The following is a 144,179-nucleotide window of genomic DNA, read 5'->3' as shown; positions in this document are numbered from 1 at the left end:
ACAAGAGCACTATAACGTCATGTTCTCAAACCTCACACTGGTGGTATTTGGGATTCTTCAGGCTTGCTTATTTTTTATTTTTAAACTTGCTCTTGCTATTTAGCGCTTGCCTTGATAAATGTGTGAATAGTATTGAGGTCAAGGGAACTTTTGTTATGCGATTATTTGTTCACACTCTTCAGTCTCTCAGTAGTGCTCTTCAGTGCATCAGAGCATTTCAAAGACTTCCTAATTAAGTGATACTGTGAACAACTCCAGTAGGCCAGGTGTTGTCAGTTTTGTTGCCTCCCCCTAGGAAGGGCCAGTCTTACTTAAGACCTCTTTAGCTTGGGTTTACTTGTCACCAGGATTGTCCAACGATTATAATATTTAATCTCGATTAATCGCATGAATATCATAGTTAAAGGTGCACTATGTAACTTTTTAGGTGAAAAACAAAACTTGATATTTGTGCTTTTTTGACCTTTTAGTCACTCAGTGGCTATATAGGTGCAGCTTGGCACCTTTGCTTTCCCTCACAGTGGCCTCTATGATGCTCCAGAATCAATTGTTTTTGAGTTCCTGGCAAGTTTCTGGTACGAACCCCTAAAACGATTGATTCTGGAGCATCATAAAGTCCACTGTGAGGGAAAAGAATGGTACCAAGCTGCACCCATAATGCCACTGGGTCAGTAAAAGGTCAAATATGCACAAATACTTTTTTCACTTGAAAAAGTTGCATAGTGCACCTTTAACTTTCGAATAATCGCAAATTAATCACACTTTTTTATCTATTCGAAATGTCCCTTGAATTATAATATTAATGCTCTAATACTCCAATCAGGTTCGTCATATATTTAGCACAAACTTGGGGTGCGGGTAGGTCGGGTCAGAAAGCACACTTTTTTTTATTTTTTTCCATACGTATTTGTCGTACAACATGTTGTTCATTCTTATCCATAAATGCCTCTCAAAGTAGGCGATGTTTTGTTGAATGTCCAGTTTTATAGGGTAAATGGTATCTCACAGGCACATGTGATGAAAATAATGCAGTAGCAAGAAGAAACACAAAGCTAACATAATGAGGCAACAGCTTCGTTCATACTTTAACCTGGGGAGAGCAGCGTCAGGTAAAGGCTGCTCCACTTTAGTTCCAAACTTTGTTTTGTTTGACAAAAAGAGTAGTCCATGACATGGTCAAAATGAAGCCTTGGGGAAGTGTCTCCCTCTCCTCCCGATAAGTCCATAAGCGATTTCTAAGCTGTCATCAGTAGTGCAGAAGGAAGACAAACCAATGTGCAATTTCTCCTGTAAACTCGCAGTCACGTGACACGCTCCCACAGCAGCAAATAAATACTCAAAATATTTGGCAGTTAAATAGCATGTATTTAAAGGTAGTTGTTTTGTCGAAGAATTTAATGAATGATTAGTTTAAAGGACAACCGCACCTGGCTCACTTATTCCTCCCTTGGTTCCAGTATGAGAAAGTTTTCACAAGCCCTAGCAGCTGGGGGTACAGGATACTTTGGCCACTGCACAGAATGGAGATAGTCATCTTTCCACATGATACTACCACTGCTTTGATACCGGAGCCCCAGCTTACCCATAATCACCATTTGTGTGGATTTACACTTTAGCCCTGGGTTGTGTCTGCCAGGCTCCCCTCTGTTCGTCTCGATGGGAAATGGCCACTGGCGCAGAGAGGGGGCTGCGTGTGATTTTTTTTTTCTTTATGAGTGTAGTTGGGAGTTTGATCAAAGGCGCACTCACTCGACTCTGTCCGAGTTCCCCCCAAAGGCTTTTCATCACATCACAAGGACGAGCAGGAGCCTTGAAACTGATGAGAACCAATGCCCCACTTAATAGTGCAGTCAGGCAAAGACAACACTCAATGTGTCGAGGTAAATTAACTTTCAAATCTAACCAAAGTTTGCAGCGTTGTAAGTGTGAGTCAAGTTTGCAGACCATCTGTCCCTCACTTTTTCCAGTAAGTTTTTGAACATTTGTAATGCTCCACTCAATCACTTGGAAGACTTATACAACTTATATAACTTTAGAACTGATCTCACACGCAAATAACAGAGTTTAACCTGCCTGTTGATACGACAGAAGATGGTGCTGTTTCTCAGTCTTCCGTGTGATTTTTATTAGTTCTTTTTTCATGCCTTTGTACTTCAAGTCGTCATGTTCCATATGGATCAAAGAGTTTCACTGATTGGTTAATATGTCCGTCAAACATTCCCATCAGAACTCACGGAGATGACGCCCAGACGACAGGAAAATGTGTGCAGTTTGGCTGTCCAGGTTTGTCTCTTCCCACTCACTAATCTCTAGTGATGGACGAGGCTTTCCTGGTAAAAAAAAAGAAGAAAAAAAGTCTCGAAAGGTTTGAAGTCTCAGAGCTGTTTCATTCTCTTTCAACACTGACATCTTGTGGACAAACTTTATTATTGCGACTTCTCATAAAGGTGCAAGATAAGTTTCAAACATACGTCTTATGCAAATGTTTGAACGATCAAATCAATCATAGGCCGATAAATAAGAATCATTTTCTTTGTAACGTGGGTCTGTGCTTCACGGAGCTCCACTGGGCGGGGCCGAGTCAGCTGCTCCGAGGCAGGACATCAATGTGCAACCTTTTTTTTTTCATTCAGTCACAGCTATTTTAGCCACTTGCGGCGCTCCTTATGTCTGGTCAGCCATCCACTTTGTAAAGAATGGGACAAGCGTTTATTCTGATTGGCCCACAGCCTGGCTAAAACAACTTGCACCACATGAACGCAGTTTAAATGGGAAATGGGAGAAAGGCAGCACATTTATTCATCACTAAGGAGTTACATGTGGACCAGAAAACCTCCGTGGTTTAGCGCCTCGCCGCTCAGGCAGCACAGGCAAACGCTCAGAGCCGATGACACAACTCGCAGAATGAATCACTTTTCGAGACAATTGACACTTAAGTCACGTGACCAGCTGTTACCGAAGCAGACTCTGACGCAGTGCTTTGAGGCAATCTGCTTCAGGAAGAGCGATACAACCTCCGGAGCACCGGGTTTTTTGCTCATCACCACAAATTTCACTTCTTTGAAATAGACACCCAACATTAGCATTTCTTTATGGACTGATGGACTATTATCAGGTCAGGTGGACTCGGAGCTTACATGCAGTGCAGGCATATTTGATACTAAAAGCTATTTTCGAGTGTGAACAAAAGTGTCTCTGGAGATCATGATTATTGAGTAGCTCCACACTATTTTCCGTGACATATACTGTAACCTCAATTGATTAAGCTAAAGGATTAACCTATTGAACATGTATTACTTGTAGATGAGCAATCGACCATTAAAGGAATAGGCCACCGTTTTTAAATACTGAGATATGTTCTTACCTTAGCTTAGACGAGTTGATGTGCCGCTGTCTGGTCTTTACGCGTGTGCTCAGTCATGTAAACAGAGCACAGACAGCGTTAGCATGTAGCCTCTCCTCTTCTCATCAACGGATCCAAACGGTGAAGGTGAAGTTAGAAGCAACCAAGCTCTTCCGAGTTTTCCTTATTTAAATACGGTTACGTGTGCCTGTACACAATCCAAGTCTAGTCACACAAAATTAAACATGTACATTTTTTAAGCGGATAAACTGTATTGCAAGGTGTAGTAACATTACTACGCCTTGCAATATAGTTCCCCTTCTTACACGGAAAGACCAGAAAGCTACGCATCAACTTGTCTAAGCTAAGGTATAAGAACATATCTCAGTATTTAAAAACGGTGGCCTATTCCTTTAAACTTTAACAAAACATTTGATTTTGAACCTGGTTTGCATGAATTTGAAAGTAGACAAAGTTTTTGGGGATTTTATCATACACCCACTTTAACCACAAATGTTATTACTATATTTGTTGGGCAGTCGACACATGTGCTTATAGTGAAGTTTCTGATGAATGTATCCTGATCTTGATGAATTTTGTTCTGTAATAAAATCAAGAGACTTGATAATGACATTGTCTTAGCAGTTCACACGTTACAATAGAGCCAGTATCAGGCTGTTTTCCACTAGTCTACCTCTTCCATATACGGATCAGCTGACATTAATAAGGATCAAGTGCAGTGTTTGACCTTTTCAGCCTTTTTTTCTCCTTCCCGGTCTTGGCCATTCTCCTCACTCCGGCTTTCATTTGAAAAACATGACATTTGAAATACTTTTGCCTTCAGTGCAGTAACCCCAGTTTTTATGAGCCTTTATACCTTGGCACTCTCTAAAGATCATTTGTCAATCAGATTTTGTCACAAATGACTTTGCCTTGACATTTTTCCGAGCAAGTGATTTAAAATCTTGAAACATTTTTTTTGACTCTGAGCTAAATGACTAAAGTTGCTGTGGTTCCATTAGCCTGACTAAAACAAGATTTGAAAGTGTAAGAGTAGCTGATGTTGTTGCATGTAGCTTGTTTTTGTCAGAGTAGCCAAAATATACAGCTCGGTGAAAAAGTATTTGCCCCCTTCCAGATTTGTTACATTTGTTTATATTTACCACACTGAAATGTTTCCGATCATCAAACTGATTTTTATATCAAACATTCCCGGTGAACACAAAATGTAGTTTCAAAATGATTATCACATTTATTAAGGGAAAGAAAAAGTAAATGCCCCCTCTGTGATTAGCTGGGAATAACCAGACTTTTTCGAGTTCAGTTTCATTGGCCACTCCCAATACTGATGACCACCAAGATGGATGAAGCAAGGAAATATCACTGTTACACCTCTCAGACAACTAAAGTAGGCTACAAAATCTCATGAGAAAACCTATAATGCCAAATGATGATGGCAAGAGGGCTGCAACGGCTCATCCAGAGGACACCAAAGAACCGAGAAGGATGTCTGAAGATCTGCAGCTTCACTGAGCTCAGTCAAAGTGTTCATGACTCAACTATGAGATAAACGCGGAACTAAAATGACATCCATGGAGAGTTCCAGGGTGAAAACTACCGCTGAGTCCCAAGACCTTCAGAGAAATGATCTGTGGACTCTATGTGTATTCATAGTTTTTATCATTTGTTTGTGTTGTGAAGCACTTTGGGCAGCCGTGGTTGTTGTAAATGTGCTATAGAAATAAACTTGACCTTGACCTTGACCTTGTGGACTGACGACATGGATGTTGAACTTTTTGTCATCTCTGAAACTTGTTACATCTGTCATAAAAACGACACCCACCCATCCGTCCATCCATTATCTTCCGCTTTATCCGGGGCCGGGTCGCGAAGGCAGCAGTCTCAGCAGAGATGCCCAGACTTCCCAATCCATGCACACCTCCTCCAGCTGTTCTGGGGGGACCCCGAGGCGACACCAGGCCAGCTCGGAGACATAGTCCCACCAGCGTGCCCTGGGCCTTCCAAGAGGCCTTGTCCCAATAGGACATGCCCGGAACACCTCCCACGGGACGCGACCAGGAGGCCACCGAAACAGATGCCCTAGCCACCTCAGCTGGCTTCTTTCGACGTGAAGGAGCAGCGACTCTACTCCGAGCTCCTCCCGGGTAACTGAGCTCCTCACCCGATCCCGGGTCCTTGCCTCAAGATCAAGTATCTCGTGGTCTTAAAAACAACACAGAATTTGTTAAAAAGAACGCCATGCCAAAAGTCAAACATGGAGGTGTCAGGGCGACGGTCTGGGGCTGCTTTGCTGCTTCAGGACCTGGACAACCTGCTGTCATTGATGGAATAATGAACTCTACAGTCAACCAGGAGCTCCTGGAGGAGAGCATCCGACCATCAGTTCAAGCCCTTAAGCTCAAGCGCTCTTAGGTCACGCAGCAGGACAAGGATCCCAATGTACGAACAAATCCACTTGTGAATGGCTAAAAATGAACAAATTAAAATTTTGGAGTGGCTAGGTCACAGTCTAGACTTAAATCCAGTTGAGATGCTGTGATGTGACCTCAAAAGAGCGGTTCATGCACAAAAAACATCCAATATGGCGGAGTTAAACTAATTCTGTAAAGAACAGTGGGCTAAAATCCCTCCACAGCGCTGTGACAAACTCATCACCAGTTATCGCAAACACTTGACTTCAGTTATTGCTGCAAAGGGCGGCACAACCAGTCAGGGGGTGTTAGCTTTTTCACACAGAGCCAGAGAGGTTTGGATTTTTCTTTCCTTTAATAAACGTGATAATCATTTGCAAACTGTATTTTGTATTCATTGGGAATGTCCTTGTGTGATATCAAAATTGATGATCAGAGACATGTAAGTGCGGTAAATATAAATGTAAGAAATCAGGAAGGAGCAAATACTTTTTCCCGGCACTGCACACAGACAATTGGACTTGGAAGCATTTTCAATATTGCTTTACTCCCAACAGCCTTACACCCTCAGCCGGCCTATTTTAATCAAAAAATTACACTGAATGTGAAAGGTATTTTCGAGACCCGAGCATTACTGTGTATATGTAATACTTTGATAAATCCAAAGCTGACGTGCCCAAAAGTAGTTTTAAATGGACACAGGTGATCCATGTGCTCGCCATAATTGACAGGAAACCAACTTTTATCACTGATGAAAACTTAGTCGTCTTCAAACTGTGGGCCCTGCTGCGTTTTGCCGTTTGGCTGCAGGGCACACATCACAGGTTAAAAATCCAATAAAACCCACTGGCAACTTCACCTCTCCACTCGGCTGTCAAGAGATGATTTTCTTATTCGCTGCTTTCTTCACGCTTTTCTAAATGGCTGTCAGAAGGTAAAATATATAAATGTATTTTGAAGAAGTGCTGGGAGATTGCAGGGCAAAGTTTATACTGGACAATCTTCCCTTTTGTTCTTTTCTGAATCAAATTATGAAGTGTTTAATGAAGAAAATACTATTAAGTTATAAATCTGTATGCTGAAGAATTTTAGAACATTTCAAGACACTTCGGCTCAAATATTGGCTGCCATAGTAACAGAAGAAAGTTGTGTCTTCAAAAGGTTTATTTTTTATTCCTGCCATAACGTTTTAGGATTGTGAGTGTGGAAGAGAAGTGTTACTGATCCGGCATCAACAGATTGCGTGCGTTCTTGTGAAATGCAACCTTCTAATCAGCCAAAAGTTTAAAGAGGGGGATCATGTAAAATTGGCATTTTAGAGCTTTTAACTCTAGAATCCCTGCAGTTTTAAACATCTGATAACACAGAAATGTTACTTTTACTCCAGATTTTCTTTAGTAATGCTTAATGATCTTTTTTTTTCATACACAATGGACATTCCTCTGGAGAAATGGTGAGATATATTATTCTAATTAGGTGGAAAGCAGTTTTTGGTCTTTTATCTGTTATTTCAGCAGGAGATTCAGATAAAGTTGTGCTTTTTGCTGTCTATGCACACAAACGAAGCATAACTTTATACTATTGGCAGCCTCAGCCACATAAAAACTCAGAGTCATAGGTCTTTGTCATCGGAGTCCATGTATTAGACCTGACCTTTGTCCCAGAGACGCTGCAGTGCAGAAAGAAAAAAGGCAGCAGCTCTGTTAAGATTTATTGGTTGGATTTTCTGTGTTTTATTGCTTTTGAATAAAACCATGATGTCACTGTCTTAAATTCTCTGGTGCATATAACACTGCAGACCGTTTGATGAACTCAAATTCAAATTTCACAAAATTATCACAACATGTTCTTTATTCTTTTGGGGAAAAGAGGCAATTTTGTATATTATTCTGGATTATAATAATTATCATAATTTATGTCGCCACTGAATCGCAAAACAGACTTATACGCTCAAACAGGTGCTCAGTAATCACAGTACTCCGGTACCTTTTCCCCCAGGTACTTTTCAACTTTTAGTATTACTTTTTCCCCAAGAAAAGTGTATTGCAAATTTTAGTGTATTTTTCCCCTTCTGAACCAGAAGGGGTTTCGAGGTTGACAAGCTCCATCCATTTTGAAACAGCAAACAGGATTAGCCCAGTATTCAAAATTTGAGATGTGTTGCCACCATCAGTTTGATAAGGCAAGCTTTGACAACATGGACAATGCTGGAAGGCAAATGTATTCCCTTGATGCTGGTGGTGATTGTGAAAATGGAATGAAGATCTGAGGAGGCTGACAGTTTAACTGCTGTGGTTGTGGATCAGGTAATGGGGACTTTCTGTTTACAGCTCTGATAACGTAGGTCAGATCTACGTGTCACTGACGGCAGGTGAACATGGGCCTGTAGATACACTCTGTCACTGCATCCAACAGATCAGTTTGTGGATGCAAAACTACTTTCTCCAACTAAACTGAGATGAAATGAGATGTTGTTTTTGGCCCACAGATACAAAGACAAAGAGTTATCAGTCACCTTGAGTCTCTGTCTCTCAAACCAAAAAAATCAGGTTAGAAATCTAGGAGTAATCATGGACTCAGACCTGAACTTAAATAGTCACATCAAAGCAATAACATCAGCAGCTTTTTACCATCTGAAAAAACATTGCTAAAATCAGAGAAATAGTGTCAAAACCAGATTTAGAGAGAGTCATCCATGCATTTGTCTCCAGCAGGTTGGACTGCTGTAGCCAGGCTGCTCACTGGCCTCTCTAAAGCTGTCAGAGCTGCAGTACATCCAGAACGCTGCTGCTCGAGTCCTGACAAGAACCAGGAAATACGACCATATTAGTCCAGTGCTCCGGTCTCTGCACTGACTTCCTGTCACTCAGAGAATAGAATTTAAAACAGCTCTGCTTATTGTTGTGTCCCCAGGCCTCCAGGCTCCCTCCTTTTTGGTATGTTTGTTTGTGTGGCCTAAACCTGTATTATTCCCACCATGTAAACTTGCTGCTGTGGTCCGCTGCGGACACCCGGGGAGAACTCGTAAAAAACACCTAAAAGAAGTCCTCCTTGGCTCATTCAGGGCTGCTGGTCTTTGTGGCCAGTATGCCGTGTGTTCTGTGTCTCTTCGTTAACTTTTGTGTTCAGAGACACTAGTTTTCGTTCATTTGTGTCTCTCGTGTGTGTCTTTTCATGGTTTAACGCCGAAGTACATCTCTGACATGCTACAGCCGTATGAACCATCTCATTCCCTGAGAACTTCAGGGAGGGGTCTCCTGGTGGTTCCCAGAGTCAATAATGAACACGGTGAGGCTGTGTTTCAGTTTCATTCAGCACAAATCTGGAACAGTCTTCACGAGGATGTGAGACAGGCCTCAAATCCAGGCAGAAAACAGTTCTTTTTACCCGTGCACATGACCACTGAAAGTACTTTATCTGCACTCTTGCCTTTTACTGTAATTGATGAATTTTTATGTTGATGTTTTATCGATTTTGTCTGCTTTCTTGTAAGCTGTCTTTATGTAACTGAAGCACTTGGAATTGCCTTTTATATGAATTGTGCTCTACAAATAAACTTGCCTTGCCAAGGTGAGAGATCATTACAATTTCTGAATGGTTTAAGAGGCATGACTGTACTAACTACGTATCTAATCAGATAATCTGCACTATATTAAGGCAGTATTGTCCCTTGCAAATAGCCAAATTGCCAAAATTGGCCATTTAGACCTCCACAAATTTGTGCAGAAATGCATGCGATTAGCCATTCTTCAAAACATGTTTCATAAATTGTTTGCATAAATTGAAAGCCAACACAAAAACACTTTGTCTATCCCTTTTGGTACAGCAAATATAGCAATAAATAGCGCATGTTGCATTGCTTTGGGAAATCGCTTTGTTTTCCCATTAAGACAAGGTGTCCTCACAGTCCTTGGTGTCCCCAAAATAGAATCGCAACATTTAAAAAATCAATCACCAGCGTTCACCTCAGAAGCTCATTTCGCTTTGTCCTTTTGTAATTTGTTGCAACTTGCTCTCTATACAATCACCAACAGGAACAATTTTGCCCAGACTTCCTAATTATGTGTCAACAATGGAAGAATAATTTGGCTGAAAGCGAAGAATGCCGGAAACCTTTAGTCTGAAAGGACACTGACAACGCTATTCAGTCAGAGTTCTGTCTTCCCCTTTTTTGTGCCTTATAAATAAAGTGCTGTTTGGAGTGTGGGCTGTTACAATCATAAAAAAAATAATATCAGTTATATGAATATGCTCTCGACATTTTTGCCGTCCTAAAAACTGACATTTAAATCATGCAGCTAAAGGGCCGATGTTTCTTTTTGCGTGTAAATAATGGGTCAAATGCAAAAGGACAAGATTCCAATCAAAGATCAAGATTATAATTATTACTAACATGTCTCTATGATAAACCACACAAATACAAGGCGCGAAGCTAACGGTTGTCAAAAATATGGATTCAAATGCATCGTCTGAGGAAGGTCACAGACTGCTCATTTTGAAAGCCATATATTAATACCAAGTGTTGCTCTCTGGGGGAATAAAGTGCACCCTTTGGCCTATGAAGTTGCAGAGTGTTCCACTGTGACAAAAGACCATTAGAGGAAAGTTACATTTGACCACCAGGCACTACATGTCCATGTGAAGTGTCCATGTGGAAAGATAGCAGACCTCGATGCAAGTATTGTCCGATGAGGGGTACAGGGACTGGGTGTACGCCTCCGTTCAGCACCGCCTTACAATAAAGTGTATCGCCATCTTACAGCCGGACAATACCAATGATGACAGCGAGGTCTTCACTGAGGCATTTTTTGGCCTGGGCTTTGTTTTTACAACTAACGGCACAGTTTGAAAAGAGGACGCAAGTTGGCAAATTGTTGGGACTTGAACCCAAGACAGTTCCTGATAGAACCAGTCAAACCAGTCTTGTCGTAGTCTACGTGATGACAATTAACGGTGCCACAGTGGAGAGGTGTGAGCAAGTTTCTGGTTGTGCACATCACAGAGAAGCTCTCCTAGACCAGGCACACTATACATCACTAGTCAAGAAAAGTAATCAGCGTCTCTACTTTCTCCGCAAGTTGAGAAGAGCCAGAGTCCCAGCCTCCGTTTTGTGGAACTTCTACAGAGGGACTATAGAGAGCATCCTGACCAGCTCCATCACAGTGTGGCACGGCACCAGCACTGCCTCCTGCCGAAGGAGCCTCCAGCGCATGGTGAGAGCAGCGGAGAAGATCTGCTCCCCTCCATTAAGAACATGTACTCCGCCCGTCTCACCCACCAAGCCTTCAGAATCACCAGAGACCCTACGCACCCATCAAGGCAATGTCCTCATAGTCTCGCCAACCAGACTCCGCTTCTTTACAGAAGAGGGTCTGGCAACACTCCATTGCACGCTTTCAAAGGAAGTGACGCAGCGATATGGAGCCTACCGACCAATCAGAGCAGCTCCCTGAACGGGCGTCATGTTGTTTCGCCTTTGTTTTGTAGTTTTTCAACACAAGCAACCACTTCACGTAATGCTCCGGTATGGTTGTATTCTTAAGTTTTTCTGACATAAACGACAGAAGTCATTTACTGAACTCCGTGTGGCAGGAGCGCCATTGTTCATGTCCGAATGACTACAACTTTCTTGTCACTGTTTCTGTCATCACATCCGCTATGTTTTCATTGGCTGCTATGCGCTTCGGTTGTCCCACCCATTAGTCCCGCCTCAAGCAGTAGCTTTTCTACGACAGGGTCGCCAGACTAGTCTCCTGTTTATTAATTAATAAACATCGGAGACTAGTCTGGATGCCAGGCTAATGTCCTCAGGGAGGACACTGCGGAATCCACGGGCCAAGTCCAGTTGACTGAAGAACAGTTTCATACACCAGACTGTCAGGAAACTGAACTCCCTCCCTTCCCTGTGCTTCCACCCCTTACTCCCCACCCCCTGCTGCACAACAAGGACGAGAGAATGAACTATTTCGATTTCATTGTGAAATGAATCAACAAATAAAAGTGGTGAGCGGATTTCCTGGACAACAGAGAGGCTGTTCTTGTACCGTTAAATCTCTACACGGTCTTGCAAATTGTGGAGGCAACAAAACCATTCGTCTCCGATATTGGTGTTTTGTTGGCAATTGTTTCCAACTCGAATTTTAAAAGAGGCGGCGTCGCAATCTGTTGTCAATATTAGCTCATAAATATAGAGCTTTCGGATGCCACGTCAAGTGCAGCCATCATTTTGTCAGCGCCGGAGCTGTTATTGCGGAAAGTTATTGAGTTGAACAATAGCCCATTACGCCGGCAATCTGATCAATCCATCACAAGGGCTGAAATGTTTCTGTGACTTGCATTCGGGTTCAATACGAAAAGGAAGCAGCAGAAATGGGGAAATGTGACTCTGCGTGTTGGTACAAGTTGCTTTAGATTAGACCAGTGGTTCTCAAACGTTTCAAGGCAAGTACCTACCAAAGCAAAAACAACCAGGTCTATGGACAAACGTAGCTCTAAATGAGGAACCGCAGAAGAACCTTCGCACCACCCGACCGAAGTACAGAACACAGAAGCGTACACTCTTTTAGATTCTGAAAACGCAGAGACACTGTTGAGTTAAAACTTCAGCACCAATCTTGTAAACTTGTGGACTTAAATGGCTTTTATGCAAATCGTGTTTAACAAGATGCAGATTTCCAAAATGAGTGTGAACTTCTAACCTGACCTTTGCTTCGAGGTTGAAACGACAGCTTGTGCCGGCAGGGCGCCCGTCATCTGTGAAATCACCATCTGCAGGTGTCGGTACCAGACGCACCTCAATCATCGCACTTCATCGCTATTCTACCCATCATCTCTATAACTGAACAAAAACTGTAACTACAAACTTTAAGACCAATTAGGTGACATTTCCCTTACAACCTTTACATACACGATTCTGTTATGAAAGAGTGTGCAGTTGTTTAGTAGGTGTTACAGGTTGAAGGAACTGTGTTTGACAAAACTACATTATATTTTAGGTCCTGTTGCAATTATGGGTTGACCAGCGCATATGGGCGACAGCGGTGAAGGCGGTAGAGCGGGTCATCTCACGATCGGAGGTATCAGGTGCACACTGCTTCACTCACTTTGGTGCCATGCCATTAGTCCGACGTCTCCTAAGTCCGAAAATGTGCCATAGAGCAGAGGTGCCATTAGTCCGAAATCTCTCTAACGCAGTTGTGTTGTAGATTAGAGAGCCATATACAACCACTGGCCCTAACTATACGGACTATACAGAGTTTAAAAATGTTAAAATTATGTATTTTCCTCCCCTTACATGTTCAAGCAATGTCCTAGTGTGTAGAATGAGCCCTGACCTATTTACTCCTAACTGCCTCTAAAAGCCTGCACTGTCACTCTAAAAGATGTCGGGTCCAAAGTGTCGTCATGCACGAGCTTAATATAGAAGATGCAGTTACATGTAAGACCTGAGGTGGCAGTAGTGAGTATGAAATGACCTGCACTCATGACTTGCATTGAGCCCTTTTAAGGTCAGTGGACTCTTGCCTGAACCTAATTTTATTTTATCAATCCCTACTCAATGGGACATTTACGAACAAATGGGTCGACCGCACCTTTGCCTACAGTGTCTGCGTACACTGGTGTATGAATGAGAGTGTGAATCGGTGAGTGGTTTCTTGATGTCAATCATTTAAAGTTTATTTATGTTGCACTTTGATGTAAAGCGTATAAATTGAGACCATTTATCAGGGCAACTGCTGTCTTGTCTGTGATGGTTTGTTCAGGGAAATGTGAACTAATGATGAACTTGATATTTATCCAAACTAAAACAAAAAACAAGAAAAAGAGAAACAAATGAGTTTGTATTTAAAGGGGCTAGATACAAGTTTCGTCATTGTATGCTCACCACTGCCACCTCAGGTCTTATGCGTAACTGCAGCTTCTATATTAAGCTCGTGCATGACGGCACTTCGGACCCGAATTAACACCTTTTTGAGTGACAGTGTAGGATTTTAGAGGCAGTTGTGGTGAACAGGTCTAAGCTCATTCTACACATTAGGACATGGCTGGAACATGTAGGGGGATGAAAATACATAATTTTAACATTTTTAAACTCTGTATAGTCCCTTTAAAGAATGTGACCTTTGGTGAATAAGTGTCAACAGCTACGCTTAAAAAAAGAAAGTGTTTTCACACATTATTATGAATTATGTTGGAGATAATGTAGTATATAGGATCTTTCAGAATTATTGATTTATTTCCCTATAATAAAATAAAACACAATGCAATTTTTCATTAGCGCCGCTGCTTCCTTACATGACATGGAGTCGGCTCAGTGTGCTTGGGCATCTTGCATAACTTCCTGAACCACATCCTTGGAAAGAGATTGTTTGCTGTACTGTTCCAAAAAACTTGAATAGCCCATTTTGTTATTGTTGCGTGTTATTATACTTTATTAATCCCCTTAGGGAAATTTGTTCTCTGCATTTGACCCATCCGCAAAGCAGCTGGGGCGACCTGAAGCATAGGCCGGTGCTGCAGATGTGGAACCAGGCTAATGGCCAGAAACACCTGGCTGGAGGATTAACCTATTGTACATGTTTTTAGTGGTAGGGGAGCACCTGGAGGAAACGTACGCAGACGCAGGGAGAACATGTAGACTCCACACCGAAAGGCCCCGTCCTGGTGGGGCCCTTCTAGCTGTGCCACCGTGCTGCCCTGAGCACCTTAGCTGTAATACAACTTTTTTAAACTCAACTTTCATTGCCATGATCAGAAAGTTTAGTTCTGAACAATCTGGAGGTGTAGGGTAAACATTTACACCCTTCCTAAAAACTGTCCCCTTGGAGAGTGCTTGGAAAAAAAAAAACACTTCGAGTGCCACCTGCTCAAGTGCAGCTGCTCTGTGGCCAACAAAAGCTCCACTAATTGGAAAGTGTGTCGCTCCTGGTGAAGGGGGGAAAAAAGCCACTCGATAAAGAGTGAAACAATAGTCGCTACCTCGGTATAGCATTGAGAAGATAGATGAAGAAATGGATGAAGAAAGATGGCGTGACCTTAAGTGCGGCGAAACCAAATCACGATGTGGTGCTGTGCCGGGGTTGGCGCGCTGACGGATATGGCACTGGGGTAATCACTTGTGGCTGTTTATCTGGGGAAGGCCACCGCAGACACATTCACTGTATTGATGGTTGGGCCTCAGATGCCTATAATCTTCCTCTATGACAAGCCTTTGGCAGGTGAGCGTAAATCATTCGCTAAACCCCGCTCGCTTTGATTTCACATGAATAAGTTAACCAAGAGTTGTGTCGAAGCGGGATTGGAACTTTTCGGTTCTCACGTAGCCATTGCAGCTGGATAATTTGCCAAGCAACAACAGCCAAAGCACTGAAAATAAAGCCAAACATGCTTAAATAAACAAGCTAATTAAATAGACTGCAAATATCAAGTGTTGTTCTGATGAATATTGATACCCGCCTGCCTGCGATGGCTCTGAGACTTCAAACCCCACGATGGGATCCACTGTCATATAAGGCTATAGAGTTTAATAGAGCCACAATTACCATATGAATAATACTATTCAATATTACATATAGTCCCATAGAATTATGTGATATCATTTGAAACGCCAACATATTTTTGTGAGCAGTGTGTGGGATTTCCAAAAGTTTTCTGTCAACTGTTTGTGGTTTGAAATCATGATCCCGATGACTGTTTTGCTACTGTGAAGTAACAAGCCAAAGAAAAAACTTAAAACATCCTTTTCGTAGTCCCTGTGGGGGTAATACAAGTATTTATGGGATGATTGGAGGGTCTTTCATCTCCCCCTGGTGTCTCTGGACAGAAAACCATGTTCGCAACTTGACTGCCACCGGTCCGGAGAAAGCAATACACACTAATGGAATCACGAAGAAGAAGCTAGTATGCTAACGGGCAAAGCTAACTGTGGGCTAACGTCACTTTAAACAATATTTACAGCCAAGTTTGAGTGAAAAAAATATTTCCATTGTATAATTGGATGCACAGTAACCCTCTCCCCCTTCGCCTTTCCTGTCAGCATAGTATTTACTTTTCAAGACAATTAATAAGTAAAAAAATCGTAACTTGCTACTACACCTGCAGTTGCACTTATGGCCTCTAGGGGGAAGAGTTACTTAGTACTGCTTTAAGACTTTGACTTTATTGATCTCACAGTGGATAAATTCATTTAGGACTGTTTCTTCACTGGTGGGTCAGATACTGTATTTTTTCACTTTTATGATTTGATGATATGATGTCTTTCAAAGGATAACACAATGACTCTGAAACGCAAGGCTTAAGGCTGATCAGGGGTTTTCCTGGAGCTCCTGCTTCAGTTGGAATGACTTTAAACAGTTTCAGCAAACAGCCTGGTTAGCTACTTCATGGCACCAAGATGAACACACTTTGAACGAAGAACCGCTCAGAAACAATCCTTCACTCCTTTTATCCTTTGCTTTAAAAAATCTGGAAGAAATTGTTGTGTTTTTGCCCCTGATGCAGTTGCTGTAACCCCCCGGAAGTACTGATCGCAGCGCTTCAGCAGTAGAAGTGAGGGAAGAAGACTAGGTAAAGTGACACACTACTCCAGGGTTTTTTCAAGTGAGCGTCGTTATAATATAGTTTACAGCATCCATTTTCAGGGGGTTGCGTGCCTTTGACAAATTGTTAAAGAGGGGGTATTCTGCTTTTTTCAATCACATAGCACCAGTCTATATCACACTACAATGATGAGCAAACCTTCTGTTGGTCTGTAAATGCAGTATATTAAAATAACTGCCTTGTATAAAATTGCTCTCTCAAAATGGCTTTAGGGAATGTCTTGAAATAGGCCTCTGTCTCTTTAAGAACCTCTGACCCTTTCGGACACGCCCCCTCCACATACTGTCTGTGGCATCAGTGGGGAGGGGGCTCTACTGAGGAGCAGTGGTTGGTTACTCGGCTGGTGACGAAAGCTCGGAGGCGTCTCCAGGAGGTGGGGGCGTTCCTAGGAGGACTCAGGCAAACCTATCCCTAAAATGGCCGCCATCAGAGTTTTTACAGATTACTCAAAAATACGTGAATGTGCCGAGGCAACACTTCAGGCATGTTTTTAATGAGGGAATGACATATATGAATAACATGATGTAAAGCTTGAAAAAGTCAATTTTGCATAATACCCCCCTTTAAGTCTTTTGATGCTTGAATCAACATCACTCTGGTAGGACCTACTGCATTTGAGGACATAATGCAAAAGCTTTAAAGTACAAAATATTTGTAAAGTTCAACTTAATGTTTTTTACTTCATCTCAAAGAGGCGATATTTGGGCGATGAATGAAGTGGAATACATTAACGCCAATTCTGACAATATTTGAAGTAAGAATACAATTATTTGAGTTTGATGGGACAAGTGCATAGTGCAAAAGGATAAAACCTTTCTTTACAGCCAAGTGTTTCCTCTCATTTCCAAAACATTTATCTCAGTGATTTCACTTCCCTTGTCCCCTCCATGTCTCCATCCATCTTCTTGCCATGAATTTCATTTCACCCCTCATGCAACCCCCCCCCCCCCCCCCCCCCCCCCCTCCCCTTGTCCCCCAAATCGCCCGTCTCATTCATATCAAAGGTTGTACCGAACAATCCCGCTTATGCATTAGAAAAGAGACCTTCAAGTCTGTACGCCACTCGCCAATTCACAGTCGGGACGGAGCTAAAGGGGCCGACAGAGGCGTAAGGCTGCGGCTGACAAGTTAAATAGCCACTTGGGATGTCCTGAAGTGCCCCCCCCCCCCCCCCCCAGAGAAGAGAGGGGCATCCCAAAAGAGCAGGCTTAATGGAGGAGCTATTATCCAGAAACCTTCGACCTCCGATCATAATGAGGTCTTCTGGCGGCACGGCCTGACTGTAATAAGGTAAGTATGCAAACTAGGGACCAGGAAAATTGCTAGTTTCTTATAGCATTTCCGACCCCCTTGTTCAACAAGCACAGTTCAAAAACAGCACCTGCTATGACTGCTTTCTTGCTTGTATTCTATAGTTTTAGCAGTTCATAAGCCTCTCACAATGCGCCTTGAAAGATGGTCACCTTTCAAACACAAGTCTTTCATCTTTATTGCCCAGGAATTATTATAAAATATAGAACTGAAATACTCACTGAATACTCACGGTACTGAAATAATATGTGTTTTAAACAGTTCAAAATTTCATAAGGTCCTCATTTTGTTTAGGAACAGAATCATGTTAGCATTTAGCCTCTCCCAGCATATTCCTAACAGCATCTTTGGTCTTTTTGCGTGACTGAGCACACGCACAAAGACCAGACGGGTACGCATCAACTCGTCTAAGCTCTGGTAAGAACATATCTCAGTATGGAATAACGGTGGCCTGTCACTTTAAGGGGAGACACAGCAGACACACGTTTTCATATTTTATTTTGGTACGCTTTCATCAACAAAATCTGGTTAATCTACAACAGTGGTGTCAACTGGTGTGGCGTCGGGATCCACAATCGCCCTGGGGTGACAAGCCGCGGCCCAAACACGACTTAAAAATAAAAGTAATTTAACATATATATTTTTCCCTCAAATATTATTGTTGGAAAGGAAAAGGCTCGCGACCCACTGAACATGGTTCCGTCACCACAGAGAACCACTGATCTACAACATACTGGACGGTATGTTATGAATTCACAGAATCAACTTTCCTCTATAGATTTATATGGGAACTTATCAATTAGAACCTGCCCCCATTCATAACTATGATTTTGTTGGGAATTATTCCACACGAAAAGCCTTAGCTAGTTCAAAATAAAACGAAAAAAATAAAAGATACAAAGCTTATGTCAGCAAAAGTTTCAAATTGCTATCTCTATTTCCCCCTTTCGGCAGCTTAAAAAAAAAGTCTGAAAACATTGGTGTTCCCAAAGGAGCGGTTGTGCTTGTTTGTTTGTGAAGAGTTGAATGTAATGCAGTGCGGGTGCAGGCAGCGCTAGTCCCTCCGATGTGACTGATAGTTCCAGATGGTCGGGGTCTGGTCCGGGCACTGAACCATGGGATGGCTTTTGGCGTTTCCTGTGCACTCTCAACTCTCTCACAGAAACATAATAGATGGTTTTTGGGGCAGAATGGAAACGGGACTGATGCAAGAAGACGCCCGAGGTCATCCAAAAAATGGTTCGCGTAATACAGTATTTCCAGTTGGTTTGCGAACACGAGCTGGCTTTATAGAAGAAGAAAAAAAATGACCTCGTATGAACTGCACATGACTTTTACAAGCATATTTCTAAGTGCTTTAAACATTTCTAGATTAGATAAAGCAGGGGCTCACAAGGTTGCGGTGGTCTAGAGCTGAGCAGATTGCACATGCACTCTCGATCCAGCCTTTAGCCAATTAGTGTCACTCCATTGGAACCTGCCTCCTCCGTTGAAGTCCATTTAGCTGACAGGTCACATGATCACAGAGACCAAAATGGCTCCCACCCACTGCCCAGCTGACTGCCTTCTTCTACCCGCTCCACCCCGCAACGGCGGAACATTTTAAACCGCCTATTACGTGGATAAAGTGACGGCTTAACCATGCAACTGATGAAATCTGCCACAGAACACAGAAATTGTTATTGCAAATGAAAACTGGTCCAGGATTCAGAACATGTTGGAGTAACATGTTTTTTTTTTATATAGTAAATTAACTTTGACACAAAGATACACCAGAGGAGAACCTTTGAGATATGGAAAGATTCATCATTAAACTATAGAGGTCATTTAAAGATCAGGTGACTTTCTTTTTTGTCGGAGCAGTCCAAGTCTGCATCATAAAACATCAGCTACAGGTAATTGTATTCCTTTTTTAGAAGAAGATGAAGCAAGCAGAGCAACAGAACCAGAAGTTGTGAAGGTCGAATGTTACCCATAATGCAACGCAAAACTCAGTTGCTCCCCCGCCTATCAGATGAAATTTTGGGAGAGCAGAACGCCCAAATTGTAATGTTGATTTATCCACTACTTCAAGGCACACTGTGTAACATGCATTTGCTCTGCCTGATCCTGTCAGATCTCGGAAGCTAAGCAGTCAAGGGCCTGGTTGGTATTTGGATAGGAGACCGTTTGAGAACGCCAGGAAGCCTGGGTGAATGAGGGAGTGAGTGAGTGATTGGTTGGTGGTGGTCGCAGGGACCAATGGCACAGATTGACAGCCTTGCTTTGGTATTATTATTAAAAGTATTATTATAAGTATTAGTCTTATTAGTCGTATTATTTTTGGACTATACTGTCAGAAAAAAAAAAACACAGTAAATGCTATTTTTGATCATCAAAGAATGGATTTGTATGAGGACATAACATAAATCTCATATTTGGCAGGAGACGTCCCCGCTCCCTGTAAAGTTAAAGTCAGGTCTTAGGAAAGGTGAACCGCTCACAGCAAACACATGTTTCCAATCTGTAATAAAATGTATACTTTTATTTTATTTTTTATTCTTTATTTTAATTTCTATTTATGTTTTTGAGCTGATTATCCAATCAGAAAGGAGAAAGAGTCTGTATTCTGTCCAAGCAGCAGTTAAACATCCCTCTGTATATGTTTGGAGTTACTTGGTTAGTCTGGTTTTATTTAACAGATTTATTATGGGGGCGAGACAGAAGTGGACTGGGGCACATATGCAAAAGGAGCAGCCCCGTGAAGAAGCTCTAATTTGACAGCTGTTGGCAAATTGTTTTCTTTTTCTTTTTAAGCTCTGCTCACTATTTTCCCATGAAGCAATCTCAAGGCTTTGCAAGAATACAGTCAAAGCCCCAAGCACACATCAGCAAAGTGGACACAATGTAGCATTAGCTCCACTGGACAAAGTACAGAGATGATCTAAAACCTAAGTTACTTTATTTCATGACAATCCATCTTTATTCCGTTCTACCGCTGTCTGTTTTATGTTACGCACATTTGTAAGTAAGTCTTAACAACTCTGTCTACAACATTTGGACAAGCTCACTGTCATCTGAAACCAGGAGGGGATAATTACAAAACGCTGTGACCCACATACTTAGAAAGAGTTTTTATTCATCACATGCAGGGACAGTATTTTCTTTGCAACTCTCAGGACGCATCTGTTATCATAATGCTCCATCATTAAGTGTTATTACTGGACACTTTTAGCCCGGGCGGATCATCGAGTGAAATCATATCCTCCATAGAGTGGAAAAGCTCTCATAAAGCCGTATTCCCAACGAAGCCGCACAAGGAAATGTCTGACACCATTCTTGGACAAGGCCATTGGAATATTTGGTTGCTGTCGTTCGCATGAGTATTCCAAGAGGGACCATTGTGGGGCTGTGGTGAGTGTTCGGTGACGGATTCCATAGTGATCGCTTGTTTAGAATCACAATCGAAGTAAACAACGCATCCAAAGAGAACAAGAAGCTTGCACAACAGTCATGGGAGTATTGGGGGAAAGATGACTTGACGGCCGGCTGGATCAGTGACAACGCAAGCAAGCGCTTTTCTTCTGACACACTTTCCGTGCTCTGTGTTCCATTAAGCAGTTCGATTTGAAAATAAGATTTGGGCTTCAACCTGCCAGAGGGCTAAACTTTTGGAAATTTGGAGAAATTTGAGGGAAAATATCTGCCAACAGCGAAGGAACTGTGGGCTCAGTTTGACCGAGAGCCTACGCAAACATATTGCAAGTGTAGTTTGGCAGAGCATTTTCTCGGGGGGTTGTCCTTCATGATGCCTCGCTCAAAAAGTATTTTCTACACAATCGATAAACAACAGTTAATAAAAATTGAAAGTTAGATCGACTAAAAGAAAACAAAAAACAATCCAGCCCAAGAGAGGCCCTTTGATGTTCTGTCCGATTGACCAATATCAGCGGCATGTACTGAGCCTGCACATCACAGGGTTTTTCGTTTGATCGAGACTTTGTTGAACAGCCTTAGGGTTATGAATTGTGAGCTTAGTTGTGTTTCACTCACACAGATCTTACATAGTTTTAGAAAGGTCTCAAGTCAATACACTTTGAGATTTGGATAACTCAAAACCTAACCCGAAGATGGCAGGTAACAGGTAACTCTACCACTTTCTTGACTTCTGTGAGCTGTCGTTGTCCTCATGCTATGTAACCGGGCATTATACAGGGCAGGAGCATTTTACTCTGTACCAATTAGTATTAGCTGTTGACACAACGCCACTGGATGAATCCAGAAAACCTTTAAAGGAATAGGCCACCATTTTTACATACTGAGATATGTTCTTACCTAACCTTAGACGAGTTAATGTATCCCCATCTGGTCTTTGTCCGTGCGCTCTGTCACGCAAACGGAGCACATACGCAGCCTCTCCCACATGTCATATGGCTCTAAAAAAAACTCACGATAGAAGCTACCAAGCTCTTCCACGTGTTCCCTATTTAAATAAAGTGAAGTGTTTTCATGCAAAGTATATTTACACAGAAATGTAGCATGTCGATTTCATAAGCAGATAAAAAGGGGTACTATATTGTGAGGCGTAATGATACGAGGAGCACAACGTCCGCGCAGTAACTCCTAAAGGTTATTGACGGAAGTGAGCGGGGGGAAGTCTTTAGGAGTTAGTAGTAGTTAGTAGTTTTGCTTTTGAGATGCTAACGCCGAATTTAAAAGGTTAGCTCTGTTGAACGCAAATGGGTGATTAAAGACCGTTTCTATTTGGCGTCATCGAAATCCCCACCTTCCAACATAAAAACCGCATAAACACAAACCAACTGGGGACAATGACATTGCATCTCAAGGAAAACGAGCAACCCAGTCCACATGAACGCAGCAACAGTATCAGTCTAAAATGGCTTTGAGAGCTGCTTGCAGTGGTTCAGTGAGTCTTACATGAGCAGATGCTGTGTCCTTTTCGATAACACCATATAACACCTTCCACAAGAACAGGCATGTTGTTTTGAGTTGCTGGTTGCCAGTCTCCTGATGAGAACAGTTCACGAAAAGCCCAGTCGAGCCTTGTTTGATGACACTGCGCAGCCAAGTAAAAGGCACACCAATCTTGCAGGGTGAGGACAGCAGTATAGGCAGTTGTGAAGGGTTACTGACTATACGCCCATTCACTGAACTCTCCACATTCCCATTGGTTCAAAGAGACACCTACGTTGGCCTATAATATATGCACACCCACAGCAGACAGCGCGCACGCAGCAGACAAAGACAGATGACGAGTCTAGGGTGTCCCCCCCCCCCGCGCACACAGCCCGCTCCACCCCCTGCCGTGGCACCCTATACCTCCACGGTCAAAGCGACCCACTCATCCGGCTAACAAGGCAGACCTGGCTTTCATCTGGGACTGAAGGGGGAGCGGTGGACGTGGCTCGTGTGGGTGGAGGGGCTAAAGGTTCAGGCTAGTTTGACATAGCCGCATCCACTAACTGTCATGAAATATGTATAGACGCCATGCCTTAGACGGGCCATAATTGATCTGAGGACACCATTAGCCCGACACCTGTGAACCCCCCGCGTACGAGGGAGAGAAAAAGTCCCAAACCCCTGAAGCTAACAAGAGGGTTAGAGAGCGGGAGGAGGGAGATAAATGAAGCGGACACGCCCAGCAGCTCAGTCACCGCAACAGCAATCATTTTCTGTCAGCGTTAGCAAGCAGACATTAGCATATTTTGAGACCAGGCAACTGTGCTGTACGCGATATGGAAAGCGCTTGCAGAGGAGTGAGTTCCAAAATATTACCTGACACTGCCACAAAGGCTCTGCCAAACAGGGCGTCGAACAAAATTCGTTCATAGTCATCACAAACCATTAAATCATTACTGTTTATGGGTATCAGATGTTAAGAGGCCACACTGCGTAACAATCTAGGTTATATGGCCTTGTTTCCATTCAAGCAAAAACTTGACTCGCTCACCTGCGCTGTCTTGTCAGTGTTAAACCAGTCTCACAAAGCAGCTCCAGGGTTTTTATTTATCACCTTTCATCATCGGCACCATCATCCAAATCGTGAAATGACATTTGAAACTCAAACGCGTTGCGACTCGTGTAAATTTCGCGACCCGAAAATGACGCATATCCGGAAATACAGGCGTCCCAAAACAGAATCAGCTTGCTGCCTGACATTTCCCCAATTTTGATCACATTGAAAATGACATTTGCAGCGCAAGACGGAGAAAGCTGCTTATGCATATCCATGTGCAGTTGATGAACCCCAATGTGCCACTTTATGATTGCCGCATCTTATTTGCGCAGGTGTCTGTAATGTTGAATTTGTATAACAGCTTTTTCCCTATCACACAGTATTATCTCTGCCACTTTTATTGGAGTTAGTATATTCACAACACTGCCCTATAAAACCCTTTGGTAGTTTGTGGTTTTCTGTCTTCTCTATCTCCCGTCGGCAGATGGCAAACAACTTTCAGGTTAAATCTTTCTACTTTTAAAAATACCTCAAGAAACACAAGTAGGGTGCTGTGGGTTCCTATGTCCTTCAGATGGCTCAACCACTCACTTATGAACTATGCAAAACCTATATGTGGGCCGTGTGGCTGTTATTATTCAGCGCAGCGCTTCTCCTCTCAGCCCCTCGCCTCTTCACTTAGCTCTGTGACCAGTCAATCGCCATCCTCCGTCTTAAGTACACTATTTGCCCATTGCTGCATAGAGTGAGAAACTATATGGGCTGTCTTATTGTGACATGATACTATACGTACAAGGGAAATAGACATGGATGTAATTAAAGTCCACTGATGTTAAAGCGTCTTGCACTCCAACCCACTCTCATCTTAAATGTAGAGTCACGAATAAAATTTCAACAAAGGTCCGAATTGAAAAGACAAATTGTCAAGCAAAGTTCCGGTTACGGTGATTTGAAAATAAAGCAGCTAATTAAATCCTGTTATTACTGTTTTTGCTCTAAAAATGAATGTTGGCTCCTAAATAGCAGTATGCATATAGCTTTAATTTTTATTTTAAACAATGTTCAACACACTGAGCCCTGCTTAATCGTGGCTTAGTCCAGGTTTAGTCCTGGTTCAGTCCTTGTTTAGTCCTGGTTTAGACCTACTCGCTGCCGATCGGAAAGCTATTTGTGCATTTAATTAGGGTGTCCTCTGTTTTTTTTTTTTTTTTTGAGACCCGTATTTCAGTCATTTCTCAGCCGTTTCTAAAAATATAAAAAGTGTCACGGAGTGCAGAGGTAGGACTTTTTCTTTCTGTTCATTTTGGGTTGTAGTTTACCGCTCTGCTGCAGTCAGAGGGGGTGGGAGAGGGAGGGGGAGAGAGAGCACATGCAGCCGCTCTTCTGAAGGCATTCACAATCGGGTCCAAAGTTCAGATTTAGCTTCGGGTCCGGACGAGTTGGGTCCGGATCTGGACCGAGGGCCGCCGTTTAGTGACCTCTGCACTAGCGCCGCTAAAATGCCTTTTCTTTTGCTAACCTACTACAAAAAAAAAGCTTTGTCTGTGTTAGCTGCTCATCAGAAGCATGTTTGGTATCGCTGGCATGTTTATATTTGAGTTTAGTTGCTCTTGTGACGTCGCAACACGCTCCATAATCTGAAATCTCTCTGCAGTTTAACTTTTTGAAGTTATCATAACATTTTTACTTCATATTCAAGACACTTAAGCCACATTTCCTTCTTAGAGTGCCCTGTAATTCCCCGACAAAATCCTAATCTACTTTAGTAATTGACTTTTTTCTTGCCTCCCTGTAGCGTTGAAATGACTCTGTACCCAATTACTAAATCTCCTCAAACCTCATGCGGAGCTCGGAACGTAATCCTATACATGACTTTGTGGAACCGGAATAAACCCTACCTATTCCTACATGCGGCTTGTCCCTCTTTGACAGCTCACGTCGCATTGCTGCAAGTAATTACATTGAAGAGGGTACATTTTGTTCCCACTGGGGGTGATACGTAGGTGTGAGGGTGGGAAATGTCCCAACTCAGGGGTTCCCAAAGTTTTCATGCCGCGACCCTCAAAACGTACTTACTGAATTACTAAACCAACAACTTGGGATCCCCATCTGTAAAATGTAATTATCATTTAAAATTTAAATGATGGTTTAATAGTGTTAGTTTGGAGATCGTATTTTGTTCTGTGGCTTATTTCTACTAAAATATATTTTCAATCAAAAATTCATCAAATTCATGTCAGAAATGTAGAATATATCTCCAGAAATCAACAACACTCTGGATAACTAGGAAATGAGGCCCTATGTCAAAAATCCTGAAATATCCCTTTAAGACTGCCCTCTCAGCTTTTTGTTATTAGCGGGATTAATAACCCATGTTAAGAAAAAAAAAAAAAAAATCAAGCTAGCTATTTTTAGTTGACAGTATGCTAACCAACTGATGGTGCCGTGACCAACGCAGAATTATGAAGCACACACTTCAGCGCTGAACTGCAAGTCCAGTGACGGTTCATGAACTTTAGACATGCAGAAGAAGACACTCCTGGTTTCTACTTATCACGCAACAATATCCAGAATATACAATTCAGAGCACTTCAGCTGCATGAATGAATCAGAATACTTTTCCAGGTATGTTTTAGACGAGTGAACAATGTTGCATCATGGTTTAAAAGCTCAAAAGCAACAGACAAGTCTATTCAAGTCTAATGTGTTGTGAAATATAACAAACTTACTGTATATTGCACACTATTGCGTCCCTGTCGACATATTGCTTGTCCTTCCAATGCATTGTGTCTTTTCCCTATTACCTCACAATAGCCATTACCTTTTGTGTCATCGTTTTGTGCCGTGTCTCGCGCCCAGTGGGGGTTGGCAGCTGTGCCGAATGTGCTCCACGTTTGGCCGACCGCTGAGAGGATATTGATTGACTTGGAAATTATAAAAGCCCCGGGAGTCCACAAGAGGCTGTTGCTGCGCTGCAGAACTCAATTTGAAGCCGACGGTTAATTATTAATAAGCCTTTTTTAATACGACTCATAACAAATGTCACCGAACACACTTATTAAAAATTGGTACGGGGGAAGAAAGCAGCTGCTACACCGGGCGTTTTGTTTCTCACTGAGAGGCATTGGATTAGGTTTATGCAATCCACTGGGACATAATAAAGTAAGGGGCGAAAACAACTTTGTACAAACAAAAGAGTGCTTCTGGTTTGGAGGTAGATATTGCACAAATTACTTTTAGATTGCAATTCTTCCAGGAGATATTAAAACCAATGCAAAGTGTGCACAGACGATATGGTTCAGATGACTGTAAGGAGATAATTTGATACAATGGTAATTTGTTTCCTTGATATGGAAGGGAATTTATTTGAATAGAGCTTTCCATATAGACAGTTCAGGGTGTTTTGGTGAGTGGTTTGGCTGGATGACTGAAAGCTTACACAAGCATTTCACAAAGACATTTTTTGGGGGGCGCCAAAGGCTGCATCAGACGGGGCGTCACAGCAAACTATCGGAGTTGGAAGGCAAACTCACAGCGTTAAGGCCAGGTCAGTGCCCAGCATAATGTACAGCAGGTCTAACCCTTAAGCTATCTGCGCATTTAGCAGTTTAAAAACTTTCACCGCCTGCTTCTACCCTTCCCACTCAATCGGCTGTGGATTAAAATGCATTCAAGCCCGGATGCTTGAATACAAATGGTGACCCTTGAAAGTCTGAATGTCTGGGATTTGGTTGTGGGCCTAATGAAAGGTTAGCAGGGTCTCGGAACGCAATGTGCCGCTGGATAAGAGGCACAGATGGATTTTTTTCTGTACATATTCCAAAAAAAAAAGAAAAAATAAGTGCTGCAAACTCCCATGCTGTAGACAGACCTTTTCAACAAACCACAAAAACCTCTTATTGTATCACAAGTATCACACATTCCCTTTCCTTTTTAATGAAAACAAATTACTATAAGTAATTAAATGATAAGTAATAAAGTGAATCAACCAATTAAAAAAAATGTTCTATCCAAATTCACTCGTTTGAAGTTGAACACAAACGAGGTGGATAGAGCAAACAGCGCGTGAGTTGGTTCATACCGTACTGCTTTCTTTCTGAAAACACTCTTCAGCTTTATGTTGCTGTCCATTAGGAGACTGCGGTGGGATTTGCCGACCCACGACTCATTATGCGGATTTTCCGTGTTTCATTGGTCATTTGTTTTGTTTTTTGTCCACGCCAACTGACCAGTAAACGGCTACAGGAGCGCCGATGCACAACAAAAGCTAACCGGGGACGTGAGTGGGTGGTCTGAAAGCCTGCTGTTGTAGCCCTTACCTTGTTGAAGTGATTCATTAGCGTTAGCTTAGTCACTGTTTTGAGCGGGGGTTAGGTGCAACAAGGGACAACAGTAAGCATCATGCAAAAATAGAAATTGTGGTATGCTGGTGCAGCAGTTAGTGCTCCTGCCTCACAGCAAGCAGGTCTCTGGTTCAATGCACGGGTTGGATGAGGCCGTTCTGTGTGGAGTGTGCATCTCTGTGTCTGCAGGTGATTGTGCACAAGAAATAAACTAAGCAGATTGCCCTGTAGAAGTAAAAAAAAAAAAAAAAAAACAGCCACTAGAAGCTAGCAGTTAGAAAAAAACTAGCAGTTAGCATAAAACTAGCACTTAGCATAAAACTAGCACTTAGCATTAAGCTAGCTGTTAGCCTGAAGCTGAGATAAACATTATGGTTAGTGTTCGCCGTCACATACTTATTTCTGAGCTCTCCATACTTCTGTGTCTTTTTTAGTGAAAAATATATTATTTATAATTAAGAATTAAGCATTTTGTTCAAGTAGTTTTGGACTCAGGGGAGAACATTACACTTAAACATGACCATGTATAGGCGATTCCAGAGATGTTAATGTACACCTTAGGGAGAATAGCACACATCTCCAATCTGTGAAAAGATGCTCTGAACTCATTCAATCACCTCTATTGTGAGCAGCCTTTGGTAGTGACTTCTAATTTGCCTTGAAAACGTGATGCTTTTAAGGCTACTCTGCCAACCATTGTTTACATCTGTGATAGTGGATAAAAATAGGTACAGTTATTTTAGCGGGCCCTGTAATTAGACCGTCATTCTTTGGATGTTCTGCACACATGTTTACAACACTGTGTCTGGATGCTTGGAGCACACCGCACTACTCCTCTGCATCAAAAATACATAAACACAATGAATATTTTATGCCTAAAGTAACCTCAGCAAGATTTATATCTGTATTTTTGTACTTGCACTACAGTATATTCCTCAAAACTCAAATGGATTCAAATATCGTTTTAAAGTGAGCTCACTGCAAAAGGGAGATTCAAACAGAAATGTGGCATGGAGACTAAAAGCAAAATGACAGAAAAGAGTGTTTTTTGAGTCAACCACTGCTGCACCAAGCAATTTTATGCCATTACTGTCTTCAGAAATCTGCCTCCCGCCTCTCTAATCTCTGTAAATGCAATCAGTGTTGATCAAAACGACAACTGTTGCCATCTTATTTTTCCCCTGATATGACCCAGATGGGCCTATATTGTGCCTTACTGTTTTCGGCATGGAGATTACAGCTAAAATGTTCTCTTTCACTAAAAACATACCTGGAGTGGCGTTTTATTTCATTTGCATTTGGCTAATCCAGCACATTCAGTTCATCTTCCTCTTCTGCACCTTCATTAGACTAGATGATCTACACCACAACTTGGCCATGTCTGGTTTTAGCGTGTTCCAAATAGTTCCTGCGCTTCAGCTAGAGATTAGCCTCTTCTGCTTGCATATTTTATCATGATTGTCTAGACACATATTATTCTCACATATTATTCTTCTATTTATACTACGGCTAAGGTGTCCAAAGAAGATTCTAGCTTTTATTGGCCTACGTTTCCTACACTTTGCACCTGGCATCTTAGGCCTTGGCTTGACCATTCTTGAGGTCAGAGGAGAGCAAGCTAGGACCCACGGACCACATTCAGCCAATTTAGCATTTAAATCCAGTCTGCAAGCATTTTAACCAGTTCTGATGAAGCCCACTGCTAAACCAACACTATTCATACTGATACCAGCAAAGGTAATATATAACGTTGCTATTTTGTTGGTTTGTAGTTTCAAACCATCTTCAATATATAACAGTAGCTGACTAATGTTTCCATTGCATCAATACTGTATGTAGCATGCCGCTTGATGCGAATGAAAGGGATGTACACATAATGCTAGTCCAAGAACTTTGACCTATAGTCTTTCAACGCACAGGTGTTGAGTGCCAGTTGCGTCCATTTCATGTAGTAATTGCTTGCCTTTTTCCCATTGTAATACAAGCTTCTCATCACATCTATGACATTATATGTTTAGCAGGCCTCCCATTTCGAGACATTATTCTAGAACAGGGTTAATGGATCTATTGGTGAGCCCACTTGGCAACCACCACTCATCAGAACATCCTCAAGCGCATGTGGGTGTTGTTAACAGGTTGGAGATGAATAGGAGGTTGGACGCTCTATGGGATTTCATTTATATGTTAATCTACATGCGGACCTTGGATGTGGATTTGAGCGATTCGAGCGTAGGCAAAACACGCATCCGGACATATTGTGACGCCAACGGAAAGCCCATGTATCCTCATAGGCAAGGCAATCCATCATTTGCAAGGTTTGGGTTTGCACTCTATAACCTTCCCCATTTTGTTTAGAAGATTATACCTGTAAAAAAAAAAAATCTGTTGAACAAAACGCAGCTGCAAGGCCAGTCTTAACACGTGTCATAAATTCAAAAGACAAAGTGAGAACCCACTTCGATGTGATGGACTATACTTTCGTTTCATTCAGTTGCACGCAAACTAGAAATGGCAAATGCGCGAAGAGAGGGACAAACAAGTGATTCTTCACCGTGTGGAAATGTAAACACAAGCGCATTGCCATTGAAGGGTGACATGATGGATGGGGCCATTGTCCAGGAGAAGAGGAAAGCAGACTCGGAATTAGGCTGTTTCCAGAGGGGAAAACAGAGTGGGATTTTAAAAGTTGTCAAGTGAAATAAGAAGCATTTTTATTGGACTTTTTATGGGGGAATGTGTAAAAGATATTGAATGCGGTTGTCCTGCCAATCCACTTGTCCAACAAATGGCAGTAAAACGTGAAAGTGCATGTATAAATCAAAGGTCTCCAGCCTTTATATTACAAACAGATAGCTTTGAACATAAAGACGGAAAATGTTTGCAGTTTGCAGTTGTGTTCACAAACCAATTATTCGGTGCGCTGATAGAAATTGTATCTATACATTTCACTTCATGCATGTGAGTTTTTTCGCTAAAATATTCAAGATTGGAAATTTAGAAAAACTTGGGGGAGCTACAAATCGGAGACCACTGCACTCTCTGTTGATGAGTTTGAAGTTGTTCCCTTGGTCGCCTTTTGTCAAAACATTTTTTAGAGCTAAACAGTGTAATGGGTTTTGATGGATCTTTGTTTTTGTTGGCAGATTAGAACAGTTTTTGTGGTCAATGAGATCCATCCTCTTCTGTATGTCCTCAGATGGTCAGCTCTGTTGATGCGAGCCATTCCAGGGTGTTTGTCAAGGTCCATGAGATATTGGGTGCCATTTGGTGGCCAGTGTTTATGTGGTCCACGGTTTGTGATGGATCCCCATATTCAGATGAGAGTCATCCAAAACTTTTTATTTATTATCATTAGTAAATCACAATCTTTCCAGGAAACAAATGACTGAAGTCAACAATGCAACTGCAATGAAAGGCCTCACACATCAGCTCCTGGAACCATAAACCCTTAAAGCGTGTTATTGAAACTCCTTGAAACCTGCAGGTAAAACAGCTCAGTCAAATCATCACTCTTCCTGACCTCTCCTTAACCCTTTACTCTTGCTTTATAATAGAGAAACAAAGGGCTAGAATTGGAGATCTTCGAGATCCAAGTTCTTTTGTTGCACGTCAACTTGCTTTGAAGCTGCATACAGTCAACACTACAGTTGCCCCAACAAGGTCTGTCAAATCGTTGAAAGCACACAGAGAGAGAGAGAGTGCTTGAAAAGGCTTAATATCATTATCATTAAGGCTTGTTATGATTTTGGACCATTTGAGAGTCTGTGGCATAAACATAGGAAACTCAAGCTGAAGTTATATATTGTTTTGTCCAATTGTGATGCACTAGAAAACACACAAACATAGTAATTACTTTTTTTCCCCATTGATAGGACACTGTCTAACAAACAGCACACATTTCCCCCAAACGCTATTTTCTAATAGCAAAAGCACACTTTATGGCAGGGGCAGGCATGTTTTCCATAGCGCAGGCTGATTTTCTTTCTAAGTCACACAACCCAAACTCAGTCATTTTGTACAAACTTTGTCTGACAATATTTTCTAAAGAAGTGGTTCTGGGAGTTATTGAGTTTAATAAAAGGGTTGTATTTCTCAAAATGATATGACGGGTCAGAGGGTGTTACATGCTGGTGGGCTGAATCTGGCGTTGCCTACCCCTGTTAAAAATGTGAACTTTGTCATCAAAACCGAACAGATTTGTGTCTTTAAAACATTCTCACCCGGCCAACCTTCCCTCATACGTACGTACTCACCCACACCCAAAGTAACACTTATTCAATCACTGCGTTTTTACATAAAACCACAGTTGCAAATAGAAATATTTTTCCATCAAGTTTCTGACAAAGAGATAATGAAGTGTTGGAAACTGTGTGAATCCATGAATTGTGTTTGAGGTTTTGTCAAGAGTCATGTTTTTTTGAGACATGGGTTCAATCTGTGGGAGGCTTGGTTTTGTCAATGGCCTTTGGTGCTGTCAGCGGTCGTTTGTGTTTGTTTTTTGTTTTTTTTCCAATTAAGCAAAACTGCAAAAAGTGGCTGAAAAGTGTGTAACATTGTATGAACCATCAGAGACGATTCTCTATCTAGGTCAGTGGGCGTTATTAAAATTCCACTTTGCCATTGCAAGGGTCGAAGCGAAATTGGATACATGCTGAATATACGGATTTTAAATTAATCCTAAATCTAACCTGATCGGGAAAGCGCTACTAAGCTGTTCTCAATAGATCCATCTGGCCTGTGCGTAGCCCAGTGACCTGGTCATTCATGTACGGTTTCCCCTGGCTGACTGCCTTAGCTTCTAATGAGGTCAAACTCCTGCTCCACTGCCCCACTCTGAAATAGGTGGAGACACAAAAGCGAACGCACAAAATGCTAGCAGGGGATTAGGCTAGTGCGTGTAGGGCTTTTCTGTCAATGCTATAGTGTAGGAATGGGGTGAGCGCTAATGAGGCAGAAGGGCAAGGGGAGTCCCCGCAGTTGTAAAAGTCATGCGCTGGTTGTGCTGAATAGAGGTCAGACACATGGGTCTGTGTCGCGGTGAATAGGGCACTAACCAGTCATTTGAATCCTGCTAGCAGAATGAAAGGTGGACGTCTTAGTCAGCAAATGTTTAAATCCAACACGGCTGCATTGAGGAGCGTGGAGTTGAGTCGTGCTCTGCCTGCTATTACCCACCTGGAGGAAACAAAAAATGTAAACAGTCAAGTTCTCAACGTTCCGGCCACAAATACAATATCACATTACAAAAGTGCATGATAGAAGCAGCTATGGCGAGTGTCTAGAACTTAGAGAGTTAATAATGCAATGCAAACTTTGTGCACGGTATAAGAAATCTGCAAATGATACGTCCTTTTAGAGCAAAGGAAGTAGTGTTTTTCCAATGATGTTTTACTCACACCATGTAGCCAGGAGCAGTGTCAACCTAACCTCAAGATGCTCTCTTATTTACCACAGATGGCGTTCTCAAATGTAAACAGCCCTTTAGCGATTATAGTCAAACGTTAGCAGTTTTGCAGTTGATCATCTCACCCCGGTTCCAGATGACATAACAACCAAAGTGATACATCCACACACAATATTATGGTCTAAGCGATGAGAGATGAGGGATTACTACAGTAAAGTTATGATCCCACTTTGCTACTTGAAAATGATTGATCAGGAGATAAAAAAAAAGAAAAGAAAACAAGCCATCCTTCACTTTGTCCATTGTTTGTATCTATGATTCCTTATTTAGTCAGCAAGTTTTTTATGTTCATGTCTAGCCTCAACCTTGTACTTGTTTTGCTTATCGCCAGGGGTGAATCTAGAGGGGTGGCATGGGATGGCAGCTGCCACCCGTAGTAAAGGTCTTGGCACCCCATTGATCTCAGCCAGGTTTTGTCCTTGTCTGGAACTGTTTAAATTCTAGTGTAGTCGTCAACCTGACATTTTATAAATGTATTGTTTCAAGGACTAGTTGCAATCCAGATCTTCAAAACAAAACCTGATTAATTTAATAGGTTTTTGGTTTGTATAACCAATGTGATGTCTCATATATGCTCTAGACGCTACTTGGATGCTTACAGAGGCTCATCAGGCTCTCAGCTAGGACAAAGATTTATAACACCTTTAGAGCTAAATAAGGAGCCAAGTACCAACTCCTGTGGCTCCCAAGATGATTTTTTTTTTAGTAAGAAACCCCCTTCTTGAATTATGGACAATGCTACTATTTTAACAGAAAGTTTTGCGATCAAGTAAAACTTGTGTACCCCCGCTATAAACATTCGACATTGTAAAATGTGTTGCCACCCCAGAATTGATCCCTGACCCTGCTTGCCACCCCGTGATTTTTTTTCTAGATCCGCCCCTGCCCATTTTGTACACAAGGCAACTCAATGCGCCTAACAAAAGAAGTTATGCAAAATTGCAACCAGGTTTAGTTAACGCAAAGCACATAATAAAAAAGATGGGAAAATACACAGTACACCAGGTGGTGGAATGTTTTCTTGGGGACAGAAAGGACGACTGGCCATTGACCAGGGGGTGGGGCTGAGGAAACATGTTGAGGCAGACGCAGAACGACGCGGGCGTGGTTAGGGAGGGAGTGTGTGTGGTTGTTTATCTTTGAAAGTCAGTGTTATGCTAAATATGAGCCAAGGAGCTCAGTCCTTATCAGGTTTAGCTCCGTGGCTTGGCCTTGAAGGGAAAGTGTTGACGCCGTTGGAGCGATAAGAGGTATAGCTGTTTTAATCGGCTCTCTCTGGAGGAAAGAAGATATTCCAGAATAGTTTATAGATTTCAAATGAATGAGCTTTTACTTGGTCTCAGCATTAGTTCAGTTCTCCAGAGCAGGTAGCTCCCTTCACAGTTCATCCCTTTTCCTCCCAAAATAGTCCACCTTTTGTCGGTCTCCACAGCGAGCTGCCACAGTCCATGTGCATTACTGTCTGTTGTAATTTCATCACTCGGTCCCTCCCTGCTCCAAATTGTTTGTTAATTTCAACCAACAGCAGCTCCTGTCTTCCCATTTTTTTTCGATAAACCAGGGCAGTGCTTAATCCAATAAGCAGATATCCTGTTATCAAGCCTCCAAATAACTAAATATCTTTGATGTCTCCGACCGACGGGACCGCAAGGCAAACAATACTACACTTACTCCACGCATCCACTGTAGCTGTGAAAGTCCAGTCAGGGAAGACGACCTCCTCCGTGGCCTCACTTTGTGAAAAAACCTTATCAATTATTATCAAAAATTCTATGATGAATAGTCATATTCTGAAGATTAAGTAATCATTGACTAAATGCCATGTGTGTGGAAAAAATCTAAAATGGCCAACTGGGAAGCGTTGGGGAGGGTCAAATGTTGTGGGGAGGGCTAGGTCACACGGAAGGCATTGATGTCCCAAGCCTTTCATCCTTGACACCTGGTAAACATGTTGTAGTGAAGTAGGAAACTGAAGAAAAACCTTCTCTGCTTTGCTGTAGTGATTGAAGAAGTGGATGATCTGTTATTGTGGATCTTCTGTTGTGTTTGCAAAGACAGACAAGGAAGACAAATCATTTATTAATCCAGAGACTGTTGTTCTCATGCTCGGGCCCTCTTTATGTGAAGGTACTGGCATGTCTGCTCCATCTGTTATGTTTCCTGTAGATCTTAGTGGGTATCAAGGTCAATAAATACAAGTTCAATAAGGACGACCACTACGTTTTACTGGCTTTTGTTTTTAAATAAACGTTTTCTATGTGAATGACCTGTTTCATGAATCAATATAACTTTTACAAAATAAACAATAAAAAATAAGGTCATGGTATACTTTATTATCTCCGTTGGGAAATTTGTCCTGTGCATTTCACCCATCCTTCCAAGAACTGGACTGGTTTAGTCCCTGGATTTCTTTGTTTAGTCCAACTTTTGTATTGTTTCAGTTTAAAGGGACTAGATGCAAGTTGGTCATTTTATACTCACTACTGCCACCTTAGGTCATATGCGTAACTGCAGGTTCTATATTAAGCCCGTGCATGACGGCACTTCGGACCCGATTGAACAACTTTTTGCGTGACAATGCAGGATTTTAGAGGCAGTTGTGGTGAACAGGTCTGGGCTCATAGGACATTGCTGGAACATGTAGGGGGAGGACAATACTTAATTTGTACATTTTTAAACTCTGTATAGTCCCTGTAAACCCTGTTAGCCTTGTTGCGACTGTTTGGACTTGGTTTAGTTGTTGATGTAGGAATACTGTAATCTAATCTACATCTTGGATTAGAAATAGGCAAAATAAAACGTTATTAAAAGAAAAAAGCATAAAAATAATACTGTAATATCTATGACACATGTACACATGGTTTTCATAGTATAGCATTAAAAAAAGCCAGTTAATCAACATATGGGTCTGATACCTGTGCTTATGGATTTTGTTAAAATTGCACCACCACTTCTGGATTCATCAAACAAGAGCGTAGAATTCTGGAAATATTAAAAGGAAGTGCCATTGAACATCTGCTGCTTGAGTCAAATTAGGTCAAGTATGCTAGTACGCGCCCAAATCTCGGTTAAGCGCAACGGAGCAATCAGATCAGAAAATTGCCAAAAGGCCGATGTCTGTGCCAATTCTTCTATTTTGGCTGTTCATGTGCTGCACTAACAGCATCTGTGTGGCATATCATGTGGCATCCTCACAGTGTTTCTCTGTGTGTCCTCAGCCGAGTTCAGAAAGCGTCTTTGTTTCTTTTCTGACGCGTTTTCACTGATCTCCACGTGTCCCCTGGGCTCCGGTTTGCCCTGCGCTCCAGCCCAGCCGTCGGACAGTGTATGTGAGGCTGCAGTGGCTTGTCCTCAGATGAACTCTTTGCTGACGGAAGGGAAGAAAAACACATGAAGGCAGAGTGGAAGGAAAAGAAAATATAACAAATCAAAACAATTGGGGGGAATGGAAAAGAGTCACATTCTTATCGAAAGGTCATCAAATGGAGATGATTTTCTTGACATTGACTGCGATTATATATTTGTTAGATGATAATGAACAGTGGTTTTGCTTTTATGTAAAGAGTATAGATAAAAAACCCAAATTAGACGACACTGATGACAAAAACAAACAAACAACAGTCATCAGCATGAAGCAACTTAATCATTGCCTTCCAATGCGCATAATACAATAGTATAAATCTGGCTTTTACAAGACCGGTGATGCCAAGAATTACACACAACCATGTCCAACAAAAGAAGAAAAAAAAGAGAAATCCTCCTCGACACTGCTGCTAACAGGCAAGAAAAGAAAGCTGTGTATATATATTAGGGCTGTCAATCGATTTATTTTTTTAATCCTGATTAATCACGCTTGAAATTGAATTGAAATTCGATTAATCGTGATTAATCGTGATACATTATCCCGCATATTATATGGCCATTTGCCAACTGAACACACATAAACATAAACTTCGTACACTTTTATGAAGGCCGAAAGGTTTATTTAATGACTTCCACTGCAAATAGTTCCCCAAGTGTTGCTTGACAACGTTTGGCTAGTAGCAGTGAGGCTAGCAGCTAGCCAAGCTACTTAAATGAAGGTGCAGTTGGAGGAATGGTGGTGAATCTCAGGGTAAGTTGAAAGTCGGACTCACGTTAACTTCACGAGCGATTCCCCCAACTTCTCTCGCAGTGACGGGGACAGAGATAGTGTCCACTACTACGTACGTGCGGAGTGATATGAAAGACCTGTACTACAAGCACGAATTATGTTGCTTTTGGCAGCGGTCATTATTTTTCTCAGAGGTCCTTTATCAAAAAAGAATGACCGGTAGAACATTGGAAAATCCCATTCAAATCAATGGAGCGTTATACTTACGTTGTGAAGAGCCTATAATAAGTACATATATTTTCCCCAATATAACGTTATAGCTTATGTCAGCAGCACCTGCAAAAATGCAGGTCCACAACTGCTTCTAATTGCAAAGCTTTAGCAAATGCTAAGCTAATTTAAGCTACTGTAAACAAACCACAGCTTCCGTAGAAACCTATGGCAGTTCTGAATGAGAACATGGAAGGCTACGCAGCAGCCAATCCAACATTTTTTCATCACTGATTTGAAGTCGAGAATAGAATGGCCAAGAGGTACACGGACCTTTTTGGACACTTCCACATATTGGGGTGAGTTCACTGTATGATTGGAAGTACCAATAATTGTGGGTGGGTGATCGGCCAAAAATATGAGCATTTCCCAGGAGGCTGGACTATGACTTTTATCTGTATTCCTGCATTTATATTGTTAAATGGCATTGTAACGAAAACATGAATCTGCTGCTTCTGAAAGTTTACACCTCATCTATTTAATCCACCCGTTACTCTGCCCATTAGGAGTGAGTGAGCTGCATAAACATAGAAAGCACTGAATCGTGATATGAGGATTTGTCCCTCCGAAACGGCAGATCGTCACACGGGTCTCATCACAATTTGAACTCGCCCGTACGTAGAAAGACGATGCAAAGAGCTATGAGACCTAGCCGCTGCCACTACACGTATTGTTGTCGCATTGTAACGCTCTCTTGAAAAGGCCATTGCACTTTGATTGAATGGTTACCTATATAAACACACAATCCCCTTGAAATGAAAGGACAGAAAGCAGATCGACACAGAGGTAGAGATGAATGAGACGATGAAAAGCAAGATCAACAGGAAGCAGACAAAAGCGACAGGCAGAGAGCTTGCCGAGCAGGAAGAGACGTGGGGAAACGGCAAACACTAAGAACTAAAGAGGATAGAACTTCAATAGAGATAAACCGGGGTGCAGAAAGCCAAAAAAACAACAAAGAAGAAACATACGGCAATAGGAAAACAGAGTGAGCCAGTGTGAGAGGACGAAGCAGGTATTCAATGGGGGAAAGAAAGCTTTGGCAACGCCGTGCAATGGCCTTAACTCCCAGTGATAATAGCACGGCATAATAAGGCCATTTAGAAGCTTAGCGCCAATAAAACACCCAGGTGGTGCTCACTTTCCTCTGATAGACAGACCAAAGCCGCTCTGGGGAGGATTGTTCAGTTGTTCATTACTGCCGAAGTCCGTACGGTAAGACAAAATTGAGACCATTTTTCTTAAGCGGTTCATCACAGGTCATTCTGGTCATGTGCGCTTTTACTTTTCTTGTGTAACAGTTCCATTAAGTCAGTAAAATGGCTCCCAAAGATTTCGTAGGAATAGTTAATTGCGCCATTTGCTGAAATCGCTGAATAGAATGGTACTCAGATACTGTCATAATGTTCTTCAGACTGATCTGGAGTGCCAAGCTGGAGAACTAGCATTTTGGCGCAGGAAAGGGTTCAACAGGGTTTGAGCCGTTGAGCCATTGACACGATACTAGAATGTAAAAATCGATTTTGATACAAAGAAAAGCTCTTGATGCTCAATATTGATTTTGATGTGCCCTGGCGAACAAGAAATCCAAACAACCTCCGCTTGCTGTAGTGCAATGCTGCTTTTACCAGTTTTATACACACAGTATTGTAAACATTTTTTTTTTTTTTTTTTTACTCTTCCCCCCAGAATATTATTATGGTCCGACTTTGTTCTATAACATGACTTAATGTATTGCATGTGTTTTCAGCTGCAATATTTATGGCCAAATAACAGTAACTGAAACGGTATTATATCATCTCATATCTTTGCTGGATCCTTCAATATACAGTGGGAAGAAAAAGCAACTTTGGGTCCATCAGTCCACTGAATATTTTGCCAGTAGTTGAATAGTTGAATAGTTCGGGAGGACAAATGGAACAGCACACCAACATGGTGCAGGGGGGATCATAGTGTGGGGCTGTTTTGTTGCCTCAGGGCCTGGACAATGTGATATCATCAATAGAAAAATTAATTCACAAGTTTATCAAGATATTTTGAAGAAAAACCGGAGACATTCACAACAGCATGTGAATAAGTGAGTGAACCCTTGTATTAAATATCTGGCTGACTCTTCTTTTGCAGCAGTAACTGCTTTTCTGTAGTTGCAGATTAGATGCTCAAAACGATCAGGATGAATCTTGGACCATTCCTCTTTACAAAACTGCTGCAGTTCAGCGAGATTCAGGGGGTGTACTTACTTATTCCACGCTGTCCTCTGAATGTTTACATGTTATGGCCAATAAAAATATGATAAAATGTAAATGTTTGGGTTGTATTAGTTTAAGCAGAAACTGTTTACTCATTCTTGTGATTTTAATGAAGATCAGACCACATTTTATGACTAAAAATCTAGAATACTAAAACTTATATCTGCTCACTCTCTTTCTTCACTGAAAACTGGACCATTGCATCAAACGACTGCATCGATACCGGCTCGAATAAGTATTGCATGTTCTCTGCATGTTTGTTCTTCATAAACGGTATGGTCAGAATCAGAATTGTTTTATTGGCCATTGTTGGTTAACAGGTTCACAACTAGGAACATGAAACATAAAACATATAACACATAACTTAGATTAATAATAAACTCTAAAAATGTAAAACTATAAGACTATAAAGGCAGAGATTAAGATTAAATTAAGTGTTAGCTGCATGAGTGTGGACATACCACTTAGTGCAATGGAGCAGTGCAAATGGCTGGAACAGGTTATTATGTTCATGAGCCTGATACAGAGTTATTGGGTCTTGTTATCGTTCATGAGTCTGATGGCGCAAGGGGAAAAAAACTGTTCATGTGGCGTGAGGTATGTTAGGTTCATCCTTCAGGAAGATAGCCCCACATGGTGTCAAGATAAACCGGTTTTACAATTACTGTGGTTATAAAAGCTATATGGAACTCTTCCGTAATTATAGTGAATTCACAGAGGGGTAAAAGCCTGAAGATAAAAAATAGGACAAGCTGAACGTTCAATTGGTTTTCAATCAAAACAAACCTTAGAGAAATATAACAATTTTGTTTTTCTTTTACATTTAGACAGTACTGTACGGGATTTGAGAAATTGCATTTTGTTTTTGAATTCCAATAATCGTAAATAATCATAAAATCGCAATTATCGCGACAGAAAAGTTTGGAATCATGACATCCCTAATAAGCTCCATTTTATTTGGGCACCCACCTTCATCCTGGAGGTAGGTCCCCAGGATAAGGGGTCAAATGCACAGGGTAGCTATGTCATTGTTCATACGAAAGACAAATGCACTGACCAACCCTCTTGCTGTGAGATAACTAGTTTCAGTTGTTGACACTAAAAAGGAATGGACTGCAGCGCATTGTTGGGACTTGAGAGAGGTCACAATGCTACACCAAGTAGATTTTTCTTCATCTGCACTGTCATTAGCCACGTGCGCCGTTGAGTGTGACAGGACAATTACCAATTATTGATATTGCGCGGAACTGCCATGCTCTCGAAACTAATTGTACCGGGAAAAAGTTGCAGAACATTTACTGTATTTGGGATCATTAGGAAGATTAGTTGAGACGTGTCATCGCTCTGAAAGTGCTATTATCATTTGTTTTTTTGTTTTTTTTTGTCAAGCTGTGGAAAAGTGCATGAAAAAAAAAAAACAGTTTGAAAAGGGTATAAATTAATAATATATCTGTGATGTGTTCTTGAGGCAGAATAATAAGCACTCTGCGAAGCCTCGCGTTGCTGCTGTGGGGATTAAGAATATCTACTAACAATAACAGCGGTTAAGAAGTGGACGGGGCCTCAGGCTATACCATAAACTCCTACTTTTCTTCATTTTAGCTCATAAGGGATGCAGAGAATTCTGTTCTTCATCACAAGTGAGCTAAATTACTGAACTAATTACCAAATGTTGTGCTGGAGTATTGGGACTTTATGCAGCATTGATTTTTGTTCCTCTCTTTCATATCTGTGCAATGGTAGCGGAGCGATTTCACAAACTCTGTAAAACTGGGAACTATTTTTGCAAATCACACAATATTTAAACTACTTCATAGTTGAAGGGCCAATGCACAGATGGTTCCAGTGAAAGAACCGAAAAACTCTTGTCCACCAAAATATTTAATGGTTTAATCACTCAAATTACTTGAGTATATTAGTCTATCCTATCTAAATGAAGAGTTAGTTAACGGTATTATGCAAAATAGACTTTTTAGAGCTCATGTTACAATGTTCATATCAAAAACATACCTGGAGCTGTGGAGCTTTCCGCCCACTCGCGCATCTTTGAGTGAGTCATCTTCTCCAGTGGCTATCCTTCGGCACTGTGGCTCCCAGAAAGCTCCTCCTGAAGTCCTACGGATCCAGGAAATGCATTCCTCACCTCTCAATCACTTGCCAAGCTTAATACTCTCATCGCACAGTAAAAACACACTTGCCATAGCTTGACTACAGCCACAAACGCTGCACAGGCATGATCTTTTCTCTTTATTGAAACAGGTGTGCAGCGATGGATATTCTGGTGGAATATGAACTTGTTTATCACACATAAAAAAGTCAAGTGTAAATCGGTCCCATATGGATATTTTCTCACAGCAGATTGTTCAGTAGAAGTGAAAAAAAAAACGGCAGTCGTAGCTAGCGCTAGCTAACCGCTAGCATTAGACCAATGCTAACATGTAGCATCATGTTAGCATTCTCGGTTATTTATGTATTTATGGGCTGTTCAACCATTTTGCTCCTCTCCATGTCTTTGTATCTTTATTTAGTGGAAACTATGTTTATAATTCAGCATTTGTTAAAGTATTTCTTGAATAATTAGAGAAAGTTTAGATTTTTCTCCAAATTGTTTTCCCCCGTAAAGGAATAGGCCACGGTTTTTACATACTGAGATATGTTCTTACCTAACCTTAGTCGAGTTAATATATACCCGTCTGGTCTTTGTCCGTGTGCTCTGTCACGCAAATGGAACACAACTCTCCCACATGTCATATAGCTCCAAAAAAGCTCACGATAGAAGCTACCAAGCTCTTCCATGTGTTCCCTATTTAAATACAGTTACGTGAAGTGTTTTCATGCGAAGTATATTTACACAGAAATGTAACATGTCGATTTTATAAGCAGATAAAAAGGGGTACTATATTGTGAGGCGTAATGATACAGGAGCACAACGTCCGCGCAGTAACTCCTAAAGACTTCCCCCGCTCACTTCCGTCAATATCCAGACGGGGATATATTAACTCGACTAAGGTTAGGTAAGAACATATCTTGGTATGTAAAAACTGTGGCCTATTCCTTTAACTGTTTTCAAACATGACCATATATGGGCGATTCCAGAGATGCCGTCTGTATCTATGGGGAGTAAGTCGAGAGGGAATGGGAGGGGCTTATGGGGAGATTGCGCGAAAACCAGGAAGTGAAACTACAGGATATTGTGTTGATGCTGTTATACAGTAGATCGGTATTGCATTTTCTAACCAACAAAAGTGTAAGATGGTGATAAAAATGTGTTAGCAAATGAAACCTGCAAAAAGCATAATACATGCTCTTTAAATTAAGGATGGATTGGATCACAGAACATATGTAGCTTGTTCATGAGCATATGTCTAGTATGTTGCAAATGTCTCGCATGCACATAAACCTTCTCAGTGTTCTGTGACCCCTTACTTGCACTTGTAAACACACTCGTTCGTAGCGCAGACACTGGATAAAGTACAAAACTGTTCTTCCTAATGGTTTTTTTCCCCTGCTACATATTTCTGATGGTCTTCCCCTGTGTGCACTGTGTAATGTGTAAATTCCTTTATTTTGAGATGTATTACGTATGATATTGACAGTGTAATATCTTCAGTGTGCAGCTGGTTTCAGAAGAATTATTTGCAGGATCGCTACACTTCTGCTTTCTGAATTCTTGCTACACTCCTGGGGAATGTGCTGGAAATAAGTTGTGTGCACATCAGTGGAGGTCCAAACCTTGTCAGAAAACAGCACTTGAATGGGAGGATTACATGCCCGAGGGATTGGCGCAAAATTCTTTGACCTCGCGAGCTCGCCAAACTTCTATACAAAATTATTGAACAGTGTCAGAAGTGAATTGTCTTGGAGCTATGAAGCGGTTTTTCCTGGTCCCTGAAAAGCTGACATTTCAGACATGCACCACTTGCACCTGAAAGTTAAATATCGAGCTGTGGAATGGAGTCTCTGCGGCTTACGGTTTTGTATCATCCTGTCAAATAAAGTCAAATGAAAAGTATCCATTTCTTTTTTTTTTCATATTGCATTTCCAAACTCTGTGCGAAACTGTCATCCAAGACTAGGTTTAAAAAGCAGCAAGAGTGACTCATATCTTTGCTTGTGCATCATGGTGTCTTTGGTGCCTTCATTTAGTTTTTTGATTAAAAAGAAAAAAGTACCAAAATAGGCAGAATTGAGCTACGTGACTTGCAGTGAAAAGGCTTTATGCATCAGACATGTTTTGCTATCAGACTTAGCGTCTTTTTCCAGACCTAGTTGTAGTTTTATTATCCATGCATGTGGTATCAGAGTAGTGCTCAGTGTCAGCAGCAACAATGCGCCCAGGTGTTGGGTTGGATTGGGAAAATTTTTTATCGTAACTATCCTAGATCATATTTATACATGCCTTTCCGTCAGGTGACTTTTGTTGTTATGGTGGCCATTTTGAAAACCGAATTAGAGTTATGCAGTACTACAACATGTAACAATATCTCTACTCAGGATATAAAAGAAAGACAAATGACTGACAGTGGCATTTTTTTTTCTAGTAATCATTGCTAAAGAAGATAACAGTATAAACACGGCCCCCCCTTTGCTACAACATGTGACAGAGGTCAGAGCTGAGCTGTTACTGTACAGTGTTCATAGATGTGAGCCACACATGTGCTTAACAGGTTGACAGTTGCTATCCAGCAGCATGCTAACGTCTTGAGCAGCTTAAACACTGACTCAGACTGAGACTCTATTGACATGACAAACTGTAAAAATCCCAGAGAAAGGTTTTCTGTTTCCTCTTTGATGTGTGATATTAATGTCGGAGGCGTGAAGCAGATCTTTAGTAAATCCTGCTGTAGCTCGACAGACAAAGCTGCTACGTCTGTGCCACATCTGCTGTTATATCACATAAACGTGCGTCTCTGGGGCCGTGTTTTAACTGTTTTAACTCTTGAGCAATGATTACAAGTACATAAAAATGCCACTGTCAATCAGTTGTCTTTCATTTCATTAGGAGTAGGAGTACTGCATAATTCTACTTCGGCATTCAAAATGGCAGTCGGAACTATGCGTGATGTCATTGGAAACGCATGTATATGGAAGGACTATTAAGAATAAAGACAAAAATGCATCTTGCTCTTATCCTATATGAAATAAATGTGAACCAATGAGCAAGTTTTTCTATTGCCTCTTTTTTTTTATTATTATTGTTTTTTTTACAACGCTCTACTTACAAAGCTGTGTGGTGCAAACCTGTGGATCTTTCTCCATATCTGAACAAAAATCACCACATGCATCGTAAACATGATTGCGCAGCAACTATTTGGGCAAACCTTTGATCAAAAATTAGCCTTTTCCCCCCATCAAAAACTTAACTTCATCCCCTCTGTGGCTGCCATATTAAAAATTCATGTTGCATCCAGTGACCCAGCAGTAGCACATACTATTATACTACACTTTCTTACTATAAATCAAACCCCCATGGTGGCTTCCCACAACTCTGGCTTGGAGTGAAAGTATAGAAGGAACACCTGTGCTCATGGCAGACCACTGTTGAGCTTCAAAGAGAAACAGCTTTTCCACAGGGGCCTGATGAAAGCTATTCATCAGAGCTGCTTGATGAGAGGCTGTGCATTATGCAAACACGCAACAAAGCGCAATATAGTTTTCATAATCTGTCATTCTCCGGCTTTGTAGAGCTTTTGTCTCTGCTCGGTTGTTTGCCTCTGCTTCAAATACTCTCTTTCAAAACCACAGCTATTGTCGATCTTTTCATACCGCATTCAGGAAAGTGTTCTTGGCGCTCTGAGGAAAGTGGCTTTCGAATCAGTATCATTAATGCCAGGGAGTTAGAAAGTTAAATTGATTGCATTTTGATTGGTTGCAATTATCAAATTGCAAAAAATGTCTTTATTCAGGCAACACAACATCAGATGCTTTGAGTAATCCTCTTCACTTTGGTTGTTTCATCCTCTGCTGCTGAAGTGCCTTGATCGGTATTCTTTGGATTTTGTTGTCTAGTTGCATAGAAGCCTCTTTTTCCATAAACCACTTACTATTCAATTATGTTTTTACTGGGCTGGATTTGAAAGACCCCCCAATCATCCCATTAACACTTGTATTACCCCCAGAGGGACTACAGAAAGGATTTATTAAGGTAAACAATTTACTTTCTCTCTATTTCCTCTGCTCTACAGGCTAAAGCACTGCAAAGGTAACAAAAATGATTACCTTCAATCATATTTTTAGCAGATGTTTCCTCAGTGAAAGTCTAAGCTGCTGTAAATGTTAGCGGCAGCCACGGTAGCATTAGCGGGTGCATCGCGATAAGCCTAGTATGACTGATTTATTATGGGAAAGTGCCAGTGGTCCAGACCAGATTGTTCGGTAGCCTGAATCTGGGCCCCAGGCCACCAATTGCATTGCCTCTCCTCATTCAAACTGCGTTTTTCATGGCACCATTGATTTGTAAACATGCTGTTAGCTCGAAATAGTGGCTTGTATTTTGTTTTTACTTGTGCATATTAGCCTGAAAGCAACATATACGACACATTTTCAGTAGTGTCACTTTTATTTTACATATGTATACAGTGGGGGAAAAAATTTGGTCAGTTTCACATAGACATTCTATTGGATTTTGGCCAAATACTTTTTTTCCCCACTGTATATATTAATATTGTTTGTCTTTACCTATTTTCTTGTACAGCACTTTGGGATTTTATCTGTGAAAAGCACTCTATAAATAAACTTTACTTACTTACTTACTTACCTACATATATTTTTTTACATTGTCTTATATCAAATAATGTGAAATATCAATTCTGAGGCACCAAAAAGCAGCTTAACCATAATTATGCATAATATTACTGTATATGCACATACCTCTGAACTGAATCTTGGATTTGTTTTTCTCACCTTCAAATGCTGCCTTTTAAAAACCGGCAGCTATTGCTGATCTTCTCCGTTCATGAAAGTGCTTTATGTCTTTGACCCCACCTGTCGCTCTAAGGAAAATGGCCTTCAACTCCGCTTGCGCTGGATGGATGCCAAGAAGCAGAATTTAAATCAGCCTGTCACAATCTAGCGTCTGAATGGCTGTTTTTTGGGGTTGCAAAGCTCCACAGGTCTTTACAAGGCAATAACTTTGAAAAGATTTATCACCTGCTGCATGGTAAAATCCTAAAATATTAGCCCAAGAGGATGCAGTTTTTTCCCGTCGATGGTTCCGCGATTGTGATGGGAAGTTTAACGTGTCTGGCATTCAGTTTACCGTCAGATCATTCTCGAAAGAAAACATTTGTTATGGTTTTGTTGGGTAATGTCCTGCATAAAAAGAGCTATTGTTCAAAGATAGTCAAGAATGGCTTATCTTGGCAAATGTTTGGATGATTTAACTTTGCCCTCAATTGACTCCTGACTCCCACCAAGACAGATAACCCCTAAGTGAAATACGTCTGACTACTTAACCCTAGACAAAGGCCTTAAGTGAGATCAGACTTGGAATACATCCAGACTCTTAGAGCTATGCGTATATGCATGAGAAGTCATTAGCCTGAGGTCCATTGACCAGGTTTCTTGAAACAATAGGCACATTAATATAAATGTTAACAGTCTTATCTGTACTCATTGCAGGAACGTCACAAGATTTACCCACGTTTATCCGTTTGCCGTGGTAAAACTAAGAATAGTTCGAAAGTGGCATATAGCACTCCAGCTTCCATTTAGCTTTGACAGAAGGGAGATCATTTCTATTTTGGTGTGGACACTCATCCACGCATAAACCACTGTTATATTTACCAAAAGAATGAGAGAGTCCTAGTTATAAAAGCGAATAAAAAAGTGTATTTGTCCTAAGAAGTGCAGTCCTATTTAGTTCTTACATTCATGTTGCCCATTTATATGACCTCAAACACAACACCCAGCATGACGCGAGGCTAAAAAAATATCAACACTAGCCAACCTTGAATATACTGTACAGAGATAGCAATAGGCAAACATTTAAAACCTTGCCTATGGAGTGGTGAGTGCAAACCAGCCGACCACATCAGCAGCAAGTCCAGGAACTTTATTACTATTGGTGTTCGCTTTTTGATTGCTTTTACTGATATTCTCTGTATTGAATATCTCGATGATGTATGGTGCACACTGTACTCCTGAATTTCTCTTACTAGGGATGAATAAAGTATCTATCTAAAAAAAAAAAGGTGCTTTCAGTTCCATTACGTGCAATGAGACAGAGGCCAATGCCCTTCTCTGCCCATATGTTGTATTGTAACCATTTGCAGAGCAGCCGGGACCTGAACATTCTGGGCAAAACAACATGAATAAAGTCAGTTATAACGAACCACTTTTTGATCTTCTATAACTACCTAGCACTTAGGAAACGTGCTAAACATAGGCGACATGTGACCTGCTGATTGTTGAGCGCATAAATTGCACACATTTCCTTCTTTAGATTGCCTGGTAATTGCAGACACTTATAAAAATATCACTGCTCCCACCGAAGCCTGGATACGAAGGTTTGCTGCTCGGCCGACGACTCGGTACAATCTCATTTGAAAGGAAAAAAAAAAAAGTGTGATGAAGAGCTCCGCATGGCTGCCCTCGTGTCATTATGAAATTGGACAAATTCAAATCAAAGCGTGGGGGGAAGATTTCTACACCAGCTTCTGTAGCTTGCAACTTGGCTGCTTTCTCGACATGGCACGGCCGGCAGCTAGGCTCAGATAGAGGTAAGCTTGTAACCATGCCAGTCTCCCACAGCAGCAATTATTCTCAAAATAGGTTGATGATATGCTGTGTATGCTAATAATGTATACGCACTACGCATTGCAACATGAAGTAGGAGGCAAGCCACCTGACGCAAAAGTAAAAATAGTGTAGAATGTGTGAGGAATACATGACCTGGTTAGATTTGGTGGGCTGTTCATTCTTTTTTTCTCCACCATTTTGCATTAGACCTTTGATAAAGCAGCGCTAGTCATCTTAGCACTGCAAGTCTGGACAGGCCACCGTTGAAATAGACTGGGGAAGAGGAGGGACTCGCAGTGGAGGATTTGGCAGTTTATTGGATTAAGTGTGTAATTTAATCTGATGTAACCAGTGTGTCTGGGGTCAAAGGGATTTTAATTTTAGTTAAGTTGAATTGTAATGAATGGGAAAATTATAGCAAGGGGGATTGTCAAAAATGAGTATCATTTATGCATGTGAGTTTATCGAAACACAACTGAGGCATGCCCCTTTCAAAATGCTGGGAAGTCATCCCATAAAAAAAAAGTTTTGAATATTGAACGTTATTATAGCTCAAAATGGTCGGTTTTGCATATGTCTGCTTAAAGCTGCATTGTGGAACTTTCGATGTGAAAAAAAATGACACCTCTATTGACCCAGCAACTGCATGGCGCCTTTACTTTCCAACCAGTGTTAATTTTGACAACATATTTTATTTTAATTTTAGTCTTAGTCTTTTGACTAAAATGTAATTTAATTTTAGTCGAGATTTAGTCTAATTTTTTTTTCCGATTTCAGTCTAGTTTTAGTCGACTAAAATTGCATGTCAATTTAGTCGACTAAATTTAAGACTAATTTAGTCGACTTTGCATTGATATTATTAATTATAATCATATTTAATCAAGGTCCTCGACTTCATGGAGCTGCTTCCACATGAATGAAGCACAGACCTGTTAATTTGGCAGTGAATTTACATGATATGAGGCTCTTTCAGACTGTCAATGATTTTAGTCTCTCCTTTTCATTTTTATTTAGTCTTATTTTAGTCAACTAAAATAATGCAATAATAATGCAATTTCTCCATCTGTGAGATCAATAAAGTACCATCTTATCTTATCTTATCTTAAAATATCTGGACATTTTAGTCATAGCTTTAGTCTCATGAGAAACTTTTAATTTAGTCTTAGTCCAATTTTAGTCGTCACTTTGACTAAAATTGAGACTAAATATTTTAGTCGACGAAATTAACACTGTTTCCAACACAGTGGTTCCAGGGTCAATTGTTTTGACAGTTACAGGGCGGTTTTCACTGCTGACGTACCCTCACACCAGAAAACCTACAAAACAATTGATCCTGGAGCATTGTAGAGGCCACCGTAATCGAAAGTAAATGCACCATGCAAATCACCCATGCAGCCATTGGATCACAAAAAGTTAAATTACGCACAAATATCAATTGTTTTTGAGTTGTATAATGCACCTTTAAAGCAGAACTGTGTAACATGTTTACCTTAAAAAAAATCCTTTTCGTAGTCCCTCTGGGGGCAATCCAAGTGTTGATGGGATGATTGTGGGGTCTTTCATCTCCCCCTGATGTCTCTGGCCAGAAAATCACACTTGCAACTTTCCCTGCACCGACCCGTAGACCCTATACACGAAGAGGCTAACAGGCTAACAGGCAAAGCTATGGTGCAAGTGCCACTTAAACAGCATTTACAGCTAAGTTTGAGTGACAAAAATGATTCCCTTGTGTTACTATGCTTTTCTGTCAGCGTAATATTTACTCTCACAGACAATGATTAAGTAAAACAAAACACAACATGCTACGACACCTGCAGTAGCGCTTATGGCCTCGAGGGGCATGAGTTACTTAGTTCTGCTTTAAGGAAGAAAATAGTGCGACTGAAATCTTTGTTTATTTGTATACTTTTTTGTCCCCGTAGGGAAATTTGTCCGAGGCATTTAACCCATCCTGGGCAGTGAGCTTTGGGACATACCTAGCGCCAGGCATTTAAACCTTATTGGCAACTTGTGGTCAGTGCATCTCCATGGTGACGAACTTTAGATTAGAACTTTAGATATCTTTCGCCGATAAAGACACCCATGATGAAATAAATGATGGTTATTCTATTAAGTCTGAGAGATGTTACACCCTGCGGCTTGAAGTTTAGTATTACGGATCCTTTGCTTTCAGAATTGGATTACAAAAACTGGTCTGAAGTACCCTCAAGTGTCGTTGCATTGTCCACTGTTCCTTAAGTGCTATAATTTTTCAGCGTTTTTCTTTTAAAGTCTATATCTGTAAGCCTGCCATCCGCGACACCTACACCGCGTTCACGATCACAGGCAATGCCGCGTGCAATTCAAGGTTCACGTCGCTGCCAACTCCACAAACACGCTTCTCTGTTTACATTCTTTGTTAAGTGTTTTTCTCTCCTCCTAGACGAGCTGGGAAAGCGCTCTCTGCAAGGACACACAAGAACCAGGCATTTTTCGGTTTTAATTAGACAACATTAGCCCGCTTAGAGCCATATGTTTGGAGTCTTTCAGCACACCATAACAACCCCAGCTGATTTCACTTATGCAGCCATCCTCGGGGCTGGATGAAGGGCTTGAGTCTTTGCAAATGCACTATTAAAAGTACTTTGAAACAACATACTCAAGTGCAAGTTTTTTTTCTTTTTAATAATTACTGCTGAGTGACTATAATGAAGTATCGAGTACCAGGTTTGTGCGGAACCTAGAAGTAATCATTGCAAAGGCCATCTGCATATTCTGTATTCTGTACTAAATATGCATACAGGTCCATTTATTTCCTCTCATTTCCTGTTTATACATCTTTAAAACATTAAAAACAACAACTAAAATAAGGCTATATCCACACGAAGACAAAACGCTTATGTTTTCAGAAACTTTCTTTGTAAGCACGAAGCCAGCTTAGTGTGAAAACGGCGCAATTCATCTTCCAGGCCTGTGTGAGGCGCTGTGACGTTAACACAGATAATAAGACAAGATGTAGAGGGTGCATACGCGGTAAACTTTGTGAAAGAAAATTTAGTTTTTGATGTTTTGGTTTTGGATGGTGGGGGGCAGCATTGTGCATTCCTGAGCATAGCCTGCCGGAAAAAGAAGAAGAAAATGTGTTGAATGTAAACAATGAAAATGAAACTGATTCAAGGATTTACGATCTACAGAAGAGCTGGGGAGGCAAGTCTATTCTTCAGTAACGGGACTAAAGCAGAAAAACCTGTCTGTGACTTTTACTGTCAGTCCAAAAACACAGACTGACTCGGCCATGTTTTTCTACTTGTCAAATGTGGCGTGCCGTTTTAGTAAAAGTTGCGGCGACAACAACGGCGCCACGTAAACAGCGTTTTGAGATCTTTCCACTCTGGGACCTAGTTTGGAAAATGTTCGTTTACAGACCCCCAAAACGCTTTTTTTTCACTTTGTCATTATGGGGTATTGTGTATAGATTGATGAGGCGGAAAAACACAAATCAATCAATATCAAAAAACAATCAATTTTGGAATGACGCTGTAACATAACAAAATGAAAAGTGTTATTTTCATTATCCACTGTAAATAAGTTTAAAGGAAACAAAAGTCAAACTCAGGACCAAACAATGGTTTGTCAAGGGCTTCAAGAGTGGCGTTATTGTAGTATTCTATTATAGTATAATTAGTATTCTATATAACTTTTCAAGTAGAAGTAAGTAGAAGTAAATAAATAGTGAGTGATTCAAATTCAAGTACTTTAACACCAAGTTACTGTTTGAGTGTATCATACCTTTTATTTTTTACTAGTATTGCCATAATCAATTAGCTCATACTAAATTGGCTAATTGTGCAATATAATAATTACAAATGATTTATTTTTGTACATGTACCGCAACATAAAGCCTTGTCTCTCAATTGGTCACTTATAAATTTACTAGTATCTGTCTGCCCTTGGTCGGTTGGATGATTAAGTTTTTTGCTTTTTAAGTGTTTTTATTCATTGCATTGTACAAGTCTGCACTTATTGATTTTATGATCAGTTTTATATCGATTTGCACTAATGCTGTTTTTGTCTGTCTCTGTCTTACATGTTGTCAGCTGCATCTGCAATATGTGCCCAGAAAAAAAATTCCCAGGAGGAACAATAATTCATTCATTCATACTCAAACATGCTCTAATATAACTAATCTGACAAGTACAATTTCTTCACAGTTTACATGAATGTAGCCGATTTCCATACCCACCTCTGCATGGCGCACACTGTGCGTCTAAGTGGTGGGACATTACCGCTCCTGATCTGCTTGTATGGTGTGGGAGCTTGTTAGCGCTGTATCCAAAACAAGGGCATGGGAGGAAAGGAACCAGATGTGTCCACTGGCAGCCACTTCACAGGGACGTCCTCCTCCAAGCCTGGACTGTGCATGCAATGACTTCACAGCCACATGCTTTAGCTATTAGCCCCCACCCTCCTAGCATACACACAGGCTAACCACTTTGTTCAAAATGTCAGCAGAAAACTTAAAGCTGCTTCGTCTTTACAAAAATTAAATGCTTCCAAGTGAAGTCTGAATCCATTGAAGTTGAGCCACTGTATGTGTTAGCATTTCCTTAGTGTTAGTCCCTTTAAAAATGGCTACAAAGGATAGTGGAATAACATGTTGCTTACCTTCTTCTTGAATTGGGTATAAATATTGTGACAGTGCTGCTGCATTAGACAGTTTTTCTGTTCAGAATGGAATTAAGTGTACACCTTTTGACATTACACCTATACTACTCAAAACATAGCAAAACAGAACATTGAGGAAAGCAGTGGAGGTGTGCAATACAGATTTTTTTTCTTTAGATGTGTTATTGAGCTGATTTTATGTGTGAAGTTAGATTCCAATGAGACATTTACATAACTGTAGTGTGGCCCTGTCAGACGAGGTCAAGCGAGTACAAGACACTGGTGGTAACCTGATTTAAACCAGAAGATGCAATCATTTCCGTTCAAGCTAATGAGTTTAGTGGAGGAAATTAATTATATTATGGGGAATTTCTGCTTGTGGCATAAGAAACAGATTGAAACAAAAAACTGAACAAATGCATTCGATGTAAATGTTTGGACCCATTAATCGTCTCTTATCAGAAATACTATAAATAGCACGCTCCGTTTTTTTAGAAAAAGCTCACACAATAGGCTACATAGACCGGGGCCCACTCTGTTATCACAGAGTGACGATTGTTAATGAGTGTCTATCGGAGTGCTTGATCTGCTTTGGACTCACATGAACCGGGTGAACTAAAAAGGGGGCAGCAGTTGCAAATACTTGTCCATTCCACTCCACTTTAATCTATTTGTTTTGATGACGACTCTCATGCTGGTGTTATCTGCACGCCCTGTGGTTTTGCTGCCTTTTCACATTAGTATACACAGAAAGGCAACCACTATCGACGAATGAAGCTTTATACCAGGTACATATGTCCTTTGCAAACACCTTTTTTTTCTGTCTTGTCTACATGAGGTCTTATTATGACACACTGGGTCCTGGGTAAACACTCATTATATCTTGGGCAAAATTATTGAAAGAAAACATGACCTTCCAGCAGTAAAGCAAATATGTTTATTAAGCACTTTAATATACATCAGAAAATCCCACTTCATATAATACAGGAATATTTTTTTAAATGAGACTTCAATGTACATGGTAAGCTATTTACAATCCCATCACTGACAAAGGTGACACACATATCTCACAACATGATATCTGCAATAAGACTGTACAGTATGTTCTCCAACACTCTTCTAAAGGACCCAGTCTGGCTTTATTTCCTTCCATTGACCCTTCATGACCCTTCTGAGCGACTGGTGTAGTACTGGAGAGCTGAGAGCTTTCACTACGGCTTTAGTAGTGTTTGTGCATGCTATAGGTTTTTTTTTTTCTTTTTTGCTCCCCTCCCTCAAATCCCAGAACTTGGCAAAAATAGCTCACTGTTAACATTATGGAAAAGCCAGCAAAAATATGACACAGCTCTGTAAACGCAGCTCCACACAGTTCATGAGAAACAGATGTCGGAGTTCTCTCAGCCTCCCACCCTCCATTTCCCAAAAGGGTTAAGTCCGACTGAGCGAATATCCAGCTTCTCGCAGGAAGGAGTTTGGACAGAATCTGTCAGTTCAAACTTTGGCTTTGGAACTCCGCTTTTTCGAAAACTAGGACTTGTCTTTATGGCTCTTGCCAATTATAAGTCATTCTTTTGTCACGCCTCCTGAAAATCCAGCAGGAATCACCGAAAATAACCAAAAGAACACAAAAGCTGGGGTTTCTTGCAGTACAGTAGGTTATACATAGAACTCTGCAGACATTACTTTTTAAATCACCAATTTCACTTGCGTTTAGCACCAAACTTTTACAGAACGGGCATTTTTAATATATAGATTTTTTTCACACACAAAAACATAAAATGCACAACTCTAAAAAAAAAAAAAAAAAAAGAAGAAAAAAAAAAAGACAAAAATCCCACAGGGACAAAATGAATATTTTTTGTTTCAGTGAAGCTTCCCTCTGTCTCGTGTTAAGTCACAACACACAAAGCCAACAATGGGAAAGCCAAAAATAACTGCAGGCAACTTCTGAGCACAGCACCATGGTTGAGTGTAATGCAAAATAAAAATAAATATGCTAATCAAAAGGATGTTTCCACAGCTATAAACATATCAACACAACATTGGTTGGGCACACTGATAGGGTTAACACAGATTATTTGGGGTCTCTAGGAAAGGTATACTATCAAATCCATACCATGACATCTGTTACTGTTGTATCTTCTGCGTGTCACAATGCACTCAGTGGCGCATCGCAGTCAGTGTCAAATAAAAAAGATGCCTATTAGGAATTAAATAATAAAGCATTGGTATGTGTCTGACAACAGTTAAGATATGAATGGATACCACATGATGAAACAAATGCTTCCGCCATGTCTGAAAAAGTGCATACACTGTTCATTAAATATCAATACATTAAATAAAATAAAAAAAAGATAGTTTGCATGGATACATAAAGAAGGCTGTAAGAAATGTAGGCACATCGAAGTATCAGTCCATAGAAGCCTCAGGCAGAAATGGTCTCTCCCACAGGTTTTCTCCAGGTCCCCCGCCGATGAGCACAAATGCAGGATTTTTATGCAAATGACAAACAGTTGCTTTGGCACATTCCCTCTGATGTCTGCACGATGAATAGCATCAGCGACATCTGAAACTGATAACAAAACAAAAAAAATGGTTTCATGTTAATGCAAATAAGATCAAATTACGTCCAGCTGTTAAAAATAAAAGAAAAAAAAAGATGGTTACTTCTGTTAATTTATATATTTTGTCATAAAAAGCAATAAACAAAAGCAAAGAAAGTTAGAGAATTGGTTTGTATCTTACCAGCTATAAAGGTGTCTCCTTTTTGTAGTTGAACCCCGGGTCGGATCCTTCGATCTGCAGTTTGAGCGCCTGTTTCAGGCTGAGTTCTGTCTCTCCAATGGGATAGTTCTCCAGCACATCCTGGTGACCTCGGTTTTGCATGGCGCGGGGGACTGACACTCGCCCCAGGAACACCTGATTACCCTGCAAGTGGTAGTTGGGGTTAGTCATGATCCCATTTCTCTTTTTCTCTGAAAGGCTCTGCTGCTGGATGAAGTACTGCTCTTGGCTCTGCTGAATGGGACTGCCAATCATGATTTTACAATGAGGATCCTTGACTGCGATGTTTGCGACAGTTTTGTTCAGAGCCATTCTCTTATCAAACTGGGTCATCTCGTACTCCAGAACTTGGTTTGACCCATTGTTCTTGTTTTTCTTCTTGTCTCCCAGAGCTGTTTTGCCATTTGAAGTAGTTTTATTTCCCTTTGTGGCCTTAATGCCTGCTTTTAACTGTGACCAGTCAAAGTCACTGGCTGGGGAGGATGGCTGCTGGCCAATAGACTTGGTTGTAGAAGAGGGGGATACGATTGACTGTCTGCTGCGACTGCGAGGCAGTGAGTGCTGCTGGATTTGTTCTGTGAAAGTCATTCCATGAAAGCTGTCAATAGGGACAGTCTGTGCTGTGGCTGTGGAGGATGTGGTTCTCAGGGAGGAGTTCTTGGAGCTCTTGAGGGAATTATTAGAGAGGGAGGATTTCTGCCTGTCCACTGTGGAGTCTGGAGATTCAGAGGGGGAGCTGAAGGCATGGACAGGTCCATTAGGGAGACAACGGCCTGATGACTGCATGTCTCCAGCTCCTGTGCTGCCAGAACTACTTGATTTAATGGTAAGAGACTGCATTTTACCAGTTACCGATAAAGGTGTTTTTTCCTCCATCGTATGAACAGGAGAGGGATTGCACCCATTCAGAGTTGTGGCCCCATATTTTTCTAAGAGTTTAATGATCATAGAATGGCCTCCTTTTGCTGCTACTCTCATTGCTGTGCGTCCAAACTGGTCAGCGTGGTTGGGGTCAGCACCATTCTCCAGCAGTATTTGGACAACATCAATGTGCCCCTCCTGAGCAGCTATCCCCAGTGCTGTGGCGCCTTGGTTACATGTGTGATCTACGCGGGTGCCATTCTCTATAAGATACTGCACCACTTTAGTGTGGCCTTGCCATGCTGCAGACTGGAGGGCGGAGCGCTTCTCATTGTCACAGGCATTAACATCTGCGTGGTAATTCATGAGCAGTCGCACCATTTCGAGATGCCCTTGCCAGCAGGACACGTGAAGAGCAGTTCTACCCTCTGTGTCACACGCTTCAACGTTGGCCCCATTTTCAAGAAAATATTCTGTAATGGCCAGTTGATTTTCAAGTGCCAGTATGTAGAGTGTGGGACGCCCATCTGCATCTTTATGATCTATATCAGCGCCATGGCTCAGCAACAGCTCAACTATGTCCCTGTGGCTCTCCAGTGCAGCCACCCTGAGGGAATTTCTCCCATCATACCCTCTCTGGTCTACAGGGGATTTGTTTTCCAGAAGAATTTGCACACAATCATAATGTCCTTCTTGTGCAGATAATATTAACGGTATTCTACCATCATTATCAACCTCTGTGCAGCGAGCGCCTTGCTCGATGAGGGCGTCACACACCTGCCTATGGCCTTCAAAAGCAGCCATGTGCAGTGGAGTCCATCCTGAATCGTCCCTGTGATTCTCATCCAGACCTCTGTCCAGCAGAGTCCGAACTACTTCCACATTTCCCTGAGCAGAGGCAATACTCAGGACAGTCCTTCCCTCACTGTCAATGCTATCGACGGCAGCGCCCCAAAACAGTAAAGTGTTGACAACTGACGCATGGCCCATAGATGCAGCAGCGAGCAGAGGGGTGCGGCCATTGTTGTCTGTGTGATCCACGTCAGCGCCACCTTCTAAAAGCAAATCCACAACATCCACATGTCCTTCATAGCCTGCCACAAGCAGAGGGGTCATGCAGTCTTTGTCACAGTGGTCCACCTCCGCTCCTCTTTCGATTAAGAGGCTCACTACTGATGCGTGGCCTTTACTGGCGGGGACGCAGAGGGCCGCCACTGAGAGCGCAGTCCTCCCATCCACGTCTTCGTGATTGACCTCAGCGCCATGCCCCAGGAGGTGCTCCACGATCTCCCGGTGCCCCATGTACGCCGCCGCAATGAGAGCTGTTCTTCCTTCATTGTCCGCCTTGTTGACCTCCGCGCCGTGCTGCAGGAGGTTCAACACTATGTCTTCATGCCCACCCCACGCTGCTGCCCTCAAAGCAGTTCTCCCGTCCGCATCGGCGCAGTCCACTTTGGCACCGGCGTACAGAAGTGCGGACACCACTTCTGAATGTCCGCCCCATGCCGCCGAGCGAAGCGCTGTCCATCCGTCATGATCGGTGTGGTTAATGTTGGCCTCGCAGCCGATTAGGCAGTTGACCACTTTAGTATGGCCTTGCCTCGCGGCCAAAGTAAGTGCTGTCTGTCCGTGGTTGTCTTCCAGCTCCATGTTAGCTCCTCGAGATATGAGCAGATTGACCACTTCAAGGTTTCCGCTGTACGCAGCATTGGCCAAGAGAGTTCTGCCGCTTGAGTCGTATTGATTTACAGAGGCGCCATTATCAAGTAACGTTCGTATTGAGTCCTCTCTCTCCAGGGCCTGCTGTACAATACATGAGGCGTGGTCGTCCTCATTGCTAACATGGGCTCCAGCTTTGACTAAAAGTTGCAACACTTCCTGTTCTTTTGGTATTGAGATTGAGAGAGCGTCTTTAGCAGGGGTTCCATTCCAGACCATCCAAAGAGCCAGATTAAAAGGCTCTATTTGCAGGTTAGAATTGACAAGGTGTAAAGCAAACTCCTGAACTTCAAGGGGTTTCAGCTGTTTCGCTCTGCAAGTGTAGCTCATGGCCAACATCCGATGCCCCTCTGCTGCATTGCACAAGTATTTTTGAGTGCAGTGTTTAACATCCAAAAGCCACTCCGCGAAACTGTAATGGAAAAGTATTTTTGTATTTCCCAGTCCATCCACCAACAGTTTAGATAAAATGTCCATCTTTTTCTGAAAATCCTCCATGGTTAACGTCATGTTTTTGGTCCAGACTGCGTGATACAGTTCTTTGACAGTGAGTGGCCGGCATGTTGCCAGGATTACATTGAGAATGGGCTGAACTTTGGCAAACTGTTTTCTGACAAATAGTCTCTGGCAGAGCCACAAGTACAGCCCGTTGAGCGTGCCAGGGATGTCACGGATCTCGCGAAGCATGATAAAGTTCTCCACGACTCCGTCCAGAACGCGCTCCAGGTAGAGGAAACAGCCGCTGCTTTTGATGTGGAGCTGGTTGAGCATTTCGGCAGTCTCCTTGGTCAGATGCTGCCTCAGGGCCTCCTCCTGGTCCAACCGGTGGAGGATGTACTGCTGGACATCTTTGACGATGTAGGCCTTCCGCAGGTCGTCAAGACTGATCTTCCGGAAACCTACAGGGAACAGAAAGAACATCACATCAGTAAAAGTACAAGCATACAGAAGTTTTGTGAGGTAAAAAAGACCAAAGAAAATTAAATGCTTTTTTAGAAATGTATTTTCTTTGTGTGATAGCAGTATTAGTAATATTACAAATTCAAAAATGATCATTGGGTCTACGAACTGCATTACTGTAATTTTTGTTTTCTACACAGAACATATTGTTAATGCCACCTTATTAAATATTTGACCTTCCAAGTACTACAGGTCGAGATCAATCAGGACAAACCCAGATCTAAAAAAGGCCTAAAATCAACCTAAATTAACCTGATTAACCTGTAAACCATAAAAAACACCAAACGCAACAGAACTAAAGCATCCTGAGTACCACCTGCAGAAGCCCAAATATCACCACTGGTACATGTTTCACAGTTTCAGAACTGTGCTAGACAATTAGAAATGAAGCAATGTTAAAGCAAGCTCAGATTCGCGTATCTGTAATGATAAGCAGCAGCAAAATAAGTGTAGCGGGTTATCAGTGGACACTGGCTCACACCAACATAATCCCCCTGGAGCTACCGAAGAAATCTCAGAAAGAAAATAATTTCCTTCCACACAGGAATCTGATTAAAAGTTCATCCATTATTCTCACTGACTGATCTGGAAAGATCGTTAGCCTCAGCAGGAGTAAAGCTTCACTGATAGCTGAATAAGAATCTCAAGCGGATACCGAGGGAGGCCTAATTTCCGTGTCCGCATCTCATGAATGGACTGTAACACATCTCCACGGTGCCTTTAGAAAATAGCCTTGGAAAATATATTATCGCAGTGGGTCTTAATGATTGGTCTTAAATGGTAGTGAGACATTGAAAAAAAAAAGTCAGTAATGGTCTCCGCTAATGGGCAGACAGCAACGAGCGTCTATGTAAAAGCTGTGTCGTCTGGGACCCAAGGGCAAGGGTAGCGTTTTTGCATACTTTCATTAAAATTTCTCAGGGTTACTGAGACAGTCGCTTGCATTTGTACTGATATCCAGTATTTTCCAAAAGGCCTTAAAGGAAGTAGCAGTTTCCTTCGAGAAAAGTGACATTTTCCATTATATTGTCACTACTACGAAGATTGCTGTATTGTTTTACTGAATAGTCAGGGGTAGAGACATATATAGACAAAAACTAAAAGGGATATAACATATTTTGCTGTGGATCTAGGTTCCTGTTAAACAATGGAAAGAGCATTTACTCCTGAAATGTAAACTGGTTATAATTAATTAATCTTTTCAAGTAGGGGGAACTCCTTGGCAGACCTCAGGGTTGCTCATGTTGAAGTTCTGGTCTATTTTAGTACACACAACGTTGTTTGCTACATTTTTCTGTTCCATAGTCTATAAAAAAACCAACCCTTTAACAAAGCACTGCATTTCCAAATCTCTCATCCCTTAATGTGCAAGTTAAATACTGTATGCTTTGATTCTGTATTATCTTTCCCCTTAGCATAATATAGCTAGTACTCTTAGCCCGAGGCAGCTCTGTGTTCAGCTGAGTGCCATTATGTGGGTAGGAAAAAAAAAAGCCTGTGAAATCCTATTCCGCAGAGGGGGCCTGGCTGGTAACCACACCTGGCAGCCAGATAACGGTTAACACCTGATGAGTGCAAGAAGGGTTCCCAAACGGCCGGTGACAGTTTGGACAACAGATCCAGGTAAACATGAGAAGAAGCTGCGGTGGGATTTCTTTATCATGTGTGCCTCTGGGTTTGTTTTAGATAAGAGCCCCTCGACTTACTGCCACACGGTAATGCCATTTTTCTTCTTTTTTTTTTTTTTTACTCTGGCCTTGAGGGCTGTGTTCCAATCAAACAAGTGATAAAGTCCAGCAATAAACCGCAACCATGTGGAAAAAAAAAAAAAAAAAAGCTACTTTGATGGTACAATGGCAAGTATTAACCTCTGTAATTTTAAATGTTAGCATAAAATTGTATTTTTCTACTGGGCTGGTGATGGCAGATTTCCCAATGAGAGTTGTGCATTATGGGTATTGCCACTGCTGTATGCTTTTATGTATGTAATTCCATACAAAGTTACTGGACCATAGTACATTAGTAACAGGGGTCTTGGCCTCTGGCATAAGCATCAACAGCGGGGTGGAGGTGGATTTAGGTCATGCCATTTTAAAGCAGTACTAAGTAACTCATGCTCCTTGAGGCCATAAGCGCCACTGCAGGTGTCGTAGCATGGTGTGTTTTTTAACTCATTAATTGTCCGTGAGAGTAAATACTACGCTGACAGAAAAGACAAAGGCAGAGAGGGCTATTGTACATCCAATTAAACAACGGAGATATTTTTTTTTCACTCAAACTTGTAAATACTGTTTAAGTGGCGCTAGCCCACTGCTAGCTTTGCTCGTTAGCCTGTTAGCTTCGTCTTCATATTCCATTAGTGTGTATTGGTGGCCCATACCTGGAGGCAGCCAAAGGGACTACAAAAAGGATTTAAGGTAAACAAGTTACTTAGTACTGCTTTAAGGCTGTTTGATTCGGCACAGTGCTGGCTTTACAAATCAATATTACAGTAGCTCAGCAAACATCTGAGATAACTTAATTTAGGTTTATTCTAGTTGACTCCAGCATTGGCAAAAGTTAATTATAAGGCTAGGTTTTAGTCTAGATTTCACATTGTGTTGCTCGCACGGTCATAGACAGACATATCCAGCAAACTAAGCCGCACTAGCCAAATCTCAGCGATCCGTAACGGAAACATGGCTTTAAACTCCATCACAAAGCGTGGATCCATGGCAGATGGACGATCCATGCAGTTAACATTAAGATTTACTATGATGGCTCGGGTCTGTATCTGGTCTGCGTATGAATCTTCCCAGGTGTCGTTTATAGTGTCTGGCGGAGAGGCAGCTGTGCAAAGAGTGGATCTAATAAAACCTTGCCGCATCACAATACTCTAATGTACACAGTATAAAAGGCTCAGGTCGTTACAACAACTCAGTGACCCCCAGCCCACTCCCAGCCCCGCATTGTGCTGCATCCTCCCTCCCCTCCTGCAACTTTGTGACCTCCCGATTCGGTTCCCACACAACTAGGGCAATGGGAAACAGACAGTAACGGCGCAATCAAAAGGTCGTTAAATGTTGGGTCATTTTCAAGGAGCTCATCCAAAAAACCTGAATATGACCTACTTTGGACCAGCAACTAAACTATGAACAGTCAACCAAATCACCGTAACTTACAGATTTGCTGCCAACACAGTTTAAAAGCATAACACTTTCATTTTTGTCATGGTTTTCCTAACTTGGTTCCCCTTTAGTTTTGTTTTAGTCCTGATTCAGTACTTTTGTTTTGACCAGATTTGATGATTTGATAAATGGACTGAATGCTTGGTTGGTATGATAGTTAGGTAAATGTTCAGTAAATGTTCAGATTAATTCATTGACCCACTGACCATTTTCTGCATTCTCTTGGCATATTTATAATGTGAGTTTGAACTTGATGAACTTCAGGCTGTTTTGGGTAAAGGGGACAAAAAAGTAGGAAAGAAAAGTCCCCAGATGGTAATTGTTAGAAAGGCAGACATTGTATTTGTGATGTGACTTTCTCATGTCATTGAGCCGCATTCCCCTCTCGGACCCAGTCTTTCTGGGACAGGAAACCCACCAGCACAAAGGGAAAGAGGCCATTAAGGGGGAATAACAGGCGCTACAGTAGAGGGAGGTCCCAACACCATTCTCACATAGCGCAACATAGAGTGGGCAGTATTGTTCCTTTTCATACATAGTCAGTGATCGTGTCTAAATATAAACAGGTCAAATGGATATTTTAAAGCTACATTGCATACATTTTACCAAACAAAATGCAAGCATTTATTATATTTTATTTCTATTGTTGAATATTTCATAAATAATGACATAACAAATGCGGCTCACCTCCGAAGACCTTACTTAAAACTTAACTGGGAATGTGGATGTCTCTCGCTCATCTCCATGGAGATGTTGACTAAATGCAGCCAAATATGAAATTTAAATATGTCAGGTCCTCATCCAAATATTGTTTGATTAAACATTGAAAAATAGCACATTCTAGCCGGTCATTAGAAGCATGTTTTGTTTTGTTGGCAACAGTATAATGTAAAAATGCTTTTAAGTGCCTTTAAAATTGACTGTACTTAAGTTCTTGCTTGCAAAAGTTTACTTTTAGTCTGATCTAAAAGAAAACTCTGGAAAGTTGACACAAGAAGACCAAATAAACGTTTTTGGACTGTACTACTGGTTCTGTTGCATTTGAATTATCTGTCAATATTGCCGGGTACCTTGACAGCCAAATCTATCACTCCTGTAATAATGTGAAGCTTGGTGGGTTTTGCAGATTGCTGTTGGGCAGACTATACCGCCTCTGCTATGCCCGATGCCGTGGGATCCCAGAAATGGGTAGGACCTGGTTGGTACTTGGATGAAAGACCACGTGGGTGAGTGATTGGCAGTGGTCGGAAAGGCTGATAGCACAGATTGGAAGCTTCTATCCGACAGTCCAACCCCAGGGCAGCGATGGCTACAATAGTATCTTATCACCACTAAGTATGGTGCAAATGAATACTGCATGAAATTGTAAAGTGTCTTTGAGCATCTGGAAAAACACTCTACAAGTCTAATTGTTCTATTATTATTAATACATTAGCTTAGACATCACTGACTTCAAGACTATAACTATTGCACACTTAAAAGTATTTTATGGTAGTTTTCCCTTTTCTGCATTCTCAGCATCACGTCCCAAGATTGACTACGAAAAGGATTTAAGGTAAACAAGTTACTCAGTACTGCTTTAAGGCTGTTTGATTCAAACGGCACAGTGCTGGCTTATATTATTATCAATACATTAGCTTATAAATAAAAGTATTCTATGCTAGTTTTCCCTTCTCTGCATTCTCAGCATCACGAAAAGTGAAAATATATATATATTTTTTAATAAGATTCTGTTGCTGTTTGTGCTTTCTAAGTGACAGTCAAATATAAATGAAGCGTGGTCGGCTGTGTGTTTGTGAAATGCTTTTTCTTTCCTTTTTTTTACTATTTGATGTCAGGGAAGGTCAGGGAATCAATTCCATTCACATAGAAAATGCATTTAGAATAAATACATCCCAAGGACACTCTTACAAAAATCCATTTGAAATAAGCATTGAATAAACAATTGTGTTTCTATCAGAGCTTATCTAATGCTATTTGGTGTTTATCATTACCACATTAGTTTTCCTAGAATCACCCATTATAAATATTACAATAACTGAGCAATCCAGCACCTCCTATCCAAACAGAGCCTTCCTTTCACAGAAACGTGAAATCTTCTTCTAGCAAGAGACCGTTTTGGTTTCAGCTTTGTTTCCACACACACACACACACACAATCTGAAACGCTTGAAAGTGTGATGTCCAATATATTCTCTTGATGTTGACTTTGCATTGGCTGGGGCGATACAAAGCATGAAACAGCCCAATTATGTAGATAGTTGCTTTTACTTTACTCCAGGGAGCGACAAAAGGAGTGCTTGTGTGGTGTTGCTTATGATAAACAGTCGACTTCTGCATTCCACGCTTGCTTGACACGCCAATTATGAAGATAGAGAAAAGTCTGGAGGAGGAGACAAAAGATCTGACTGTCGCGCCTGTGAAATACTGCCTCTATTCCAGAATGGCTTTTTAAAAACGCAATTCAACACTCAAAAGGGAACTGACAGGAGCAAAGGATTTTAGAACCAACTTGCAAAAAAGGGCCTTTCTGTTCGCACTTGTGGTGGGAGATGACCTACAATTTCCAATTCATCGACAGACAGTCTTTGAATGGTGCCGCTGCAGTCACCCCGTCATACGTGCCATCCTGTAACAGATAAATCCCCCAATAAACTGCAACGTGAAGCCGTCTAACCTGCATGTTGTGGCTGTGGTGGACGAGGCACTAAAAGAATGCCCTTGGCTACACATAATCAATAGCTTTCCCGGGAACAATTTTGCTCCAGTCCAAAAGCTGACAAGTAAAGATGAACTGGCACTGGTTTTGGCTAAACACGTGGACATTATGGTAATTTGCACCTTGGATAGAAGGCAGAAGGCTAGTCAAATGGCTTAATCAAGCAATTAGCAGAATTCGGAATATTCTGCATGCAAATGTAGTTTAAGCTATTGGATACAAATGCTCAATATCTCGCCAAGGGCAATTTTCACTGCGGACCAAAGCCAGGCATTTGCACTGCACTATTTTTAAAAAGCTGGCTTCAGAAGATCAAGTTCAGTTTGGCATCTCTGAGCATTTGAATAGAGTGGATTGGCAAACAATTAAGAAATTAAACACAGTGCAAGAACTTTTCTAAGCACTTTTGGTTGCAATTTCATTATGACCATGCATTATTGCTGCGTAAACACTGGCTACACAGGACGACTCAATCGTGGAAGAGCAGCAGGCATGGGAATAAGAAGCAAAAGACAATCACAAAACACAGCAGTACGAGTTCTATTTCATTGAGGCAGTCAGGAGGGACTCATAGAACCGTAGTTGCAAACGTAACTTTTGTTTTGTCATAGCTTCACCAAGCTGTAGTTTCAGAACCATTTCTCAAGACAGACTGAGCATTTGACCTGAGTGAGATGGTGCACAAATGTCTAGTTGGAGCCCCTCATGCATGCAAACTCAAACATAGACAGAAGACTTGTTTGATGACTCAAGCCTGACCCAAGCAAAGTCCCAACAAGCCGTGCAATTTGTGAAGAAAGTACTACACAGGAATGCATTAAGTCAAGTCTGTTGAGTGCAATTCATTACAGAGAAACGTCATACTCAGCATTGACGGTATTTGTGTCTTTTAAGTGAGCTACAGCGGCAAAAGAGACTAGTTAATCAGAGCTAGATATGATGGTTGAGCGTCTTCACAGAATCGGCATGGCAAACAAGCAACAAATGGCACATTCATCACAGAGGGATGCAGCTTGGAGTACAGGCCTCGTCGCCAGCTGCTGCTCATTACCCAACTGGATACGAGCCACCAGAGACACGCACTGACGTACAAAAGAGGGACTGTTTGCCTTTTTAGATTAATTTTTCAGATGAGAAACGAGGCGTGCGAGTGCGTTGAACAACTCCGAGGTCCTAGGGTGTCCAGATCAGCGGGCTCCGGTTGGGATTTTTTGGGACATGGTCTGAAGTCACGGGATCCGTAAAGAAAACAGAAACTCAAGCCTCTCCAGTGCGAAAACCAACGCTTCAAAAAAAGAAAGGGAAAAAAAAGTCTGTCGGACAGCTGCGCTCCTCCCCGCTCCCCGAAACTCGCCAGCGCAAAGAAGTATGTGCACAAGAGTCATCTCTCCAAGACTCGGCAAACAGCAGCTCTCCAAAAGCCATTTCACCTCAGATAAACACTTGAGCGCTGTTGTTTCACTGGATCCACTCTTTGCTCTCAAAGCAGCAGTCGCGTGGATTAAAGTATGCTTTGAGTGCATGAAAACATACTAGACGACATACTAGAAGACATTAAAATAGGCCATTAGATAATTGAGTATGGCTTTTGGGACCTTGTGTTCTATGTACAATAAAGTTATGTATGGCAAAAAAGGTGAAATTAGCCCAACTAAAAACAAATCCCTGCTAGTTGTTAGATAAAATGACGTCTAGCTTTCACATTTGAGCTCTCCGCTGCACCCTAAAACACTGCAATCTCGGCATTTCCGGAGGCCTGTACACCTGCTGATAACCAATTAACAATGTCACCGTGATTCTCAGCGCCTCGCCACTGCTTATTCTTCCTAAAATATGGGACTCGTCAGGCAAACCAGACAGAACTTACACACTAAGATAACTCCACGCACAGGCCTATCCTCCCATCAGTTACACTCCTAAAGTTTAAAGCGGGCACACAACTGACTGACTATAAACGCTCTTATTCTTTAGTGCAAAGACATAAGGACTGTTAAGATTGCTTTGCTAAGCGACCACCAGAGGAGACACTGAAATGATTACAGTTGAAGAATTAATTCATGTCAAGCTAGAGGCGAGTTACAAGAGAGAAGCTGCGCCCGAACATGCCCCTCGTTGAGATTCAAAAGGCCTTCCAGTCAGACCTGTTGTGGTTGAATTCAAAAGGACAGACACGAGGGGGAGGGGAGGGGAGGGGAGGGTGAAGGAACGCAACAATGACTGACTTATCTCTAATGTAGGGGTGGACAATACTCCCATGACGTTGTCTCCCTCGTGACATCATATCATGTGGCTTATGAACCCGCTTTGGAGCACCTCGCCATTGAAATGTCACGCCTATGCTTCTTGAACTGCCCTCCGCAGGCAGCAAGGACATTTGCATATGATGAACAACAAAGTACAAGTCACCATTTTAACCCTTTACGGTGCAAGTAAGTATTTTTGGTAATTTCTGCACACTTTACAAGAGATCACCCTACCCTACTTGACCAATCAGCAGAGACCGCTCGCGCTCTCAACTTCCTGTTTTCTCTGAAGTCTGAAAAAGACCAGAGTCTGGCTAAAGTCATGGTACATTTCTTGACTTAACTTGAAAACTAACCATGGTAAGTTGAAACATTTTATGGTGAATAATTGTTCTAAGTGATGATATATGTGTTGGTTTTGGAGGACATAGTTAAATGGCGGGCACCATATTTGATCATACGCCCTGTTCACTTAAACCTTAAGTATTTTCTTGACAAAAGAACCAATAAACCCTAGGACTATGTTTTAATGTTGCCAAAGGTTATTTTTAGTAAAATTTGAAGGCAAACAATATTGGAGGTGACTGACCCCGCCCACTGTACATAAAGCACAATCACATTACAAAAGCTCTTGCCTATGTAAAGTTTGATCATTCAAACATCAATATCACAAAACACAACGTCTCCTGAGTACCTGCACCCCCCGAGACCTGTAAGTACTTTTTGTATATTTTACATTAAACCATTGTATTTTTTTTTTACCACTTAAAGGGCAATGCACTAAATATAGTAACTTCACTCATATTGATTTTCCGCATGATTTTGAAAAATGTTGAAAACAGAACTACAATTGTGTCATGTTCCCCAATAACACCCCTAATTTGAAATGATTGATTTCAAAGTCTTCCAATGTGTGCCCTACAAAGGGTTGTGCAACGATAACAGCAGTTTGAGCGCAGAGCTGCTCAGAATGGGTTAAATTATGGTTTATCGAGTTCTATCTGTTCTATGTGCAACAAAATCAAGGAAGAACAAATCAGAGAACTTTAGCAGAACAAGTAACCAGGAGGAAGAAAATGTGCCGATGGTGATACATTACCCAAGTGTTCATTGGTTAAGTTAAACCATACATTGGCACATGGACACATTATTTGTAATACCACTGAAAGAGTATCTCAAAGATTATTCGAAGGCCACAGCGAGCCAGGATACAAAGCACCTGTAGTGTGTGAACTGTTGAAATGATTGGGTTCCCGTGAATGCAACTGGTGATTTGCTTTGTGTGTTTTTTTTGTTTTTTTTTGAAAGACAGGAGCTCATTAGTGCGCTGACAAGAGCCTGAGTCATGAGGCGCTGCACCTGGCCACATCTGTGCCTATCCCACAATGCACGGCGGCTCTAACAGAGATGTCACAGTATATCAAGGAGGCTCCATGCAGCTGCAGATGCCTGGGAAGTAAATTAGTCCAAAAGAGGAGTTGAACAACAAGAGTAAGATTTTTTCCACATTAAAGGTGCATTATGGAAGCTTTTATGTGAAAAAAAAAAAAAAAAAAGACTTGTTATTTGTATGTATTTGACCTTGTAGTGGCCTTTACTTTTGATCACTTTGGCCTCTACAATGCTCCAAGATCAACTGTTTTGTAGGTTGCTGTTTTTTTAACTTTTTACCAAAAATGTACTTGTTTGAGGACTCTTTGAATCTTCCATAATTATTTGAAGTGCGGTGGTGCCTGCTCTTAACATGCTCCTCCAATCCCCAAATGCCACACCCAGCTCCAACTAGTACAGACTACCTCTCCCTCGCAGAGCAACAAAGGGCAAAAACATTCTGATACCAGCTCCAATGTCCGACAGAACTGGAGCAGCATCGGAGTTTGTTTCAATGGAAACAAGATCAATACAGCATCTTCTTACCAGCAAATTGTGAGATCAGGATATGATTGAAATGTATGAATTTTGCAAAGTACTTCTAATAAACAAGCCGCTGGTATTCAGCCCCCCCCAAATTAATGCATTCTCTCGTGTATCAGGCCAAAGTATCCGCTTGGATCTACAAAATGACAAATGGTGTGCTGATTTTCCATAAGTTTCCGCAGAGATACCGCCGTCTCCATTTCCCACTGTCATGCCGCAACACCATCCGTCGCTTAGCAAAAGTTCCTGTCTGAACATGACCCAATTTCCTTCAATTTGCACCCTATGCTTCTCCTTGTCATTACACTGGCTGACCCTGCGGTGACTCCTTTTGATCGCAGCGCCACATGCTTCCATTCACCTGCGCTGAGTTTAGTGTGTCACTCATGTTTTATTAGCCATCAAGTTCAGCCAGCCTTATCTGGTATCAGGAGCCTGGGCCAAAGAAGTCTGGAAGCATTCAACCTTCCAGTGAGGAGATCCAGGGCTGAGGGAGCTACAAAGTCATTCCAAGCATCCCAAGCGCAGACGACGATTCCACTGGAAAGTAAACCATCTAAATTTACACTTTGCTGCGCAGTCGGAAAGGTATACAAGTGTGCCACAACATCAGCACATCTCTGCATAGCTGGGAAAACCTCTTTTTTTTAACTGTACTTCTAAGTATATGTAGCAGTAGCACTCTAAACAATGCCAGGAATTCTCAACATTTCATTAACCAACTCATTCATTAAAATCTGTCGAGTCTGGCTCTGCTTTTACTTTGCAGGGAGAAAGGAAAACCTAGCCTATAAAACTGTAGATGGGGCATGCCACATACCGAAGGGCATCACCTGGCAATGAGAGAGGCCATGGGTGTAGGGCCACCGTGTTTCGGCGTCATGTTACCGCGCCGGAGCACAAGGTGTTACAGATACAGACACGGTGGGCCTGTAATTTTCCCGGCTGTCAGACTACACGGCGGTAAATTACTGTTCTCAGCCGGGATTACGGTATACAGCTCATCCACAGATCGGCTAAACATGCAGCCCCGTGTCAGGCTTCCTAAATGTGAATATGGGCATAAACCAGCAGAGGTGGGCGGAGTCAGACAAAATATTTACTCCGGCAAGGGTGATGTTACTTTAACCTCTTACCTCCACCTTAACCGAGTATATTTTCTCCAGTTCGGCTTTACCCAAATCTAAAAAAGCTTCAAGACTGGTTTACAGCCTACATATAATCCAGTGTAACGCCTCAAGTGAAAGCTAAGACCTCTCCTTGCATTGTCACTTTCTCGTTGTATTTTTCGTGTGATTTTTGTTGCTTGTATTGCTGCGTTTTTGTCGCTCTTTTGCTTTTTTTTTGCTGTCAAACTGGAGAAAATGTGCTCGCTTAAGTATGTAAGTAAGTAAGGTACCGTGCGATAAAACCGTTCCAACAACTCTGGGTATACTTGTGTCTTCCGATCATCGACCCAAAGCATGAACAATATGTTAAAGGCCTGCTAAGAACAGAGCACTCGTCACCTGGAGGCTTAAACACGGCTCGATCAATAGTGAAAATTCCCCGGATGATTGAGCGCACAGGGCTTTCATTATGGTCTTGTGGTGGTAGCTATTTGTTGGATGAGCTCTCTAGAGATGTGCAATTTTGTCTGCTGTAGAAACAACTGCAGGCTAGGAGATAACAGATTTCGTCTTAGTGAGAGCATAAAAATCCATTAAGCTTCTACTGTGTCAAGAGAAAATTTGAAAAGACAAGACAAGCGTTCTGGAAAAAAAAAAAAATCAGAGCCGGGTTGATGTGGGCAACATAGAGAACAATGATTACCTAATTGGCTCATTTCTGTGCTTGTAACTGCAGGAATAAAAGGGAAAAGCAGCGTTCGATCCGAAGTATTCGAACCGTTAGCAAGCCGGGAAACTTTAGCCTACAAAAGTCGCAAATAATGGACGATCCAGATGTTTTCAGCTGTTGTCAACCCATCGACCACACTTAGGTGAGGTCAAAGCCTAGTTAGAAATCATTAATGAATGTACACTCCTTTGTAGACGCCCACAAAGATCATCTTATTATATAGGTTAATGATGGAGAAGCCACAGAAATTGCATGAATGCCACGAAATGAACATGTCCTTGCCATACCTTTATAGGGACTGGCTTCATCATTCCTTTTAATGTGGATAGAACGGTCAATGTAAACAGGTCCAGTGACCCGTGGGCTAACAGAGAGTACGCATTTGTAGGAACAGGCTCTGATACCTAAAGGCATTTCTATGATTTTTATGTTAATGTTATGCGTCACATTGATGACCCAAGCAATGCACTCATGCACCAAAATTGAACAAAGGGAGTATGACCTATTCAAGCTATTGGGCATAACGGCATGTTGCTGCCGTGCATGTAAACCTCACTGACAGACAATACCTCAGCCCATGACCACAACAGGCTGCAAATACCTCTTTTCAAAGTAAAAAAACAGCCTCCTTTTATATTCTGTTTATGTAGCTCAGTTTTATTTCACTGTTTACGTCCAAATCCAGCCGTGGTGCTCTCAAACCTCCGCATGCAGTCGCTTAATTGAAGCCACAGAATGTCATTTTGCGGAGAACATCCCCTGTCGCTCCTCCACACTGCTGAAGGACTAGACCATCTTTCCAGCTTTACTGACGTGTTTGGGTTGTCAGAGGGCCAGGCGAGCTAGCGGTTACTGCTCTGAGGTCTAGCGCCGGCCCGAAAAGAAAGCATACAAACACATGTTCAAAGTTTGGGTGACCTTTCACAGCGGGCTGGCTGGCTCGCTCGGATCCACCGGCAAGCTCCCAGGACAAAGGGCTGCTTACAGAGGTCCACACTGGCTCTGCTCTTTTTTGGGTTTGTCATGGCCGGCGGTAAATCAGGCCCCTCTCGCGGTAGGTGGGCATAAAAAGATCTATTCATAGCTAAAGTGGAGGTGGGAGATGGGGTGGGGAGACTCACTCAGCAATGGGAAATAGGAAACAGGCACACAGACATTGAGATGGGTGGGGAATGTAGACGTTTCGGTGGCTAAATGGACTGCTGAAAATCTGAGGTGGCTGATTTCACAGGGGACATAATCCAGTAGCAAGTTCATTCCTGTTTCGAATCCTAAAGACGGTTAAATGGAGAAGAGAAACTGGAAGGGAAAAAAGGGACGCGCTACACCAAATGACGCCAATCCAAGATGGCTGCAATTGAGTGATTTTATTGGCAGTATTTCAAAGTGAGAAGTCCATGTGAAACAAGAAAATAATTGCGACAAAACTGGGCCTATTTGAAAGATGTCGATGCCCTGTCAGTCAAACACGGGCAGTTTGTACTTTAAAAGTTCGGAATCATCTTTCCTTTTCAAAAAGTTAGAGAGATAAAACACAACAAAATACTAACTTTCAGGATTGGTGAGTTAAGTGCAGCTCGCAGATACATTTTTTGATGGCCCTCACACATCGCGAGAGATGGTACTTTTTACGTCAAGTTTCATAACTGTCCATAATTGTACCTCAAGCCTAAACACTCAGATTCCCACCACATTGGCCCGCCACACTTCAATATGCGGTCCTCAGTGAAAACCCCCCCCAAAACACATGATGGATCACAAAGAATTCCCTGCATTCCTACATGTTTAGTCTTTCAATCACAGCCCTAAACCGATCGCAGATTTTCATGAGTCAACCGTCCTCCACTCAGACCCACCTCGACGCTCCGCCACTTCCTCAAGACGTTGCTTTTATTACGACTAAATGCCGCGGAATTTACAGCGTCGTTTCTGGAGTCCTCGCCGCATGCTCTCAGACCCTCGAAATCCTCGAGGTAACATGTGTCATCTAAGGAAAGGAAATGACTAAACCCCCAGTGCGCCACCTCATTGCAGGACTCCAAAGTCGTCCAAGCATCCTTGCATTCCTAACGCTAAGCCAAGAATACCGCCACCGTAATTGCACTGCTGATTCACATTATATTACTTTTTATGGGTGCTTTTGCGTGGCTTGCTTTTTGGCTGGTAAGCCCCCCCCTCCCCTCTTCTCACCCCAACCCGCTACTTCCCGGGGCCTGCCAAATTTGAGATAAAACTGCCAAGGAATGCGAAAAGATGACTGCCTCCTTGATATTTCTTTTTGCTGTAACACAGAGCAGGAATGTGAGGGTTTATGGGAACTATTATCTCTCAAGGCCCCACTTTCACAATGTTAATGTAATATTACAACTACGGCTACACCTGCAGACACAATCTGGTCTCCTGTAGCTCACTCCTCTTGGATAAATGCGCCAATGAACTAAATCAAGTTATTGCACGTTGTTTTGTTGACACTCTCAATTCCTAAACAATACATTTAACTATGGAATACATTTCGGATGATGCATGAAAACTCATCAAGGCGAGTCTACTCTGCATGTTTTCGTTTGATAGAGGGGAAATGGCGCATCTGGAGGAACCCCACTAAGACACATGGAGGGAAAAAACACAAACTAAAAACAATCTGGAAATTAAACCCTTCTTGCAAAGAGCCACAAATTCAAAATGCAATTGATTTCCCACCTAACAACAACTGATTGCGAATTGAGCGATTGCACAGCAACGCAATCCCAGCAGGCATTTCAAAGTTGACAAGAAGAATCTGGGAAGCATTTGGGAATCTCAGCATTCCTATATTTGTCATGTGTGCATGGATAGACAAAAGATAAGAGTATGTTGCTTGGAGCTGCAGCAGGGGAAATAATCAAGGATAAAGACAAAAGTACAGGCCACCATTTTTAGCTAATGGCAGTCTGGCAAGTCAATGGCGGTCCCATGATGGTTGATGGACTTATGGTGGACACTTATTCACTTATTTCTCTACTAAATTCAGATGAAACGAGAAGTAAACAGGATTACGCAAAACTGTGCGAAATGAGGAAACAACGTCAAAAACGAAATGAAACGATCACAAAGTCGATTTTGCATGATACATTTCCATTAAAATAACCTTTTATACACACTCAAAGACATACAGGACATGAGGAAGACGGGTAATGTCTCATACCAGAGTCTTGACGGTCTAAGAAGAAGAAGAAGAAGAAGATCTTTATTTATGTTTATATTTATTTATGTTATTTATGTTTCTAATGAAACAAAACCCAATGTACAAAGATGAAATCTGCAGAAAACATTATGGTATTCTTGAGTTTACTTGGTTTATCTATTGAAAGCTGATGGAGCTCAAAGCAAACAGGGGGGGGGGGGGGGGAACATTGAGAACAATAATAGTTGGCACTGTAACATGCTTTGATACTGATAATCTCATGTAGCGCTCATGGGTCTGTACCAAGACCTACTTCAAAAGCAGAGCCCTTGACAAGCTTCATTAACATAATATCAGACAGATGTTTGCCATTACAGCTCAGTGACGCCTCCCCCTCACATGAAAGACGGCCGAAGCATAGATCAAATGATTTAATTCAAATTCAGAAGCTTATCTAAAATATTGATGGAGGGAAAAAAAGTCAATAAGGTATATGAGATATCTCTAAAGTTGCACTTACAAGAAGAAACCCCTCATCTGTGACTCTGCTTACCCCTTGCCGACCAGCTTGCCCCGGGCCATGTTAAATTGGCACAGATTGTAGCTAACCTCAAAATCGCTGCCAAAGTGTTTCCACTCCGGTTGTCTCATCACAACTTTACAGCGCACGTATAGGGGGAAAAAAAACAAAGAAACGAGTTCACATGGGATGTAAAGTTGCTCTATGAACAGGAGTATGGGTCAATATTAAGCGTAGTTCTGAGATATTTAGGTTTACTGTTTTGAACACTCAGAACAATGTGGAAATAGGTAAAATGACTACCGTACAAAATCTACAAAACTTTGATATAGTGTACTGAATGGGTCCAGGAACAAGAATATGTGAATGAATCAATTTGAACAAGAAAAGCCTGAAGTCTAAGGGGATGCAATGGGGCAATGCTGGTGGTATAAGCACGTTTCCCATCTTGCAGGGTCACCTTTCAGGGTCACTGTCACAGAGAGGCGAGAAAACTAGCCTGTGCACTATAATTAAGTGCACAGTATTTGTCCCACCATTATCTGAGTTTACGATGTACAGTATAAAACTATTTTTGTTCCACAGCTAGAAGAAGGTAATCAGGTAATTTAATCCCCAGCAAGAGGAACGGGAACTCTCTCTCATGGCCCTTGTATATGAGATTTATACCTACCATTTCTTAAAGGTGCATTATGCAACTTTTTATGTGAAAACAAAGTTGATATTTGTGCGTATTTGACCTTGTAGTGACCTTGCGTCTGTTTGAGTGGTCAGCATGGCGCCTTTGCTTTCTGTCATGGTGGTCTCGAGGACGCTCCAGGATCACTTGTTTTGTAGGTTTCCTGGTGAGAGGAAACCAACCAAACAGTTGATCCTGGAGCGTCCTCGAGACCACTGTGACGGAAAGTAAAGGCCATGCTGACCACTCATACAGCCGCTGGGTCTCTACATGGTCAAATACGCACAAATATCAACTTTTTTTTCCATATGAAAAAGTTGCATAATGCTCCTTTAAATGAGGAAGTAAAATAATGAATATCGCAAGTTTCTTTTCAGGCAAAACATTGTAAAATCAAACCTTTTAAATGCACTCTAAATTACAAAACATGTAACATCAATGCTAGGACCTTTAACATTGCGAGTATTGCATGGTCTCAATGAGGAAGAGCCAACTTAATCATAGAATTATGTGAGTCAGTCTGCGATAATGCTCCCCCCAAAAAATCTCCCCCTCCACGCACACAGAACGGCCTTTGTTTGGAGGGCCTTAGCCAAAACGGATGCGACTCAGAGTTTCGGCAGCACAAGTCCGAATGCCTCCTTCTTCCTGCTTGGTCTCGGAGGTGTTGACAACTTCCCAAAGCGCATTCCATGGCAAGAGACACATAAGAAATAGGTTTTGAGAGAGAGGAGAGGAATCCGCTCCAGAGGAATGAGCGCACAGATGCATAAAAATCTCCACAGATGCATTTGAATAAACAGGCTTTGTATGAATTTGATCACAGTGTACAGAGAAATTAAATCAATAAGATTGTCTCACGTTGAGAAACAATGTTACAGTCATGGTTACATTTTGGGAATAGTACAATGCTGTTTAGTTCTTTAACGTATCACATACTGCGTGAATAGCCATGTTTGTCTTGAATGCTCCATAAATGCTTGTAGACAGACGCTATACAAATATTAAAAGGCCTGAAAGAAATTCAAATGTTTTAACTTTTCTACACTCTGAACTTGTTTGTTAGTTAATCTATGTTGAATTATCCAACTCCTATACATTTATATTTTACTTGTTACAACTTATATCAGTTATTCTTTCACAGCATTTCATAAACTAAAAGACACACACTTGGCCACTCCTGCAGTGGGTGATTTTCTTTTATGAGGCTACATTAGGTTTTTTTCTGTTTTAGTTTCTGAGCCTTGAGTAGTTGCCGCTAGCATTTGGCACGCTCCCGCTAGCTTTAGCATCCTGTTGCTAGCCGCGGCATATTGCATGGCGATAAAAATACGTTTGCAGAGGTAACGACTAAAATGACATACAGCATGCCCACATTCACTTAGAATTGGTTGTTGAAAGTCATGTCTTTAAAGCAGTACTAAGCAACTCATGCCCCTAGAGGCCATAAGCACTGCAGGTGTCGTAGCATGTTGCGTTGTTTTACTCATTAATTGTCCGTGAGAGTAAATACTACGCTGACAGAAAAGACAAAGGGAGAGAGGGATATTGTACATCCTATTACACAATGGAGAATTTTTTCTTCACACAAACTTGGCTGTTCATACTGTTTACGTGGCGCTAGCGCACAGTTAGCTTTGCCCGTTAGCCTGTTAGCTTCTTCTTTGTGAATCTATTTATGTGTATTGATGGCTCCCGGTGGCAGGGAGCGAAGTTGCAATTGCAGTTTTCTGGTCAGAGACACCAAGGGGAGATGAAAGACCCCCTGATCATCCCATTAACACTTGTATTACCCCCAGAGGGACTACGAAAAGGATTTCTTAAGGTAAACAAGTTACTTAGTACTGCTTTATAGCAGTGAGAGCCAATACTGATATCGCTACAGTAACGGATATTTTTTGCCGATACCCAATATCATATTTTTTTTCCACTACCGGCTCCGATATTTCCTTGACACTGTGGTTGACCATCTTTAAATATCCAGCTTGAACCATAACAATGCAGTCAATATGTAAAGACATGGAAAATTACCACAATAATAACGCCTGTCTACATCCTCCCAAATAAACGTCAGTATTGACCGGCTGAAAAGTTGCCTATACTTTTATGGATGGCACCAAAACGCCAGGTAAAAGCCACGACAAAGCCCAAGCACAAATTGCCATATTGATTTTCTTTTCCCTTTCTCCTCACCTTGTCTTTTTAAGTACATCTTAAAAGCACAAAACAAAACGTCAGTTCCAACTACCTTTTCCTTTCAAAACGGCCTTGCGGGCACCAGCCTGTCCCTTACACTTTACCGACACTATTCTGACAGAGCCGCAAAGTTCCCATCAGCGCACACCAAGAGTACATTGGGAAAGCCTCCAGCCCAGACAAAATAGACTTGGCTCGGCCTCGCACCCCAGTCCACTGGCATGCGCGGTTTGTAAACAATATGGCGGGTATTTTTAGTGACACTTGCCCTTGAATTGTTTCTCAGAAGCTCTATTTGCAGTCTTAATAGGAGAGTGATCAACTTACTATGCTAAAAGGCTAATGGATTGAGGTAGTACGTGAGACAGGGTTTTCTGTGAAAGGGGGGGAACGGCAGTCTTGCAGAAGAATTTCCAGCTTTGAAACTAAAGTGGACGAGCGGAGCCAGACAAAACAGGACGCCGCTAAAAGCATCACCCGGAGGAGGAGAGTGGAGGGTTATTGTGGGCCTAAAGGAGTCGTGATGCAAAAACTCAAAGGGATCGGACAAAGCGTTTCAATAGAGCAGCAAATAGGTTATTGCAAACTTAGCTAACCAAGTAGATTTCAATACAATTTTAGAAGCTCAGATGTGCAGCCCACACTTATATAATATGCTAAAGAGTTTTGAGCTCATAATGAATAACTTTAATGCCAAGAGACTTCATAATGAGGCTGAGTAAATTAAAGGTACAGTGTGTTTTGTGTTTTTGCATGTCACACTGCTTTGTCCCCAAATATTTAGTAAACACGTTCAAGTCACACATTTACTTTACCGATAAAACTGCTTCCCTGATATCCTGCAGTTGTCAGACTGTCGTCGTGTCCTTGTGAGGCAAGGTGTGTGAGTGAGTGGTTGGTGGAGGTCGGAGGTGGCTGATGCTGCAGACAGGCCGCATCGCCTCCATCAGTCTACCCCAGGGCAGCAAGTGTGGAGTGAATGAATAATGCAATGTAAAGCGTCTTGTGAGTGTCAACAAAACCATAAAATCTAAAACCAATGCAGGTGCGGGTGGCTTCCCCCACAGCGTTCAGCGTGGGATAACTCAGGCTCGTTCATGCTAGCAATTTGTTTTTGGTGTCAGCTCCATATTTTGAATAGGGTGAAAATGAAAATAGCGAAAGGAAAAAAATAGGATGATGTTGTGAGCGTTAAAGGAACAGAGCACCGTATTTTCCATACTGTGATATGTTCTTACCTGAGCTTAGACGAGTTGATGCGTACCTGTTTGGTCTTTGTGCGTGCGCTCAGACACGCAAATAGACCAAAGATGTTGTTTAGCCTTTCCTCCTCTCCTCTATGGGGCCAAACGGGAGTGAAATTAGAAACGGCCAAGCTCTTCCACGGTTTCCCTATTTAAATACGGTTACTTGAGTAGTTACACAACATAAGGAGTAATAACATCTTAGGAGCACTTCGACATCCGCGAAGTCTAGGGAAGATACTACTGCGCGGATGTCGAATGCTCCTAAGATGTTTCCCATAAAGGAGAGGAGGAGAGACTAAATGTTAACAACATCTTTGGTCTTTTTGCGTGACTGAGCACATGCACAAAGACCAGACAGGTACACATCAACTCGTCTAAGCTCAGGTATGAACATATCTCAGTATGCGAAAACGATGGCCTGTTCCTTTAAGACAAACAGGATGTCAGAATGACAAGTCTGTGTTCATTAATGACTTAAACTGCATATTGCGTAACATTTTGGATTATACTGTCGCTAGCAATAAAAAAAAAACATGCTCCTAATGACCAGCCACATGTAGAAATCCTTATTTTGCAATGGGTAATCAACGAATGTATTTAGACCTCACCCAACAGCTCATGGAGACGTCCCCGCTCCCAGTAAAGTTACAGTCAGGTCTCAGGAGGAACTTGTGTCTGTTTGTTCATTTTTAAAGCATTTAAAGCAACAATAAAAATATCTGTACTAAAAAAGAATGCTTGTATTTCTTTTCTAATTATAGAGTGAAATGTTATGCAGCGTGCCTTTTTAAAGAGAAGCTAAAATGTTTCAATGGAACGTCTACTAGAGCAAGGAATTTCCGGAGCCTGCCCCTGCCTTAAGGGTATTTCAAGTGACCACTTTAGCTAGCAGGTCTGTTAGCCTCAGTCTTTTTTTCCAATACAACTGTGCCATAAGCCAAGCTCTGAAATTGTAACCTTGCCAGAATCATTTCTAACAACAATAGCCACAATTGAGCTTTTCATTCCCGAGACAATGAATAGAATCCTTTATCATGACAATTTTGACACTTCATGTTGCCGATTTTAAATTACTCTCCCAATGTCTTTCCTACTCTCCACATGTCAGATTATGACAAGAGCAAGAGATCGTCTATACAGAGATAGTTCTTTGTTGTGTGAGGACTCCTTGTCAATGGCCAAAACAATGAAATGTCCTTGATCCAACAATTGGTTACAGTTCTGGTGTGTTGGAAACGAAGAGTGCTCCAATTCAAACAGCACTGAAACTTTAATTTGCCACCCTTCCGTAAACAAAAACACAGAAAAAACATCTATCGAGAGACTCCTCACGCTCCATCTCAGACACAATTTAGATAAACAGAAACAACTGAACCGCAAATCGCAATGAGAGTTGATCATTAAAGCAACTTTAAAGAAGAAATAAAGTGAGCCGTTTATCAGAATGTTTGGAGATCAGGATTCCTTTCAAACTTTATCAAACAAAAGAACCAGACAGTTTATCCGGCGAGAGGTGCGCAAGGCAAACAGGCAATCACAGCTGTGCTCCCCCCGAAAATAACCTGCATGAAAGCCGCTCTCAAATGAAACCCAAATTTGCATTACAGAGATACGCATTCTCTTGGGGCTAAGCTGTCACCTTTATGCACAACCTAAATGCAATCTGACAACTCAAATACCTACATCCGCAGAAAAAAAACCAAGGAATTTGAAGAAACCACTTTATGCGTAACTATCTTTCCTGAGCTTTATGTTATGCCGTTGGATTCCCTCATCAAAAATCATATCTCCAACTTCAATGCTTACTTCCCCGCTGAGGTCAAGAGGCAGCGCTCTTGTGTTTTGTCTTTGGGACAGCTTTTCCTGGCCCTTTCAGAACTCAAATTGGCTCCTGTACAGCCTTACCAACAGATGCGAGCGATTGTTCTCAGCATTTTGTTGATGATAATGATTCCACTTGTCAAACTGGTTAAGGTGAGGTTTAGAAATAGGGTTGTGGTTCAAGTTGTTACACGCGGCAGTCGTCTTCGTGCTTGCTTCCAAGACGTGCTCCTCCTTCCACGCCAAACAATTACAATATCTAAATGAGCGACTGGACCGCCAATCGTGGCTGAGCGCAGACTTGCTGTGTCCGTATAGCCGATAATACATGTGGGCTCAGAGTTCTAGGGGGGAAACGTGAAGGAGATCTAAGCGTAATCCTGCACCTACACGCGGGACCTTTTGATGTTGCACAGGAGCGAGTGGGCATCCGTGTCTGGGCGATTATGGAACGGGCAGCTTGGATCACAGTTGGTTTGTGGAATTAGACGCGCGACAACCCGCAGCACGCTCTGCACCATTGGAAGCTGTCCGGGAGAAGGGCTGGCAGCGCTGGGCAACTGTCAGACAACATAACGTCCACGCTGCATAAGGCCAACCTGACAAGCGCGCAGCTCTGAAGGGGTTGACTTCGGGACAACGAGGTAAATAGGTAGACAATCATGTCAGGGCGATAGATGTGCTTAAGGGTTGTGTATCATGTCATCACTGTTGACAGTAGTGACATTTCTTTTTAGGATGAGGAACAAATTAGGGGTGGGGAATATAGCAAAAGAATATTGAAAAAAATATTCATATCCTGATCTCAGAGACAAGACAACAGGACTGATTTCAGCACTATTTTGTCCAGAAGGAAGTTGTATTGCTTTTAGTCAAAACTAAAGCTGTCTGTTTCTTCAACACTTTACTGTGCTTGGTTAAAGACAGGGTATAATGCTTTTTGCAGGTATTTGGTAATAAACCCAAACACGTCTTTATCACTTTCTTACACTGTTGGTTAGAAAATGCCAAATTGATCTGAAACAGCTAAAACAAAATATCCAGTCATTTAATTTCCAGATAATTCATGCGATCGCCATATAAGCCCCTCCCACCCGTCACTCCTCTGGCTCCCCTTCGCTGTGCAGCTGTTTCAAAAAAGAGCAAAAAAGAAAAGAATGTTTGTGTGGCTCTGTGGCTGTAGTGAAGCAATAGCGAGCGGGTTGCACTTTGTGATGAGAGGATTAAGCTTAGCAAGAGATCGAGGGGTGAGGAAAAAATTTCTTGGATGCGTAGGGTAACCCTAGGAGGAGTTTTTTTGGGAGCTGGCGCCGTGATGATAAGAATAACCCTGGAGGAGATCCAAAGATAACCCAAAGATGCGCTAGCGGCTTGAAACACTGCCCCAGATATGATTCTCATGAGTAGGGCTGCAACTAACGATTATTTTGTAATCGATTAATTTATCGATTATTTTTACGATTAATCGCTTGGCTGTGAATGGTATAGGAAAATGTTATTTTTTCTTTTTTTTTTAAATCACATTATAGCTTAAGTGGCGCTGTTTGAGGATGTGTTGATGGAGTAAACTAAAGGGACATGTTTTTTGAAGGCTCTATTAATTAAATTCACAATGACAACACTACAGACCCTAAATATAAAATCAAAGAAGGTTTTCATCAAAAATACTACATTTTTATGTCATTTTTGCTCCATTTTAGTCTGTGTGAACCAGAAAACGATTAATCGATTACTAAAATAGTTGTCGACTATTTCAATAATCGATTAGTCGTCGATTAATCGATTAGTCGTTTCAGCCCTACTCATGAGAAAACAATTGAACTCTCAAAGAGGACCACAATATGATCAACCTCAAGTGAGCCTTCTGCACTGAAGGAGAACACTGTTGCCACTGTACTGTGACTACTACGCTGCATTTCTAAATTAAAGGGAATGTTTGTAGGATGCACTGGATGAATGTACTGCAACTACAGCGTCGAGTCTGTAGCGAAATAAATGTTAATTTTCACAGAAACTTGACAAAAACATAATCCTTACAAATGCTCATTAGCACATCCAAAAACGAACACTCCTATGATTCAATAAAACGATTGAGAGGAGGAACCCAGCTGGCCGAGCCTTGAACCTGACTGTGCATCTGCCACGGATATGATTACATAATGGTTTACAAGGCATTCCAAGGTCAAGAGCGGCTCCCACATCAGCGCTCTCCAAAAAGAAAAAAAGAAAAAAGTACAACGAGCACCTACGAATTGTCCACCCCCACGATCGGGCTCTTTCGATTCATGTGGTGCCAGCTCAACGGTGCGCAGTGGGCACTGGCCTGGCAGCAAGGTATGGCTGTGTCATGGGACCATCCAGTGTGCGGAGAGCGGGGTGGGAGCAGTGACCCTAATCCTTATGGGCATGTCGTGATGTTGGACAGCCGTTCCAATTAGTGCAAGCTGAATATGCCGCACTAGACGAGCCAGGGAGCAGCGCACGTGAAATAGATCATATTAGGACGGGGAAATAGCCGCGGTTAGGCAGACACACGCCGAGAGTAGAGCTGACAAGTGCAAAGACTGCCTCGTATCGTTGTGTCAGCTCGAATCACATCACTACAGTGCTGGAAACAAACCATTTTTCATTCTTTTCTTGTAAACTCTTGACTTTTGAATAGCATTTTAACAGACACACAGTCTCCTTTATTAAAGGCACAACACGGATTAATTGCTTCAGGATCTCACTTTACTGCATACATACTAAACATATTTTACTTTAGTTTTAGTCTTAGCCTTTCGACGAAAATGTTATCTAGTTTTTGTTGAGATTTAGTCATTATTAGTCAGATTTAGTAATTATTTACAATTTGAGTCTAGTTTAAAGGAACAGGCCACCGTTTTTACATACTGAGATATGTTCTTACCTGAGCTTAGACGAGTTGATATGTACCTGTCTGGTCTTTGTGCGTGCGCTCCGTTACGCAAAACGACCAAAGATGTTGTTAGCATTTGGCCTCTCCCATTGTATTCCTATATCTCCAAACGGGGATGAAGTTGGAAGCGACCAAACTCTTCCACGGGCACCCACAAAGACCAGACAGGTACGCATCAACTCGTCTAAGTTCAAGTAAGAACATATCACAGTATGGAAAAAACGGTGGCCTGTTCCTTAAAGGAATAGGCCACCGTTTTTATATACTAAGATATGTTCTTACCTCACTTTAGTCGAGTTAATATATCCCCGTCTGGTCATTGTCCGCGCGCTCTGTCACGCAAACGGAGCACATACGCAGCCTCTCCCATATGTGACATAGCTCCGAAAAAGCTCACGATAGAAGCTACCAAGCTCTTCCACGTGTTCCCTATTTAAATAAAGTTACGTGAAGTGTTTTCATGCGAAGTATATTTACACAGAAATGTAACGTGTCGATTTTATAAGCAAATAAAAAGGGGGACGATATTGTGAGGCGTAATGATACGAGGAGTAAAACGTCCGCGCAGTAACTCCTAAAGGTTATTGACGGAAGTGAGCGGGGGAAGTCTTTAGGAGTTACTACGCGGACGCTGTGCTCCTCGTATCATTACGCCTCACAATATAGTCCCCCTTTTTATTTGCTTATAAAATCGACACGTTACATTTCTGTGTAAATATACTTCGCATGAAAACACTTCACGCAACTTTATTTAAATAGGGAACACGTGGAAGAGCTTGGTAGCTTCTATCGTGAGCTTTTTCGGAGCTATGTCACATATGGGAGAGGCTGCGTATGTGCTCCGTTTGCGTGACAGAGCGCGCGGACAATGACCAGACGGGGATATATTAACTCGACTAAAGTGAGGTAAGAACATATCTTAGTATATAAAAACGGTGGCCTATTCCTTTAAAGTCGACTAAAATTGCATGTAAATTTAGTCAACTTTACATTTATAACATTTATTAAAATCATATTTAATCAATCCCAATTATCCCATTAACACTTGTATTACCCCCAGAGGTACTATGAAAAGGATTTATTAAGGTAAACAAGTAACTAAGTTCTTCTTTAAATTATACGAGGCTCTTTCAAACATCCAGTGGAAGTTTAGATGATTTTAGTCTCTTCCTTTCATTATTATGTAGTCACATTTCAGTCTGCAAAAATATCTGGACATTTCCGTCATAGTTTTAGTCTCATAAAGAAACTTAAAAATGTTTTTAATCCAATTGTTAGTTGGCAAAAATTTTACTTTGACTAAAATTATGACTCAATATTTTAGTCGACTAAATTAACACTGCGTTGCACCTGGAACGAAGAAAAAACAGAAATAGCCAGTGTACTATTAACTTAATAAAAACAGCAGCTCGGTCAAGTAATATTATATTATACTATTGGTAAATACTACATCTACTCTATAGGATCGGAAAACTTTCATGTTCTAGCAAAATGTAAAATCCTTATTGGTTTACCATCACAGTCACTGAGTATTTGGTGCCGTTCTGACAACACAATCCCGTTCTCTTTTCAGCCACCCCAATAATCTTTCTCTCTACACCTGATTATGTCTTTATAGAAAGAGACGTTGCACATAGCCTGCAGGTAGCAAACAAGCCAATAAAAATATATTGAAGTAAAAAGCGTCACATATTTATTTACCTGTGAACAGTTTGGTGATGGCCTTGTTCTGCCTGCGGGCCGAGCAGATGAGCAGGAGCCACGGGGGCAGGTATTCGTGGTGCATGGCCAGCAGCTCTGCGATGGTCCTGGGAGAACCCGTGCTGGCCCTCTGCTCCCCTTCCCCCAGCTGGCAGCCCTCGTCTATGGAGTCCACCAGCAGAAAAAGGGCCTGCTGAGGGGGCTTCACGCTGAGCAGGGGCACCAGCACGCACCTGAGGGAGACGAGAGGGAAATCGCGTTATAGCATTATAGTGTATCGGACAGTAATACAAATAGTAATGATGATACAATAGCAGCATTGTACAGTCTCTGTAAACCAAGTAGCTTGATGATTCATAGCTTGATGATTTATTTACTGTCAACAAAATGAAATAAAAATAGAGCCACTTTAAAGTGTTTGTTAGTTGTGGTCATTCCTAATTTTTAAAAAGCATTGCATACATCCAGATTCTTTGCGGAGATAAGATTATGAGCATGTTTCAAACATCTCGGGGAGATATTTGACACAGTAATGTGTCCCTCCACTGGGCTAGTTGTTTGGAATCACAATTGCTAAAAAAAAAGATGTCCTATTATGATGCACACTGCACGTAGCCAGGCCCGCCTTATCCAACGGGCTAGCAGGGGCTGGAGCCCAGGGGCCTACTATTGTCAAGGGCCTATCAGAATTAAAGAAAAAAGGAAAAAGAAAGATGATTCGTCGATTTTCATGTCAATCACTTCACTTCACGCTCCTACGTGTGTACCTGGAGTAGGCCCGCCCTTCCTGGCCCAGAGGGCCTATCAGATATAACCGAATTCCATAATATTGTAATTTGTTTGTTTCACCTGTCAATCACATACTGCGGCGTCAACTGACCAATAGGCTAGAATTTGTCATCGCCTCGCATTGATACTATGAAAATTCTAACCAATCCAAGCGCATAGAAAGACGTAACTTATGTAGGCAACGTAACGCATCTATTCACTTTCACACTTCTTGATGGCGACTCGTAGCGAGAGACAGAAATGTCAGGGAAGAAAAAGTTTGAGAGCGGTGCACAGAAAAGAAAGACGCAAAAGGAGAAGGAGCGTCGTGATAAAGAGCTGATGAGCCATATGCCGAAGCTAACGGGCTTTTTAAAATCAACACCCAGAGGTGGAACCAGCGCCGCGGACGCAGGCACCTCCACAAGCCTCGGCGAACTGGCACCCGCAGCCGCTGCAGCCAGCGCCCCTGACACGGGAGGCGCAGACCGCAGCTGACAGCCAGAGCGAAGAGGAGATTGTTGGCTCTCAATCCGGTGAGGAGGAGCTGCTAGAGGAGGTGCCTCTGCCTTCCCCGTATAGCCAACCCAGCCTTCAACCAGTAGCTATGCAGCTGCCATGTCACCGCTACGCCCAGACGAGTCGGGGGGGAGAGCGCGGACCAGTTAGGAGCAGAGAAGGAAAAAGGCGCCGCTGAAGCAGACACTCCTCCCGCAGCAGGAGGAGGAGTGGAAGAGGACTCGAACATTGTGGACCCTTTTAACTCAGACCCTGTTCGATGGCTGGGGAGCGCTCCTTTTCAAAGCTTTCATTGGTAAAATCTCGCCTGAGGTCAGGGATGCACCAAGAGAGACTTAGCCATCTTTCACTGATGTCACTTGAAAATGACATCGTTCGTGACTTGGACTTTACGGACATAATTAAAGACTTCTCAGCCAGAAAGTCAAGAAAAAGACCTTTTTAAGATGTATAGCTATGCTCATTTTTATTATTTCTGCCATATTTTTGAAGCATGTTTTCTGTTTGCAAGAGACAGTCTGTTTTAGTTGAGTTGTAGTTTGTTTTTTATTTGCATTAAAGATAGAGATTTTGATACACATTGCAAGATGTCATTTAACATTTATTTTTGACACATGTAGGAGTTGCAGGTTGGGTTTTTTATGGGATTTAGGGTTTGCGCTGAGGGGGGGCCTACAATTCTGTTCAAGCCCCGGGGCCTATGGGTACATTAAGGCGGGCCTGCACGTAGCGGTTTCCTTTACCAACACAATATGCTGCAAAGGGGCAAAATAATTTCCTATGAATTAAGCAGTTTGAAAATGAAAAAAAAAAAGATATATAAGACCTTTGGAAAATATGACCACTGTGCCAACATCCCTTCAGCTGTAGACAAAGTCTATTTTTTTTTATTTGCCATGGATAAGAACAGTTAAAAAAGGGCTAAAAACATGAGCTACCTAGCGAGGCAAGGCTACTTTATAGTGAAGATAATGATCAAGCGACGGTATGAACTTGGTTATAATGATTTAAACATGAAATGGAACCACACTCATGTTTTCACAAGTGAACATCATTTTTTAATATAGTTTAAAGGGACTATATGGAGTTTAAAAATGCTACAAGTCCAGACCTGTTCACCAAAATCCTGCACTGTCACTCAAAAAGGTGTTAATTTGGGTCCCAAGTGCAGAATAAAAAATGACCAACTTGCATCCAGTCCCTTTCAAGATGCACAATGTAACTGTCTTTTTATGTGAAAAAAATGTGTTGATATCCGTGTGTATTTTGCCTTTTAGTAACAGTGGCTTCATGGGTGCAGCATGGCACCTTTGCTTTCCCTAAAAGTGGCCTCTGTGATGCTCCAGAATCAGTTGTTTTTGGTTTCTGGCAAAATTATGTTACGAACACCTAAAAACATTTGATCCTGGAGCATCATGTAGTCCACTTTTTTCACTTAAAAAGTTGCATAGTGCACCTTTAATGCTCAAGATTGATTGACCTTAAAATGAAGAAGATGCACAAATCTGAAAATCCAACCCGGACTCAACAGTTCCCAGACTTCCACACAAAAAAGGCATCAGACGGCCGGCCAGTCCTAAACGCAACAAGCGCCCCTCCGACTGTGCATTCTTCACGCTGCCTTTCACTATTAGCCGTGCTTATCTCTTGATGTTGCCTTCTGATAAATCTTGCTCAGGCCTGACGCAACGCCCCACGGTCGCACTGAAAAGCAGAATGATTTTCCCCAGGCACACCGCTGTCAGTTCATCAGTCTCAATTGAAGGCAGTGCGTAGGCGTTTAAATACGAGCCCATCCAAACTGCATCTATTAGCAGCACTGCGGATCCGCGCTCGGAGAAGGCATCCACACAAGACACATTCATTTATAATTCACAAGGACTTTCTGTTTGACAAAAAACTTTGGCTCCTAGTGCAATGTTTAGCCTTGGGTTTTTCCACAGAAGACAGCAGAAATGACAGCCATACATGCGCAAATTCCTAAACAAAACTCCCGGTGCGGCTAATATTGATGTCTGGGGAGATTGCACAGTGATTTGGCATTGTGCAATAAACCCAGATCGTTTCTGTTTTTTAAAGCCACATCAATACGCAGCCGAGCGCAAAAAATGTGGCGCTTAAAACGGTACATTAAACTTCTGTCGATGCGCACGGCAAGCCAAGCAATCTTTAACTTTATTCTGTCTCAACAGACGAGCCTAAAGTCATTTGTAATGCTTTTATTACACATACAAAAGGATGTCACAACAGAATGGAACTCACCGCTAATGAATGACTGCACAAAATATAAGACAATTAGTGCTCATCCATATAGGCAGAATTGCAATTATTCCTTTGTGGATTTTAGAAGTGTTGCTTGATCTTCAGACATGCGCATGCATCCGTGTATCTGCAGAGAATTAGAGTACATGAAATGCGCTGGGTTGTTTTAATGAACAAACAGCGCATTGTAGCTTATTAGCCTGATGAACCGGTCGGTCCTACTTTATTTTGGAGCCCAGGAAGAGATTCTGGAACCATCCGTTTCCACCCTCCCATTTCAGAACGGTCCTTTCACCGTTGTTTACCTGCAGCGCGTCACTCAAAAATACAAAGGTGGCATTTCCTCTCAAATATCTCCGCATCATTCAGAGCACGCTCACCTCTAACAGCCCTTAGTGCTATATACCGATATGGATTTTGTAGATGTCCATACTGTTGTTGGACCTCCATGTGTGTGAATTGCTTTTTACTCACATGAGCCGGAAGTGTTTGTTTTGATACAGATGGACCATGTGTTTCTGCACCTGTCACCCACAGCCATAAGACAGACTTAAAGGAATAGGCCACCGTTTTTACATACTGAGATATGTTCTTACCTAACCTTAGACCAGTTAATATATACCCGTCTGGTCTTTGTATCACTATATTGTGAGGCGCAATGATACGAGGAGCACAACGTCCGCGCAGTAACTCCTAAAGACTTCCCCCCGCTCACTTCCGTCAATAACCTTTAGGGGTTACTGCGCCTCACAATATAGTACCCCTTTTTATCTGCTTATAAAATCGACATGTTACATTTCTTTGTAAATATACTTTGCATGAAAACACCTCACGTAACTTTATTTAAATAGGGAACACGTGGAAGAGCTTGGTAGCTTCTATTGTGAGCTTTTTTGGAGCTATGTGACATGTGGGAGAGGCTGCGTATGTGCTCCGTGTGCGTGACGGAGCGCACGGACAAAGACCAGACGGGTATATATTAACTCGTCTAAGGTTAGGTAAGAACATATCTCAGTATGTAAAAACGGTGGCCTATTCCTTTAATGTCTTTGTGAAGAACAGGAAAGGCATAGGAGTCTGGGTAGAGCCCAAGTCAAAATGCCACTGTCCAACAAGGTACCTGATTCAAATCTTTGTATGGCTGACCATTTCATTGACTAGTTTGGTTGGCCTCTCTACGTTACATGAAGCTAATGTCTCAGCTCCATAGACATAACAACAGCATAAGTGGCTGTTTATTCATCGCAAAGTAATCAATGGGTGCCCTGTTTTGATTGTAGGCCAGTTTTAATTGCTCGAATCAAACCTGACCTGATCTGCTCCTTCCTTGCTCTGTGGAAACAAATCTGCACTAACAATGTCATTTCCCAAGGCTGCACATCACACGCAGCTTCAGCTCGACTGGCTAATATTGCATTCCCCAAATCTCTCATTTTCATCTGGCCACGGGCTCATTAAACATTTAAAAGTTGTAGAGCAATTGAATAATTTACCCGTGTAAAAACTGGATGGAGAAAGTTTCGGGGCATCGTCATCTTTTTATTTAATTTTTTTTTTTTGCAGAAATGAAACGGGTCACCTTCCGCTTGACGGGACGGCGTCTTTAACTACCACTCCTCCCTAATGGAGCCCGCACCGCTTGTGAGTGTCGTCATAAAACACTCTAAAATACGCTTTTAATGAGACTTCCTTTTGGATGCTCAACGGCCTGTTTCTAACCCCGTGGCTCCGAAATAGTTTTCAGGCTTTTGGATTTTTTTTTAGATGTCTCCCATTTTCTGCATGCATTTCAACGAGTTCATTATCCTTAAGTACATGAGGAGACGGGCAAGCAGCGAGGTACACTTACAGCCCGAAGTACTGTATAAGGACAGGCAAAGGTAATTTTCGGTTCTTATGCTACCTGAGATATGCGCATCAAATAGATTGGGAGGCTGGATGGATAAGTGCACGGGCTTGAAAACAGCCATTCCTTTTTTTTTTTAAATAGATGCTAAAAGTTGCTCAATCATTCAACCGCACCTGCTTCACTTATTGGGTCAGTATTGAAGCTCGATGAAAGTAATTGCTCTACTTTTTCACGCCTTGGAAATGGGAACATTTCACAAGCCCAATCCTGGCACTTCAGAGTCCCAGGAACTCAAAAAAAAAAGAAGTCTATTTGAAACGTAGAATGGACAGTCAAACGCCTTACGCAAACCCAGTACAACTCTTACCATTTCCCCCCGACCCCTTCATCAGGCTTCATCTCGCGGTACGGAAAGTGAAAGTCGCCGGAGGAAAAGCTTTCAACTGCTATGATTCACACATTCTGCTGCTTATTCTGACACACAGTCCATCAGCCTACTGCCCACAGAGAACCTGAAGCACCATCTGCGAGCCGCGCTGAAAAGACACGTCCATCCAAATCATGCGCGCGAACGGAAGCCTCCTCAGCCAACCACCGTCACATAATGAGACAATCAAGTCGACCCCTGCCAGCACGACAAGAAAACAAAAAGACATTCTACTCTGGCAATCCAACGTGCCTCGGGTCCTTGAGGCGTCAAAAGACAAAAGATGGCAGACAGGAAAGATGCTTGAAAAGCGTATACGAGTTGGTTTGCCAAAACGGTCGCGACCCTGGCCTTCTGTACCAAGTATTTTTTTTGACCCGACATATGCCCGAGTGGGTGCCAATCGCTAAGTCCAAAATAGTAGGAGGCAGGGAGGTTGGAATGTTTCGGTTTCCATCTGTCGGGTAGCTAAGTGAAGACGTCGAAGGCGACAGGGCAAAACTGGGCACGGCGCCAATAAAACAACTTTGCAGAGGTGATTTCATGGAGTGGTCACGGAGTCTGAACATGTTCGGCGTTTCAGTGCGGGGTTTGCCGGTTCTTCCTGTGTTTAACCAAAAACATGCACTACAGCCTAATCGTCGAAGGATGGGTCAAATGCAGATGACATACAGTGGGCTATGTATTTTGGTTTGTTTTTAAGTTTGCAAAATGAGGAGAGGGAGAAAAATATTTCAAAAGTAAATGATCGTAAGACCCTTTAAAGGAATAGGCCACCGTTTTTACATACTGACATATGCTGTTACCTCACTTTAGACGTGTTAATATATCCCCGTCTGGTCTTTGTCCGTGCGCTCTGCCAGGCAAACGGAGCACATACGCAGCCTCTCCCACATGTCACATAGCTCCGAAAAAGCTCACGATAGAAGCTACCAAGCTCTTCCACGTGTTCCCTATTTAAATAAAGTTACGTGAAGTGTTTTCATGCAAAGTATATTTACACAGAAATGTAACGTGTCGATTTTATAAGCAGATAAAAAGGGGTACTATATTGTGAGGCGTAATGATACGAGGAGTAAAACGTCCGCGCAGTAACTCCTAAAGGTTATTGACGGAAGTGAGCGGGGGGAAGTCTTTAGGAGTTACTACGCGGACGCTGTGCTCCTCGTATCATTACGCCTCACAATATAGTCCCCCTTTTTATTTGCTTATAAAATCGACATGCTACATTTCTGTGTAAATATACTTCGCATGAAAACACTTCACGTAACTTTATTTAAATAGGGAACACGTGGAAGAGCTTGGTAGCTTCTATCGTGAGCATTTTTGGAGCTATGTGACATGTGGGAGAGGCTGCGTATGTGCTCCGTTTGCCTGGCAGAGCGCACGGACAAAGACCAGACGGGGATATATTAACACGGCTAAAGTGAGGTAACAGCATATCTCAGTATGTAAAAACGGTGGCCTATTCCTTTAACAGACTATCCTAGTGATATTGTGTATAATGCAAAATCAGGAGAGAGAAAGGCTGATTTCAAAAGTATCTAATCAAGTCCCGTCGCCCCTCCCCTCCTGGTTAGAATCGGATGCCAGCCTGAGTTTGCAAAATGAGGAGAGGGAGAAAAATATTTCAAAAGTAAGAGTTTTCCAAAATGAGGAGAGCAGGAACAGAATTTTCAAAAGTAAACGATCAAGCTCCTCCCCCTCCCTCTTGATTGGATCTGACAGGCTGGTTCATAGGAAAAAGCTCATCTCATTAGTTGCTGAGATCCGGGAAGGAGAGATTTTACAAAATTATTACTTACTTTACATCAAAATGCAAGACCAGGAAGTCGATTTTGTACATTTTATAAAATTTGTAAAACATTTACACTTCCAGACTATCCCTTTAAGCCCATCACTACAAAGTCACAAACCTTCATTCTATTCATGGTAATTTGGCAGCGGTTTTGGAAATAACTCACCTAAATCTCTATAGTTATAGTTATAGTAGAAAATAATAATAAGAAGGTTATGGGGGGGGGGAACTTTTCAATTCAACCATGAATGGCATTATACAGGTGTGGTACTTTCAATAAGTTGAATTTGACATTTACTTGACATTTACTTACATTTTGAAAGTCGTATGAAAGAAATATCTTAAGCGCACATTGGGGAAAGAAAGTGCATTTCTTTCCATTGTAAATCACTAAACAGACTTTAAATGCCAGCAAACACGATATACTTTTAACTGCAATTAGTCATTAATGGGGGGAAAAGGTTTGTTTGGGTACTTCATACAGGCATGTACAAGTGTGAAGATGGACATGAACGCATCATAGGTATCTTAACTCAGCCTTACCCAGTCATGCAAGATAAGCAATCAGTCCTTCAGTTGACATTGTGGCAGTGATGCGGCTGATAAGGTCTGTTTGACATTACAGTAGCCATATGTTCAATCAGTAGGCATGGTTTGTTATCAGTGTTTGAACCTACATGAGCTACTGCTGACCGTTATTGCTTTGACTAACAGCTAAAAACAGGGCCAACAATGCAGTTCAATGTTGTCATCGCTGGCTAGCCAAAAGAGCAGCAGAAAGCATGGCACTAAGTGGTTTTGGCCTTTCTGTATGGATCTTGCATATTCTCCTCCTGTCCAACCCTGGGTGTTCCAGCTTCCCCATTTAATCCAAATCATGTACAAGAGGCGATGTGATTCTGAACACAAACATAGATCAGCCCAGGAGCATTGAGGGATGAAAGGACAAATTTCCCTACAGTGACAAAAACGTAAAACCCTTAAAGCTATAATCATGAAAATCATGAAATTGCAGCTTTTTTTACCTGCTAAAATTTTAACTTGCGACACTGATAATAGGGTATGGAAAACTGACAGCCAAGTCTACAATCAAACGCACTTACCTACAAACTGCTATTGTATTTCCTTTTATTGCTCTTTTCATGGAATTGAGCTGAAATGACGAACCCGACACTAGATTTTCTTGAGTCCTTCATTTGCAAACGTCTTCACTTGAAATGTTGAGAACACCGAGTACCCTCCAACAACACACTACACCCACTTTCAATGCACTCCCAACTTTTCATGAGAGCCACTTTTGCTTACTCGGAAAGAAAGTTGGTTGGAGAGATGGCCCAGAACACATTTACATAAAGTGTGCTGGAGAAATGGCCCGTATGCTCCAGTACCGCAGTCTAAGTGATTGGACCTCATGTTAGCCTCCACTCTGTGCATTAAGGCTGTCCACTTTGGCGAGCTCAAGGATCATAAATGGAAAACATTGACCTTTTTTTTTAGTACATGATGTTTATGGACACGTGGGTACAGATAGATTGCCGCTGAAACTGACAGCAGAAGCCAGTGTCCCCAACCTCTAACCAGACCAACAACTGCATCAGTAAATTGTAAAAGCAGACATTTGTGAAAAAAGACCCATCTAATTAATAAGCATTTTCTACAAGGCTTTTTTTCCTCTCAAGACAGTGACCTTGAAAGTTGTGAAACGTGCTGATGAACTCATTCCGGTGAAGAATTGGGATGTTTGAAAAGTGTTGGGAAAGTTGACTTTAGAAACAATGAAAGCAAAAAGAACAGGTACATAGTCATTTACAATCAATAAAAATATTGAAATTATCTCCATCAAACAAGTTTGAACATCGTCTTTTCAGAAGCTTTAGGGAACCCTAGTGAGGTCTTGGGAACCTGTAAGGCGTCTTTTTATGAGTTGGCACCAATTTAGTTTGACACGAGTTTAACAGGCTTCCCCTGAGCCCTGACGATGGTTTCTCTGTCTCTGCGGCTTCTCTTGTCCCTCCAAACAAAGTTTACTGCAGTCTCCCTGTCTGTCCGCGGCGGCACGGCTACCTCGGTGTGCGTTCTCTCATAGAAAATAAAGGATCTTACGGCTCTTTTGCCGCGCGTCAAGGCGTTTCGGTGTGCATTGGGCTTTATTGGTGCAAAATATCCATGCAACTGACCTATTTATTCAACTGACCTATTCACCTATTCATCTTAAGCAAATACCACAAAACCTATTCAGTCAAATTATCAAAGGTTGTTGCTCCAAAACTTGAAAGAGCATGAAAGCATATATATTATACTTATACAGGTACTTGTCAATGTACTTAGACTGTCATGAAAAAGTGCATTTACTTCTGTTATTCAACTTATAATGTGAAAATAATATAGTATGATAGACCCATTACACGCAAAGGGACATATGTCAAGCATTAGTTTGTTATCATTTTGGTGATTATGGCTTACAGCCCATTTTTATAATATTAAAATTTTCTAAGATTTTTAATTTGGAGTTTTTACAAGCTGTGAGCTGTGTGCCATAACAATCAAAATGATAACAAATACAGGCTATACATATCTCACTTTGCATGTTATGAGTCTATCATATATTAGTTTCACAGTTTAAGTTGAATAACAGATGTAAATGCACTTTTTCATGATATTATAATTATATGGCGAGCACCTGTAATATGGTATTTTGCAGACCTACATAATATTAGTAGGGCAGCCTGATTTTGGAAAACATATCTAATGTAATGCAATAACTAGTTATTGTCAAGATTGAGTTCACATGTCAGAACTTGTTTGCTTAAGTCTAACCTACTGGGTTAACGGGCAGGATTTTAGTTTTCATTAGCAAAGGATCCTTTTCCGTTGCCTTTAAGCTGAATTCTCGTGGTATTTGTGATTTCACAAACACACAAGCCGCCTTCCTGGTTTGCTCCCGTCTTCACTGTTCAGAACCAAAAGTGGTTCAAAAAACAACCAAAAAACATGAGGTATGCTGCTGCTCATAACACAAGCCCACACAACATTTTTCAAAACTAAACTAACGCACTTGCGGTGTTCTTGATCCGATCAGCTGTTCCAAAAGTGCGTCTTCTCTCTGAATTATGGAGTGATCCCAGATTGACATCAGTGCTAATGTTATTGGCACTATAATATACATCTGGCTCTTGCCAGGGTAAGGGTCATTTACTGCCTAAATAACTGTGGTCTTTGTGATTTAGTGTTTGCATTCATTCAAAATGCGATTTTGATTTGATTGCTATTACTTGTGCAGCCCTAATGTTGCAGATCCATTGACTTTCTCTCATTATCCGTAGAAACTCTGAGTTCTTTCCATTGTAAATAATCCCCACCTTTTCACTTTGCCCTGTCGACCCAATAGAAAGCCTGCTCAGCATCTGCATAGTCAGGAGCTCTTAAAGCCACTCCGACAACAGCTGACTCATACCCCCCCATACAGCGCCAGCCTTTCTTACCCTGCTCTCCCCACTGCTGATGTGCACACAGAGGAGGACAAAGGCATTGCAAATTCAGTCAACACTTCAAAACAAAATCCCTCTCATACCCATATGCTTCCATTCTTGCTAAATCTGTTATCATCGCTCCCCGGCTTAGCATAAAACTCCAAATTGAAGGACTTGAAATGGCCATTTGCGCATAAAGCTTGATGTCCGGGAATTTAACAAACCAAGAGTGCAATGAGGAGTAGATAGGGCAGGACAGAGGGGTTAAGCGAAGCGGCGGGCAGATGCATTCATATTCGTTTGTACTGAGAGGCTTTCATTTAAGCGATAAGCACTTCAACCTTGCAGCAATAAATTAGTTAAAGTCAAAAACACAAATGCAGCCATTATGTGCCATCACCATCCATTCAGAATGGTTGAGAGGAGAATTGGACAGCGTTTAGAAAAATATAATTAAGTTCACAGAGTACATTTGGTACGGACTGTGATATTTCTTCATTAACTGTGCCATTTATCAGCAGCTTTATAGGTTTTATATCTTACAAAGCTTTGGCAAGAGAAAATTGAGTTGGAAATTGAGCAGGAAATGTCAGAAGTTTCTCAATGCCAAAGTGTGACTGTCTCTTCCGGAGTGTATTTTCTGCACCGTTTTGAGATGAATGGATGTGATATCATATGTATGGAGCCCTGCATTTTAACTACGGCATCGCTTTTAATATAGTATTTGGATTGAGTTGTTGTTTAGAATCTGAGATGTTTTGTCTCTCATCTAATCTAAGAGGCATCTTCAGCCCATGTTCTTCCTTTTTCACAAGTGGAAAAGACTTCAGAGCTTACACATAAAACACTTTCAAATGTGTAGACTTCACTGAGAAACACCTTGAATTTTGCAGAATAGCTGCTCATTTTATAACTAGATGTTGTGACTTTTTGCAGTTATTGCCTTTAATTTCACAGACTGATGTCATGCAACTAGAAAACTAATCCCTGAAATAGACAATCTTTCGATCAAACGGCTCCAGACTCCATCACATTGAACACCAACTGGCATCACAACATCTTATGCAACCTACTGCAATCTTGGACACTATATGAGGGGATTTACATACATGTTTCACAGCGCTATAAAAATGTTTACTGCCATAGCCCTCCTTAAATAATTGCTCAAAGCCTTCCAACTGCCGCTCCGTCGTGGTTCTCTTGTGTCCCCGCCTCAATCACCGCTGTCAGAGGAGGCGGTTCTGCATTACATCATATGACATCAGTACAATAAAGCTGGTGCAATTACATTTGAGCGGGGCCCGAAAAGTGCTTATTCGGGCCATTCTTTAAAGACGCCGGACAGTGGGAGAATTTGATCTTGGGCTAATGGATGTGCTCGATCAATTCTGCTCAGGGACCTGGGTAGACGATGCCCCCCAGCAGACCAGCAAAACACTGTCCCCACTGAACTCTGCTGGCTCAGGAAAAGTTAGAAGTTTAGCGAGAGGCTGTATTGCATGACCTTGTTCCAAATTTGGACGGTGCTTCACTGATGGCGAGCTAATATTTTTTGGCAAGTCTTGTGAGGCTGCTGGTTGCAAAACAGAGCATCATGGGACTAGCAATAAACAATGGTGGTGTTGTCTGTGTGCGGTTACATATTTGAGATGAATTTACTAAAGTAAGTTTGCTAATTTTGCTGGTCTTGGGCATGGCCTAACAAATATGACACAGTAGCCTACATGAGTGCTCTAACTAATGGGTACATAACTTATAGCCTGACCAGCCGGACCCACTTTCTTTTGATCAGCAAGAAGTGGGTCCCGGCACAACCGGCAAGTGACGTATAGGTAGAACAGGGGTGTTGAACTCGTTTGGGTCGAGGGCCGAAATTCAGCCCCCACAGCGGGTCACGGGCCGCATATATTGTAAAGGCCACCATCCTTTACAATCATACATAACATTTTACACTTCTTGCTCTTTATCAGCCTGTGTCCCATGTTTCTCAATGTGCTACACAAAGTCATTATTCATTCATGACTTCGCATTTAGCCGAAACAACTGCACTCGACGGCAGTAAGTTACTATTGTAGTCACAGCCGCCCCGGGGGCAGACTGACCATTTACCACATGGCTATAATATGTCATTTATATCCTGATCTCTTATTGTGTCAGTGTCCTCTGCTGGACACGTGTGGAATTCTTTCCTTTTGTAAATTTAAGCTGCCCCCTAGTGGCTGGAGCGAGCAAACTGGTTATTTCATTAAAAATCCGCACAGGAACTTTTTTTTGGCATGCTGAGGAATTCATGCTCCTCAAAGGGCCAAATTAAATCATCTTGACCTTGACACATGTGAGGTAGAGGGTCAACAAGCCAACCAGAACATCTCACTTTGTCTTTGTAGCTTTTCAAACCCTCTGCGCATGCTGCTAGGGCTAGTGTGGGGCTAGTTCAGGGCTAGCTTAGCTGTAGAGTATTGTGCTATGGTGACTATTTCATGTAACAACTGAGATTTTTTTCTGCCTTGCCCAAACATCAACAAAGAAGTTGCAATCATTTTGTCAAGATAGCATCCTCTAGCTTGATGCTATGTTACTGCTAGCTCTTGCGGCTAATGCTAATCCTTCTGAAGTTCTGGGAGGCAATCAAATCTACATCAATGTGAGTAGTCTTTAAGAACTGGACACATTGGTCTCATTTTCCATGTTTATTCAATTAAACTGATGGTAAAGTTTTTTGTTTTGTGGAAAAATCGCCCCCCCACCCATCTCCGAAGCCACACATGCAGCGCCATGTTTGATTCTGTCGCTCTGCCGTCGTCATGCCCCCTGACTGGCAACTCGTGATAAGTCCTGCCTCTGCTTAAAGCTGCTTCACTTGGCTGCATATAAATATAAACTGTGTCTTCCTGGCATGTCTGAGCGTCCTGTCAGGGAGTGCGTAGCGAGCATTAGGCTTGGGTCGCAGTATTGGAGGAAGTACATGCTATTCATAACTGAATGCTTATGTTGTACAAGTGTAACGTAACCTCAAATATTTACACCTGATAAAACATTTCCACAACAAGTTGGCCAAAATCTCTTAACTATTTTAAAGGGCTTTAGCCTTGCTGGCACCTTGTTTTTTAATGTGCACACATACTTGAGATAAACCCTCTAAACCCTCCCCCCCTCCCCCAATAGCTGCCAGAAACGAGGTGTGCATTCCTGGCTTGCTATCCAAAGGAATCTGAAATTTCATCCTTTTGGACACCCTCCCTCCTGAGCACGTACGGCCTGCCAATGCTGCCTCTAGAGCTCTATGTCCTCCTCTGTTAGCATAGAAACAGCGCTGTCTGTCAACGGCGGCAATAAATCTCAGCTCTCGCATGCTCACCTGGATTCCGAAAGGACAGGTGACGGAGCTCGGTTTTCAATGGCGGCCGATGTGGGAGACAAAGCTTTCGAGCACTATAATTAGCTTTTCAACAAAATGCTTTAGTGCGTAATTTGAAGTCAGCTGCAGCTTTTACTACTTTGAATATAGACCTGCACATTATGTCCTGTGTGTAAACTTGTGTGTATAAGCAGTAGGCCCGACGCGCAATAAAACAGGGAATACAAGCTTTCATTTTCACGCTAACAAATCAATGGCACTTTTGGCGTTTTCTGTTCTTTAGGAAATTGTGTCAAAACAATACAAACAAAAGACAAGGCCATTACAGTATAAAGACAAAAAATGTGCTTTTTTTGAGGGGCTGTGTCAGGAGACAATATCAGTTAAACAGAAGAGAGTTTGCAATTTGTTTTGTGACTTCTTGTGATATATGGATATTGTGTCACCTAATATCGCAAAACTACATATTGTGCAGCTCTTTTTGTTCTCTTTATCTAACTTTCAGTCCACACAATAATGAACTGAGAAATCCATGCAGCAGCAATCCGTGTACCTTTCGATCATTAGTTATTCCGTTTCAAAATAAAATCAGAAAAACTAATTATGTGGTTGTTTTATTGTATTTCCATTTTCTAAATTAAATTGGAAAGGCAAAAAATTCAAAATAAAATATTGACCCATTTCTTTGCTATGCAGTGGAAACAAACACTGCTAAAACAACTTCCGTTATTTTGTTCACTACTGCTTCGGTTTGATTTGCTACTGGAAATGATGAGTAACTTTTTCTCTGCCTCTCTCTCCCTCGCGCAAGAGGGAAACAAAAACAAACTTAAGCAAAAGAGGTCGAGCTTCAACGCGATCTCCTCTGTAACCGTTGTTTATTATGTCATTAGGACTTTTATTTCTCAAACTCCTTGCTGCTCACTTTGAGCTCCTCCTGGAGCTGCAGCAGCAGCAGCCGAGGTGACCGGGGCGGAGGAGGAGGCAGTGGGCGGTGATGTCGCTTCGGAGGCGGCCGAGAGCGGAGCTGAGCGAACAGGTGGAAGATGTGAGTGTCGGGGCTCGTGTAGCCGCCTCACTCACGGACTCCACGCGCCTTTTTCTCTCCCATGGCCCGGGAGAGCTGGTGCCGGGGGCGTTCGAGAGCTCTCTCTCTCTGTCTCCGTCCCCCCCACTTCAGCAGTGACTTTTGTTTTGCAAAGTAGGCTAATCATGCACAACTAAAGTGAGGAAGAGGAATACAAAAATCTATAATAACGCGCATACCCGTCGCTATGGGCGGGCCATAGGGGGCCGTGCCCGTCCCCCAAGATGCTTGTGCCCCCCAGACACAGATGTGGTGTAGTCTACGTGATACGCAGGTATACGCCGTATAACCACGAGAAGCCACTACAAATTGGGCAAAGATAGGCTACATCACTCATTTGCGCAGTGTTACTTTTGCGCTTTCTGCCCGAGTAGAGACCAGCCCAAACTCCACAACAAGTAACTATTTCCTCCCCCGACACCGAGAGAGGAGACCGTCGGCATTTCACCCCTCTCTCTCTTTCTCTGGCACGGTTCCCTCTAAGCTGCGCTCGTGCGCAATTGCGCACGGCTCCCGTGTTGTCTGGGCACAAAGTAAAACATAGCTGATATGATAGAGGCGTATTAACGATCATCCTCCGAGCTGAGAGTCCACGATGTCGGCCTCTTTATGCTCATTTCCCCGTCCCGGCTCGTGAGAGGCAGGTGCTCGTGTGTATTTTACTACCGAAAAGACCCCGCGTTCCAAGTGTGCGTTTTACACTCAGACGCTGGAGCTTTAGTGAAGGCTGAGAGAGACTGAAGAGTGGACGCGGCCACAGCACTGACCGAGCCATATTCATGGTCCAAAAACGGTGGTGAGGGGGGTGGGGGGGTGGGGGTGCAGGCGCTCGTTCTACAGCCCCAGAGTCCGGTCGTTTTCCACACTCAGAAACGTGTTTTCGTTGCATCGGCGCAGTATTCTGCACAGACGCAAGGCCCAGCTCATTGCGGCAACTGTACTGACGTTTCCGCCACGAGGACTCATGTTGCAGCTGTAGTTGGTCTGGTCATATTTGCTGTTGATTATGTTTAATGTAATGATCAGTGTGCGCCAGGGCTACGTGAATACCATATGAAAAATATGTATTTAATAGTAAATGTGCCCCCCGTGGATTTCATATGCCCCCCTAAGACTGACGTCTGGCGACGGGACTGATAACGCGTGTGTCCTCTCCTCCTGGCGCCTGCAGCTGCATTTCCCCGTGTTCGGGCTGCTTTCCGCCGGCTGCAGTGTCGCTGCCACAGGGCCAGGACCGCACGACTCGCAAAAAATATTAAACATGTTTGAAAACCGTGCGACCGTGCGATTTTCACTCGTACGTTTGTCGTGAGCAGCTATTCGTGGCTCGTAGCCCCCGTACACTGCATGACAGAGACGCAGTGTCTGCCCAGCTTTTTAAGGTTGTTTTCCAAGCAGAATCTCCTCACGGATATTTCTGAGCAACCATTCCCTCCGTGGTAATAATGTATAATGTAATGCATAGTTAATAATATAAATCATCTCTGATCTCTGCATGTGTTGCCCAATTTTTGAAAAGTATATGCATAAAACTTTCCAAACAAGTGTAGGAGCGGCTCAGAGCTGAGGTCTCTCCTCACTTCCGGTGTCGCAAACAATAATAAAACGAAATAATAGTAACGTCATAATTTTGGGGGGAATTTAAAACAACTAGAACCAAAGCAAACACATTGACATTGACGTATACAAGATTTCTTTTTTTTAATTCAAGTTTAGAAAGGGAAAAAAACAAAAACAAATGGAAATGTTGTTTTTCTGATTTTATTTTGAAACGGAATAACTAATGATCGAAAGGTACACGGATTAGCAGCAGTATCCTATTCTGACTTTCTGCTATTCATAACATAAAAAATAGGCCCTTCCAGTTCTTTGTGTTCACCTTCAATTCATTAAAAGTTGTACACGTCGCTTGATGAAGGCTAGGCCAGTTGGTTTAGCTTCTGAAAACGCACTAAATCTGCAGCCATTTTCGTTCGCATTTAAAAATACGATGCATGTGATCTGAACTGACCTGTAAAGCGTACCGCCCGGACTTCGCATTTAGCCGAAACAACAGCTACAGTTTGCATCCTTTGTATGAATGAACACCCCCACTATTACACAACTCCTGCCCGCGGAGCCCTCCACCAACTGCTTTAACTGTTTTAAGTGGGATGTAATTATTATGAATGGCTTATGTACTGTAAGCCCACACAAGCACGTAGGCACATCCACAATGCGCTTTCCGTAAACATGCGCATACACACACACACACACACCACAGCCCCGTGGCGTGTGGAGACAAAAGCTGGTCACAGAATGCTGAATCATCTTTGCGGGCCCCCATTACGGCTGCCACGGCTGCTCTCCAGCTTCTCCTCCAGACCTGATGCATCACACCGGGAGGCTTTTTTTTGTAAGTCGCCATACAAAAAATAAAATAATAATCCGGGGGGGTAGTTTTGTCCAGAGCTGTGCATCACATGAAAAGAAAGAAAGGAGCGCCTTGATTTTAAAGGAAAAGACAGCCCCAGTGTGCAAGAGGCGCAAAGTCAACACAGAATAAAACACTTTTCTTGTAAAAAAAAAAAAAAAAGATAAATTGGAAAGCTTTGTTTATCACAAAGTCTCTAATTGGCCTGATTGCCATGTTCTTGCTTTGTAATGACAAAAAGTGCAAGTTACCTATTATTGTCAAAATCATCATTATAGAAACAAAACAACAGTGAAACAAATCGTCTGTGTCTTTTAGTTTTTCTTATTTGCTTTTTGGTTTTATTCGCTCGTCGCCACATCTACAAGTGTCATAAAAAGTACAGAGAAAACATCTGATTACAGCCCATCGGACGCCCCAGCGCAATCCACAGTGCCACCAGACTCTATCATTGGCGACTTTTCACAAAATTCAATATCGACTTTCTTTGATATTGCCCACAGAAAATCAGAATCCCCCATTGGTCTTCAAGGAAAAAAAAGAGAAAGTAAAAACATCTGAGCATCAATTTCCTCCACTGACAGAATTACACACTGCCGAGCAACTTCAAGTCGCGTTCACAAGTTTAATCTCGGGCTATTCATCACGTCTGAAGGCTGTGCCCTTTGAAAAAGAAATCGAAAACCTGTCCGGCTGCATTTTTTCCTGGCCTTATACTCCGTAGAGGTCACAGCCTCAGCACCTGGGTTAAAAGGTGGCTTCAGCCCTGTCAGCAAAAAAAAGGCCACGGAGTTTTCGCTTGACCCACACGCCTGGGTTAATTCCAATCTATTTAAAGCATTGTCCTGGAGGCACAAAGTAGAGCGGCGGGGGGTCAACAAATATGTGGATAGTCAAAACTTAAGAGAAAAAATGTCAAAGAGCTATGGCTGAACAATTATGGTCAAATGTCTTTTTGATAGGTTTAATTCAGTTTGCAACTTGGTACACAATGCTCATATTAAACCTGTGGCTTCCTGGTGTTCCCAAACGATCTCCCATCTGACGGAGTCGGGCAGAGCAAAGGCGGTCACTAACTATGGGCCTGCACATTGTATTGCCCCATTGTCACAGTGCAACGTTTTTGCCTTGTTTTGATCCTGATTTAGTAAGTCTTAAAGTGGACATGTCATGCATATAGAGCATCGAAATAGACATTATTTTGGGTGCCTAAGCATTGGTGGTTGTATAACTTTAAATTATGTCTGAAATACACAATGAGTTGGGGAAAGACTTAGACTGGGGCTCCTTTTGCTGGCAGGTGTTGGACTAATATATTGAGCGATTTACGGCGTGGTTTGCAGCTTCAGCACAGCCTGACAAAACACATCTGAGTGCAGAACGGCTCAGAACCGATGTATTGTTGTATTATGCACTTTAAAAATGAAGAGAACAACTGTGAAAGACTGAAATATAAACCGCTAAATCTAAAAGAAGAATCACATGCATTCCAGAACATATTTGTAGACGTCTAAACAACAGAATCAACACACTGTATGCCCTGGTCTACAGGTCGACAATCCAGGAGATAACCTTCTCGTGGCATTGACCAGACAGACAAGTATCAAGTTTATTGTGTGAAAAAGCAGCAGAGACTTGAACTGGGGGGTGGGGGGGCTACAAGGAGAAGAAAGGCGAGCTGAAAGTTGAAACTGGCTTTTATGTGAAGACCTGCAGTCCGTGACCTTTGCTGGCAGGCATCTGTTTGACTAATGAATCAGATTACAGATGCACTCGAAGAAGACAAGAAAACTTTAATCTCCGCACTGCTTCTTTAGAAACTTTGGAGGATTAGCCAGAGTAATTTTAAGTCGAACGACCTTAGGAAGATATAGCAGCAGATGGGAAGTATACAATTAATCGCCAGGCAGTCTTACTCACAAAAGTTCATGTTTTCTATTTCTGGATGGAAATGTTTTAAATATTAAAAAGAAGGCTTTTGTTGTGCGAATTCCTATAATACGAGTGTGTTCTATCAGCAATAATTTAGTGACATTTAGAACGAATAAGATCGTTTCAGTAGTCGAAGAGGAAACTACCAAACTTTGCTACAACTTTAGCAGCTTTTTCTGCTCAAAATGTATGACCATATATGAGTAACAAAGGATTGTTTTGCAATTTGGAGCCATGCCAATCGCTTCAAATTATTTCTGACTGGCATTTTGCAGTCAATATCTGCTTTTCAATTCAATACGCCTGCAATCCAGGTGAAACTTTAGCAATTTGAAAACTCGAAGCACAAAGAGCATGTCTATTATGTCTACCGAGAAAAGGTACTTGGGTTGAAAGGGTAACATAAAACTATTATATTTTGAAGGACACAAAAGTGCATAGACAGCATTAAGAGCTCAATGCAGCACTCGGCGAGAAGCAGCTATCGACTGCTGCTGCTTCTGTCAATGCCGTTACTTTTGACAAGTCAGTGCATTTATTGGACTAATCTGAGAAGTCGATACTAATTGTTCTACAAGAAGCGTGGAGCAGCCTAATGAGATGAAATTACTTCAAATGCCCAGTCATTGAGGATATGATTTCGTCTCCGTCCGAGTGTTCTGACCTTACCCGCTCTATGGTGAAGTAAGATAAAAGATGGTCGTCTGGAAATCATTTAAAGTGGTTAGTTGGTTGTGACTCGTAAGCTTGGGTTCTGTGTAGGTTGAGGCAGCGGTTCGGTCCATGTTGTGTGTCAGGGGGGTCAGTCTCCGGGGTCCATGTGTTAGGAGGAAGCGGGCTTAAAGACAGCATCGTCTCTGAAGGGCACTGTGACCCATGCTTTGGACCTAAACCCTTAAGGGCCAGTGCAAGAGTTGGTCAGACTTCTGTTCTGTCCAGAGATTAGTTCATTAAAGCACAAGGTTGGTACCGCTTTCAGTATCAAAGGCTTCAGTCTGAGCCAGCACCAGCACGCACACATACAGGGGTATAAGGGCTGAAAGATACAGTATATTGTGATTGTATCGATATCGAGATATGAACATTCAAGACTGCACTCTTTTGTATTATGATGTTTTTATTTTTCTGAAAAATGCTTGGTTTTCACAGAACCCGCAGTTATATTGTATCGATATATCTGGCATAAATATCGCGATATGAAGTTTTGTCCATATCGTTCAGCCCTAATGGGTATGAGTGTGTACATTTATGCGCACCAAAGATCAACGCTTTGTGAAAGTATACAGACAAGTTGTACATGTTTTGCGCACAAATATCGTGATAAGTTTGCTCACATTTTCATGCTAATAATGGTTGTTTCTTAAGAAAATAAATGAACTATTTCAAAACATGACTTCCTCAAACTGGTTTCCCTTCGCTGCTTACCTTGAATCTCATCGGCTCCTTGCATTGTTTCTGAAAAGTGAGTACCTCGTACGGCAGTCGTATAGTTTACAAGGATTTTCATGTTCAGTTTTTTTTTCTATAAATACCACTTTTGATAGCCGCAGAGGAACGGCTACTTAAAGTTTTGGCCAACCACTACCATATTATTTTCGAGTTGAGGATGATCCACTTCTCTAGACACTAACAACTTTTTCAACGATGGAACTTGAGCTTAGGCCTGTCACGATAACAAAATTGAAGTTCGATATTGAGGCAGGAAAGTATCGCGATAAACAATATTATACAAGATACTGTCAACTCTCAGGCATAAAAATGACAGTAAACCTCTGTTCTAAAAGTGCATCATCGTACCCTAAAATACCACACAAGCTCCAATAAACACGAAATATGATGCAACTCAATTTGCTTCAGTTAAAAATCAAAGTTTTACAAAGAAAACATAGGAGGGACTGCTACTAAATGTACAAACGATAAATATCGAGCCCAAAAATATATAGTTTATCTATTATTGAACAATAATTCGATGTAGTATTTATCGTGACGGCCCTACTTGAGCTTGCACAAAGACACTCTGATTTGGTTATTTCTCCCAATCCGTATGCATATTCTCCTATGACTGTCTACATGTGCTGTTTCCAAGTGATACATTGAATAACTTTATGTGGTGAATATGCACAGTATATTGCTGTGGCTGGTGAGTGCAGCTTTGAAATGAAATTGCTAATATATGTAATATTGTTCTAACCCTATTGCTTCACAGACGGGCCTTGCTTGCGACAACTTTCCAACAGAGCAAACATTGCAGAAAGCAGCACTTAAAACACTTGATAACTTCTATGGGAAAGGTACACAAAGAACCTCTTAACTGTGAGGTCAGAATGATCGTGCTATCAGAAAAGACTGTTGGTTTTTTGACAGGGATTAACCGGAAAGGTATGTTTCATTTGCTAAGTAGCTTACATTGAAAATCGCGGCTTGCGGGTGTGTTCGTATAGGCCTTCATAATCCTCTCGAAAGCGCCTAAACAAGAGCTTTAAACTTTATGCAAACCAGCAGCAGCCCTGGGTTTGCCATACGGTGTTCGGCTGAATTCTGCACCCCTCTGCGAAATCGTTATCCCCGATGCAAATTAGGGGTTGTTATGTTGGAGTAATCATAAACTTTTACTGCCTTTCTTTATTTTGCCCTGTTTTTTTCCTTTTTTTCTTTGCACGTTGCTGCCAAACAATGTGTGCTTTGTGGAATCCGATAGCATCTTGAACAGCAGGGGAGCCGTTAAGATTCCAGTACGACCTTCTTTTCAGAAGCTTTTACACCTGAGATGGCGATAAGGCAATGAGACAGGAGTGCTGGCAAACAAAACCCTGGATGTGGTGACAAGAGAATGTGCGAGGGAGTATTTCATGAGATTCGGCGGAGAATTGTGGCGTTAGGTGACGGTCATGCAGAAATGGCTTGATTTGGTCAATAGTATTTAGCGTTATTCACCTGTGCAAAAAATGGATGAATGCACGGTTCCCAAGTTAGTCAAATGTTGTTGTTTTTTCTTCAAATTAGTGAGACAAATTACAAGCTTTGATCTACACTGTGTACGGCGTTCTATGAAAGACTGTGCGCATGCTTTTGCAATTGAAAAAAGAAAAAAAAGACAGCGAGGAAGCACTCAGCCCGCACTGTTTCGTATCTCAAGTGAGAAATGTGCAGGTCGTCCTCTGCTTTTAGTCTGCTCACTGCTTTGATACTTCCAGGTCAAACCTTCAGTTGGAAATATGGAGCAGAGAGCCAAGGCCAAGTTTTGGCAAACGCACTAGCACCGCTGCTTCTCTTTTAGACTTAATTATTACATTCGTTTACAGATGCGCTCAGTTGTACGAGAATGTTTACTTCCAAAACCAAAAGCCTTTTTTTTCTCCTTTTTGCAAATGCTGCGAGCGTGCCAAAGGTCCCTTACACCGCGTCCAGCGCATAGCAGAGCTGCAGCGAGAGAAAACTCCTCTTCTCCTGGCTCCACTTTCTGCTTACGGTCCTTTTTTTTTTTTTTTTTCTCGATAACCTGCCTTTTATCTGCGAGGGTCAAACCGCGGGCCGTCTCTGGAGACCTTGAGATTACGTGCAGATGACAAGACGGAACACTCACTTCCTTGGGAACTAGTCCTCTTTTTTTGGGGGGGGGGTTCTTTTTTAGCAACAAACCACGTTGACTCTAGCGAGCATTTAAACGATGATTTACCTAGCTGAACGTTTGACCTACTTTCCCCCCCCTCCTCCCCACTTCTATGTTTGGATATGGCGCAATGATCGTCAGCAGATGGCCAGACGGCGCAGGGGGAAACGTGAGCGAGTGCGGAGCTCTTGCATTCCTGACCTATACAGTGCAGACAGGCCGTGCCGCTAACCCATGTGCGCGAATGGAGATTTTCATGCGAGCGCCTACAATAACAGTAAGTCTCGGTCGGGTTACAGGCTCCGGCACGGCACTGCTGGAGAGTCGACTGTACCTAGAAGAGCCTTGGACATATTTACTGCAGCAAAGTCAGGAAGGTCAGACAGTGCTTTTAAACACGACGTTCGCTTCAAGGTAAAAGAGAAAGAAAAGCTGAACTCGAGCCAATATGAGCACAGTGAACAAAAGATCAGAAATGTATTTACGGAAAGATGACTGGGCATTCAATTAGTGTCATCAAAAGTATTGGAACTCTTTTGTCTGTATTTGAAAGACTGTCGTGCATATACTGTCTTTATACCTAAAGTGCATATGACACATGAGACAAAATTTTTGCTAAAACATAATTAACACAATTATATTTAAGATTTAGCTAAAAAAAAAATACCCAGCTTTCTTTAGTTTGACCATTTTTGTGTTTATAGTTTCACCTCCTTATTGGACACTGACAGGAAGTGATATAGATAGAGGCAAACCATTTTAAACTGTTGCCGTGCCAACCGTGTTATATCCATGAGCAGCGTTGGGGTAGCGTATTACAAAAGCTACAAAATGTATTACTTTTTTTCAGTATTGATGTTTGTATTGTAGCACCAAATCACGTTGGAAATTGGTGTATAAGACCTGCAGTTGTGTGAAGCTAATGTTGTTACAACAAAACACAAGAGAGTGAGAGTGGCAAAAGCAAATCTAAAAATCACGATTTTCAGTTTATATTTTGCCAAAAAGTTACATTTTTGAGTTACATTTTTGAAACAGTAACAACAAACATATTACATTTTTAAAGCTGAAACTACTAATACAGAACGTATTACAATTTTAAAGTAACTTGCCCAACACTGGAAATGATTGAGTCAAACTGCTATGAAACTCTATCTATGTCACTTCCTGTCAGTAGCTTAAAACATTTCTTTTTTTTCTTCATTAAATTTGCAGCTTCACTGGAATAAAATTATAAATAATTATGACTTACAACAGATGTTATCCATCTAAATAAGTCACATTATCAAAAGCATTAAACCCTGTCATATGCACTTTAGGTATGAGCCTGTTATTATAACCCTGCATTATTTGATACTGACAAACACAGAATGTACTGCAAAGATTATCGCAATCCCAAATTGAATGTACGCAATTCGTAATTGGCAAAAGGTTACCATTGTTTTGTTATTAGAATCTGCAAATGGCATAACATTGGGTCTTGTGCAGGACAGCCCTTGAGATCTGCTGGCTCTGGTCTGCATGTGGCTCCCAGAGTACGGACTAAATATGGTGAAGCCTTACTTTACTTCAATTATGGAACTCACTACCTGAAAATCTTCACCTTGACACCCCTTTTGGCATTATTGAGTCAAAATCGAAGAGTTGAGTTGAGAGCTGTGGGAAATGCACGTTATTGTCACAATATTTACAGTATACTGCTTTATTTTTACCTAAACAAAATGAATTAACCAAATCAAATTGACAATACACTGTCATGTAGCTATAGTGCTCCAAGAAGTCAATTCAAGCGCAGCGTAAATAAAATGGGATTCTTCTCTGCTGTACTAAAATAACACCTGATTAGCATTCTTCTGTCTGCAGTCTCGCGTCGGCAGTCCAGGCTGCTGTGGATCCGAGCTACCACCACAATTCCCCGCATTAACATGTGACTCCCAAGTCCACGAGTCACCTATAAATCAACCGCAGTGTCAAGGCATGTCCTACAGCAAAGAGCATCTCCATTAATCCATTTGGAGAATGTGCTGAAACTAGAGATGTATAGAGGTTACGCACTTACATCGTTTTCATTCTAAACAGAGCCCTCAACGCTCCAAACTGACCGTCTATTGTCTTCTGTTACCAGGGCGTGACATCATCTGCATACCCTCTGCAGCCTATTCTAGCCACATCCCCAGCAATGTCTGAATAACTAGTCACCTTTTTTTAAAATGTTATGCAATGTATATTTCCATGACATGAAGTTTCATGACCAGTAGATGTAAAGTGAACTGTATAAGTATTGCACTCTCCTCACAATTACTGTAATAAAGGCAATTCCTTAAGTGCATATGACACATTAGACACACAATTTGCTAAAATCTAGTTAAAACAATTATATTTAAGATTTTGCTTAAAAAAAAAAAATGTGTTTGACCATTTTTGTGATGTTTATAGTTTCACTTTCTTATTGGACATTGACAGGAAGTGACATAGATAGTGGCACACCAACTGTTGCCGTGCCAACCATGTTATATCAATGGGAAATGAGTGAGTCAAACTGCTATGGGGCTTTACCTCTATCTGTGTCACTTTCTGTCATTAACGAAATTAAAATAACATAATTTCTTCATTAAAATTGCTGCTACCCTGAAATAAAATGACGACTACTTACAACAGATGTTATCCATCTAAATAAGTCATATTTTCAAAAGCATTAAAAGCTGTCATATGCACTTTAACAATGTGACTTTTTAATTGGGGTCAAGACTGGTCAGTGTTATAATAAGTATACCACATAACAGTGTTACAACAACAACAACTGCAATATAATTTGACGTGTGCAAACAACAAAATATCCTACTGGGAGGTGACAGTGGCTCAGAGGGTGGAGTGGGTCGGGTATATTGGGAAGGTTGGCAGTTCAAATCTGATCCCTGATTATTGCAGTGCAGCAAACCACCACCGAGTATGGTGTGAATGAACCATGCCCTGCAATACATCTATGAGTGTCCAAAAAGAAAATTGCAACATTAATAAAGGCGAACCGGATTCTGCAGTCGACTCATCAAATCCCTTTAGACCTGCCACGGCCAGAAGTGCAGTGACCGGGCCGTAGCTCATGTAAACAGTGTATCCAGCCGCACTGTGCGGAGTGTGTGAGTCACCCGCGGTTCAAAGACCTCTTCCTCTCAAGTCTGTGGCCACCTGAGCTCAGCTGCCACTTAAAAATAACCACGCTTTTTCTTGAATCGGGAGCCAAGCCGGGACAGTCCCACCCAGCAAGCTGCAACCGGGGTGGGGTAGGGGGGTTGGGGGGGGGCAAAACCAACAGAAGCAACGTGACATCAAATAAGCGCAGGGGCTGAGGAGGCGGGGCCATGCTGTCAGCGAGCAGTAAAAAAAAAGAAAAAAAAGAAAAATCAGGGGGGAGGGGTGAGTCAGGGTCAGGAGGTGAGGGGGAGGGGCCGATGTGCTTTTTACATTTCAAGGCAAAGGGTGTTCCTAGATTTCCTACACCTACAGGCAGACGCCTACAAGAGCTGCTCATGCCAGTGCTCATGCCACACTCTTGAACCACTGCACCTTTTCCTACTTGAAAATAATTCCACAATAAACAAAGCCACAGCTATAAATGTCTGCCTAATGTTCCTTATCAGTGACTGCATCAGGGTGAAGCATGTGCGGAGAGCATCAATCACTTTAATTAGAAATGAATGGGGTCAATAGCTTTGAGTCTCATAACATCTTGCAACAGACAACGATTTCATCCAACAGGCACTAATTGAATCAAATTACACAGGGCAAGTTTTTCCTCTTGGTTTCTCTAATTTCACAAAAGCACGGGAAGACAATTATGAAATATATTTTTTTTTACCATGGCAACACCAGCAAACACGACCTTTACCCCAAGATGAAAAAATTAGCAAAGCCTAGCTATTATGAGGCGTTTCCACTGACCACTTTGCATAAATAGCTCCTAATTCTGGTGAATGTGGTTACATCTGGGAAGCAGATTGAGCCTGTTCTCAATTAATAGAGTCACAAAACGGCAGCGTGACTTAATAAAAGGCTGGGATTGCATTTTTTTTTTTTTTATGGCATGCCTTAAGCAGCCTTGATTAGCGAGAAGATGCTGGTATTTTGAATATTGCTCTGTTGGTTGTTCGGTCTGCCCCGCTTGACAACATGAAGCAACAGTGAAAATGACATAAGACGCAGACTTTTTTCCCCCCTTATCACTGCAATTACAATATACATTCAAAGCAGTTACTCCAGCTGCTGTCAAGTCAGTGCAGCTTCTCTTTGGGATAATGAAGGGAGCCCGATTAGGTGATAAGTGCTGATTTTGTTTTAAAACAAGCAGTAGTTATGTCTGCTTATGTAACAGAATACTGCAAATGCTAATGGAGAATCAGACCAAAGGTAGCCTATTCACATATTTTATGTATTTGTTTGTTTATTTGGTTGGGCCAGTGCATGTTGACTAGTTCTACTTACTTGTAGGCCAGTCATGATAACAAATTTGAAGTTCGATATATTGAGGCAGGAAAGTATCGCGATAAGCGATATTATTCACTCTATCGATACTAGATACTGTCAACTCTCAGGCATATAAATGACAGTAAACCTTTGTTCTAAAAGTGCATGATCACATCCTAATCCACACAATGCAATATAATGTAACTCAGTTTGCGTCTGTTAGAAATGAACGTTTAACAAGGAAAAAATAGGGGGGCAAATGCTAATAAATGTATAGACGATAAATATCGAGCCCAAAAATATATCGTTCATCTGTGATTTATTGAACGATAAGTCGAAGCTCAGAAAAGTGAATAATTTGCTGTTGGAGGAATACCAGTATGTATGTTTTCATTGCATTGACAAGAAGTTCTTTATGAATCCATCCAGGAAAGGTTCTGTGACAACTTGCCTCGAGCTATCCAATCAAAAAAAATAAGAGGATGGTGAAAACAACGGCGCAGCAATTAAAAAATTTAACCTGTCGTGAATTAATCATCGTCATCATCGTGAATCACTTTTTCCCAGCACGTGCCGTAGTCGCCTTTGAGCGCGTATGTGAGTGTGGGTACCTCTTAAACGCCTCCGTGGGGTTCCTCTCACACTCGCCGGGCTGCAGCGCGCTCTGCACAGCCGGATCGCGCACCTTCTCCTCGTATCCCGGCAGGAGCCCGCTGCGGCAGATCTGCGCCACCAGCCCCCTGACGAACCCCCCCACGCACAGGGTGTCCGAGTCATCCGCCCGGCAGAAGTGGAACACCAGGCCCTGCTGGTGCAGCCCACGGTGGGTGCCCTGACTGGATGCCGGCCAGAGCAGCTCGGTGCACAACGCTGTCTTCCCGCTGCCCGGCCCGCCCACCAGCAACACTCCCCACGAAGCGGGCGCTTTGCTGTTTTGGTTGGAGGCTGGAGTCAGGGCGCTGGTGGGGTTGGATGGGCCCCCGCTGGGAGCTGGCGGGGGTTGCTTATTGGGAGTCAATCCACTCAAGTTGTTGCTCTTCTCCTGGAGGCAGTGCTGGATCTTGTGGAAGACCCACTCCCGGCAGTAAAAGCGTTTCCCCTGCAGCAAACTGGTCTGAGCCATCTTTTGACGAACTGCCGCTATAGTCCTCTTCGTAGGGCTGCGAGCATTTTTGCCCTATTTCATTTTCAAAGGCCCGCTATAAACGTGCGCATCCACTATGAGACGACAGCAGGGCATCCTTGTGTTTAGGTTTCAGCCCGCGGATGAATGCGCCAAGTGTTAAGCGGTGGAAGAGATGGCAGGCTGCTGAATAACTGGGTCAAAATTCAAAATCAAGCAGGAGGTTTTCCACCAACTTTTTCCACAGAACTGAGCACGCCTTGTCGTCAGGGGAGAGCAGGTTTGGCGCGGCGCGGGGCATTGTAGCGAGGCATGTAGCAAGGCACCCGGCTACCTAGCACATCCACTGGCAGACAGTAACCAGCGCCTGATGCAATTAGCCATGGGGAGATGCGCAGATATTTCCGCTGATGCATTTCAGATGGTACCGGGACGACGGCGCTGGGTTTCCATTACATTAGCGGTGCCGGCTGCCAGTGCGCAGTCAGTCACTCCAGAAGCATCCTCCGGTCTGGCTGGCTCCTCTCCCTGGAAACTGGAGAGAGAGAAGTGAAAAGTAATTAGGCAAAAAGATATACAAGTTGACTGGTAAATCACTGCTACCCACTGTATAACCAAATATCACGGATGTGTTGAGCAGGAGTCCGTGCGTGCACTTACAAAGATGATGCCATAGTTTGTAACGACAACATACAAAATGAAAAATCATGATCAGGCTGGAACTACTACAACCTGCTGCTGCTGCAACTGCACAGGGAGGCCCTGTACAAAGTCTTGGCATGAAATTTGACAATTGTCATTCAGTTTGTTGTAAAAGCAGACATTTGTGAGTTGTTGTTTACATTACTGTAACACTGACACAAGCTTATGATCACCTCTGTGAAGATTTGGGATGTTTGAAATTACGTTACAAAAGTTTGGACCACAACTAACAATTTAAAACGGATTTCGTAAATGTTAAGTGCCTTTCATTGTTTGTAAACAACAACAAAAATAGGTACAGGCCCTTTAAAGTTGGAGTCAAAGTTTGATTCAATTGGTTGTGCTTAAATTCGAAAGTATCTGAAGTCATGATGACATTGTGCAATTTCCTGTATGTCATTTTTGTCACATTGGAAAATAGCCAACACCACACATGACAGTTATTGCACCGATATTGCATCAATGTTCGCAACCTAATTTGTGCAGCCTTAATTTGCCCCATTCTAAATCAAAATGCCACATTTTGCTGACCATCCAAACATATAAGCTGCATAATCAAGTATAACACACACAGCTATGCATGTTTCCAGATCTGCATCGACATTGGCTATATCCTTGGAATGGGTCTGTCCGGTCTCTCTAGCCTTGATGCCCCTTCCTTCCTACAGTATGTGACTTACAATCCATAACACTACACATCCTCCAAGACTGTGTTAGCTTCACAAGGGGAAAAAAAGGGGGGAGAAAAATGTTCAAATAAAAGAGAAAACTCGGGAGGTCCCTCTTCTTGCGCTTTCACGTGTGGGACTAGTTGCTCACTCCGCACAGAATGGTTTAACACACTTTTGTTTTTAATTATTACTGAAAGTAGTTATGACAAGGGGAGATTAGCGAAACGCAGCGGCTCCACTGTGCCAGAATTGATTGAATAGACGAAGGAAAAGATAATCATTAAAAATCAATCGCGTTTTGACTTAACGACTCTTGTAATAACCGCTTACTAGGCTGCTCTGCCGATCGCTCCAATCGCCGGGACGCATGCAAATATATCGGTAACCTCTGCGAGCCGGGGAAACCCACACACTGCACAGCAACAGACAGTCTTCCTGGCTAGTTTTTTTTCCCTTTCTTTTCTGCATGAGCTGCCAAAAAAAACAAGGTTTCTCCACGGGGTTGTTATACTACATTTCCACCTTTGTGTGTCCCTTCTCCTCCTCCGTCAACGCGCTCGTTCGCTCCTCTGTCCCCCTGGTCTGCAACCTCACACAAACCCATGCAGGAAATCTCCAAAAAATGCATCAAGGCCGACGTTAAAGGGGGTTAAAAAAAAAAAATAGGGAAAAGGGGGCGATAGCGAACTGAAAAGACAGTGACTGAGTGGCCCAAGTCTTTTGTACGCCTCACACCCTTCTCAACAAGAGGATACAGTTTACACCTATGGGGGGTTTTACCAAAAAAAAACACACACACACAGACAGACAAGTCAGAATGGAAGCAGCAGCAGCAGCAGCCACCACTCCGCGCATTCACTCCTCCAAAATAATGCAAACAAAAGCCGCCGGGGTTATCGCAGCGGTTAGACTCCAACTAACTTCAACGCTTTTACGCGTTTTCCGCGCAGTTCCAAACGCCTCCTTTCCCTCTCGCTCTCACCTCTTTTGCCGATTCCTCCTGGTGCGTTTTTTTTTTTTTTAGGGCAAAGCTTGTGTGTAGTCCGCGTATTCAACAGCCCCCCGTTTATATCATGACTAGTCCGAAATGGGAAAGAAATCCGATGCAAAAATTCGACAGATGAAGCCGGCGAGCGAGAGATTCCTGCGTTACTTCATTGGAGCGGCTTCGTTGCCTTTCTTTTGAGTCGCTGTTTTCAGTTGGTGTCGGCGGCTCCTCCTGCACAGCCAGAGCGAGCCGACTGGTGGTGGTGGTGGTGGTGGTGGTGACTCTCTCCGCCTCCCCGAATGCAAGCATACATTTCTCTCGCTGCATTCGGAGCGAGCGAGCGAGCGAGGGAGCGAGAGCGCAGAGCAGAGCAGCGGGCGGCGAAAGGCCTTATGGGAGATGGAGTTTCGGTGCAGCTGCTTGTGTGGATCGATAGGTTTTGTTCGTAGGAGGCGAGACCAGACGCGTGTGCCCTTGTTGACGAGCTGATTGAAGGTTATAGGGATCGAGAGGCGCGAGTCGAGGACCAAAGATGTGCAGCCAGGGTTGTTGTTAGTTTGGAGTGGTGTTCGTTGTATTAGGCTCATTAATGTTTAACCTCTTAATCACCGCTTTAAAGTAGGACATATGACACCATTATATTTAGGATTTTGCTAAAGATTGTACCCAGATTTCTTTAGTTTGGCCATTTTTGTGATGTTTATAGCTTCACTTCCTTATTGGACACCGACAGGAAGTGACATATAAGAAGGTAAACAATTTTAAACTGTTGCCGTGTCAACCATGTTAATGGTAAATTAGCCGCTCAAGAAGTGACTTCCTGTTTTGATCCCAGCACACCAAAATAAAAGCACCATCTTATTCATTAGCAGTTCATTAGTTCAACTTTCTTTCTGCCTAACTAATAACAGACATAACACTTAAAATATGTGTATTAATTATTATCTTGTAATGTTGCAAGTACCTGCTGAACTGATCAATGAGACGAGCTGTGTGCTTTTATTTTATTTATCAAAACAGGAAGTCACTTCTTGGGCGGTGTTGTTACGATTTGAACTTATGCCCAGAGTCAATTGCACGGCAAATAACGTCTTCTGCAAGTTTGGACTCCAATCCAATAAAGAAGACAGTTTTTCTCTCAAAATTCCACACATCAGAACAGCCTTCCATGCAGATTTGATTGGCTTTTTCTTCGGCTCAGGGAAATGAGGCAGAGGCTTTATGTCTTTGTAGAATGGAAAAATAATGTTATTTTGTCAAAAGCAAAATCGCCTAACTGGTCAGCTTGGTTTGTAATTAATAATTAGGCAACCTGAAATGTACGCATCCATCCATCCATCCATTTTCTTCCGCTTTATCCGGGGCTGCGTCACGGGGGCAGCAGTCTCAGCAGAGATGCCCAAACTTACCGATCCACGCACACCAGCTGTTCTCGGAGGGAACCCGAGGCCACACCAGGCCAGCTCGGAGACATAGTCCCACCAGCGTGTCCTGGGCCTTCCACGAGGCCTTGTCCCACTATGACGTGCCTGGAACATTTACATGTAAATAGCAAAAATATACAGGTAACCAACCTTATATTGAAGAGAATATAATGTTCTAAAGTCAGCTGTTTTAGGATACCCCTTTGCTATTACTGCTTTATATATTTTTTTACAATTTTGAAATTGACAGTGATCATTCTGACCACACGTTGCCTTACCACATGAGCTTTTCAGCAGTAGCAGCAGCAACAACAACAACACTACAGTAAGTTATATTTTCAACTTTCTGATTTCCTCCAGGACGGCGTGCTGCCCAGGAGGCTCGTATAGGTTTTGATCTAAACCTGCAGAAGCTGCTTTTCTTATAACTTATTTATCACTCCCCGTAGACTTACCGGGGAAAGAGTTTCAAATCCACCTCAACAGTGTTGTAATCATAGATGTTCTGACGGGGGGAAAAAACCTCCCATAATGCATTGCGCCCACATGGGGATACTCCAGCATGGGTTTGGAGGAGGAAGACCAAAAAGAGTGCCACTGAGGTGAAGTAAAAAAGTGAGCTGCTGATAGGAATAAAGTACAAGATCGATATACGTCTGCGGTAACTGCGGGTTATGGCAGATGATGCCAATGAGCGCCGCTTGAGTCAGTGAGATGTGACAGTGACTAACAAACAGGCCGCGATCATCAGTTAGGCGCAAGAGTCACACGTTGCGTAATCTTGCAGAGAACTGAATAATCAGAGCCTAATTGAGCTGCAAAATCTTTCACAAATTAATCAATTGCCCACTGAAAAGAGAGAAATGAACGCAATTATGGAATCATCTAAAGGCTATATTTAGGTAATGTCATCGTAATGCAGTCACGAGAGTTGAGGTTTTATTGAACTCAGTCAAGTTTCCCCGATATGGCTGACAAACCGTAAATTACCCCTTTTTCCCGCCGTCTTCCAATATTGGTATTATCCTAAATCTCCCATTTTATAACCCTGCTATACATCACCCCTGCTGGAGCTTGGTTGGGGTGTATGGTATGTTGGACTCTTATTAGCGCCCTAGCCGTGTAATGCATGTCGTTCTTGCATTCGTTAAGATATTGGTTGCTGTTATTTGAAGATAGTGATTAATAATATATGAGTCAAACATGCTTACACAGCATTCCTGACGGAATGCACAGACCACATATGAATATGTTTCCCCACATATCTGATCACAGAAATTCATCCTGCATTGATCTGTTGAAGACAATTTACTTTTAATAATTTATATTTATATTTCTCCAGTTCAGCTTTACCCAAATCTAAAAGGTTATAGGCCAGTGGAACGCCTCATTTGAAAGCGAAGACCTACAAAACTCATCTAAATGGATCTTTTTCCTTCTTTCTGACATTGTTTTTTCCATTACTTTTTTGTTGCGTTTTGGTCAAAACATTTTTTTTACCACATTTTAATCTTTTCTGTCACTCTGTTACTTTTTTGTTGTGTTTTCATCACACTTTTTCATCACGTTTCATTTTCATCCTTGATTTTGTAATTTATGTTGCTGTTTTGACACTTTTTTCAAAAAAGGTTTAGAATTGGGTAAAGCCAAACTGGAGAAAATGTGGTCGGTGAAGTATGGAGGACGTGAAACTACAGCATGAAAAAGGCAGGCACCACATTTGATCATACGCCCTGTCCACTTAAGCCTAAAGTTAATGAGTTTTGTCCATATTTGGACATGCTTGTTGTGTCTATTATTCATACTTACACTTACTTATTTTCTTGACAAAAGAACCAGGTTGCCAAAGGGTTATTTTTAGTAAAAATGTTTAGACAAACAATATTGGAGGTGACTGACCCCGCCCACTGCACGTAAAGCACACTCACATTACAAAACCTCTTGCCTATGACAGGTGTGATCATTCCAACAGTATCAATATCATAAAATACAACGCCTTCTGAATACCAGCACCCACCGAGAACTGAAAGTACCTTTTGTATATTTTATATATAAACCTCTGTATTTTTTTTTACCCCTTAAAGGAGCAAGATCCAAGTTGGTAATTTTTATACTCACTACTGCCACCTCAAGTCATACGTGTAACTGCATGTTCTATATTAAGCTCGTGCATGACGGCAATGCAGACCTAATAAACAACTTTTTGAGTGACAGGATTTTAGATTTTAAATAGGTCTGAGCTCCTTCTACATATTTGGACATTGCTGGAACATGTAGGGGGAGGAAAATACTTAATTTGAACATTTTTAAACTCTGTATAGTCCTTTTAAAGGGCAAGGAACCAAATATGGTAACTTCGCTCACATTGATTTTCTGCATGATATTGAAACATTTTGAAACAACTTGTGTTATGTCCCCCAATAACACTCTTGAGTTGACATAATTTATTTCAAACTGTTTCAATGAGTGCCCTAAAAATGGTTCAATGAACTAAGTTATGGAACAAAAGTTCTGGTCTTTCATGGAGACTGAGAAATTAAAGGACAGGACACATATGAAGTACAGTTGAGTTCCTCTCATACCTAAATGTATACAGGATGGTTTACTTTATTGTCTGCATTTAGGCTCTAATCCTTTCACTGGACCGCTTTATAAACCTTTCTCGCTAGCTGAGAGCACCTATTACAAGAATGATCTTTGAGGTTAACAGCCCCATATCAAACAAAATGAACTGTTTGTTGTTTTTAACCCAGAAGTTTCTCGGAATTTTACCTTTTAGACACATTCACCTAACTTGCTCTGATCCCGTATGTGGTCCGACTCTCTTCCCTGCGCTAATTGATATGTTTGTACGCACGTATCTTTTTCAAAGTTGTGTTGTTTTGGCACTGCTGACCTATTGCGCTCCGCTGTGCGAAACATCCATCTCGTATTTCCCCCTGAGGCCTTAAAAGAAGCACCATCAAACACCGGCATTACTGAGCATGCAGTGGGCTGTAATGAAATAATTTGCGTGTCCTTGGATTACTGGGGATGCATTCTGATACGTAACCTGTGGCGCTAATCAGAGCGGCGGAGAGGGAGGCGTCCCCCCGCAGGCTCCCAGCGGATAAACAGATCTATATATCGAACCGCACCGCTGTGGAGTAATCACAGGCACTCATCCACCTAACATGATACTTCATCTGCTAATGCCCGCTGCTCTGCATGACAAACGAGGAAGATTCAAAAGCCATGTTTCTGTGGTTTCAGTGTGATCGATCGGTGCATCGTCATTCAAATCCAAAGTTGAGTGTTTGCATGTTATAGGTTGTATAGTCTTTTCTTTCCTGAGTGCATGAATCATCTCGATCAAGCAAAGTATAAGTCGAAACAGCAGGACATGTCTTGATTCAAAAATTTCACTGAGTTTCCCAAAAGAAGGTGGGTCCAGTTGTTGATTTATCTGGCTGTAACTGTCAATCTTCCTGAGATGTTAATAATCTTACCCTTGCCCTAATCCTGTGTAAAGTGTGAAGTGAACTGAGTCATGATCTTAAAGAGGGGGTATTATGCTTTTTTCAATTACATAACACCAGTCTATATCACACTACAATGATGACGAAACCTTCTGTTGGTCTGTAAATGCAGTAAATTAGAATAACTGCCTTGTATAAATTGCTCTCTCAAAATGGCTGTGGTGAATGTCTTGAAATAGGCCTCTGTCTCTTTAAGAACCTCTGACCCTTTCGGACACGCCCCCTCCACACGCTGTCTGTGGCATCAGTGGGGAGGGGGTTCTGCTGAGGAGCAGTGGTTGGTTACTCGGCTGGTGATGAAAGCTCGGAGGCGTCTCCAGGAGGTGGGGGCGTTCCTAGGAGGACTCAGGCAAACCTATCCCTAAAATGGCTGCCATTACAGATTACTCAAAAATACGTGAATGTGCCAAGGCAACACTTCAGGCATTTTGAGGGAATGACATAATAACATGATGTAAAGCTTGAAAAAGTCGATTTTGCATAATACCCCCCCTTTAAGACATAAGTAGGTCACAGATCTGATTAAAAAAAAAAAAAAAAGCAAGGAACTGTTGTCGTTTTCAATATTGTGAAACCCTTATTACAATGAATGAACTCTGACAGTGTTGAGCATGATGATCGTATCACAACCTTTCAGACTCAGTGCATTGTGAGCACATTTTGTTTAACGTCTGACCCCCCAACATAACCGAGTGCAATCCATGTCGGCATTACCCAAATCTAAAAGCTTACAGCCTATCGGCTAAGCCAGTGGTTCTCAACCTTTTGGAGCAACCTTTTGGCATAATTCTTAAAAAACAAAGAAAAAAAACAAATGGCTGAAATAAAATTCATGAAACTACGAACAAATAATGGCACTCTGGTACAATAGCAAATGCTACAATAAAACATTAGATTATTTGCTAATGAAAATATGTATATGTATTTTATCTAAATGATCTGGCGACCCCCCAAATTTGTCTCGCGACCCCCATGGGGGTCCGGACCCCCAGTTTGAGAACCACTGGGCTAAGACATAAATAGATATTTTTCCTTGCGTCGTCGCCATGTTGTCATTGGATTTTTGCCACTTTTTCATCGCTTTTTTGTCACTTTTTTGTCACTTTTTTGTCACTTTTTTGGGGGCTTGTTTTGATTGCGTTTTTGACCAATTTTTGTCATTTTTTCATACTTTTTGTTGATGTGTTTTCATCATTTTTGTCACAATTTTGTTTTTTTTCAAGAAGCTTTTAGATTTGGGTAACACCAAATTGGAGAAAAATGGTCTTGGTTCAAGTGGGGGTTTAGAGGGTAACACATACTTTAAATTGGGGTAACTCTTTAGGTTGCAGCCTGCAAGTTCAATGTGTAGGTACAGGGAACACGAAAGTATTTACACTTAAAAGTACAGGCAATTACACTTTACAGTGCATGGTTTAATAAAGGAGTAAAAAGTGTAGCAACTGCAGAGAATGTGTAATAAACATGTACAAAGTGTGGTTGCAGATGTTTTTACCGTCATACAGATATAGATATACTAGTTTCATAAAGTGGGGAAAATAACCATTTAACTAATAAGCAAATACACCGTACCTAATGTGGAAACTACACATGAGCTGGGGCTGCACGATTTTGACAAAAAGCCTAATTGCGACAGATATTGCGATTCAGTTTGCGATTTAGATATCTTGTGTATAGCCTGTGCTTTATTTTCCATGCAATTGAGCGTCGAGCTGCAGATGAACTTCTAAAACTGCTGTTAAACATCATGGTAGTCATATGCATTTCAGCTTCATCAGCAAGTCCATCAGTAATGCCTTTCATGGAGTTGTCAGGAAATAACATGCTTAGTTTTAATCATTCTCTATTCAGTTTCATGAATTTCTCCGAATCACACCCTGCAAAACGCTGCTTGTTTTATGAAAATCCGCCTCATATTTACATCAAAAACATGTGGTAAAGATGTTACATGTAGACGCAGTTTAATAAAATGCTACGCACGTACGTTTCGCCCCGCAAACAAATGATGATTCCATGACCCAACCCGTCCCGCTGGTCTCGAAGCACGCCTTGTTTGTTAGCGGTTGGAATAGTTTGGTTTGTTTTCCGCGACTGCAGCCAAAGCAGACAAACATGATTCTCCTGCAGACACTTCTGATCGGCAGCAGCCAAAGGAAGTGAGGCGATCGCTCTGATTGGAGAACATGCCTATCACGGCGCAAGGCAGGGGGAAAAAAAAACAAAACAACCCGCCTCAGCGCCTTGAGGTTTGGTAATCGAAGTAGCTAAAACCTCAATTTCAACTCGATAAAGGTTAATCATGCAGCCCTAACTTGAGCACAGGCTGCAATCTAAAGTGAGACGCTTTACACCTTTATTTACACCTTTATTAAACCCTGCACTGTAATGTGTAATTGCCTGTACTTACACGTGTAATTACTTTCACCATGTCTTAATTGTCTTCTCTTCAAACCATTCCACCCAGAGATATACTTTCTATTTGTTCAAACTTCCCTCTGAGATTCTAACCTGGCCTACCTGTGACTGAATACGCTTTGAATGTTGCCTGATAAAGTAATTTGACATTGAGCCGGTTGCATTGATTTTGAGACTGGTGGATAGAAGGATGAGTGGTTGGGTCCAAATGCCGCTATATTTAAATGACCCTGTGTCGGTTTGGTATCAACAAACCCAGCCCTGTCTACTGAATGTTACGGTGTACAGTTCTCACAATAAATCCTTTCAGTATTCATTTACAAGCTTTAAGCCTGATGGCAATGCGAGTGAAACCGAACATTGTTTTACAGTATATTCCAAGACCTTGCATAATAGGACTGGCGTCTTAAAGATAAAGAGGAATACAAACATTAATTTTCGGTGGAAATTAATTGCTACCTTCCATATCCATATCCATCTGATTTTGCCTCTTAACTACATGCAAATTAGGATACACATCTAAATAACTGAAGACATCCTCCTACTCCGTTGTTTTTTCATGACCGAATCATTAACACTACCTCAAATGTATGCCTTTGTAACTCTTGCGTTTCATTGGCACTCTCAACGCGTCACGTTGCCAGCGCTCGAATCCAAAATAATCCTGCTCAATCTGCCAGCCGTTCCATTATCAGCAGGACCCCAGTTACTTGCTCTACTACACCCCACAGGAAAACTACAAAGCCATGCGCATGTTTTATGAGTATGGACCTTTTTAGACCAAATATTAGCACATCTAGCTCTGGGTTTTTATTGGAATTAATCATGGTTTTACAAATAATGTTGAGTTCATCCACTTCTGTTTGTTTATGCATACCCATCGGTCTTCCTAACATTGGAGTTATTGCAAATGTAACTTGTGAGATATTTTAAATTTATTATTATTCTCATGTTTTTTAATTGTTGAACCGTAGACCATATGAACGCCACAGTTTTTGCACTTGAGGTCCAAAAATAACTGACAAAACCTCAATGCTGTTCCCAGTGTTTTGCCGACGGGGCACCAATGCTGATGGTGCGTTCGGTAACAACGACATTGTGATGGCAACTGCGTTCAGGCTGCTGAGTGACTATTTATAAAGACCGTTTGGCCAGTCGCAGCTTATTAAAAGACGTTGCGGCATTGTTAGGTAAGGCTATTGTTAAATCCAGCAACAAACTGAAAAGCAGAAATGGAAAAAGACAAGGCTGCCCGACAAAGTTGCAGAAAAGTCTTCTTTTGACTAATTCTGCAGACCTCAGAGGCACGTTTTTAGTCATAGTAGTTTATTTTCTTTGGTTATCATAAACATTTATAACACATGTCACAAAGATCTTGTACATTATACAATAAGAAAAAGTGTACATTAAGTATTTTAAGTTCTAAATGATGCCTGATCGAAAGGGTTTGGGCTGAAGTCGAGACTGCTTAACCCCATTTACAACTGTGACACTATGACCAAAGATGGCACATAATACAGTTACTAATACCAACGATGGTAGCACATAAACACAAAATGTATACTTCAAGAATCAAAATTATCTTATCCGTCCGCCATTAACTTATTTTCTAATGATCTTTGTTCACGTGTTATATTTCAGGAAGAACTAAGTAACTTGTTTACCTCACTAAACCCTTTTTGTAGTCCCTCTGGGGGTAATACACCGGGTCAGAGGCGCAATACACACTTATAGAATCATGCAGAAGAAGCTAACAGGCTAACGGGCAAAGCTAACTGCGGGCTAGCATCACTTAAACAGTATTTACAGCCAAGTTTGAGTGAAAAAAAATATCTCTGTTTTGTAATTTTTAAGCAAGTGACAGGAAGTGACGTGGATAGAGGTGAAGTTCCATAGCACAGTCTGACTCACACATTTCCCATTGACGTAACATGGTCGACACGGCAACAGTTTAGTAGTTTTGTAGTGACCCAGCGGCTGTATGAGTGGCTTTCGATCACAGTGGTCTCTACAACATTCATGGATCAATTGCTTTGTAGGTTTTCTGGTGAGAGGGTCCGACAGCATTGAAAACCTCCCAAACAATTGATCCTGGAGCGTCTTAGAGACCACTGTGATAGAAAGTAAAGGCATGACCACTCATACAACCACAAGGTCAGTACAAGGTCAAATATGCACAAATATCAACTTTTTTTTCCACATAAAAAGTTGCATAATGCACCTTTAAAGTGCATATGACACATTAGACTCAATGGGCCAGATCTTGTGGCGGCGCACAGGGCGGCGCAGGCTCTTGGCGAATTATTTTCCGAGTGGCGGCGCTATATGTGCCATTCGCCTCCGCCACCTGTGAGGGGGCGTCACAAGAGGAGGTGACTGCACTGATGGAAACACGGCTAACATTCACTTCCTCGTCTACATTGCGCTGTCTTGCGTTCTTTCTTAAGCCTTAGGCTCTCACAGGTCAAACTAAAAACTTCATTTACCCCATCGTGAGCTAAACGATGTTCACGTCTCGAGAGAAAAAGAGCTACAGCGTCCGCTGTGGCGCGGATCGGCCCGCGCTTGGCGTGAACGTGAAGCAAAACAAAAGCACATGTTCACCCCCCACTCCCACACAACCACTCTCCTGGACAGGAGTCGATCTGGTTGGAGGAAAATGTGTGTCTCCACCCACTTAAATGTGCTAAGTCTGGAGTGGCAAGATCACAAAGTGCGCTCCTGCTGAGCGCAAAATGTCACGCTATCGTCTCCGTTTTGATGCAAGATCGGGCCCACAGTTTGCTAGAACGTAGTTAACACGGTTATATTTAAGATTTTGCAAAAGATTTACCCAGCTTTCTTTAGTTTGACCATGTTTATGATGTTTATAATTTCACTTCCTTATTGGACACTGCTAGGAAGTGACATAGACAGAGACAAGCCATTTTAAACTAATTCTGATTGGATGTCATTCCAAATGCAGCTTTTTCAGTTGGCTTGATTATGTTAATATTGTCGTTTTACAAATGTTTAAGGTTAGGAATTAAGGTTAGGGTTAGGATTAAGGTTAGGATTAGGGTTAAGGTTAGGGTTAGGGTTAAGGTTAGGGTTAGGATTTAGGTTGGGAATAGGGTTAAAGTTAAGGTTAGGATTAAGGTTAGGATTCGGATTAGGGTTAAAGTTAGGGTTAGGATTTAGGTTGAGATTAGGGTTAAAGGGACTATAAGGAGTTTAAAAATGTTAAAATTAAGTATTTTCCTCCCCCTACATGTTCCAGCCATGTCCTAATGTGTAGAATGAGTTCAGACCTGTTCACCACAACTGCCTCTAAAATCCTGTACGGTCACTCAAAAATGTGTCACTTCGGCCCGAATTGCCGTCATGCACGAGCTTAATATAGAAGGTGCAGTTACACATATGGCCTGAGGTGGCAGTAGTGAGTATAAAATGGTGAACTTGCTTCCAGCCCCTTTAAGGTTAGGGTTAGGATTAGGGTTAGGATTAGGGTTAAGGCTAGGGTTAAGAAAAAGAATTTGGCTAGAGTTAGAAAAATATGGAGGCCATCATCATGGCGTAACATGGCAGGCACAATAAGCTTTAGCTTCTGCCTGCGCCTGGTCATTAATTGTGTTCATTGCTTGACTTGTAAGTTTTGAATGTTTTGAATCATGTGTAAATGACCAACCCAAAATTAACTAACCCTAAACCACAAAAAATCATGGCGTAACTGGGTTGGAAAGCGGAAAGACGCAACCCCATGTCACTTCCTGTCAGTAGCTTAAAAATTCAAATAAAAATAACACCAAAAAAAAGCATAATGCACCTCTAAGGGGTAGGCGAGACAATTGAGTGACTTGTGCAAAAATGATTATTATAGCCCATTGGTCACACTGCTTTTGAACAATCTAGCTTGATCCCACTTCGGTCCCCTTCCTTTTCTAATGCCAATTCCCCAGTGTGTGCGCTGGTCCATCCAAATCATTATTGAGTGCTTTCCTCCTGACCAGTCCTTTGTTTTTGATGACGCCGTGTTTCCCTCAGCATTGGAGGGCGGCGAGGGATTTGGTAGAGACGCCAGTCAACTCCCTCTTCCATATGCTACAACGCGGCCTTGTAGTACAAATACTGCATGGTAATCCTCCCACCAATGACATGCACAAATCAATAGCTTCTCATCGAGAATCCTAGAGCAGCCATTTTAAACAATAGGCATTCTGACCGCGCTACTCTTCACCCAACCTCTGAATAGACGCTGAGTAAAACATAATAGCCAATCACTGAGCTTGAACCGTCTGACGCCTGCAAGCTTTCATTTGCAATCACGAGACGGGGTGAAAACCAAATCTCCTGACGCCTTTTGCTTTTGTGCATGGCTAACTATGCATTCAGGTTTGTTGTGGGGAACGCGGAGTGACAAAATACCTCATGCGGGAGATCAGTTTGCGTTTGCCAGGCCGGCGGTAAACAGCGGTATGGCAGATCAAAGCTGGCGTGTACCTCGCCAGCATTCACAGCTCGTTATTGTTCCCATTTATTTGTACAGAGTCTTGTGGTGTTGAATCTGCAGAAAAGGGAAAGTGAAATTTCTAGAGTTGTAATGAAACCACGTCCAAGGTAAAACATTCAGACTGCTACTATTATTATGCGCTGAACATGAGCATATAGCCATTAAACATTTAATCATTTTAACCATATGTTCATTCTATTCTTCCAGATTTGAACAATTACCCCGACATTTATTTAGGCTGTCTTAAATTGTTGTGAGGAAGGTGTTTTGGCTTTAGTACAGAGGTATTATGTGTGACCAGTGCTCAACGGGAGGTTCTCTTCGAGTTCAAACATTCATCAAATTGACATGAAGTGGTGCGGCAAATTTGAGAGTTGTTTTAGGATAAATTATTCAAGGGTTTGAGTTATAAATTTGAAATGAAGAGTTTGTCTCAATGGAGAAGCGCAAGGTCGTCTGGTCTTTCTACTCTTGTCAATGGCGTTAGAGGAAATAGGTGCTTTTGTGCTACACATCTAAAAGAGGGACTTGTTGCAATCTATTAACCAACAATTATTCAGCACAGAGACTTGGAAGAGACTTTGATTCAGAGATCCAAAAAGAGGTCACACGCTCTAATACTGAATTTTGTTAGACTGCCTTTCCCTTTAGCTTTTATTACAGCGTTCACTTGCGGTGGCATTGTTTCAAAGAGCCTCCGCAATGCCAAAAGATCCAGAGTTCCGTTCATTTTTCACCAAGATCAAAAACTCTGTGGTGGCCGATCCATTTGTGAAAATAACGTCTCAACCCGCCGAATCCTGGAATTGCCATCTTGGAGTGTAATGTGCCACCAGGGAAGAAGAAATCCTTTGATGGAATAACCTGGTCAGCTGATTTCATTCCTGGAGCACAAAGTGACTGAACCTGGACCTGACCAACAGCAACAACCCCAGATGGAAGAATGGAGATAAGTATTTATATGTATCTGAGGTTCGAGAGCAGGACACACCTCCCGTACACCTCTTCCGTCCACCGGCCTATTTAAGCCCCCGTCTACTAACCTCATCCTCTCATTCGAGGTTTCCGGCCCCACCCTCCCTCCCTTTTACTAAATTTCTTCTGCTTTTCCTTCAGGTATGGGGACGCGAGCCCGTGAGCTTCCCTCATCGAAGCCCCAAAACGACATTTATCACGTGTTTATCAATAAACGTTTGTGTACATCGTATCTGAGGTTGTGGTCCTTGTGAGCGAACAGTTAGTCAAATCCGGGTGGACACTACAGTATTTATCTTTCTGTTCAGGCAGTGTATAAAGCGAGTGTTCAAACACAGTTTCATGAGCGACCTGGATATTGCAGTCGCTTGTAACACTTTGCCTGATAAGACCTTTACACAGATCATCACTGTGTAAATCCAGTGTGCTGTTATGTTTGCCACCTCCTCCGGCAGTGAACAATTGTAATGCGCTTTCTCACTCTCTTGCGCTCACCTCTCCGCCGTCAGACTGTCAGCGGGGACGTGAATATTTCACAGGGCCGGAGTTAGTTCCGGTCTGTCGGCCCTAGACGAGCCTGTAGCGGCGCGGGAGGGGGGACACGAGTTCACGACCCGATCACATGAAATAAAGTCAGTCCAAAGCAATAGGGCCTAATGACTGTGCGGCGTTTGGAAATGGAGAGAGTGAGGGGCAGAAATGGGATATAGGGGAGGAAATAAAGCCGCTGAGAGCAATAAGGCCCCGTTCCACTTGTGATCTGTAAAATGGTGTTGTATTTATCCGCTGTTTATTAGGTTGGCCGCTGCTTGACTTTTTGCCCTGCAGTACTATAGCTTTATTACCAACAAACTGCTGTATAGCGTGAACCGAGCGGCACTGACAAACAGAACACACATAGTGAAAAATGAAAGGATCTAAATGGTTCTTGGAAAAAAATAATATAATAATAATCTATGTTGTAGTCTTGGTGTGGACCACTTATGGAGAAATAGCCAACTTCTTTCAGCTTGGTAGCATTGTCCAGCTGGAATAGAATACTAGGCATGGGTTATGTTGATGTTGGACACTTGACTTGAGGGGAACATGAACTGCAAAGGTCTTGTCTGATCTTGGAATTGAATCCGAGACGTTTTGTTGAGCAGGGGGTGCTACCTGCTCACTCACAGATATAAATATCCCCAACCCATCTAAACATAATCGATTGTTTTTTACATTTAATAATGACTGAAAGGATAATGAAAGGGATGAATGAAAGGAATCGTAGATTGTGATGAAGTGTTGAAATCAATGGGCAAGGAACGCGCCTCTCTACGGTCCTCATGGCGGGGAGCTGACATTGCTGTTTTTGTGTGTGTTTTTTCTCTAAAAATTCCTATGACCCATGTGATCACGCTGGTGTACATTTTTAATCACGCTGGTTTTTGGACATCAGCACTACAAAGTGGAAGCAAAGCAGAGGCTCGTAGCTGGTCCGCCCGCCATTTTGCCCCTTTAAGGAACAGTCTTCGTAGGAGCAGATTTAGCAGCCATGTTAACTTCACAGACCACTAGGGACCACTACAGTGAATGGGACTGAACAGATAATCATCGACCTCTTGTACACTGTATCTATGAATGAAATGGAGAAAAGTAACGCACACCAAAAAGGTCTTAATTGAGGTGATGGTGAAAGCAGCATCGTGCACTCATATTAAAGATGTCAGAAATGGTTCAAAGAAAAACATGAAAAAAAGTGATCTGAATAAGGCCACAGGGCCAAAGCATTAAGCATAGAAATCAGGAACATATGTCATACATGAATAGGCTAAATCTGCCTTGTAGCAGTAGTTATTTATACCCATCTTCCGCATCATCGTCAGCCAGGTCATGGTGGTACAGCAGAAATTCCCAGTCTTCAGTATTGACACAAACCTCTTCCAAGGGGATCAGCCGGAGGAAGTTCTTGGGAAACAGTCTGTTGTACAGTGTTCTACAGATGAAGCTCCTCACCCTAAATCCAAGGGTGTGTCCAGTCACCCTGCGGAGGAAATGTCAATGAAAAAGCCACAAAATAACATAAAGAGAAACTTAAAAAAAAAAAACGGACATCTACAGCTTGCCACACTCGCTCCAAAGTACTGTTTACATGTTCTAGTCATCCAGAAGCTTTCCAGCAAAGTAGTCATCTTGGACTAGGCTGTTCAGAACTGAAGACATTTCGCATCTCATCACAAAAGCTTCTTTAGTTCTGAGAATTATCCGGTTTGGATGTTTTGTTCACCCCTCCTTTTCTTTAGACTAACCTAGCTTTAGCACACGGAGTAACTTGTTGATCTAAACAGGGGTGAGCTCCTGACCCAAAAGGAATAATTAGAATAGAAAAGAACAGAAAAATAATTTGGAATTTCATCCAAAGATTATGGTCGGGTAAAACACCTCAGTCTGTCATCTGAATGAGCGAAAGTGTCCGAAAGCAGTCGCATTTCTCAGACTGAATAGCTTGTCTTGTAGCGCCCACTAATCCACTCTTGCCTTTAAATCCGACTCTGCTTAACCTCTGCCCCCATCAATTTCATTTGCGTCATTACCTCCGTTTAGGCACAACTTTCTACGACAGGTAGTGATTTACGACCAGACCTCAACTTTTCCCTCATAAATCTTGTTAAATGTCACGCCACTTAAGGTTTTGTACAAGTCCTATTTGCGAGTCACAAGTAACAGCACGCGGTGTAATTAAAACTGGAATTACGACCACTGTCAGTCATGTTTTTTTTAACCGATTAGCTCGATAAATGTATGACGGATATCTGCACGGAGCAATTTGTCATCTCCGGAAGTCTAATATGAAAAGATTGCGACTGTCTTTCAAACTTATGACATTTTAATTTCCACTTCTGAGTCGACAGATTGCGTTTCCCCTCGAAGTAACTATAGGAAATCCAACTTGTGACATGTTTATCGGTACATCAGGGAGAAAGTGTGCAAGGCAAAAGAAAATAAAGAATGGAAAGAGGAATGAAAAGTTTGCGCTTTGCTTTCCGGAGCTCCTGTGGCCTTGGCGTGTGCGAAACATGAATGTGGCTGATGTTAAGCGATGGTGTTTGGCGAAGGGAGAGCTAAGATGGTGCCCATGGAAAAAGTGTCTGCCCTGACAGGGAGAGAATGGACATTTCCATCAGGACCGCAGGGCTACGGGCTTATCTGAAATCTCGAGAAAGTAAAGATGTTTCAAAATGTGACATCGCTGTAAGCCAATGTCGCCAATGTGGAGCCGAATTGATTCTTGATAAATGTGTGCACGACAAACAAGTTTATTGTTACTCTTTAGGAGAGCTCTTCCCACACCTAAGGGAGGCCGAAAGTTGTTGTGTGATTAAGTTTTACAATGTCATTATGAGTTATAGGAATATAAAGAGCTCTCAAATGAATTGCATTGGACGCCTCACAACACCGGATACACATTGGGAAATTAAGACGCCGTGTCTTTGGTCTTAAAATTCAAACTACTTTAGCTACAATAATGAAATAATAATCAATGATCATGGTTGAGTTATGTTTTTATGGGCAGAGGCAGGGCCAAATGAAATTGGTGTGGGTGCGGGAAGAAAATGGGGGATGGCAAAGGAAAAGGAACTCTTTGACTGCACTTTTGTTCAGTGGCATTATTACTATTGACAGTGTAATGTCTTAACCCCCACCTGAGCTTGGCATTACCCAAATCTAAAAGCTTCTTGAAAAAATAAAGTCAAAATAGCCATAAAAACGTGCCCTAAAAGAAACAATGACACCATGAAAAAGCGACAAAAACTAAAGTGATTAAAAAACGGCACAAAAAAGTGACAAAAATGATATGAAAAAGTGACAGAAATGCAACATAATAGCGTCAAAAGAGCCACAAAAAGAGTGACACAAACATGGCAATAACACAACGGAAAAGCATCAAAAAAGCTATGAAAAAAGCTATGAAAGGTGGTGGTTAAAGCAGTACTAAATAACTTGTTTACCTTAATAAATCCTTTCCGTAGTCCCTCTGGGGTAATACAAGTGTTAATGGGATGATTGGGGGGTCTTTCATCTCCCCCTGGTGTCTCTGGCCCGGAAACAACAATTGCAACTTCGCTGCCCACGAGTCGGAGTCACCAATACACACTAGTGGAAAGCTAACTGCATTGTATAATTGGATGTACAATATCCCTAGTATTTACTCTCTACGGACTATAGTCAAAGTAGTGTAACTCAGCTACATTTTTGAAACAGTAATATGTAATTTACTTTACTCATTTTTACCTTAACTACTAACATAGAATATATTTAAAAAAAATGTAAGTAACTCTTGCAACACCGGTGAAGGGAGATTAAATATGCTTCAGTCCACTCTATCTGTTCAGCAATGGATTATGTTTTTTTTTTTTTTGGGGGGGGGGTCACCCTCACATACAGCCTACAGTTGTTAAGTACTGACCTCACGAGTGTTCAGAGGTTGAGGGGCCATGTGGGCGGGGCCTGTTTGAAGGTCAGCTGACTGCGGTTTGTGTTTGCTCAAGCTGTAAAGGCAATTAGACTGAGGCTGTGCAGTTTATTACACATGCTTCCACACAGAGAGGCTATTGACAACTGAACAAAGCCCGCGGTTACCTCATATTCTCTCCACAGCTCCACAGCCTGTTTGTTTTATTTATTTGCTCCAAACACACAACAGACTATCACAAATCAGATGGTACTAAGGTACATGTAGCCTACTTTTTTTGTTATGTACTTTAATTACAGTACTTGTTATTATCTTAAAATCTCAAGAGCAACGGTTACTCTGCAAGTGGCCAAAGTGTCATGGTCATTTCTGACAATATAGGGATGTTTTTTTCACCCTCTTGCTTACTTTGTCTAATCTTTCTTATCTATTTATTGAACTTATCTGTATTTTCACATTATCCTAAGTGTTGTTCATTGCATTACGTCACAACTTTCACATAAATCACACTAATACTGTTACTCTGGATGTTCACCAAGTACATTATTACGTTGCCTTGAGGAATGAGTCAATATTTTGGCGACGCTATCGGCGACAACAACAACAACAGAATGATAATAATTAGCCTTCATAACACATTGAAAATGAGGCGTCATCAATCAAGTAAAAACAGATGCCAATTTTTCAAAAGTTTTGTGGCCGTTTCCTTTTGTAGATTATTGAGGACCGAACAATGAGCTCTGGGCATGCAGTGTTTCAAAGCAACACAATGCTAGTTTCCTATAGGGTAACGACGGTTTCCATTGTGTTTTAGTCCTGTGGAGATTCAAATTGTAATTGTCATATTTATGTTTATAGCCTTCAGCGCTTTTCTGCCTACATTGTGGGCACTCAAAGCACTGTACATCGAGGAACCACAAACTTACAACATGCTAAAAACTTTGCTCAGGATGTTAATACTGCACCGGAGGAGACTTCTGTGTTTTTAAGTGTTTTAGCATTGAAGTTAAAGGCTAGCGTAAATTTGACACAAACAAAAGGTAAAACAGCAACACAATTCTCTTCTGTTTTTTTTTAGACTTATTTTATTTTTCCTTTATTTTAAAATGTGGACAGGAAGTAGTCGTTACCAGTGTTAATTTCGTCGACTAAAATATTTAGTCTTAATTTTAGTCAAAGTGTTATTTTTGACGACTAAAATTGGACTAAAACTAAATTATACGTTTTTCATGAGACTAAAACTATGACTAAAATGTCCAGATATTTTAGTCGACTAAAATGAGACTAAATAAAAATGAAAGGGAGAGACTAAAATCATCCAAACTTCTATTGACCGTCTGAAAGAGCCTCAGATCATGTAAATTCTTTGCCAAAGGATCAGCTCTGAGCTTTGTTCATGTGGAAGCAGCTCCATGAAGCAGAGGAACAAGATTAAATATGATTATAATGAATATTATCAATGCAAAGCCGACTGAATGCGTCTTAAATTTTAGCAATTTTAGTCGACTAAAACTAGACTAAAATTGAATTACATTTTCGTCAAAAGACTAAGACTAAAAGTAAATTAAAATATGCTGTCAAAATTAACACTGGTCGTTACCATAGACATAGACAGCATTGTGTCATGTACACAAGGGGGCGTGGCCTCACCAAAGGGGAAGGGAGTATGTTTTGGGAAGCACAATGTTTCACCCTTTTCACGCTCTATTGTGGGCTGGACAAATCCTCACTCAACCGCCTACAACAAGTCCAGAACGCTGCTGCACGCTTACTGACAGGGACAAGGCGGCGGGAACATATCACTCCTGTGCTGGCCCCCCTCCATTGGCTGCTCGTCAGCTATAGAATTGACTTTAAGATCTTGATGCTTGTGTTTAAATGTCTTCATGGATCTGCTCCTGAGTATCTCTGTGAGCTTTTGTCTGTTTATGCCCCAGTCAGATCAGTAAGGTCTGCGAACCAGCTGTCTTTGAACGTGCCCAGATCCCGTTTAAAGACGCGAGGAGATCGAGCGTTTAGTGTGGCTGCTCCCAAACTCTGGAACAGTCTCCCCCTAAACGTCAGAGCTGCTCCAACCATAGAAACCTTTAAGACTGCCCTTAAAACACATCTGTTTGCGTTGGCGTTCAATTCAAGCTGAGCTGTATTATAACTCTATTGTGTGTGCTTCTCTTGTTGTTTTGTACTGTTATTTTATACTGTGTACCTGTATGTGAAGCACTTTGGGCACCTAGTGTTGCTGTAAACGTGCTATACAAATAAAGTTGACATTGACATTGACATTTTTAGACGTTTTATGGCATAAAACTAACTTATTTATCACACACCAGGCGCATATGGATGTTTTGTTCACAGCAGATTGTTCAGTAGAAGAAGAAAAACAGCAGTCATAGCTGCGGAGTTCCGGATCAAAACTGCTTTAAGTTCCATTGACAAAACACGACAGAAATTATACCTTGACCTTAAAATCAAGGTCAAAAACAGATTTATTTTATATAAAAAATAGGCCTTAAATAGGTATACAGAAACAAAGAAATGCTACAGAATACCCAGTAGCCTACAAAACTGAAGGTTGGTGGTGTCATCCCAGCTCAGACCAGAATTCCACATTATCTTATCAGTTTTTGGGCAAATCCCTCAATTATCCCCGCTATACACAACAGGCCGACATTCTTTACCTAAAGCTTGCTGTCACACACCCATGCACATAGTTCAAAGTTCACACCCCTGTCCATTCCACTCCCTCTCCCTCATGGACTGATCGCTCACTTAACGACTGGAGTTGGCGACTGCGAGCAGGGAGCAGCAGTCGCGAGCAGTAAACTTTCCCACATGGCGCTTGTATGCTGTGAAATGCATCGTAAACATTCTACGCAGGTATAGCAAAGAGCTGAATGATGAACTTTTGTTTATTGTAAAAAAATATATGTGAGTGCAAATGGGGTGGAAGTTAATGGCCGGGCAAGGGAGGAGGGAAGAGTTGCAATTTCAAAGTTAGTTGTTGTCGTTTCGCATTCTTTCCAAGTTTTACTTTTCATCGCATGAGTTCATTCTGCCGTATATTGGGTGTGTAGGCGTTTATTCTGGTCCGCTAACTGATGTTTACCACAAAGAATGCAATCACTGTGCAATTGTGGTGGAAATATAGCAGCTTACAGAGGGGGGTAGAGCTAGCAAACAAGCAAAAACACATGAAAAGGCAAAACAGTACAGGGATGGGAAATTGAATTGTGGTCTGACCATGACCTGCGGACTCTTCTTTAGATCTTGAACATGACTACCAAACTTTTATAATTATGTTCATTGTCTCTCATCCACATTTTGAGCATGCAGGTAGAAATAATCCCGTTTGGTGAGGTCATGTTCTGATCAGCAGAAAAATGCACTCCAGTTTCAGTAATCCTCCTCCATCCTTTGTCATTCACTGTTTTTGAATGTTAGACCCTGATTTAACCGTACACTAATGATCAGTTGAGTAATGCAGTTGTAAATGGTTTCTTCAGAGTCAATTAAGTATGAAACAATTAGAGAAAAGCAAAAAATATAGGAAGATTCATTTGGCATAATTAAAGCATTCATTACTGGTAATAACATTTTAAATGCAGAGCTCTCCTACACGCCTGTGGAGCGGTTTCAGACTGTGGCCATGTTGGGGACCATGGCTGAAATTTTTGCTTGGATTTGGGGACCAATCACAGAACGAGGAGGGGCGGCAAGACGATGACGCACAATGCGACATGCGGAAACTCGGATGAAAAAAAAAATAATTCATTCACGGATCCAACATGGCAGCAGCAGACGCGGTGCCATCTTTGGATCAAGCTTTAGACCGTGTTCTAATTGGTTAAGCACGAAGATTTACAGTGGGTCCGTCATATGTCATTGGATATGATGATAAGATTGGCTATGGCTACGTGCAGACGCATATGATAGACATATGTAGCGCCCAGTAAACGGCTATGGACAATCGTAAACCACACCTCTCCTACGAGAAAATGAATTGGTGGTCCTCAGAATAAAGCAGGACTGGGAACAACAACTGCGAAGGCTACTGGCAGATATGTGGAAAACTACACTGTCCGAGGGAAACAGACGCGGAACAAGGTACTTCGGGATCTTTCAAGGATCCTTCAAGGATAAAAAAATAAATAAATAAAAAATGATACACTTGGTATAAAGTGTAACATACTGTGATTGTTGATTTAATGTAATGCATTGTTGCATTTGATGTAAATATGTAACCATATGTTATTATTGCAACCACATTATTATTGAAGTGAATAGGGGGTGGGAGTTAATAAGCTTGTCTTCTTCCCACTCCTTTTCGAGCTAGAATGCTGTTTTTTTGTTTGTAATTATTATTATTGTTTTTCTCGCTTTTGTGTCTGTTTTGTGTAGCTCGAAATAAAATATTCAATCAATCAAAAAAATATTCAATCAATCTTTCCTCACTGGCCTCGGTCGCTGCTTATATCAAAGGTTTCTGCCTTATATTTAGAGAATCTTTGTTTTGATGTAAATTTTGTATTAAAACTAGTCCTAATTATAGAGGGTCTACATATACGTTTTCATTTTAATTAGAGCCCATGTCGTGATTGTCAACGCGTCTGTCTTTGCGTTACTCGTTTGTTTGTTTGTTTGTTTGTTTTGGTTGTAGCAGACGCACAAAGCTCTGCAACTTTCTCTTCCTGTTTTTATTCCGCTCTCTGGCTCAGTCGCGTTCACAAATCAAATGATCCGATTCAGAGTTCGTCTTAATCGGACCGAGACCCACGTCATCAGCCGGACCAGGGTTCGCTTCTTTGGAGAGTATGCACATTCACAACACCTCAAACGAACCGGACTATCCGAGCAAACGGGCCCCGGATTCTGATCAAGAGGGGGTTGTGAATGCGACCTAAGTATCAGTCACTCTTAATTAATGAATAGTCCATGAGTGATTAAGTGTTAGTTCATGATTCATTAAGGCTCAATAAGGTGTAGTTAATATGTTATGTTAAGTGTTACCGTTATTTGCAAAACTGGCTGTGGCATGGACGTGAATGTAGGGTATGAGGGTTTATTAATCAATTAATTTGTATATTAATTAATTAATAGGTTGTAGATTAGCCTTAAAATTTAACGGGGCACCAGTTCTAAAAGCGAACAAAATAAAAGTAAGAATAGGAGGCTAAACTACAGATTTATCTGAAGGAAATGAGGTCTTGGACGTACACATGGACCCTTATTCTGGAATAATAAACACAGACATTACCAAAGCAAACTGTGGTTTATGGAGGTTTAATGATCAAAATCAATTAACAGACGGCATTAAATATTAAAGTGCAAACAGAATAACCTAGAAGGCTAACAGGATGAATAATCAGATAAAATGTTCTAAGATTGTATCTGAAAGTCAGTAAGGTGGTTATGTGAGTCTTATTGAGCTAGGTCTGTGAGATACGCTTACGACCGTGAGAAAGGTTTTCCACGCCAACTGTGGTCCGGCGATCCAAAGTTCTGGTGTCCGACGGCCTGTTTGGTCGTGGTCTCTCGGGTGGCAATTCTCAAGTTGATGCAGGCGAGGGGGTCTCTCTCCAGCTCCTCGGGGCCTTGGGGTTTGGATTGACCAGCTAGACTCAAATTGGTTTCGCTGAAAGCTCAGCGATCAAAAATGTTGTTGTCTTGTAGGAAAAATGCAAATGTTCTTAAAAAGAAGTAACTGGTAGTTACAAAATCACGTCAACTGACGGGCTCAAACTTAAAGTTCTTGTGGTCCATCTGAGACAAAGGAGAGGTCAGAGTTCAGCGGGGGATGTTAGCCATGTGCTCATCCTGCCGTCTCTTTCTCCTCCTCCTTCCAACTCAACTCAGAAGCGGTTTCAGAAAAGAAAAGCAAGGGTAAGGGGAGTTTCTGGCTATTTCTCCTTCCTTTATACCAAGGGGGCGGCCCCTTTTTCTCCGTGGATTCGACCAATCGGTCGAATTCAGTCCGTAACTCGATATGACGATCTCAAGTGGGAATGTCTTTGGGAGAGAATTCAAGAAATACATTTCTATTGCGATAAACACATTAACAACTTCACAACTTTCCAAACAACATTTCGACAGTATGTTTGTACATTGCGTCTTTGTTGACCTGGGGAAGAATTCATCATTAGAACAGATTGGTTGAGTTCATTCTCACTGTCCATGAATTGAAGAATTGGCTTATTACTCAAATCGGATGTTTGAGATTCAGTCTTTAGTCCAATTCGAAGGTCAATACAGAGTTCTCATTTCTGGTTGTGAGGGTTAGGATAGATCTTCACAGTCTTAATTTTGTCCTGAACCGCCATTCACAAGACAGGAAGTGAAGACCATAAAATGGTCTGGGTCTTGAAGTGGGGGTTTTGGTTATCTCTGGAATGCGGTAACCACGGTGAAGAGCAAAGGTCATCCTCAGATGCTACAGTCCCCCCTTCGTGGCAGTCTCCACCCTACGGCGGAGGTTGGCACGCCATTTCCGTGATGTGATGGGATGGCCGTTGACTGAAGACGATGCCCGATGTTCATTGACACAGAGTCGGCTCAGGTGTTTGCTAACTGTGGCAATATTAGGCTAAATGTGTGTAGCAATAGGCAAGTGTGTTTACAGACTAGGTTTAGTCTTACGTGTTTGTTGCTGTGGCTACAATCTTAGCTAGAAGCTACATGTGTTGCATTGTGTGCAACTATGACTTAAGTCCTAAGGGTTCGACACCTAAATTTGGAAAAGCGGTAGAAGCGCTAAATTTACTGAGGCGGTCCATTGAAAAACAAAGTCACCAAGTCAGTTCACCAAGATTTCCTTTACAACAAAAGATTTTGCAAAATGGATTGAAGAGTCTTAAGCAATACTTGAGCATTGACAACTGACTACTGATTGAATTGTACTCTGTTGTTCAGAGTTTAACTGCAATCAAACTGAAAACAAAGCCTCAATAGTTATGACAGCATGCATAGAGGATAGCAGAGGTTAGTAAAAGTTTAAAGTAGCTCCCCCCTTTGGTTAGAGAAGGAATTGCTATTGAAAAACTTTAGTGATTGCTATTGACACTGAATAGACTGGCTAGTGTCTATTTACAAACAGGAGCTGTGTTTCCTGTTTATTTACAAGTGTGCATCTGGAGCACCAAGTTCATCTGTCCAGTGGACTAGATGTTTTGTTTCAGAGCTTTGAGGCAGTTGCGATAACTTACCTTGTTCCCTGATAACTTACCATGCCATACTGGTTTGGTAATGGCAGGTGTTAAGTGTCTCTGCTTTTGGAGATCGTTCTGTTTGTCTCCAAACATTTGGTTTGTGGGCTTTACCCATTTCTTCAGACCTGATGTCTGACATTGGCTGCAGGTTGACCTGTTAATCGTGCCTTTATCATATGCATTTGTACATGCATGTGGGCAGCAGGATTCCTTTTGCCTTATTTCTCGCATTGTCTGAGTGCCTTTGTGGGCCGACAGAGAGGATTTATGTGCTTGAGCCAGCGCTACCCCCCTGTGGTTCGGGTGCACCATGAGCATAAGAGAAGTGAGTGTGTCCGGGCCAGGCTGGATCCGTTGGCGGGACCAAAGGCCGAAAACATGAGGTAAGGATCGTTCACAAGCAGTGTCTGTGTTAGGGACGACATTGGAGAAGGCATCAGACCGAGGTGAGGCAAGGTCTGATAAGTGTGAGCAGGGAAGCTCAGAAAGGGTGGAGGAGGGGGTTGAGGTGGCCAATGAGGCAGCGTGAGGGGCCACAATAGAAGATAGGGTGGGAAGGGTGGGAAAAGGCTGAACAGAACCTGGCTGGGTGAGTTGGGGTTCTAGGCTAGCCTTTAAAGCGTTGTCATCAACGACTGCCTGCTTGGATAAGATCTTCAATGAACTTTGAAGTTCATTGTTTTGTCTGGGGTCACAAGGGTGACCTTGAGTCTTCTCTGGGTGCATTTGTGGACAGTTCAGCTCAGGTAGAGCTGTGTCCTTGTACAAGAAGTTGGTTTGGGGTCTCCAGACGTTATTCTGAGACTGAGGTGGGTCAGAACCTGACTTCTTGTGTTTGTAGTCCTTATGTTTTGGGACAGGTGTATGTGTTAGAGTGGCACACTGAAAGATCTCACCATAGTTTCCTGGATGTGAGAAAGGCCACGGTTTCAGCACCTGTGCATAGAGTATTGATTCTTTGAAATCAATAAGAGGCTCAAATCGATTGAGGAGATCCTTTCCGATAAGGAGAGGCATCATATCAAGTGGAGACACAAAGAATGGATGGACCACTGTCATCGGTCCAATTGTCAAGCGAATGTACGCCATTTCTGTGAATGCAGTTTGAATGTCTGCATATGGCTGGATTTCAAGGAAGCAAGAGTGAAGATTTATTTTTCTTCTTTTATGTTGTAGTGCTTCCTGAATTTCACTAAAAAGAGAGGTTGACATTATGCTGACGTCAGCACCTGTGTCAAGGATTGCTTCCTCTTGGAGAGCATTCTCAATAGTGGTTGGCATGTAAAATTTTCCAGCCAAACCTTTTTCAGTGAGATTACACAGAAAACGTTTGAAAGGTTGTTTAATTGACATTTTATCACAGCTCTGATGGATTAAAGAGGCTAATGAGGATAGCTCAGCTTTACCATCATTGTCTGGAGTTTGTTCAATAAAAGTGTCATTTTCATCACTGAAGTGAGTCAGATCAGTTGAGCTGTCAAGTTCACTGACTTGGTTTTGAAAGCCATGATTCTGATTTCTTTCATGTTCTCCTGACGAGAAGAATTGAGAATGTTTGTGTATTCGGAGATGCTTTGTGCTATCCCGATTTTCTCTGTTCTTACTGTGATGAGTGTAATGACCCCCCTGTTGGAGATGCTGTTTTGTTTGGCACTGTTTGCCATAGGCGGGGTTTTGCCTACACTCAAGTTCAGGGCTGGAGAGCAGCGTTTGCTTATGCTTCTCATTTGTCTGTTGACATTGGGCCAGTTTTACTTCACTTTTGCGTTTCTCTGCTGGAGAAGAACGCATGTTTGAACTGCTTGACTTGCAGTTTTGAGTTCTTATCTGTTGTGAGTTCTTTAACTCGAGATTAAGAACTAGGGAAGGTTCTGGATGTTTTATCATCGATTGTTTGTGTTTCATGAAAGCACGCATCGCTAGTTCACGAAGCTGGTAGCTCGTTTGAGTAGCGGGATCTGCGGTGATGCCAAGGTGGTACTTTGTTGTGGGATGAAGATTTAGAACAAAAAGTGATTTAAAGTGGAGATTTTCCTCCATCTCAAGTTCATTCGAACTGAAGTAAGCATCACGCAGTCTGCAGTAATAAGCCTGTGGAGACTCTTGTCGAGTCTGCTTCACATTTAAGGCTGCAGTTAGGCCAGTAGTCAGGCAGTTTGAGAACTCTTTTGTGAGAGCTTGGCAAAGGCGACCATAGTCTTCCTTTGTGTGACGGGCCTGTCTATCAATGAAACTTCCCACATTTCTACTTGAAGTAAACCTGATTAGGTAAATTCTATCTTCTGCCGTAGAGTCTGGAAATCTACGCAGGTAAAAGTCAATGTCATTTAAGTAGGTGCTTGTGTCGTTAGCACCATCAGACTTGGGATCAAA

The 144,179-nt window shown here is 41.9% G+C and overlaps 1 protein-coding gene across 1 annotated transcript; it reads right to left on the bottom strand.

Moving 5' to 3' along the window:
- Window positions 1–54,378: 54,378 nt before the first annotated feature.
- Window positions 54,379–117,768, bottom strand: ankrd50 (ankyrin repeat domain 50). Its single transcript, XM_079556449.1, has 5 exons — window positions 117,328–117,768; window positions 114,461–115,507; window positions 85,896–86,128; window positions 56,189–59,706; window positions 54,379–56,015 (listed from the first exon to the last, which is right to left on the bottom strand). The coding sequence occupies exons 2-4, from the start codon at window positions 114,970–114,972 to the stop codon at window positions 56,192–56,194; spliced, it is 4,260 nt and encodes a 1,419-aa protein (XP_079412575.1). The 5' UTR covers window positions 114,973–115,507; window positions 117,328–117,768; the 3' UTR covers window positions 54,379–56,015; window positions 56,189–56,191.
- Window positions 117,769–144,179: the final 26,411 nt, after the last annotated feature.

Source organism: Gobius niger, assembly GCF_951799975.1.
Source record: "Gobius niger genome assembly, chromosome: 5".
NCBI lineage: Eukaryota > Metazoa > Chordata > Actinopteri > Gobiiformes > Gobiidae > Gobius > Gobius niger.
Note: the sequence above shows the minus strand (reverse complement) of the source record. Positions and strands in the feature narration are given on the sequence as shown.

Coding starts and splice junctions, on each gene's coding strand:
- ankrd50 (XM_079556449.1), bottom strand. CDS start 114,972: ATGGCTCAGACCAGTTTGCTGCAGGGGAAACGCTTTTACTGCCGGGAG. Junction 86,129..114,460: donor CCCACGGAGGCGTTTAAGAG/GTACCCACACTC, acceptor CGTCTCCCTCAG/GTGCGTGCTGGTGCCCCTGC. Junction 59,707..85,895: donor CATCACCAAACTGTTCACAG/GTAAATAAATAT, acceptor TGTTCCCTGTAG/GTTTCCGGAAGATCAGTCTT.